General features: G+C 39.8%; 2 protein-coding genes and 2 long non-coding RNA genes across 6 annotated transcripts; 3 read left to right on the forward strand and 1 right to left on the reverse strand.

Moving 5' to 3' along the window:
• Nucleotides 1-24,083: 24,083 nt before the first annotated feature.
• col8a2 (collagen, type VIII, alpha 2) lies at nt 24,084-78,336 on the forward strand. Its single transcript, XM_055058817.1, has 3 exons — nt 24,084-24,899; nt 69,821-70,009; nt 71,821-78,336. The coding sequence occupies exons 2-3, from the start codon at nt 69,847-69,849 to the stop codon at nt 73,713-73,715; spliced, it is 2,058 nt and encodes a 685-aa protein (XP_054914792.1). The 5' UTR covers nt 24,084-24,899; nt 69,821-69,846; the 3' UTR covers nt 73,716-78,336.
• Nucleotides 33,074-35,697, reverse strand: LOC129378520 (uncharacterized). 2 transcript variants are annotated; one of them, XR_008608054.1, is made up of 4 exons: nt 35,533-35,697; nt 34,489-34,572; nt 33,825-33,915; nt 33,074-33,661 (listed from the first exon to the last, which is right to left on the reverse strand). It is a non-coding gene; the product is annotated as an uncharacterized LOC129378520 (long non-coding RNA). The 2 variants fall into 2 exon arrangements; XR_008608053.1 differs by lacking the exon at nt 35,533-35,697 and having other exon boundaries at nt 34,489-34,763.
• A 1,521-nt stretch (nt 78,337-79,857) lies between the features above and the next one.
• On the forward strand, nt 79,858-102,084 carry ptp4a2b (protein tyrosine phosphatase 4A2b). 2 transcript variants are annotated; one of them, XM_055058820.1, is made up of 7 exons: nt 79,858-79,996; nt 97,445-97,739; nt 98,083-98,191; nt 98,278-98,370; nt 98,455-98,585; nt 100,514-100,588; nt 101,877-102,084. In XM_055058820.1, the coding sequence occupies exons 2-7, from the start codon at nt 97,735-97,737 to the stop codon at nt 101,983-101,985; spliced, it is 522 nt and encodes a 173-aa protein (XP_054914795.1). In that variant the 5' UTR covers nt 79,858-79,996; nt 97,445-97,734; the 3' UTR covers nt 101,986-102,084. The 2 variants fall into 2 exon arrangements, with proteins under 2 accessions (XP_054914795.1, XP_054914793.1); XM_055058818.1 differs by lacking the exons at nt 79,858-79,996; nt 97,445-97,739 and having other exon boundaries at nt 97,779-98,191.
• An 8,441-nt stretch (nt 102,085-110,525) lies between these two features.
• On the forward strand, nt 110,526-112,747 carry LOC129378521 (uncharacterized). The gene is made up of 3 exons (XR_008608055.1): nt 110,526-111,169; nt 111,296-111,531; nt 112,477-112,747. It is a non-coding gene; the product is annotated as an uncharacterized LOC129378521 (long non-coding RNA).
• The last annotated feature ends 31,432 nt before the right edge of the window (nt 112,748-144,179 follow it).

Here is a 144,179-nt window from a genome sequence, read left to right on the forward strand (position 1 = left end):
AACTCCTGCGTGTGAAAAAGACGCCAGAAAGCTCCTTTTCCAGAGGGACGACTAATTGCCACTCAAGTACACCGGCGTGACCCACCTTAACAGCAACCGCAATTAACACATTGGTGCTTCTTAGGGCAAAAATAATCAGTTTTTCAACACAAAAACGTCTTTTATTCATGCAGCCCATGATGTAAATGCTACAGGGAAGGTTACGGCTGGATTTTCTTGAGAATGAACAAACCTCCAACCCTTCAGGGCTAGCAGGCAAGAGAAAAGCCATAGCAACGGAGAGATTTACGGAAATGGCATTTTCACAAACAGTGAGGTGTTAGTGGAGTGGCTGAGCCATAAAGTAAGTGTTTTCTTTCTTCTTCTTTTTTTAAATAATGTCAAGCTTGATAGCTCAACAAGTTTTCAATGTTTGACAGATTGTTTTTTTTACCCTCTCCACAATTAAAAGCTGTGTGAGGATGCTGGTATTGAGATGGCTCAGAGTTTATGCAACTCCGCTGCTCACCTGCGGGATCCAAACTATGCGCCCTTCGCTCAATCACAAGCAGATGTCATAGGAACTCTCACAAGTCACTAAATGCACTTAAAATTAGGAGTGACCCCTCTTCAGGACAGCCAAATATCAAGTGATGCTTGAGCACAGCTTTAGTGAAGACTGAGGCACGGCTTCTCAAAGGCATTAGAGGTCTTCATTGCCGTTCAAACCACTTGCTAAGTCTCGCATTTTCTCGTTGTTCTTGAATAAATGGGCGCTGCTTCAAAAAGTGCTTCATGCAATTCTTTAAAGTTGGATACAGAGAGGCTGCATGGCCTGCAGTTGGAGCCGTTTGACAGGGGAGTTCTAGGAAAAACCCCTTCTGCAAGCAAATCCAAATGACTATTTGATTGTTACAATTACATGTGCATGACTCTTGTTAAGGCTCCCGATGGTTTATAGTTTACGGCTGAGTACACAGGTTCAAATATATATATATTTTTTCCCTCCAACATTTAGGCCCTCGTCTGAGGCCTTGCCACAGACGGTTCGGTGAACCGGCGGGGACCCCACACTGTTGCTCTGGACCCTGACCCCTTCTCGCTGTCCTCCACTGCTGCCGCCTCTGTATTCTGTCATGCTCCTGCCAAACGGCTCAGCTCGGCTCTGCAGGAGTTACAAAAGCTGATGTTTGAACAAAAAACACCAGCACGCCTTTTGCGCTTCTTGAAAGGCGCGACGTTTCTTGCACCGGAGGCGGCAGCAGCTCACAGGCTCAACGTCTCGCCGGGGATTGCCCGACTCGTTCTAAAAACGGGACGACGGCGAGGCCTGGAATGTTTGGGTGGCAGCCGCCACGAACGCCAGCGATGGAAGCTGAGAGAGAGCTACGAAAACTAACCGTGGATTTATACCTGAGATGAAAAGCTCTGAGTGCTCCCAGCGCTCTCATGAGCTCTGCGAGTTCCCAGGAAGTTGCACACTCCATCTTCACTAATGAGAGAACCTTCCAGGCTAGACATTGTGGGCTCTGGCTTCAGCCTCCAGCCCATGCTGTTCTCACCGCAAAGAAACAAGCCAAGTTATTCACTGATTCCTTTCTGACATCCCTGGCCAAAACGTCTCCAATCCCACCCTCCTTCTGCCACCACTTTCAGCTTTCTCTCTGCTGTTCAGCCTCATCTTTGTTTTTTTTTTTGTTGTTTGTTTTTGCTTTGGTTTAAGCTCAGTTTCTTAAAAAAAAAAAGAAAGAAAAGAAAAGAAAAAAAAAGTATAATAACAATAATTTTCTCCCCTGAAGCCGAGCCTGTTGTCAACAACAACAACAACAACAACAACAAAAACGCTCAATGTGAAAAATCCTTCTTCAGGCAAACGCAGTTCACACACATTCAGGTCCATTCGGAAGCGCCGCTGGGTTTGGCATGTTCGGCGAGCGTCGGTGTTTACACAGCATGAGATGTGAGGCGGACAGCGGAGAGAAAACAGCGTCTGCAAAACGAGCAGCCAGTCCTGAGGAAGAAAGTACATCTGTGCAAACAGCATCTATTTAGAGGAGTTATTAATTACCCCGGGTCATCTATGTGTGAGGTGGAAGATGGAAAAAAAAAACAAAAAAGAAAAAACAGAAGAAGAAAAGAAGAAGGGCGAGCAAAAGGAGGTTAATGCCTTCCAAACGCCGCTTTCAGCTTCTAAAGTTTTTATTCAAATATGTCACATGGGAAACGTTTAAGTATGGCGGTTTAGCACAATTGTCAACTTTTTATCTCTTGATTTTGAAAGGAAGGAGTCGGAGGCTCCTCTTTTCATCGATTTCTTTCTTTCTTTCTTTTTTTTTTTCCACTTTCAAGAATCTCAGCAATGCCTCCCAAGAATCCTGCCCTTGTTGACTTTGGTTTGGGATAAAAGGTGCAGGCCGCTCTGTGAATGCTGATCCGAAAGGTGATTAGTCTGGCCTCTGCGTGAGCCTCTGCATAGCTCGGCGCGTTGACCCAGACAGATTACCCGGCGTTGCTGCGGACCGTCTGTCACTCAAGAGACCCAGGTGAGGAGAAAAACGAGAGGCTGGAAATTGAGAGAAGAACGCTGGTCGCACGGTGAAGACGGAAGAGGCGACTGAAGTGACAGAGGAAGAAGATGGAGATGTTAATTGGTTGGGTTTTTTTCTTTTCTTCTGGTTGCTGTTAAAGTTTATCTGGTCAGTTAAGTCACTGTACATGTGACACATATCAGAACTGCCACTGACGCAGTTGATTCAGTAAGAATTGCAACTTCAGGTTGTAAGGCAAGGATTATGAAGGATTAGCAATGTAACATGATTGAAAGATCCAAAAAGTTGAAAATCCTCCCACTTTAAGATTGCTGTTTTTTTTTTTTTTGTTTGTTTCCTTATAGTACTTTAACCTCCCTAGTTCTGACCTGTGTGGCACAAAGCCAGAGCGCCACTTGCTAAAGGGTTCCAGATTTCCCAATTTTCTGAATAAATTTTGGCTTAAGTGATCAGCCCTCTCAGTGTCAAACTGATTGGAATAAAGTTGATGCATCTCTGTGCGCTGGAAACCCCCAAAGCCTGAGTTTGAGAAACTGATCCTCGGTCACCAGAGGGGAGCAGTTAAATTTCAATTTACATTGAACCATTAAAATCAAGAAACCTCGCAACATCAGTCTTTCCTAACAGGATTCTTAATGAAAGTACTGTAATTTCTTCCCTTTTTGTGAATGAACATGAACTCATAAACTTTATGCAATAGCATCACTGTTTATTACTCCATGGGCTGAGGCCAGTGAATCTGTAAATCTTACAGAAAGCTAATTTTCTTTCCAGTTAGATCTTTCAATGCCAAACTTAGGGAGGAGGAACTTGGAGAGAACAAATTAGCCATAAAGAAACCCCTACAAATCTCTTTCATAAACATCAATTCAACAACCTACTACAGTCATAGTGTGTGTAAGTGAGTCAGAGTGGGTTTTGTACGTCTCCAGATACTCTTTTATGCAAATAAATTACAACTGTCTATTGCTACTCAAGCTGAAACTACACTTATTTATATGTAAGTAATATGACTAACGGTCCTTAACCCATATAATTATTACATTCCATCCATGCATTTTCTGTACCTCCTCCATCAGGGTCGTGAGAGGGCTGACGCCTATTCCAGCAGCCAACACAAGAGAGATGGAGTAAGTCCTGGACCAGTTTCCAGAACATCACAGGGCCAATACAGTTATCTATCTATCTATCTATCTATCTATCTATCTATCTATCTATCTATCTATCTATCTATCTATCTATCTATCTATCTATCTATCTATCTATCTATCTATCTATCTATCTATCTATCTATCTATCTATCTATCTATCTATCTATCTATCTATCTATCTATCTATCTATCTATCTATCTATCTATCTATCTATCTATCTATCTATCTATCTATCTATCTATCTATCTATCTATCTATCTATCTATCTATCTATCTATCTATCTATCTATCTATCTATCTATCTATCTATCTATCTATCTATCTATCTACCTACCTACCTGTGAAGTGAAAACCATTTCAGGTGACAAACTCTTGAAGCTCATCAAGAGAATGCAGAGTGTGTGCAAAGAAGTAATAACAGCAAAAGGTTACGACTTTGAAGAAACTACAACATAAGGCGTATTTTCAGTTGTTTTACACTTTTTTGTTTAGTACATATTTCCACATGTGTTAATTCATAGTTTGATGCCTTCAGTGTGAATCTATAATGTCAATAGTCATGAAAATAAAGGACACTCATTGAATGAAAAGGTTTGTCCAAACTTTTGGTCTGTACTGTATACACCGTGTTCCAAATTATTATGCAAGTGATATTTTCTCAGATTTTCTTAAATGGTCAATGCAAATGATGGTCAGTATAATTTTCAAGTCATGAACTATTACATTATAGATCAACTTTTACTGATCTATAATGAGAACAGTATTTTTTTTTATATAAAAAAACTCAAAATGCAGTGTTCCAAATTATTATGCACAACAGATTTGCTACACATTTTATGGATTATAAAGAACTGCTTTCTTTGAATGTGCAGCACTATGTGGTCACATGTACTAAAATCAAAAGCTATTTCAATCAAAAACATCTTAACAGACTGAGTTACATGTTGACATAGAACCTCTTCTTTGACAAAACCTGCACAAGTCTTGCATCCATTGAACTTGTGAGTTTGTGAATCGTTTCTGCTTGAATTTCTTTGCAGGATGTCAGAAAACCTTCCCAGAGCTGCAGTTTTGATATGAACTGCATTTCACCCCCAGATCTCCTTCTTGAGGAAACTCCAAAGGTTCTCAATAGGGTTGAGGTCAGAAGAGGATGGTGACCACACCATGAGTTTCTCCCTTTTTATGCCCATAGCAGCCAATGACACAGTGGTATTCCTACCAGCATGAGATGGCACATTGTCATGCTTGAAGATGATTTTGCTACTGAAGGTATGGCTCTTCTTTTTGGACCATGAATGAAAGTGATCAGTCAGAAAGTCCATATACTTTGCTGAGGTCACTTTCACTCCTTCAGGGACTCTGAAGAGGCCGACCAGCTCTCTACACATGATTTCGTCCCAAAAAAATGACTCTACCACCGCTTTCCTGCCATCACAAGAAATATTCATACGCATTTTGTGAAGCGAAAGTTTGACCTTTTATCTGGATTTTATGTGAAACAGCAAAATCCTACAAGTGGCATGTTGATTTTCATCATACCACATAATTTTGTTGCAAGACTCTTCGGAGTGCGTCTCCACCCTCTTGCGATTTCTAGAGACTGAAACTATAATTCATTCAACTAAGATTGCATCTGTAAACATACATTTTCCATCCGTACCACTGATTCTCATTTTGGATTTTGGCCTGACGAGGTAATTTTGACACACTGACATGTTTCAGAATAAACTATTGTATTACAGTTCTGCCTGTTTGCTTATGGGTGTTTTGTAAACCTCAACCCCCAGTCTTAGGTTATTTCCAGGACTGCCTTGCATTTAGCCACATGTGTCTTCCCATCAGCCCTTCCCCTAACTCCTATTTAGGTATGGGGAAGATTTAGTGTGTGATGTTCAGGGTGTTGCGCTGTTAGTTTTTTTACCCAAATTGTGTTTTGCATATTGGCTACTTTAATTCTGGTTTCATCTGTTCAAAGCATAATCTTCCACATGTTTTATTGGTCTTTTCTCAAACAAAGCCATCTTATTACGCCTTTCCCATGAAGGTCAGATTCAGGTTGTTGTTTGTTTCCTAACAAACCTCTGAGGCCTTCACACAGAACAACTGGAGAGATTAAATTAAACGCTATTAGCTAATTAGGAGGTTGGTTCGACTGGATTCTATTCAGGGGAATCAAAGTTAATGGAGCTGAATGTAAATGGACGCCACATTTTAAGAGTGTTGTTCGCCAAAACTTTCTTAATGCAACATCGTGATTGTACGCTACTTCGTATGTCACATGACGTCCTTGTAAAACATGTTGCAATTGCTCTGTATATGCATAACTAACCCAGGAGGAAACTGGCTTGACGTCCAACTACTAGCGACTGGCATCCATGTAAAGGTGAGAGAGCGTGTGCAGGAACCACACTTCTACAAAGTGTTAGTTTTGTTGATCATGTGTGATCAATTTAGTTGATCATTTATGCTGAGCAACTACTTCCGAGGGTGCGTTAATGCTTTCTAGTTTTAAAATCAAGATAGTTATTGACACGAGCAGAATTTGGTCGATTTATTAGAACATTTCTGGCATTTTTGCTGTGGTGTGTGTGTGTTTTTTTTTTTTCATGGCTCTCATTGTTCATGGCAAAGCTTAAAAGCTGTACGTTACGTTTGACTCAGCCTTAGTTGAAGGCTGTTTCCCTTCCCCTGAGTAGCCGTCAGTCATTGCCTACTCGTTCAGTAATCTTTCCCTCTCTGCGCCGCAATTACCCTCTTCCCAAAAATGCCATCAGGTGGGACTATTTCTGCACAACACCACATTGTGATGCGCAAGTGCGGGCCAACAATAATATTGGGTTTAATCTAGATATTATTACATGCAAAACGAGCAGCAGAAATTCAAGGGCGCCATTGTTCCTCGCGCTAAGTCTTTCGAGCGTCCAATAATGGGGTGTTTCCTTTGAGAAGCCCAAACCAACAGATCGTCTGAGTTCTAACATAGAAAAAAGACATAAAATCAGACAGACATGGAAAAGAACTGGACTACAAATAATGTGATAGTCGAAGAACGTTAACAGGTTGACCGCTGCTATTTTCTTTTACCGTGGTTAGACAAGCAAAACTTAAACAGCGGATCAACGACTTTAATAAAAGCAATCTTTTTATAGCCCTGATTGCGAAGAAGGGATGGGTGTTTATCTGAAAAGTCCACAATTTCTCTCTTCATTCATGTTTTAAGGTAAAAAAGGGTGTTCTTGAAAAACACATTCAGAACTCCACAACTTATTCCTCTGCTGCCCCTGAAAATACCTGCTGCTTTTAGCACAGAAGAAAGTAATAAGAAGAGGTTGAGAGTCTCACGTTTTTTATTACAAAAAACATAATGAAGCACTGCATTAATTACACAAAAGAGATAAGCTCGCTATACCTACATGTTTTCTGCGTGCGGAGCTAATTTCTGATTTGTGAAGCATCAGAACATTTGCCAGGTCTCAATGACAGTCCTGGAAGATATTGAGATACAGGAGAAATGAAAAAAGAAGCCAAAACTTTCATAATGTCGGAGCGATACTGAATCGGTTTCTGCCCGAGCGCCGTAGCTTAGTTTCACTCAGTAAGTCTGAAGCAGCTTTGGTTTGGTCGTGTCTTCCTTTCCTGAAGATCTCTGCAGACATGCTGGTCTTAGGTGGCAAATCTATTAGGCTGACAGAAACTACTGCAGGGTTTTGAAAGACTGAATGTTCACCAAGCAAAGATTTAACCGCGTGCGCTTTTCCAATCCATTGCTAATATCTCATCACACATGAAGGAGAGGAAGACAACAGAGGAAGAGGAAACTCAGAGAGGGTGAGAGTGCCATGAGATGCGATTAGCCTGGACCTCATGTTTATGATTTCTGTAATACAGGCGCTTGGTTCCAGACATTCCCTCCATGGAAGGAATGTCTTCCTAACCAGTTCCATGTGAATGGTTTAGGAGGGAACCACAGCCTATGGTCGGGTTGAAGGCTCAGTCTTCCAAACACACATCGAGGGGGGAATGTGTAGAGAATGGAGAACTAGACGCTCGAGAAGTGGGTATAGAAAACATAGCAGAGGGACGAACCGTACAGCAGAAAAGAAAGTACGAGAACTCAGTTCTGCCTTACAAAGATTTGTACTTTTTAATTTTTAATAAGGCACCTTGAAATGTCTCCACATTTCGTCGCATTATTACCATGAATTTTAGTGTGTTATTAGGATTTCATGTGAAAGACCAACACAAAGCAGCACATAGCAGTAAGTGAGAGGAGAAATTTCACACAACTTTCTGATATTTTTTTTTTTAGAAATCTCAAAAGAGTGGTATGTATGTAGAGAGCCTGTATTTACTTGGATACCTCTAAATAAAATGCACCAATATCACCTATCTCTGTTCAATTGAATTTCTGTTGAAATCTAGTTGTTCTCTGAAGGCATTTGTTTGTTTGAGAGCAGTATTGTGTGGCACTGCAGTACATCAAAAGTGACATTCACTCCCCACATCCACTGTGACTAATTTTGAGAAGCCCTTTGGGGGGAAAGGCAGACTCTATATATGCTTTTTTGGAGGAATACCAGCAAATAGAGGGCATACCTGTTATCAGTACCGAGTAATCAATACTTGGTTCTATTACTGCACCTTGAGGTGGTTCAGCAAAACAACAAGGTGACGTTTGTTCATGTGACCCGATGTGTTCCTGACATAGTAGTCATGTATTTATGTCAAATTATGTCACTTTTTTTGAGCAAATTTGAAACAAGATGCATAAATTTAAGAAATTTGTACTTTTACGTCTACTATCTGCTTGACCACAAAAACACAAACAGCAGAAATATTTTTATTGAATTAGAATCTAGGAAGAAATTCAACTAGTTAAAAGCACAGAGGATTCTCCTTCCACCACACAGAAATGTTATGTTGGTCTACCACATGAAAATAAAATACACTGAGTTTTATGGCTGTGACGTATAAAGTAATAATAATAATAATAATAATAATAATAATATAATAATAATAATAATAATAATAATAATAATAAGTTCAGATACCTTTGCAAGGCTCTGAATATGCAAGGGGTCTGATTCAATTTATATTGTATTTATATTTAACTATTTCTGATTTTGCTGACGTCACAAATTGCACTTCATTTCATATGCATTTTAATATTCTTTATAACTAAACTGGCATTAACATTGATATTCACAGATTTTAAGGGAAGACGTACAGTTAATTTTAAATTTCATCCAAAACATACGCTGACATCTTTTCCAGGACATTGTGACTTAATCTTTATTAGGCTATTAGACAAAAAGAAAGACATACTAGCCACCACCAAGGACATAAATCAAATCTATGTAAAAATTGCCTGTGGCTTTTAGATGACATCATCAGATGTATTTTTCATTATATAGATCTATTAAAACCAAATGGGCTGTGCCTGATTTGCTATATAAATCAAACGTAAAGGTTGTTAAGTACATATGGGATTTGTTTTCATTTGATTTTCTTTCCTTCCATGACCTTCTATCGTTCACAAATCTGTTGCACTCAGACATTATTTAACATCATAAAGACTCAGAATGCTGTTTGTATTTAAATATGAAGCTAAAATAAATAGCTCTGATCGTAATTGTGACAATCTGGGGTAATTTTGGAAGAATTGCACCATCAAGGAAATCATTATTGCACTTTTATAAAACGGTCGTTTTCCGCAATTCCCATTCAGCCATGAGAAGTTGGCCCGAACCAATATCTCGTCCTCTGCTGCAAGTTGTTTTGCATTCCGCAGTTCAGTAGTCGAACGGTGTTGGATGCAAAGTTTGTTTGGGGATTTTTGTGGGTTTTCCGTCGATTTTAACCTGTGAACTTCAAACGTGCTACTGCCAGAAACCAATGTAGTCTTCAGCGTTTTGCAGAAGCAAGAGCCCTTGCAAGCAATTCAATGACTAGAGGATTAGCTGCAGAAATGCTGATATTGGAGGCTTTTCCTTTTGCTACTGTTTCCTTCATTTTGATATTTGTTCTCTGTGCCTTTGCTGAGCACCCGCAACCGGCCGGAGTGACAACTTTGTCCTGTACCAGCAATCAGCCCAAACAATTATGTTTATTCGTCTCTCGCAGGAAAGAAGAGAAACGGTTGCCATTTGCAGCCAGTCAAAGCAGGAAATGTGTGAGAAAAAGTAGATGTCCCAAACATATCCAGCCCACCACCATCTCTGCCTCAGCTTTGTAAACAGAACAGATGTTCTGTGGCCCATATGGCAGCTGAAACCGTGTCAGTGACGTGGTTGGACCTGTCGAGCAAATCGATGTATGTTGTTGGATTACTCTAATATTACTCTGTCAGTCTTTTTGTTTCAACTAATACAATTCCCTATTATTGGTTACTAAAGCAAACAATATTGCAAATGAGGGCATTGGTGGTGTAATGATGTGTCTGACTCACAAAACAAAACGATACACAATATTAGTTTTGCAAGATGAGATGAGATTAGTTTGCTGCTGTACGCAGTGAGTAACCTAGTCTAAGCTTGACTAGTCCATTTATTGCTGGTTGTGTTTGCTGGGTATAACACACTGATTCACAACTGATGCAACTGCAAATCAGATGATGATAACATTACTTAATCTTGTCTTGAATTGATGAAGACTTAGCATGCAGAATGTTTGAAACCGAAATGATTATTTCGGTTAATCATTACCTGTCCACTTGGGTGCAAACCATCACAGCGTCGAAACTTCCTTTGCAGACCATCAATTGACCCCACAGTGTAATAAGTGAAAAATGAAGACATCACAGCAGCAAACTCCATCCTGACAACATTTGCAGAAAGGAACAATGTTTGAAGGAAGATCATGTTTCATGTTGAACTGGTGTGTCTAAAAATATCACAGTGATTTTGTGTCCTCAATGACTTGCGTCATATTGCATACGAGGTATTGTTCTGCACTCAAAATCTGATTATTGACAGCAAAATAGATCATGAGACCATCCTGTCTCGAAATAAAACCCAAACAAGTGTGTCGTGCTTTGCTAAGATACTCATTTGTACCTTGGATGTGCACTTGTAACCTTTGTGGGTGTTCCCAACTTCAGAGTCTTTGCTTTGGTATTTGTGCAGCACAAATGTCCTTGTTGTTCTGCAATGTCTATCCATGCCAACCAGAGTTGGAGGGGCCAGCTGTCTGTTTCATTTTTACATCTGCACATCTGGTGGCTCTTGAAGAGAAACTGGATAAAAAGCAGGCGAACACAGAGAGGGCGGAGAAGAGAAAAAGGCAGAAAAACACACAAGCTCTACCGCTTCAAAGCCAAGTTGGCCCTTTCCCCCCGTGGTGCTTGGAGGGTGTTGGTGTTAGCCATGTCCCCCTTGATACAAACCGCGGTTTGTTGGCGCAAGCTTGAGACATGCGTTGACAGCCTGAGTATTTATACTCCTCTTTGACAGCTTGTTTTGTTTAATATACATTCACATTCTTCCATCCCTGCTCCTCCCTAGCTTGTTGGTTTCTCAGGAATAAGTTAGCGTAATGAATTTTGCATGAAAAAACAGTTTCTCCTCACAGGACTCACTTTGGATCAAACAACGACTCAGTCAGCAGCACTTACAGTAAAGGCCGTCTTCTCTCTTTTAAGGAAGGTCAGCTTGTTCATTATTTATTCTCTTAGTTTGACCATGTTTGAATACAAATTTACTTCATAGGGTAATATTTCTACATGCTATTTCTGCACGTTTCTTGACTTTGGATCTCAGTCCTTTTGACAGTTTGTTAACGTAGGAAATAGAAAAGTTCACCATGCATTTGATAAATATTTCAACATTGTTTCATTAAATGAAAGCAGAGGCTATGAGGAAAACAGTAAGGAATAGAGACAAGAAGAGCACAAACCAGGATAGAATAAAGTGGGATACGGAATATAAATTGCAAATACAATTTTCATTTTTCCATGCTTATCCAGACCTGGAAAATGCTTTAATCAAATTCCATACTTTCCCAGCATTCCAGACTACGTAGGAACCTTCTACATGCCTTTCCAAAAACAAGCTTAGAGTTATTCAAACTATTCCTAAGAAATATTGGCCCAAACTCCCTTTCAGAACTTCAAATTTATGAAGCAATGTTCACAGGTTGTGCGAGACCTGACCTGGCCACTTACTGACTTGGGTTCAGTTCCTCTGTTTCCTTGTGTATTGAAGACGATGAATGATGGTATCGGTGGAAACAGCTGCTTAGGGAGGAGGTTCCTGTGAGCCCTCAGGTCAGGACACATTCGCACAGCGACACAGGACATCAGGTGAGAGGGGCCACTGCAAAAAAAAGAAAAAAACTTTTAGAAAGGGATAAAACTAAAATGTCAGTTTTGTCTTAATTTACTTTAGCCTCATTAGGGAATTTAAGAAAACCTCTTGCAAGTCCAAATCTTGCAGAGCAACCACTCAGTGTAAAAAAAAAGACAAAAAAAAAAGACAAGAGAGAGATTGTAGTTACTTGGGAGGTCATAACAACCTTCATTCTTTTGACATAAAAACACAGCTGCATCTTGAATGTGTGTGTGTGACTAATATAGTAGTGCGATGATGTGTATGGCCTAATCCAGAGTATGATCAGTGGAACAACTTTGTGAATTTGTTGTTATTTTATGTAATAGTTACAAAATTATGAAGGATTTCTTTAATTGTGTAGTCAGCAAACAAATTAAAGAGTTAGATATGTGTGAGCTCATGCAAAATGGATTCAGTGTTTTGGTGAACATTTCAAAAATTCTTTTTTACAAGTATGTTTTGCCATTAATAAAAAACAAAAACAAAAAACAATTCATGACATTAGTTGCCTTTGTGGTCACCTCCGCCAAGAGGCCTGCATGATCCAAGTTTATGTAATGTGTACATTTTCAAAAGCTGATTCCAAAATCACATCTGTCAAAAAAAACTAACAAACAAAAAAGACTGTGACTCAGGCTGCATGGAGTTGAAGGAAAAAACAAAAACAATAATGCTCATTTCTAAGAAATAAAGTTTGTGGAGATCTGATGTTAACCTCAATTTAGGCCATGCATCATCTGTGAGGTGACACAAAATCTTGACTAGAAATCTCAAGATAGTGGGCAAGATGGCACATAATTATCAACCTATATGTTTTTGCATTAACGTGTTCATCTGAGCAAAGAATGGTTCATCACTCCGAAAACACTTCATAACAGTTTTTAATGTTCATAAGTATTTATTTGACCTATTAAAGTAATGATTAGAACAAAAATAAGCATCCAAATACCTAAAAAAAAAAACAACCAGCCTGAGGCACGAAATGCCTCAAAGTCAATTCCTTGCAGAAGAGCCGACTTTGAGGAGCGGACCCATGAGTCTGACAAACACTAGAAGAAAGGGAAAGGCCAACGCTAATTACTGAATGAGCACAGGCAGTGTAACTCTGGTGAAAGTGTGTTTGATTCTGTCAAGATAAAGCCTGCTACAGTTACAGCGCATTAATCAAGCCATAATGAAGCACGCTTTTGACCTGTTTTGGACGTCATCGTGATTAACAATCGCGTCTGGGAGAAGAAAAAAAAAAAGAAAAAAAAAAACCCCTCGGAAAATGTCTGTTTCTTTTCCGACTGTTGCAGCTGAATTACTAATATTACACAGCCTGCACCTGCATCAGGACAGTTCCTTCAGTAAATCCACACTGTGATCAATGGTGACAGACCCCGGCGTCATTAGCACACGTTCTGGAACTGTCCAGGCACCATGAATTACAGGAGAAGAATATCTCAGGCTGTTTTCTTTTTACCACGGAGAGTCAAGCTCCTGCCTATAGGAGGCCTCGTCAGCATGAAGATGCTGTTATCGCCGGGACAACAGAGAACAGCGAGAATATAAGTCAGTATTTGTCTTTCCTTTGACCGTAGATGTTAGTTAATCTGACTACCGTGCGCAGTTTAGTACATTTTGTTCCACAAATACTGCGAGAAAGCTAAAATCTATACACACACATACACACAGTTGAAACCAGAACACTGAATGAAAGCATAACTTTTTTTCCTCACTATCCAAAGTCGAATCACAAAAGTCTCGTCTTGTTTTAAATTAGTGATCATTTCTTAAATAATTTATATTTACTGAATGCCAGAAAATGCAGGGAGATTTTTTTTGTGTATTTTTTTTCTAATTCAGACGTTTACATATTTGCTCATCATCAGGGATAATTGACTTTTGAGGAAAATAAAGAAAAACATGTATGTGTCTTTTGTTCGGTGTACGCAAACGTCTGGTTTCAGCTGTTTATACATATGAGATCACGCACAATATTTGTGATACAAAATGTACAGAACTGCCTACAGTTGAAGGATTTACATTTCTAGTCAAAGAAAAAGGTAAATATTTTTAATATAGGAACTGGGCCTCAACAGGTTTTCTTCAGACAACCTGTTGAAACCCTGCACAGAGATATCATTTATTTATTCTCATTCTTGTTGCATAGAAAGAAGCAGATTCTGTTTATCTTTACTTATTTTATTGCAGTCAAAGTCTAGTTGAAGACAACATATTAAAAACATATGCAGGTGGTTCAATTTGTGTAATTTATGAAATCACTGTGTATAAATTTAATCAAAATTAACTCGAGACATACATTTTTATTTCCAGTGGACAAAAAAATCTTGATTCTAAAATCAGACATATGTATATTAATCTGCTTACTGGGATAATATCGGAGTCAAACGTTGAACATATTAATTTCGATCTAATAAATCTGCTTATGACTATAAGAGACAAAACAATTTAAACAATGAAAACAAAGAACTGACAATGAGTTAAACTTTTTGACATAAAAACAGACGCTTAGAGCTTTAACACTTGGATTCTACTTATTATTCGGGTCCAAATGAAACTCAGAACCCTAAAGAACACGTTCTCCAGCTTTCAAGAAATTTTGATGAGAAATGTTCTCTTTAAATTGAGATACAGTGATATATATATATATATATATATATATATTATATATATATATATATATTTATTTATTTTTAATTCATACAGAATTACTTTTTACTCCTGCCACTTAAGTACTGAATAAACCCTTATGTGCTGAGTATAAAGGTCTCACTTATGTTTCTGTTGAGCTGTTTTGATATATGGCGGCGGCTGACTAAACTTAATTTGCCCCTTAAAAAGTGGATTTCCAGTCCAGTGTGATGTCTTGGTGAACTCCCTGAAAGATCCACAATCATCTTCTTTGTGTTGTTTACTTTAAAGATGAGGTGATTGCTTCCACATTGAGTCATCAGCTGAGTCACATGAGCTCTGCTGTAGATGACAGACTGACCTTTCTGCCTGCAATGCAACCGCAGCGGTTCCACGCGCTGCGGTCCATCTGTCTGGAATAGCCCAGGTGTCAGTGAAGAAGTCTACCTGCCCATTTTGAACCACCTTAAACATACAAGAAAAAAAAAAAACGTCCAGGTACGGTGTTGTTTCACATAAGCATTTCCGAAGCCAAAACAGACATATGGAAAGCCAAGACTGCTCTTGAAAAACAAGAGTTGGTTTTCCATGCCTACAGCCAGAGAACCGCGTCATTATGCCATATTTGAAAGCTGAATGTTTCATCCATCCTCTCCAGTATTCTTGATTTCTGAGATCAATTTGTTAATTTGCCTATTTTTTAAATTATTTTAGCCATAGTTTTGATGTAAATATAGTTGGGAATCTTGGGGGTTTGAGCTACTGTTTCAGAGCTTTTAAACTTTTCCTTTATTTGATTCCATAAAAGTGTTTACCATCAGTTCTCAAATGACAATTTAATTTTTCTAAGGAAACTATTTCCAAACCACAATGACATGGAAACCAAATTGACTATCCACCTTGTTCAATTTCGGCAGACATGTTGCAGGCATCATCAGAGGATGCGTATTCATGACGACATGAAACGGGTCAAACAACCTTCCGAAGCAGAACATTATGACCTTCCAGAACAAGTCAGTGAATAAGTCATTAAAATCGACTTCTGGAACGGGTTCTGAGCTCACTTGTATGGCTTTGAAACTCTAGTGAACCACATTGACAGCATTTATCCACAAATGGAGATGACTTTGAACAACGGCAGCCGAATGACGGATTTCTCCCTGAACTTGACATAAAGCTCTGCGGGCCTCGTTGGCTCGGTGACGATCAGCAGTCTTGATCCAAAGAAGAAGAAGACTGCAGGGCAAACATGGCGTCTCGGTGAACATTTTATGGCAAGATGGTATAAAATAAGCCTCTCGACTTTTGTGTGATTTGTACGAGAGTTTGTAAGAATTTCCTTTATTGCCTTTGCCAAGTGCAGTCAATGCGATGACTACTCTTGGCGAACAACTCAGTGTTATTTTGGCTTCCCATAAAGTTCCAGTGTGCAGGTGCTACAGCTTATAGTTATTATTGTCATGTGATATTTGTGAAGCATTGCTTTGGTGAAACAGATGATTTATCATTTGTAGGTAACAAGGGAAATAACACTAGTAAAATTCTTCCAGTTTCTCCTAATTTAAGTTGCCACTTTGAAGAGGAGTTCTCTATTTTGCCTGCACGTATTCTTGTATGGGCTTAATTGTGCATTTGTGAACCCACTATATTTAATAACATACTGAAAACACTTCTCTAGCAGTGTCTCGCTGACATCCACTTTCATTTTACAATGGGAATCGTGACATTACCGCCGTCTCTCCGAAGAGCTCCACAGAAGATCTTGGTTGCAGGTTACTGCCTTTATTTTGATTTTCGAATCAACACATCGATCACATGTATGCTCTGGTATGCCACGTGCCTTCAAGTGTCATAAAAAAAGTCCTGGTGAGCCACCAGGTTCAAGCAATTCTTTCGTCCAAGTACGTCTCTTTGATTGTCAAGAGAGTCAATCAGAAGGAAAGCTGTGATTGCCAAAGTGTGATGTTAAGATAAAAACTCCGGATTTCTGAAAAACGTCGGGGGAAATTTGAACTCTGCACAGCTTTATACCACGTTGCCAGTCCCTCATATCTGACTGGGGTGGAGTTTTTTGGATGTTCCGAAGAGATATCTGAACTCCAGCAGTTAACTTTATTTATTCTAATCTGATTGCTTGGGTTGAGGGATTGTGTTGCCGCTGGACTGAGGGAAATTGCTCCCATGGCTCCAATTTTTTGAAACGGAAAATGTTTTTGTTTTTTCTCCCCAAAAACACTATAACAACACGGATTTCGGCGCTTCTCTGTCTTTCTCTTTGTTTGATAAAGACTGATGTTCTCGTTGCCCTGTCAGAAACGGGTAACTGAGAGGAGTTTTCAATGGAAAAGGGAGCGAGGAAATTGTTGAATGGCTTACAGAGTGACGCGCTTATCGGTCAGGCAAAGATTTCTGGGTGTGTTGTTTTTACGTGAAAGCATGTCAGTCTCGGTGGAAGGCTGCCAGGTTGAAAGTTAATTTACTGGACAGGGAAATTACATTTGAAAAATGTCTATCTTGGAGAATGACCTTCAGATAAGCAAAAATATTCAAATGCGGAATAATAACAGTCGGTTTCATGGATTTATAAGAACCTCAGGAACAATTTCAGAAGATCCTTGTTTCCTGTGACTGCCATTTCTGCATCTGCACATATCCCATGTTCTTGGCTTTGCTATTGTAAAGTGGGAAATAAATAGTGCCTAAGAAAGTAGACATAACCCAGGAGTGGCGTCTCTCTTATCTCACGCTAACAGTGAAACCAAGTTAGTGGTTGAAAATGCCAAGAGGAAGCAGGAGCCAGCCCTCCAGGATGAAGACTTGCGCCAGCCGGGCATTCGTTCACCGCCACCGACAGCCAGTTTCTTCATCTGCGTTCTGGTCCTCATGTTGGTCACTCCGTCTTGCAGCGGATGTACCAGCCACAGTGTCCAGACGTCCTGGTCTGGTTGCAGAGGGCTGCTCCGATAAACTCCAGCAGTTTCCAGAACTAAAACACCTTGAAGCTTTGCCAGGGATTTGGTGAAGTCTGGTAACAGTCTTTCTTTAGACGGAGACAGAGTCCTGCACAATCCACATCACATGTCAACTCACCAGGTAATTGTGAGGTGGAGTGAAGCCTGGTTTATCCATATGTTACATTCCAGTGACAAGGCAGTTCAAATTCTTTATGAAACGAGCAATAAACATTACAATGTGTCAAATGCCAACATGAAAATCATCAAGCAACATCTAATATGTTGATTAATGTTCAACATACTATCAATCAAAAGCAACTCTGAATATGTGAGTTTTAAGCTATGAATTGAAGGAGGTGCAGAGAAGCTGAATGTTGCTTCTCCATGTTTGGCGGAGAAGCAGTTGGGTGAAACCATCAATCGAGTGTAAGTATAAAAATCAATCATGTACTGCTTTACCTCCATTTGGTTCTAAGAAGACAAAAAAGGAGGAGTTTAAGGAAGGAACCTCCACCACTTTAAATAACAACTTTTTGATCTCTGCCGTCACCGGAGATCTGAGGTGCAGCCGTCCCACATCATGTTGCTGCCACCACCATTTTAAACCCATGAGCCAGTTGGTTCAGGATGACATGCAGTAACAGTATCCAATTCAGTGTAGGAGTTTTAAATGGTGGCCAAAAGATTCAGTTTTGATCTCGTCCAACTAGAACAACTTCCTCCACGTGTTTGCCGACTCCCTAATGAAGCACAACGCGCATCGGATCTTTGTGTGACTTCTTTTTAACTCATTCTTCTGAACTCCACTTCATGACATTATTGCAACTAATTCTCCTTCACAGAAATTTTGAAATGTGTGTATCTTTATCTTTTTTCTTTTCTTCAAAATACCTTTTGCTCGTCTCTCATAAAACCCCAATAAAATACCACAAAGTTTGGGTATTAGGACTAATAATACTTTTGGGAAGCAGCGTACGTGCACGTATACATCTTTCTATTTGAGAGATGTCAGCACTGTTACACTCTGGAAACAATTACCAGTAAATATTCCTCACATTCTTTCATCTCCCCACCAGCTCAGCTGATTAGTGTATCCACTGGTACGCAAGGCTAACCTCAAACATGCACACACACATTCGCATTTTCCCCTGTCTCTCATTTATTACAATACAGTAAGTCCTCCCTCCCCTTTCTTTGCTTGTACTTCCCTCTCATACACAAACACCTGACATTTGACTCCTGCTTGCTTATTATTAACACTTCAGCTCTTTAAGCAAAGACCACCCAGGATGACAATAACCTGCTGTAAAGAAAGAGGGAGTCGTTTTGTTGTTGTTGTTAATATAGGACTCTTTTCTTAATGTGCAGCATGTAAATAAATTCAAATACGCACATTCAGGACAGCGCAACTCCCCTTTCAATTCTTCTCCTCTGTTTTCCTCTGTCTGGCCTTTCTCAGCTCCACAGACAGAAGAATTACCCCAGCTGTCCTCTAATCTCATCTGAGAGCATTTTCCCAGGGTGGAAACACTGTCATCCTTTTTCTCTGCACCGTTCCCGTCTTATTTCTCTTTTATCAGTGTCAAATGATTACCCGAGAGGAAACCAAAGAGTATGCATCAAGTGCGCCAGGAGGCGCCTCGCCAGAAACTCTCTTTCTTCTTTTACCTGCTCTGTCCATTTTCCCAACGTCCTCGGTGCTCGTCGTGTCATGTCCCCTCGCGTCAACCCCAGCCACACTCCACATCCTTTTGTCGGTCAGTGGCAGAGCACCAAATCCACCACAGAAGAATGTCTTTATTGAAATGTGCATCAGTCCAATTGGATGACCAGTGTTTGATGAAATCATGTTTGAAGTACTTCATTGTATTTTATGTCTTCATTTCTCCTCCTATTGTCTTTTGGAGTGCTGCCGGCCCTCGTCAGGCTAAGCCTGCGGTGTAAACCTGTATCTACGGTGGTTCCTGTTTAGGGTTAGGATGCAGGAAGGTGGAGAATGTGGAGGATTGAGAGCTGCCGTTCTCTGCCTGTCATTGCTTGAACCTTTAACTCCGACCTTTCCCACCAGAAATTTTGATGCTCGTGTGGTCAAAAATAGCTCGAATGAAGAAAAGCGCGTTAAATGTCATGCCTTGCTGAGGTATCAGGACGTCTTGCACTGAAACCCCCCTCACCCCTCCCACATCAAAATCACAAACCGAATTCTATGCACAACATTGGATTTTTTTTTTTTTACTTAAAAGTATAGCACGTATTTGTTTTAGACCCCAATTACTATATCATTGACTAATAAAAACAACAGCAGCTTGTCATACCTTCACATTTTCGAACATAAAGCATTGTTAAAATCAAAACAGCAGAATCTTTTGTTGTGTTCTTCTGAAACAAATCTCCACACAAGTCTGTAGACGAACTAAATGAAAGAAAACAAACAATCACAATCGAACATTATTGCGTTTGTTTAGCAAATGATTATCAAACACTTTTTTAAAATTATTGTTTTGGTGAAGAAGTTTAAAACTGTGCTGGGTTGCAAAACAAAGTCCCAAGCTTTGAGCATTTCACAGATCACTGTTCAGTCTACTGTCTAAAATGGAAAGAGTTTGGCAAAACGACCCAAACTGGAAGGACAGGCAAGAATGAGACAAATAGCAAATAGGACCATATAAACTCTGGAGAAGCTGCGGTGATACGGCTTGTCGGTGTACACGCGAAAGGCTGTGGTGGATGAAGGTTTAATTTAAACTTTCTTAAGCAGGGACAACAAAACTAGTCGATGTTGATGAGAAGATGCTAAGTGGGAAGGATTTTTGGAAGAACAAATCTTAGAGGCTGAGACTTAAGACGGGGAGAGCCACAGTTCAGATTTAAACCTTTGGAAAAGAAATGGAAAAATCTACGTACACAATCTACGTGAAGGTTTGCCTCTCCAGACGCGCAAAGCCACTGGAGACTTTAAAAGACTTGGAACTGTTGTTTATCTGCAGGTGTTGACTTCGGAGGACTAAGTAAGTCTATGAAAACCATGAAACACACCGACTTACCAATGATCATTTACCTGGTGCTGGTCTATCATGTAAAATTTCAAGAAAATGGATTTGAGTTGACAAAATAGAAAAATATTTCAAGGGGGATACATATATTAGCAAGGCGTACTTAAGGTCTCTGTTGGTGAGGGAAATGACAGAAGAAGACCATAAAATATTGCTAGCAGTAACCATTTAATGTAACGCCATTAAGGTTGTAATTGCCTTAATGTAATAACTCACTGGGTGTACTGGAACGACGAGGTCAAGTGAAAGCCAACAACCCAATTCTGATCAAGCTGACAACCGACCCCACCCGCCCTGCACACTCCAACCATTCAAGTAACCCTCATAAGGAACACACACACTCCATGCAACCCCCCAAACAAACCCGCTCCACCCTGAACACACAACCTCTGAGCAGAACAGACCCCCGTACGTTGAAACACAGTGGGCCAATGTTCGTCGACAGCGGGTGCGGTGAAGGGTGGAGTGTATCTGTGACGCCAACCTGCCTTTCACGACTTATTTTTGGCCTGTGTTTGTCGAACATCAATGGCAAAGCGGCTCTCCTGGAAGGGTTTTCTAGACAGTAAACTTGCCTGTGTTTGTGTGTTTTTTTTTTCTCTTACAAATGGAATGGAGAGAAGGAGAAAAGGGCAGTGAAGAAGAGAGGAGGAAAAAAAAAATCCAAAAACTTATGACAACCAGGTGTTTTTTCCCTTTTCTCAGGAATGTTTCACCTTGTAAAAAGCATGCGAGTGAGAGGCCGTTTTTTTTTTTTTTAACCAAGTCTTAGAGAATGGTTTGGGGATTTTTCAAAGGGGTGTGCTCTTACCAAAGGGTATGAGTGAGCATTAATCTGCGTGTTTCTGCGAGAGCATTAGAGCCGAGGTCTTTTTGGGGGAGCCGGAGGGTGAATTCTTCATCGCAACCGTAGCGTAGCCATGACTTGGAGCGTTCCTTCATGTTTTCCGTGTTGACTCCACCAACCAATTTTTTGCCTCACTGAGCCTGTGTATGTGATAGGGTGTGATCACGCAGAAGCACCCACCTGGCAGCTGAATGAATGGCAGGCCAGACTGCCTCACAGGGGTCCTATTGATGACATCACCGCCAGGCTTCTGGTCACTCCACCCTTTGTGTGTTCACAGAGCCGTTCACTTGGACCACGGACCCTTTCACAGACGTGACGCCTTTGCTGCTTGTTTTTTAAAGGTGATTCAATTTCGTTGGCTCCGTCGCTGAACAAAATAGGTTTTCATAAGAGATTCTGTAGATTTTTGCCAGCACAATGAACAATGGAATGCCTGTGACCTTCGGACGTCTGTAAGCGAATGAAAGCCCACTTCGACGCCGCAGAATGGGCCACATGAAATGCTGCAAATGCAAATAAATGCTGTCGTAATGACGCCGCTCAAGCGGCCGATCCCATTAAAGGTAATAGACGTGATCCAAACATGCCCCCCGCCGCCCCACCCTCCACCGCCTGTAAGAGAAATCGCTTGAAAGTTCTCATGTGAGGAAAAGTTGAGTTCAGCACAACTTTGGCTCTAACGATCGGCAGATTATACAGTCTGGGGACGTTTATTGCTCTTCCTGAGCAAAACATGAGTGAGAGGAGAGCAGTGAGACTGCCAGCTTTTGATAACTGCCTGGTACGTGTGTGCGGATCGAGGGATATGAATCGGTGGGTGTTGCTCAGATGACAGAGCCATTTTTAAATCAGTACCGACTGGAACATCTGGATGATTATTAAAACCATGAAGATTTTGGACAAAAATGGGACATTCTGAGTCCCTCAAATGGTTTTGATGGCACTTTATGATCTCCCTTTGAAGTCTTCGCATCTGATCTATAACTCAGGGTATAGATTAGCGTTTCCTCCGTCGCACCCAATCAGAACGTACATAAGACAAAGAAGGCAGATGAAACATTGTTTTTGGCCTGTGTGCAAAATAATACATGTGGTGGACAAACTAAGATGGTGCAGAACCCTGAGCACATCACAGTAAAACATGGCGGTGGCGATGTCATGCTCAGGATTATTTATTTTTTATATGTTTTATAGCAGACACTGGAAGTTGCTCAGAGTTATTGGAAAGACAAATCTAATCTTCACTAAAACCTTTTAGAGGCTACAAAGATTTTGAGTCTGGGGTGAAAGCTCAACTCACAAAAAGACAAATTCCAAATTAAAAATGTTGCACTTGTTATTTTGATGTTTTATGCGACTATTGTATTAAAAAAAATAAAGGAAACAGGTTGGCAGTTTAGCAAAGAGCAAAGTGTTTTTAGCAGGAGCAAGACATAAGTTTACCGAAAAATGTAGCTGTACATATCCCCACTGAGATATGTAGCGCTACCTGTGGCTGAGGTGAGCTGGTAAATAATAAAGCTTTTCCCACTTAGTGACAGAATAGAAGTTAGAGTCTCTCCTTATTTTTGGCTGCATGTTCACTCAACCAGGCTGAAAAGATTACTGGACTTAAACAGCGGCAACTTTCACATTTGTACACGCGGGCCTTAACAAAGAAGGCACATCAAGTCTATCTGGACCCGACTCATCCTCTTCACTGTGCTCTCCAGTTGCTGCCATCTGGACGTAGATTTAAAGTCCCAATGGCAAGGAAGAATGGCTACAAGCGGTCATATTAATTGAGAATAGATAAGTTTATGTGTTCTCTAAGTCTGCTAGTAGTATTCCACTGATTTTAAATTTCACACAGTAACACAGTGCATTATGACTCAGCGTAGTAAATTTTAAATGGTTTTTAATATTTAACTGAATGACATGAGTAGAGTAGTATGACTTGATTTCATTTTACAGATCTTGTTTGCTCATTGTGCATGCAGTTTTGTGGCGACTGTGATGTGTGTTGTGTTGTGTGTTTTTTGTGCCATTGCCAAAGATAAATTTCCATTTTATGTCAGTTTAATGGACAATAAAGGAGTCTAAAGTCTAAAGTCGCCTTTGGTCCTGACTTAACCTCATGTTGAAGCAAAAATAATTGTGTTTGAATTATTCTAATAAAAATGACCATGAGATTAAAATCCTGATTTATCACAAGTTACAATAGCTTTACAATAAAAACTGCTCTCCCGGAGTTAAAGCGCATACATGACTTTGGTCATACTAGTGTAATGTAAAATCAATACACAAACTGTAACACGGTTTGTGTTACAGTTTGGCAGATTAATGCCTGACCTGATTTGAAAGTCATGGCATAAGAAGTGGAGTGATTTCTTAGACATGAGTTGAGCAGAATGTGGTCAAAAGACTCAACTAAATTTTCTTTTTCATGTCTTTTTTTTATCCCCTTCCCAACATCCTATCCCACCCCTCTTTTTGCGGCTCCTGACCCACCCAGTCCTGCACACTCCCCTCCTTCCCTTTCTGCTTTTACCCACAGACACTTGCTTTTTTGTATGAAAGGGGGTCAACCCGGCGAACAATCCAGTCTGTCTTTTCCCGAAATAAGCCAGTGGGAGAGGGATCGGTGGAGAGTAAGCCAGAAAGATTGGAGCAGAGAGGTGCGCAGCCTCTGGTTATAAGTCTCTGGAGTGGGACCCGACAGCCTTCAGCTCCAAACACACAGCCTTGCTGCTCGCCCGCCTGGCCTGACTGACTGACACACTGAGATTCCCTCCACTCCCTCTCCCTCTTCTGTCCTGCTCCTTCCCTCCTACTTTCCACCGTGGAGAGTGAGAGTGCACAGATTGGGAAGGTGCTCCTCAGACCTGCGCCTGGATCGCTCGAAGACAGCACAGAGAGGACTTTTCCCTCGTCCTTCATTTTCATCCTCTCCCTGGGTTTTGCCGTCTCTTCCAAGCACGTGGTTGGATTTTGTTTTTAGAATTTTTTTCTCTCCAGACTCAGAAAAAGAACCAAAAAGAAAACAAAAGTTTGAAAATAGAGTTTGCTTCAACTGCAGCAGCAGAGAATATCCAATTTTTGAGTTTTATTTATTTTATTTTGTGGTTGTTTTTCATCCTTTTTTGCCTATTCGACTCTCTGCACTTGCAGCAGCACTGGACCAGTTCAGAGTGCCAGCTCTTTCCCCCACAGGACGCCTCTCCTTATTTTTGGCTGCATGTTCACTGACTATCTGATACTGCCACATCTCATGGGAGACACGCGTGGCTGAACCAAGGAGGGCGGCCGGCAGAAGAGAGAGACCCACCTGAGGAGCACACCAACAGCTGCCCCGACCCACCTGCCCTACAAACCCCCTCCAACCTCCCTCCCTCCACCCCCCGACAGAGGGTGAGGTAAGCGCTACCTGTGCTCACATTTCCTCTGGCTCCGCTTGCATCCTCACGTCCTGTCATCATTCCATTTTATCACATGTGGCTGAGGTGAGCTGGGCCAAGAGAAACAGAAGGAGAGAGAAGGAAAGGGGGAAAAATTTATAAAAAAAACAGATTCAGCATCTCAGTCATAAGACCTGAGTAAATCTCCTCACCCCTAAGCTAGTGCACAAAACTCGAAGATTAAAAAGAGTTGGAGTTTGATCACCAAACCTCTCCTTGACAAACTTTGTTTATATATATATATATATATATATATATATATATATATATATATATATATATATATATATATATATATATATATATATATATATATATATGGCTTACTTAGATAGTCTTCCTTCATCCCACATGTTTTGTGGGGGTCAGTAATAATAATGATGTTAAGCAGGCGTGGCATGTCTAAGAACAGTGAGGCAGCAGGTTATGTTTAAGAACAGACGCAATTCAAATGCTCTTCAGTAGAATGAATCTCACACACATATATGTAAGTGATATATATATGTATATTTCTCTATATTTCCATGATCCCAGAATTAACAACTGCTCTCATTTGCTTCCCTCCTTTCTCTACTCCTCTCATTTCTCCTCCACTGTTGCTTAATTCCATCCATTGTGACGCCTCTGGCATGCGATGCTGCATTCTTTCGGTAACAACATCCCTTCACCAAAAACTCAGAGAGGACAGATAGTTGTGACTCCAAGTCTTTGGGTGTCCCATATGGAACACAAAAAGTCTCTGAGGGGAAGAAAGGGGAAACAAAAAAAAAACAAACAAAAAAAATGAAAAGAGGAGCAAAACACAACGTTGCCAAGAACTCCTGTTACGATGACGGTTACTGCGCCAACTTGTAGTTCACTGCATCGGGAAGCATTCTCAGGAAAAGCCTGTTGATCCCGACTTTTAACATCCACAAACAGTTGGCGCCATTTCTCTGTTTTCTGTCATGAGTGGAAGGAAATTGACTGCAGGTATAGAAGTGAGTCAGACAAGTGCAAGAGTTTCTTCATATCTACTGTGGCACAGAATACACACCAAACTCAAAGAATGTCATGGTTCACAGGATATGACAGGACTGATGTGCCAAACTCTCTTTGCCTCAACTGAACTAATTCCACTTTAATGAATACTACTTTGTGCAATGTGTTGTAATGGGACCTGTGACGCTTGTACATTTGATCAAAAATCAAATGTACAAGTGTGGACCTAAGAGGAGAAGCGAGCAGCACAGAAAAAGTTTTTTTTTTCTTTTCTTTCAAAAGACAAGCACGTGGGCGACGCCAGCCTTGTCTGCTGTTGATAAAGCTGCTCTTTGCTCCTGGCTTTCAGTGATTCACAGTCCCCACCGGGTGGAAGATGGCCAGCCGTGGTTCTGACCGGAGGCTCAGAGCAGCTCAAGTGTGTGCTCGTGGAAGCGATTTCTCTCTAAAACCACATATGCCAGGATCCAACCTGCCGCCGATTCAGGCCTCTTGTACAAAGTAGCAAAGCGCGACCAAGCGTACACAAACAACAGTCATGCTGGATATTGTCGAGGGCACACATGGTGTACTTTAGCTATTCTGTAGTAAAGACAACTGCATGAGTTTAACTCTCACTTTAAAAACTTTTTTTTTTTTTTTTTTTTTTTTTTTTACAGAGTAACACACCCCCGCTCTGATTTTCTCCCTCTCTGTCTGGTTGTCTGAATGTCTGTAGAAGGGATGTCTTTGGTTTCAGCTGTCTCTGGACTGATGACCTTTCAAGCTCATCCTTTCTAGCTTGTAAAACACCCTGCAGTTTGTGACCACAAGGGGGCGGTGTAGCTTCCAGCTTCCCACCAAACGCTCACTCAAAACACATGGCGTTGTGTACAAAAGGAGGATTGATGTTGAGCCGGTGAATATATTTAAGGTCGCGTCCTTCCGAACTCACATCCTGTGAGCGTAGCAGCCACACTGCTGTCCTGAGTCTGTTTGAAGGATGCAAATTTGCTGTGCAGGGTTTATTTCCTTTCTTGCTCCCTTTACGGTTTTTCTTTTTTTGTGCTCTGCTGAGATTCGTAATGCCTTTCCTTGTGCGTTTCTGCTCAAGACTTGGCCATTACATGTGCCTCCACTACTTTCAGCGTTAACAGGAAATGAAGGAGAATGCCAGTCATTCTGTAGCAGAAGCAAACACCCTCCCAGCCCTTTACTGTGCTGGAATCCAAAACACCTCCTGAACGCGAGAACACACACAAAGCGGCATACGCACACACTTCCCTTATCGGAGTCTTTTGTTCCGTTATGCCTCTCGGGGCAGGGAAAGTGAAAACGGGCGACTGCTATCGTTTAAAATCAGGCTTTGAGAGTGTTTTTTATTAAGTTCACCGCTCCCTCCTCCCCTCCTTAGCTAGAATCTGTAATTTCAACCCCAAATGTTCAATGAGTCTTCAGCGCACATTAGAAGGAATGCTAACCAGTTCTGGTGAAACACTGAGTGAAGAACTGCAGCGAAGGGTGGTGGGAACCGAATACAGGTTCTGGTCTTAATCAAGGCTTGGACCAAATCGTTCAAGACTAATAGGCTGGATTTGTTTTTCAAACTATAAAGGGGAGCGAGAAAGAAAAGACAGACTCAGTAAAATCTATAAACACTTCTTTTTGTTTTTTGTTCAGTGCAGTTGCTTAAAGCTTTGCACTTTTGCTTCATTTGCTCTGTTTATTCAGTTTAAGCTTGTTTTTACTCAGCCGGTAGCCTTCTTGGCCTGCACAGCTAGATGACATATGTGAAAATTGGTCTGCATTGAGCCGATATGGCGAATCGACACAAATATCTCCCCCTTCAAAACGGACGGGGCGGCTACTTGCTGGAGAGACTGTTTTGACTCTGTGTGAGCCAAGGGACAAGCACATTGACAAAAGGGAGAAATGAAAAGTAGAGTCTAATCATCTTTCAAGTGGAAGCTTCACTTATTGTTTTTGTGATTTATTTGCCTGCTATTCCATGTCTTTGTTTATCAATATCCCTCTCATGGTTTCAGCCTCTCATAACTGTCTGGAGCAGAGGAAGTTTTTCCACTGGGTTGGCAGCAGCAGGAGGATGGAGAGAGAGAGACAGAGAGCGAACAGTAGGGAGGCTTGGCAGACACCCCTTGTTATTTTTCCTCCGCCTCCCATTGACTCTGTCAGCGCTTGGTTCGGTCTCAGACGGGGCCGCGAGAGCAGAATGGGTTGAGAACAGCATCTATCAGTCAGGACTTATCACAGGAACTCTGGTAGAACAAAAACTGTGGTCAAGGTAGAAGTTGTCAACACCACATCGCCACGATTTCCTCACCCCCTAATCTTTTTTGGCCTTGTTACGATTGTCGAAGCAAATTTGTTTCCTAAGGCAAGATGCTGATTGGCATCACTGAAATGCAGACAAGGAACAAAATGCATTAAAAGCAAGGCAGTTTAAATTCCTTCAATGTTTTTTTTTCTTATTATTATTTCTTCTTGGAACAGCATCTTGCGTTTCCAAAGGGATCCCAGCACAAACAAAAAGAACTGCTCTGCTGTTCAGACACAACCGCTGTTCTCAGTTAATGGACTGTGATACCTTCATTTTTACTGCTCAGTCCTCGTTTTCTTTGGTTTTCACTCGTGCTGATTGGATGCTGTTGCCGTTGACATTTCTGACATCTGACACTTCTGCCATGCAGGAGTCGAGCCCGTAAAATGAGGGGAATCGACAACGCAAGCCAAAAATGACAAAGTAGAAACTGGTCATATATACATATAGACAAATATTTTACCAAGACATGTCCTTATTTTTTCATGTGAATAATAGAAATAAATAATTTTACCCTAACTATTTCCCTTTGCATGTTATAAGTCATACTTTTAAATTCTCTGAGAAAAGCCTTAATGTTAGACATTAGTCACTTTAATCCATTTGTTTGGGTTCACAACCCTACCTTATATAATTTGTGAACCTCAAAACTCTTAACCCTTTCCATATTTAATGAGCCTAATACTGGATTAGTCCATATTTGATCGAAGGCTAGATTAGCAAAGCACTCTGCCTGGTTGTGTGTTGTTACCCAGGCCGTTTCAGAGCTCACTGAAAGTGTGCTGTGCTGGTCGGTAATGGCAGTAAAAGCACAGGTGTCTTATAAGCATTCGGTGCATGTGGGGAGGCTTAGCATACAGCTCCTGTTTTTCACTTTGCTACCTCATTGCCCCTCTGTTGACTGTCTGGCAAGGGTTTTGTTTGGGGCTTTCAAAAGCAGGACACAGGGCCAACTCTTTACGGGATCAACTACTCAGTATGAAACTCCCATTATCCCTCTTTTCATCATGTTACAGACAACCCTCCAAAGTCAAGTATTTATTTTTCTTATTTCACTTTTGATCCATTGTGGATATATATCTCCCTGATGGGTCAAGAGTGAATAAGAGGTTGGTAACAAAGTCATCTGAGACTGTTAGAAAAGCTTGAGCCTCTGTTATTATTCAGTCTGAGCTTGAATGAGACGTGTGCGTAGGTGTTTGCAAAAAAAAAAAAAAAAGATATAAAATAAAATAAAATGAGACGAGAAAAAGAGCAGGGTTATTGTGGTGTTAAGATCCCCTTGGATCGGGGTCGTAAAAAGTTTTTTTATTTCACAGAGTCAGACTCTCTGGAGTAGGAAATGGATGCTTTGCAAGTGACACGTGCATCATGTGATCGCACGTGGAGGAATTCCCCCCACTCTCCGGTAGAAGGCAACAGCTTCAGAAAAATATGTGATCAATCAACAAGGCTTGTGTCCAAAAATGTACTTGTGCCTTTTATTTCATTCAACAGTTTTCCCGTGCCAGACCCACTTAAATGTGGTAGCTTCTTAATCTATAAATAATACTCAAGGTGACTGCCTGCGTTGTTCTCCGCCGGAGCAGAAAATTCCAAACACCTGACTTCATCGGGGTTTTCTTTTTATAGGACGGGGACATTTTTATTTCCTCTCCATCATCCACAGCTGACTGGCAGCTTGAGATGCACAGAATAAGAGGGGAATCTTATTTATATACCATAATACTGAGAAAGAACAATAAATGTAAAAAAAAAAAAAGAAGAGAGCAGAATTGGGATAACCAAGAGCCTGTTAACATTGTTGCAAACCTGGGAACTAAAATATGGCTTACATGTATAAATACCAGACGTGAAGATAGTTTAATATCTGAAAGACTAGCACAGATGGAAGTACTTGCTAGTCAACTGCGCCAGTCTGACTGGTTAACCCTGAATACGGGTTGATTTCTTAACCTAATTAATTAACAAGTCAATTGTGAATTCTGTGGCACTTCTGAGAACCTTGATAACAAACCATCCGGATGACAAACCATCTGGATGACAAACCATCCGGCTTTCCAGATTTCAGCATTCAAAACGTGCACGAAGCCGTTTCCCTGTAAAAAAAACCAAAGGTCGTGGGTTGTTGCTTCAAGAAAAACATTGATGTGTGAAGGCAGATCTAAACACAGAGTTAATGATCTTGTGGTATGTTGCATGGGAAAGCAAAACAAAGAGTAAGCAAACTGGTGGAAAAGTGGCCCTTCAGAGACATGTGGAGCACCGAAAGTTGGCATGTTTGGCACACATTTTTCTGATGTCTGAAATTCCGTGAACGATTGTCATTTCACACGGTGTTTTCAAAATAATACACGTCGCTCGAAGTGTCTTTTCTTATTTAGATATACGTCTTTTGTTTGTGAGACCTTCAGCCCCCAGGTTTGAGATAGTTTTTCACACACACTGTTGGAGTTTGAGGAAATTGAATTCAAACACACCATATTTGTGACCTCCATTAGATTTAAAGACCGAGAAGTGGTGGGTATCTGAAGTGGTGAATAGTTTGGTGAACAGTATGAGCACTGGGGTCACTTTTACAGCCTATTGAATGCTTGATTGTTCCAGGTACTGGTTGGACTCCACCAAGGTTACCCCTTCTTCACCAAGCCTCTTTGTTGTGTTTATAATCAGGAGCACATATCATCATGATAGAAAACAAGGGAGGTTGGGTCAGAACCGCAGCACCCACAATTGGCTTTGTGCAGATGACGTGGTTCTGTTGGCATCTTTAAGTCATGAATCTGAACAGCACTGGCAGAGTTCCTAGTGGTTTTCCAGACCCCTCCTACTAATGGAAACCCTGGGACAGCTCATACAAACTCGTTGTTCATGCCCAGGAATGCCTTGGAATCCCACAGGTGGAGTTAAAGAGAGCTCCTGGAAAGGAAGGCATCCGGAGTCCCTTCCTAGACATGTCACTGCCATCCTACCTAAACTCTGAAGTAGAAGAAAATAGACAATCTGTAGGGAAAGACTCCCAGCCGATGCAGTTTTGTTTATTTTTCCATCGTTACCACGTACTAACCACCTCATTAAAAAATAACAAACTCCCCAAAGGGTATTTAATTTGATCAATTGAGTGTGACAAAGACTTGGGTACAGTGAATTGATCAATCGAAAAGCAACCAAAACATTGTTTTTCAGAATTCTGTTTATCTCATTACAGCCGAATGCCTTTTCTCCCAGACTTTATTTGTGGATGTTGTGGCTCAGAAACTAAATCTGTTCTCTGCAGACCATGAGCCGATTGACCAACTTGTATTTCATACCGCAGTGCTCAAAGGCATTAATGAAAGTACAGCACAGCCATTCCTTCGGGGCTTTTGTCCTAATCATTTCCTGTAATCACCAGCGTAGTGAGGCGATAAAATGGAAAAGCAACTTATTTCAGCTCATTTGAGGGAATTCTTTTTGAGCGTTGCTTCAGGGACTGTGCTGTTGACTAAACCTCGGTCTGTAAGTCTGTGTGCGTGTGTGCCTCTCCATAGTTACAAATGAAGTCCCCTTGTTTCGGTTGATCCCTGCTGTAGAGGTAATGTGTCGCAGGGTTAGACGGCAAACATGATGCAGTTTGGCTGCTTGAAAAAGCAGCTGAAAATGAATTAGTTTCTCAGACAGTCCCATGAGGGGTTTACCGTTCTGCTTCAAGACAACAACGTGCCAAGCAGAGTTCCGAAGGAATTTTCTTTGAATGTCGTTAAGAGAAAGACCAGAAATTGTGGCATTAAATTAAATTTCTCGGTGAATGCAAAGTCATGTTACAGAAGTACGGTAGTCAAGTGACAGGCAAGATACGAATTGCTGTGAAAAGGCATGAAATTGTTGTGAACCTTCCATAAAGGTTCACAACAGTTGCTAAAATTACTGCAGGAGTGTATCGACAACTCATGTAGCAGGTCCCAAACCAGCATCCCTAAAACATTTCAAGCTCCGCACACCTCACGTGTCTGATCATGTTTCAGCATTAGGCTTTAAGGCGAAAACAGCGACTGTCTTACACTGAAAAAAATAAGTCATTGGATGAACATAAAAAAATTATGGAAAGGATTTCCACCTGATTACTTTGCTTTATTTCAGCACCATGTACTTGTGTTACTCCTATTTAAAGCAAATGTGTTAGGTCAACCTAATTTATTAAGATTATTCCAATGTAAAGCAAATGTGTTGGCTCCACTTGTTACAATGGTGATTCAATGGGTGATTCTAAATCAAACATGTTGGCTCAACGTAATATATTGTGGTTATTCTTATATAAATAAAATGAGTTGGCAAAACATAATTCATTAAGGTTGTTCTAATTTAAACCAAATATGTTGGCTTAACCAGAATTATGGTAAGGCAATGGATGATTGTAAATCAAATGAGTTGGCTCAACTCCATTCATTAAGGTTATTCAAATTCAAATGAAATGTGTTGGCTCAACATATGTTTTAAAGGTTCCTTTAACTCAGTTACTATAGCATGACCCAGTGTAATGCAATACAGCCCGCCCAACTAATCTGCAATGTTTAGGACCAAATCATTGATGTAACTTCATTAAGATGAATGTAAATCTAGTTGAAACCACCTTATTTTACAGTGGTACCTTCACACTACCTGATTCAGTAGGTCCAACTCACTAAAAGCAAGTTAGCTCAACAAATATGCTTCATGCTAAAAGACAGCTAGTTAATCGTGTGGAAATTATTTCCATTATTTCATGACGTTAGTTCAAAGACATATTTTCAAGCGTTAATCAAGCATTTTAAGATAGCACTAGGTGAAAGTGTAGGAAGAACACTCAACAATTAGAAAAGGTACAACACAATTGTATTTTCAGAATTGTTATACATCGTTTTTTTACACAGCACAAAACACAGCTGAGTTGGACATTGAAATAAAAAAACAACTACAAAAAGGTTACAGTTTCATTTCCCAGCCAATTCTTTACAACATAAAACATGTCAGTATAGTTGCTCAACTTAGAGAACTGTAACAATATAAATCTTTTCTACTGCAGACTTTAAACACTCATTTTCCATATGAAACTTTACTCAACTTAGCAGCGAGTTTCATATTGAGAACTTGTGCTTTCTTTGATAAGTTCTTTCCATCCAATTTCATTATTATTTTCTGTATTACTTCAAAGGTATGCTTGAGTTACTGAGCAAGTTGAGTGCTGAACGCACTAAACTTGAGGGTAGCTCAAGTTTAGAGCATAGATTAGTCCCAGCAGCATCACTATTGCAGAAGATACACTGCCCAAGCTGTTCATAACTTCCACCTCCTCCAGGACAATCCCAACATCCAGATGTGCATCGGCAGCCTCTGCACCCTCTGCTCAAATGACGATTCCGAGGACAGCCTCGGCTTTGGCCATTTCTGCGCATTCATCAACGTCCTAAGGGAGTTAGGGAAGGGTATTGGGGGAGAGACAATTCACATGTAATTAAATAAATAAATTAAGACTGACATTGATTGAGTCACTCATGGACCTTAGTTGGTGAAAGTATTTTAACAACTCTTAGGAGTTCTATTGTAAACACAAAGAGAATTTAACATACCATGTACTCCCTCACCAGCTTCTCTGGATCTTCATTTAGGTACACACAGACCTTTGAGGATGCACTCTCGTCTGACCTCAGCAGTGTCTTCCTAAATATGCAGATCAAAAAACAATGAGAACAATCTCAAAACTCCAGCAGTATAGGTTCACACACTTGAAAACATAGCTGCATTCAAAGGAAGTCACAACAAAAGTGATCAGTGGCTTGCAGTCTATTTGAAAGATATTTAAAATTGTTAGTATTCCTTCATTATGCCATGACTAAAATGGAGTTTAACATCTCATTTAAACATCTAACTGAAGCTGTTAGAGGTTTAAATAAAGACATGAATATATCACCAAAGAAATATGTGAAAAGTACAGAATGGTCAACACAGTCTATATCCTTCTACTTAAATGAATATGCAAAGCATTCCATGTCTTACAAGTACATGGACAGTCTATGTGTGGGCATGGATAACGTCGCATATGCCGGTGTTTAAGTGTAAAATGTTTTAACAGGTCATATCTACGAGACAGAGAGACTACACTCCTTACATTTCCACATCCCCACGCAAATAAAGACAAATAAAACAGACTGGCCAAATAAATGTTTAGCTGAACTCTAGCTCTATAAGCTCTCTAACACTACATTCAGTCACTTTAGATCTGGCAAAACTTACTATTAGCCACTGAAATCTATAACTTGATAGCCGATGAGCCCCTTGACCAGTACTTACGCAGGTGGATTACAGACAGGTGATGTTCTGAAAGAGATCAGATATATTTTCAGCCATTAAAATATGCAATTCATACTGAACTGAGTTGTATCTTTTAGTACAAGTCCCTTGAATGCCTCATGAATATAACCACTGGACACTTGTATGCAAGCACATATGTGTAGAACAATGGTGAATTGAACATTGTAGAAAGCAATAGTAACAAAGGTCAAAATGAGCACAATCAACACAAAAAACATCAACATTTCAAAATTAAACCAATGAACTTTATATTGTTTCTGAGCTACAATTATTTGGGGACAACAAAGAAGAGTCCAAAAAACCCCAACATCTTTACAGCAGAGGAATATGTATTTTAAAGAAAAAAAATAGAAAGCTCAAGTCTGTAATAATGGATAATCCATTGAGAGTTTTAGCCTGACAAAATATACTAGAAATCCATAACTAACAGGTATTTTAGGAACATTTAACAAAGCTCAGAAAGCAATGCTTTCTGCAGGTTTCACCGACTGAAATGTAGGACTTTTTATTACCATAATTAATTAAGAATCTCGATGATGATAGAAAGGTACCAAAGTGTGTGTGTGTATCTACATTTACCTCCATAGTAACATTACTGAAATAGAATTAAAATAGTTAGAAATAGACTGATGTTAGATCCGTGTGTTAAAAATCCACTAAACCTCCAGGGAGCTCAGGAGGAGCAAAACTGTGACATTTCCGGGGTCCATTTGTGTCTCTGGCAGCAGCTTTGTGACCCTTACACTACATATGGCTCTGCAGAGTTTTTTCGCACAGAATGTACCTAACATGGTGCGGCGATAAATGTAAACAAAAAGCTATCTGCCTTAACCTAACCGGCTTAATCTACAGAACATGAAATAATGTGACACAAGTATGGAACAAGTAGAAAATGGTGCAAATGGTAGAGAAATTTTAAGTTACATATTTTTATATGGATTTAGATGAAAATAGTTTGACTCTTACCTTTTTCAAATTAAGTAGATGCACGCCAGGAATCTCCCCTCTGCCCTTGAAAAAACCCAACAAGGTGCGAGCCAGTTATCTCGCGTGATTTTCCGTAATCTCTTGATGTCGCTGGATCCTCTTCAGCGGGAGATGAGTCTGACACAATAGCGCTTTGGAACTGACGTCACTGTTTTTTTTTATTAGATTAACTTTGACAAATATTGATATTGAATAAAATAAAAAAAAAAAAAAACATATATATATATATATATATATATATGTTTTTTTAAAAAAAACATATATATATATATATATATATATATATATATCTTTTTTTTTATTTTATTCAATATCAATATTTGTCAAAGTTAATCTAATAAAAAATATATATATATATATATATATATATCTTGGCACAGCCAAGATACTGCGCAGGACCCTCAAGCTCCCAGGCCTCTGGTAGAGGCCTGGGAGCTTGAGGAATTAGATGTATTCAAGTTGAGATAACGTCATTCAATCACGTTAGTTCAGTTGAGAGAAAAAACCGATTGTCTCGCGTGTTCTCGCGTGATATCCCGTGATCTCACTCGTTGTCGTCAGCACAATATCAGTCTAACTATAATGAATCATGTTAGTTCAACATGATTCAATTTTATAAATGTGAAGTCGTGGAATATCTTGTTTATCCAACATGATTTTATCACGTTTTCGCTTCAAACCCAACATTATTGTGTGAAAGGTACATGATATTTTTTTGTTAATGTAATACGCCCCGACGTTCTTTTTTTTTTTTGGCGGAAGATCTAGCTGACGTAATTGAATCACGTTATCTCACCTTGAATACATTTTATTCCATTTGCGAGAAAAAACCGATTGTCTCGCGTATTCTCGCGTGATATCCCGTGATTTCCCGTAATCTTGCGTGAACTTGCGTGATATCCCGTGATCTCACTCGTGGTCTTCAGCATAGGATCGGTCTGACTATAATGAATCATGTTCGCTCAACATGATTCAATTTTATAAACGTTGAAGTTGTGGAATATCTTGTTTATGCAACATGATTGTATCATGGTTTTGGCTCAAACATGCAATTATTTAATTAACAGTACATGATATTCTTTGTTAATGTGATAACCCCTGAGGTTCCTTTTTTACAGTGTAGGGGAACACACAGGCATCACATTTGCTTAAAACATCTTGATAGTATTGTATTACAGCCAACTGTTGTAGTATGATGACCTGGAGCTGCTTAGTTGCTTTTGGACATCTGTGACTTGCCGTAAGTGACAGAGTCATTAATTTTGCGATTTGTCATAAAAAATTAGAACATTTTTTATTTTGTATTTTTTTAAAGTGAATGTGAATTTCCACCCATCAAATCATGACCTGAGACTTAAACGTTATTCAGCAGAACAACATTCTGCCTCTGAATGGCTAGGAGATGAAAGACGGTTTTGGTCTGAAGGTAAAATTTGATTTCGATACTGTGGCATGACCTTAAACAGGCCATCCATGATATTTTGAACACAATCCAAGCTAAATTCTAGAGTGGGCCAAAATTGTTCCACAGAAATGAAAAATGCAGAATTGCCAGTAACTGCAAATGCTTGATGGCAGAAAAAGTACTAGGTTTAGGGGGAAATTGCTTTTTCACATACGGCCAGGGCGGTTTGGCTGCTTTTGTACACAAATAGATGAAATCGTCAGATGAAACCTGGAATTTCTCTTTACTCAGGTCATGCTTGTTAAGTAACCTGAAACAAATAATCGTGACAGACGAGCAAAAACAACAACAACAACAAAAAATCTGTAAGAGAGGCAATACTTTTTCCACAATGTGTGAATGTGTGTATGAAGGGGCGACTGAATGTTTTGTAAAGTGCGATATAAGTACAGGCCATTTACCATATTTTAGTTCTTCAAATCAACTATATTTAGCAATTGGTTAATTTATTGGTGCAAAGATGTAACATTTGAATTCACTTGGAAGGGATTGGTTGTAATAAAACAAAAGCTAATCTGAAAATGCATTAGCATTTTCATTCGGCAAAGATCCCATGCAATTAGTCCAAATACGTACATGAGCCCAATGAAATACGCGATTTCAGAGGGTGAACACAAAAACTTCACCTTAAGCTGATAATAACCATGCATGTCTGTGATTGTTTGAAAACTGAGAGAGAGCTGCAGAAATACAGCCACCTCTGGAGGATGTTCTCCGGCCAACCAACATAATCCTTAATTACAGAGGGCTTTGAATCAATTACCACTCACTTTTATGTGGTTTGCAGATGGCAATGCTCCTTCTTGCTCACCACACGCTTTTCTTGCTCCTTTGTCTGCAAAAACAGCAAAAAAAAAAAAAAAACTAAGTGCAGCGTTGCCTCATTGATAATTTGAACCAGAAAAATGGTCATTTCCTAACAATAGGGCTGGACTTTTTCACCAAGACAAACCCAAAACCAGTCCCAGATTCGCAAATTTTTAGCTGGACCGCGCCCAACGCGGGGCAGAACCGCACATACCCTGGTCTTCCTAACATGTGGTGAAAGTGTGATAGAGGTATGGAAATCATGAGCACCGGGGGATAGAATGGAGGTCTGACGATGGATAGAAAGTGGAACTTGATGAAATTAGGATTTGGAACGTGGACGAAGTGATAGCAGAAAGCAGACGAGGATGAGTGAAAGAGCAGGAATGATGTGAATCAGATGGAAGCGTAAATGAGAGGGGGGGAAAAAATCACCTCCACTTGATTCGAAACCATGTGGCGTCTTTGTAGTTGAAGCCAAAGTCAACAGAAAATTTCCGGGGGGGGGGTCATGTGTTTGTTTAGACGTTGAGTCATGAATCACCCTTTGCCACAGACGCGTTGTTCATCACCCGGGTGACATATTAGTCGAGCCAAGCGGAAGGGTCAGTAATGCCCCTGAAATCCTGCAAGAGGATAAACGTTCAATGTCAACTTAAAAGTTGAAACCTTTCTTTAAGTGTCAGGTGCTAACTCATTTTGTCGTACAGTGAAGGATCCATCCAATCTGCTGTTGTCAACGTTATTTCCAGAAGATTAGGCTTCATCTACGTTATTTTCTGACTAGAAGGTAAGCAGAATGGATGATAAGGAGCAAAACGAGGATGAGGATGCACCGATGTCTGCCAGATTGCTGTATTGAGAGGATGTGTTTTGAATACTATGTCCCTGTCTTGTGACCGCCTCCTGATTTAAACCTCATGCTTGAAGCACAGACGTCAAAGAGAAAGCAGGAGTAGAACGTTCTGAGGCCCCTCAGCAGCATTGAGAAATCTACACATTTTCTCGTTCGTCAGTACTTCTACCCCCAACTGGCACTTTGAAGGTATTTAGTTTTTCAAGCCTTCTGTTTTTTACAACCTGTGCCTGCTGGAGGTTCACTCTCACCCCTTTTATCGACATCAAATCCAGCTGCTGTTTTTGTAAAAGAAGCAGAAAAGAAGAAGAAAAAAAAACATAAAGCAATAAAGGCTGATAAATGTATGTAGCGAATAAACTGGCAACGTGAATAAGCTTGAGTTGTTTACAAAGGCTTTTAAAGTGTTGGTTTTGAAATCCGATAACTTGAATTTGACTTAATTTTTATGGCGGCCCAGAATTTACAAGTCATGCATTGGCTGTGGGGTTTGCCTTCTGCATTTCTGCTACTGATGTAGTTTCTTTTTACTTCAGGATTGGAAGAGTCTGGAAGTCTGTCACCGAGGTTGCAATCTGTAACCTTGCCACAAGATGTCACTAATGTGCACAACTCAATAGCCTATTTAACGAAACACTTCAGGAGCAGAGTTGAAGAGAGACACCTTCTGGCAGTGTTGCATAAAGTACTGAGATCTCAGAGACAAGTAAAAGTATAGGTCCCGCTCCAAAATATGACTTTGGTAAAAGTCCAAGTCACTGACTGAAATGTTACTTGAGTTAAAGTCTTAAAGTATTTGAAATGTCTTGTACTTACATTTTTTATATTTTGGTAAACTTGTCAAATCCACTTAAAATAATGTACACAACCAAGTGCAGGCAAAATTAAACCTGCTAATAGATATACCAGCAGGGAAAATTTAGTTAAGAAAATTAGGCGCTTTACCTACACCACAAGGTTAACTTAACCTGCTTTACAACTGAACCAACTTCTTAGTATACCCTCCGGGACAGAAAATACAAAGTTTTTGTAAGCCTTAAGTTTTCCCTTTAAGTAAGGTCAGTGCTGATAATGAGAAAATTAAATAGTGGCCAAAATGCGGCCAACATGAAGAAAAAAAACCGTTACGATTACTCTACTTCACACACTATAGGTGCACACAACTGGTCATTATGTAAAACAAACAACAACAAAAATTGGGAGGGAAATGCAGCTTATTTGACATCTGAAGAGGGAGAGGTTTTTTGTAAACTTTGTGTTTAATGGGAGAAGCGAAACAAGCGTATCCTATTGGTGGTGATGAACAAGCCCAGGCAAGTCGGCTACCGACTTTGTTTCAGTCAATCAGTAGGTTGGGTCAAAACACTTGCGTTTCTCTCTCTCAATTTTTTGTAGCGAGTAGCTAAACAACACATTGAAAATGTATCGGAGTAAAAGTATGCAATTAAGTTTGGAAATATAGTGAAGTAAAAGTGAAAGTTATCAAAACTTTTCATACTCGAGGAAAGTATGAAGTACTCCAAAATATACTTAAGTGAAGTAGTGAAGTGTTTTTACTTTGTTACTATACAACACTGCCTTCTGGATGTGTCAGTGTAATTTCTGGATGAAATCACATTGAGACATCCATTTTGGAGAAGACATGAGATTAGAAGCGGACTCCAGATCGGATTATAGCCCATAGTTAGTTGATTTACTAGATCACCCCTTTAAGCTTGGGTAAAATCCCAGTGGGGCTCGCACACAAATGTTAGTTTGGGGAGACACCAAAAGCAGCCCCTACTGTGATTTTTGCTTCTGTATTGGAACTATTCAAGGTTTTCATTTGGTAAATATTAAAGCAACAAAACACTATCCATCAAATCCTTGAAACCCTTTTGCAACTGGCTTGCAGATAAGAAGAACATAAAAGTTGCAAACCTTACTTTAGTGCACAGATGTTTTCTGTTTGCAGCACATAAAAACCAGCATCTGTAAATTAAAGAAATTTGTTAAATATTAGAAGCACTTGGAAAACCCCAGATCTGTATGCTTGTTACTTTTCTGACACAGGATCAGTCACGACATTCCTTCTAAAGGGATGCCGAGTGGAAAAATCCAGGTGTAACAAAATAAAAATCCATCGACTAGTTTTTTCTGAGGCGGTACCAGATCCAAACTCTCTTGCCAAATGTGGAAAGAGTTCATATTCCCCCCTCCAAGTGAATACAGTATTCTTTAACGATTTCCTAATGAGGTTTTCCAAAGGCAGGGATGTATATAAGTGTATCTTACTAAAAAAAAAAAAAAAACATCTCTCTGGCATCTTTCTCTGTATCCCCTCTTGTTCCCGCACTTAATACTCTTGATCGCAAATGTTTATTTGTCTTTTTCTCCCATAATCATATGGGTGGTTTTAGATCACAACTCGGGTATTCTTTTACTCTAACACCAGATCCGTACTTAAAGGAAATCTCTTTGTTGATGTTTATGCATAAATTCAGAAGAGCCAACACAGAAAAATGGGAAGGTTTAACAAAGCCAAACAGAAGTAGTGATTTGAAGATTGTGGTGGTTGAAAGGGGAGTACTATCTAAATTGAGATTGTAACCAAACCACATGCTAAGAGGACATCAAAAAAACATAACATATATAATGCTAGTGCATTTTTGTTACTAAAGAGACAGTGCCTTTTTGTCCCTTTTGGGTGACTCCACTTACTAGCAGTTTGAGTCGCATCTCTTCTGATTGTCTGTTTCTGATTAACAACTAAATATCCTTTAATACTGGATCAACCAACTGCTCAGCTGCTTTCTTTGGAAATGTATACATATTTTATTGAATTAACTCTACAGTTAAGGAAACCGGAGTTTTTGCAGAGGCCTCTGTCCTCGACGCGGTCATTACAGGTTCGAGTCCCAGACACTTCTTGGTTTTATTCTATTTTTCATGGTGAACACAGAAGAAAAGTTCATTATATGCACTAAATAAGTATTTCATAAGATTAAAAAGATAAGTAGAGCTGTGCTGAGTCCTTTGTGCTAAATGTATATGTGGTGAAGAAGCAGATGAGCTTGAGGCTTTGAGCTACATGCGGGTCTTGTGGAGCTATGACCCGCATGTAGTATTCTGCATAAGTATATATAAGTATACTTATGCAGTATACTTATACATAAGTATTCTGTTCCATGTCACACCATGGAACAGAATACTTACATATTATAATAGCAATAAGATAAGCCACCTGCATTGAAGGGTGGGAGGTGACTTTTCTTCTATAGAAGAGGCTTCCTGACTCAAACTGCCAGGAAGTGAAGTTGCCCAGAAGGGACAAACACAAACTCGGTTTGCGCCTAAACAAAAAGTCACAAACAACGCATATTCTTCCATTCCTGGATTTCCATTTTTTTAATCTAGCTGAACACACAGTCAGATTTTTCTCATTTTTTATCTCCTGCAGACCAGCTTTCAGTAGATGGTATTCTTGAAAACTGCCCACACAAACAGTTACGGTCTTTTGGAATTTCAGGAACTTCTCAAAATGTATATTTGTATAATATCTTTACAACCATATATACAGTTTCCCCTAATTTTCCCTTTGCATCAAGGTCTGTTGGTCATATCCATTTATAAGAGGCAGAGCACACCATGGAGAGGTCACAGGTCAATCACAGGGCAACAAAAAACACCACAATAGAAAACCAGGAATAGAAAACACACACTCACTCCTAAGAGCAATGTAGAGAGACCAACTAACAGAAAACACTTTTATCGGATGAAGTGGAAGCACTTAGAGAGAACCCATTCATGGTTGGGGAGAACATGTCATCTCCATGCAGAAGCAAGCACCTTCTTTCTGAAAGGCAACAGTGTCAACTATTGTGCCAAAATGCAGCCCAAATAAATTGTAAACACAGTATAGTATATTTTTTGTTTTAATGAAGCATTTGACCCAGTATCCAGGGTGGGAATATTACAAAACATATTTTTTGTGATTTCTGTGAGAAAGAACTTAATGAAGTCATTGTGGGTTTTCTCTAACCCAGATAACAAAAATGCACATAGCAGAATTAGCTGAGCAGGGCTTTCGCTGGAGTCAAGATAAAATTTCAAAACCGTAGAACAATTGTTATGAAGGATGGTGGTGCCAACATTATGCTGAGGGTAACGCTAACAGCACTCCCACATTGCATCAGGCATTTGAAACAACAAAGATGGAAAGGTGGACGACATCAGGCTGTGCTGGTTTAGTTTCTCATTGGTCCAGAACCTGAATTTCCTGAGTATTTAGGAAGAAGGCAACCAGAGTTTTTGTCTTATTTATGGGAGACATTCTTTCAAGCCTTTTGGCTTGTGTCTGGAACTGTGTGTTCCATAAAGAACAAGGATCCTAAATAAGCCCGGGGGCTTGTTTGTCCAAGGATGCTAAACGTTTCTGCAAAGCGGGCTGCCTTTTCATAAGCTATAATAAGGAGACACAAGTTTGGCATATTTGTCTTAAAGCAGGATAAAGTCAACATTCCAACCACCACTGACAGGATGATTTTTTTTTTCATTTGCTTATTGATGTTGCCTTTAGCAGAATAAACACTTCATCAGCTGTCATAGTGATCTTGCGAAGTTTGCATTTGACCCACAGTTAGTCATGTTACTAACCTCATAGGCAGATTTACTGTTTACGTTGCTTGTAAAACGTAAACAGAGCTCCACCAGGCAGAAGCTTGAAGCTAGATCCTTTTTTTTTATTTCTCCTCACTACAGCTTTCCATGTTGATCACTGGTGCATGTCGGACCATTGGGAGAACAACGCATGGGAATGTACTCGGCAGAGTCCACATCGATTAATCTGCTAATCTACTCCATGTGACCCTCCTCCTGCTTGCCTTCACCCCCACGTATTACACAGCTCAAAATACGATTATTGTAATGCTGCCGAGGTCCTGAAATTGGCCAAATACTTCCCAGGCCAGTGAGACACAACAGCACACTCCAAGTCTCTGCTTGTCTGCTTATTTAGTTCAGCTTGGCACATCCGAATGTTGCGTTTTGCTAAGTCCGTCTAACATTTTTGGTACGTCATGGCTCGGTTGTCTTTTTGGCAGCACGGTGATCCTTGTCCATCATCTGCGAAATACATAAAAGTGCATTTTCCCAGTGCTGAGACTCAAACTTTACCCCTTCAAACATTCTGAAGGGAAAGAGCAAAGGCCCGACTCCTGCCTCGTCTGCAACCTCAGACGCACCTCATCCTTTGTGATCCCCGCATCTTTTCTGCGTTTCTCCAGTGGTGCATCGCTTACTCCTCAAAGCTGATCTGGAATGTGTCTGCAACCATTTATTCTCTGCCCTAAGAGTGTAGTCCACTCAGTAAAACAAAGTAATTCTGGTAGTACAGAAAGGCAACACAGACAGGGAATATAATTGATTGGGTTGTTTGTTAACTAATGGCATCAAAAGATATTGAAATGGAAACTGCCTGGGCTGCTGTGATAAGTGCATTAGTGCTAAAACACTTGTTCTCTTGACTTATGATCATTTGGGAAATCAAATTCTGCATCCAGATGGTAAAGTTTTTTGTCTCCGTTATCAGTCTAGACTCCATTTATTTACACATCTGTGCTTGCCCGATAAGCAAATTGTTGCCATTACCTTACGGGTGCGAGGGGCCAGTTGTGTTTTTTTTCTCTGCAGAGTAGATAAATAAGCAGTGAGCAGGAGAAAGAAAGAAAGTAAGAAAGGAGTAAAGAAAGAAAGAAAGAAAGAACTAGAATTCACCAGCAAAAATGAGTGCAACCACTGTGGGAGATGTGGTGAACATCAAGAAGTGGGGGCGGGTGGTTGGATGGGTGGGTTGGGGCTGAGGAGGGAGAAATTTGGCATCACTGATGGAAACGAGGTCTGGAATCGGCTTTCGCTCACACATAAACACGCACGCACGCACAAAGAACGGAGCAGACAGAGGCACCCGCCACTTAAGCGACATTGCAATAGACATTTTCAGGAATTCCTATAAAAACCACAGACGTTATTAGACCTTGTTGAGGAGAAAAAATTATGACAAGGACAGGTTAGGAGTGCAGGAGCAAGAGGAAGAAAATGCAAGAAAAATAAGTCAGACGGTGTTTGCTTTTCAAATCTGCTTTTTCTTTAAAAAAACACAAGAAAAAAATTGTCTTTTCACTTTTCTGCATTTCAATGTGAGCAGAAACTGAGATCTTCTGTCTGGGGAAGTAATTGGTGGGTGACAAGAAAGTGTGAATGCCAGTCGGTAATCAATTTAGACCCTGAAGAGATGCTGCCAAATGTTTTAAAGTATGTCTTTGATTGAAAGTTATATGCAGTTGTTATTTTTGTCTGATTTTCTTGCCATTTTCTTGTCATTTGTATTCAGTACAAGCCCAAATTAATTGGTCCTAAAGGCTGAAGCTCGATGAGAGGTTCAGATTAAAAGAGGACGTTTGCTGTTTAAAGTCTCACAAATGTGACTATACGAAGACATTTATACGAAACTTTAAACATTCTGTGCTGTGACACCATTGAAAATAAAACGTGGTGTTGCAGCTCGCCAATCATTATTTCCTCTTCCTCTAAACTTATGAAATAGTATTAGTCGTCCAATCAAGTCTTCCTTGATCGCCTCATTTGCTATACTATTGCCAAGCACACATATGATGAAACATCATAGCGTATATTGCAGTGGGAGGGCCTTCACAGGAGCTCAACTCTGTGGGTACCGTGAAGGCCGTAATTGAAAGGAAATCAAATTCCTTTCGATTCAAATATCCCGAAACCACGTGACCGACGGTTCAACTTCAGTCCGACACTGAACCTTTACTGGGCCCTTAAACCTTTAGCGGAATCTGTAAATCTGTGGTATCTTCTGATGCTGGACCTTTTTTGGTACCTTGTTGCCAGAAGACGTTGGAGAGTGTTTGAACCGTTGCATTTGCTTTCTGCTTTACATCATAAAACCTGATTCGTCACACCAACCGACCGTTTAGGCAAACTATCAAAACCCAGCACTGACCTCCGACAACCATCTCCCGTCAAAATCTTTCAGGCCAGACCATCGTGCAACAGGAACAGAAGGGGGGAGTTTATCTGTCTGTCTTGTGACCTTAAAACATCCACTCGAAGCCAACAACCACAAATGCATCAATGCATTCCGTTGACTGTTATTCTGGCATTATGTCTGTTTGCACTGCTCTCAACTGAGGAGCTATGAAAAACCGTCTAAACACAACTATTTCATACCATACAATCCTGAGCCAACATTAGCAGCGCTGAATAAGTGCAAATATGGTGTAGGCCAAAGCAGATGTTGGAGACTCATCTCTTTAGCTTTTCTGACTGTCTTGATTTGTTTTGTCCTTTACTTTTTAAAATGTGTTATCTTTGTAATATTTCTTAAAAAATGGGGGCAGGGATTCACGAAATAACAAAAAAAGTCACTTTCTTAAATTACTGCAAATATCATCAGTCAGTTTGTTGATAAATGTTTTTTTATCCCTTCTGCTTAAATAAAAACCTTTTGATTGTAAAGCAAGCAAAAGTAAAACAGATTTTCACTTTTAGCCTCTGCTAAAAACATATACCGGCAAGAAAAAATAGGTGATCAGTAAATTAGTCAGAAGTTCAGAAACCATCTATAAATCTATAAAACTCTGACAAATACATTGATGTTTGTGGTTGTAATGTGACAAAATTGAAGATAATGTTCAACAGACACAAATAGGCATAAAGGCACCAAGTGATTTTGTGTAATTTCGGTGAACTGACTCTTTCTGTAACCATGACTGCCCAGTTAAATATAATTGAAGACAACTTTTTCTTTTTCCTATTTTTTTAAACAGTGTTACATATTTTTGTCTACAGAGTAGTATCAATACATACTGGCATTAGGGGGTGTGTCCACCTTCAGAGTTGTTTCAAACACTTTCAAAGATTATTAAAGAATCATTTATTTTTTAAATTGGTTTACAGCTTGTTTCTTTTGTGGCCCTTCATCACAAATATATGTCCTCCAGGTACCTCCAGCACAAGAACCTTGTTCTTAAACTGACGACTGAAACACAAACGTGTGTGTGACTTATAATACACACACACAAACAAAGGGATTCGAGGTTTTTCGGCCGTACAGCTAGAAAACCTAAATAAACACACGGCCTTCCAAAGCATACACAGTCGCATTAGAGCGTCACGTCAGACAAGTCCTGGAGTTATGCTTCCTCAGCAGTGGATGAGTGATTAGAAAAGAAAAGCGAGGTTTGTGGGTAAATACTGCACATACACTGAGGCGCTTCAGGTTCAACAGCGGGGCTCGCGAGAGATTGTTCGTCTTGCTCCTGACGGATCAAGAAACCTCAGTTCGATAGCCATCATTCTCACATGCTCTCTAACGACCTCACAATTACAATTCCTTCTTTGAGCAGAGATTTCAGGTCCGTTCAGTGATCCGCATGATCACTTCCCTCCCCTCTGTCAAATAGCCCCTTTTATTCCTTTGCTGAAAAACAATGGCAGAAGTCCTCCATCTGGTTGCAGTTTGAATCCTGTGCCAGTTTGAGTGGGAGTGATACAGAAACCTCGGCGGGGCTTGGGAAAACATCAGCTCGCAGTCGAGAACACTGGTTGCATATTTCGAGCTACTGTAGCAACAAACATACTCACTGAAACTCACTCGCAGACACACGGACTCGTATGGAAAAATGCAAGGCCGTAGCTGCTTTTAAGGTATTATTGTGTGAAATATGGGGACTAGTGTGCTTTTGGGAGGCCTAGAATGAAAAGACATTGTGTGATATGAGAGACAGAGGAAAAGTACCTCATGTTCTGGAACAATGGGAAGAAGAGTGATGGAATGCCCTGTAGTTTTTTTGAATGGATTTTGTCTCACTCCACCTGTGGAACGAACAGCAATAACAGCAAGCCAGTAAAGTCAGATGTACTATGAAAATATTTGCTGGAATGAAAGAGTGGGAGAAAGGTTCTGTTTGGAGGTTCATGCCTTTGGAATGGCGTGCTGCTTGGCCAGGTCCTTGGACTACCATTAAACGGAAGATTTTGGGAACAAGAAGAAAACCTTTGAGGAAAGGTTTTCTTCAGAACAACTCATTGTTTCTGTTTGATGAGGCATAGCCAGATTGAATAGAGTATGCAAATGCAGCCGTTGCTCACAATCATTAAAACCTTACAGTGCACCCAACTGATTTAACATGTTTTTTTTTCACTCTTCAACAAAATACCTCAGCAATCTGAGGAAATTGACCATATTTTGAAACTAAATGAGGAGCACCAAGCTGGTTGTGGATTTAGAAACATGTCTTCAGTGTGCACGAAGACTTTTTAGAGCCAGATGAAGTGCTTCAAAAATGCATGGCTTTCTTGCTAAGATACTTTTTTCTTCTTCTTTTTGTTCTCACCCGACAACAATGCTATGCCAAAGGTTTTATGAGGGCAGCGAGGATGAGGAGCCAGAATGTGGTATGGAAATGGTCCGGGTAGCATTAGGGGATTGGTTGAGGCTTTCCACTGATGCAGACACTCCCCCTCTGCTTCTCACTCTGTATTTCTTTGAAGTCGGGGATGATTTTCCTTTGGCCTTTTGCAACTGTGGAGCAACATGAAACGGTTAGGCCCACGACTGAATCTGTTACAGTGCGTGTGTACATGTCTCTTATTGCATCCTTTTCTTATTATCTGCAAAAGAGACAACGTTGTATAACTGCTGCTTGCAGTTCTAGTTCTACTTGCCACTGATGTCTCTGGCCTTCCTTTCTGAGCCGCATCAAAAGATTTGGTGCAGAAATTGCAAAGCTCAGTTAGTTTTTGTGGTTTGTACAGGATTTTATAATCAGTTGGGAGGGTTATTGTAGATGTTCCCTCAGATATCCCTGGTTCTTCTCAGATTCATATGAATCACTTCTGCCCCTGGACAGTTTGCCAATCTATCAGTGTGTGCGCATGTGGGTGTGTGTGTGTGTGAGTGCGTGTGTGTGTGAGTGCGTAAAGTGCTCTGAGTGATCAGTATGACTGGAAAAGTGCTAAATAAGTTCAGCTCGTTTACCACATACTTTGAGTTTTTTCTTCAATAAAAAGGTTTACTGCATAAATGAGTTCATGCTCCTGAAAAAGTAACTAAATATTGAATTCTTTTTGCAAGCAGATCCCAAACAAACTTTACTTTGTGTCTGACAAGAAAGCTTGACAGAGTAGATGAGCGATAAGCGCTCAAAACAGCAACAACCAACAGCGGCTGACACCCGTCGTGACACTTTGAACCTTCCAGGCACTTTGTAATTGGGTACATTTCCGAGGTCACAATCGGTCACGGTGAGTGCACAGCTGGAAGTCAGTATGCAGTGATTGGTCTGGTGGCTTTTGACTGACGGATGCTTCGCTTTAGCCACCTTTAAAAAAAAAGGTTCAACTGTGCTCGGTCAGATTCCTTCCAACGGGAAGAATTCAAAATTCTCCCAGAGATCTGGGTGAATGAGTCATGCACAGAAAAGCAGCAGAGTTTTCGGTCTCACAGATACATCTCCCCGCCGAAATGTCAGTTCGTGCGCAAGTCAGCTGACTGGAAACAAAGCCTGGTCTTTATTTCCCTGTAAACCCTGGTTACCAGAGCTACCAGTGGGCAGACTCTTTTAACATTGTAGATCAAGCCTCTTCTAACGCTTTGGCTGTGTGCTGGGCAACCCTATATCACAGAAATCCTTCCCTCACTTTGACTTTCATCCTTGTTCAACTTTCATATCACAGACGGAATTGCCAATGTGGGAGGAATGAAAGAAGTAAGGGAAAGAAGTGGAAATGTGGAGGTTGGGGGTTGAAATGGGGAAATAATTGGGAAAGTACAGCTTCCAAAAGCTGCATCTTTTTTTATTAGGCTGGGGGACGGCATTTGGGTTTGGAAATCAAACGCTTGACGAGTTTGGGTTTTTTTTTAGGCCCGAGCAATAAAAGCGCTGCGAAGGCCTATTGTAAACACAGTGTTGATTTTATTTTATTTTTTGGCTCAAATCATATTCAAAGAGTCCCTAAATGTGGCAGATTTTACTATTACTATAATTTACCGATTTTAAGTTTGACGCAAAAATTGGAACACAAACTGCTCAACAGCGCCACCTGCCAACTTTCAAAAAACCCTACCTAGTTTATCATAGAGACATGAAATTTGGTACAATTGCACAGCTCCCCAAGATGCACAGAAAATTCAATTAATGTCATCGTGCAAGTCAAACAGGAAGTCGGGCATTTTGGATCGAAGCCGCCATCATGTCCATTTTATTGACGTATCTGATCAAACTCATCCTACAGCGTTTGACATACAGACTTCAAAATCACTCAGCACACTCTTGAGGCATAGTAGGTCAAAAGCTATCCTCCAATTTTTTGTACATCAAAGCATGTGGGCGTGGCTAAGTGTCAAACTTTGACCATTCACCATGAAACATCACGGTGCAATAATTTCCACATACAAGGTCAGAACTGCATTAGTCTTTCCATGTCTCATTATAGACCAGCCCTGATCATAGTCACATGGTCAACTGCTGACATCACCGAAGCCCTGCCCCCTTCCAACAGGAAGTCGCCTGTTTTTTCTGCCGGATGTTTCACTTTTACTCTTTGATTCATATGAGTTTAATCTTGTGCCAACTGATATAAAATGAAATGACGATTAACTCTGTCAATGCTGGATTCTGGCTGAACCACATGGCGTGACCGCATGGCGAATTGCAATCCCTCTCTATATGCATACGGTTGTCTCTACATAACATATGAATCATCTGATTTGCAACAAAGTTTTTATGATTAACTTTGTTCAACTTGTAAAGAGCCCAACAGTATTCAGTTTTAATTTGACTCCACTGATTCATTAATTTTTATTAAAAACAATATAGCATTTTTTATTCATCAGCAGTCATTGTTTAGCAACAATTTCAGTAATTCGCCAGTAGGGGTCAGTATCACTCCACCAGTGACATAAAGATCGATTGAGAAATTGAGTTCTCAGAGAAATAACACTTCATCAGACAGACCGGTCGCACTGGGCGAGGAGTGGGCGAGAGCGTCTGCGATGGCGAGCGGGCGGCTGTGCTGGAACCCCTCTGCGTTGGCCTAAAGGCCGGAGCGGCGCTGAGCTGCGAGGGCCATTCGAGGTTGCTTGCAGCTTTAACTTTTATTATTTTCTCAGACCACAGGGAATGAAAGACCTGAGGTTTCCTGCAGCAGCCTGCGCTCCGTTACCCAAAGATGCCGGGCATCTCTCCTTTGCCAACTCTTTCCCTCTTTCTGCAATATCATCATTAAACAGCCTTGGATGCCTGTTCAAATGTTTTTTAGGCTTGGTGAAAGCTATTTACATCGTTCAGCAAGTGTGCAGGTGATATTTTCTCCTCCAGAAGATTCAAGAAGCAGCGTGCTCGGCCTGCTGCTGATGTAGTCACTGCTGGGTTTTATAGCCAGCAGTTGTACTTGCTTACCATTAAGTGCTCAAGAGGAACTATTACATTTTAAAGCTCATTATCAAGTTGGAATTGTTTTTGTCTCAAACTGAATTACTTCAACAGATGAGTCTAGTTTCCTATCTGATTTGATTTTTTTTTTCTATGCCAATACCAGACCTTCTTTCTCTGAGGCGTGTGATTCTGCGTGAGCAAACTTCCAAATGTACAACAAATCTTTTTCTTGTTTTATGTTATTAGCAACCGCAATTTATGTTGTTTAGTATCAAAACACCTCAGTCTCCGGAAGGTAAAGTTTGTCTCTTAAGGTCCCATCCATCTGCTCCTATTTTGTGAGTCTAATCGTAGTCAGCTGAACACAAAGGTCATTGCTTTAAACTCAATATCATAAATCTATTTGGATGCATTTTGAAATATAAATGATCAGGAAGCTTTATCAACATACCGAGGCTGGCGAAGTTGCTAATGACAGTAAAGTCAGCATAGACTTCAAGAGTTCCTGTTGGCACTGAGCTAGGAGGTTATTTCACAGTTCTTAATCTTTCTGGACTTGTAAACCAATTGTTAAAACGTAAGCTCCTGCACACCCAAACATTATTATGGAACATAAATTCTTTAAAAGTCAGTTTGAGACTTATAAAAACCTTTTAGCATTTTTAATATCTGTTGGAATTAGACTGGCATAAAAACTGAATTTCATTTTGTCACGCATTTATTATGATGAAGAGTTAAGCTTTTTCTGGGTTTATATAGATAAAAAATGTACCTTTGTTTTTTTTTTTTTTTACAAATACTGTTAAGATTTTGTCTCATTCTTATGAAGCACTTTTTGGATCTCATGAGGTTGACGTATCGTCACAGTCACACGTTTCACAGGGAAGTTGTGCAATAGGTCTTCTTTTTTGAACTGTCACTGATGATTTTAGCAGTGCAGTGCTTTTTATTTTTCTTCCACAGGAATGAGGAATTAATTTAAAAACAATCACAAAAAAATAAAAAAAACTTTGGGGGGTATCTTAGTTTTTCGGAAAGAACTCTTAAAGTTTGGAAAGAACAGCACGCCGCGTAATCCAGATGTCTCAGAGATGATGCCCTATATTTAGACAACATGTGCACCTTGCACTGCCTGCGAAGACGGCAGCACCAGTCTTTCTTGTCTGTTTTCATTTGGTCGCCCTGGATGGGCTTTGTCTCAGCAGCCCGTCATCCACCCCCAGAGAAGCTTAGGTATCTAAGGATGTGTCTCGTCCCCCTGTATGTTGTGTAAGTTTTATTGCTCTGTAACTCTCATATTCCTCCCACCAAGCCTTCCCGTCATCCTCCGCATGCCAAGCAGCGAGACAAAGACGCTACTTCATTCCCCCTTTGGTATGGTGATTATCTAAGCAAGGGCCTGTGAATCTAAACTAACTGCAGACTCTGAAGAATGTCCCCTCCGTTTAGCTGCCAGGCCTGCGATAAACACATCTGATCTTGTGATTCACCTCTTAATGAACCATGAGATGCGTGCGGACTGATGGCGTCTCTTATCATAGCCTCTCGAATCGGGCTCCATTATGTTAGACAGACAGATGTCAGCTCAATTAAGCCGCGCTGCCTTCAGATCCCCCACCGCAGAAACCTGCGGCTGGCTTCTTCTTTTAACGGCTGACTTTATTCATTAAAATGATTTGGTTATTAATGAATCTGTCCTCGCACAGACTGGATGTGCTGTTTTGTTTATCGCTGGCATGAGACTGGAAGTTGATCTCACTCAACACGCCACAATAATCTAAATGATTACTACAAATCAGGGTTTTTTTCTTTCTTGTAACCATAAACTCTTCTCACAATTGTATCATTCTGCAGAGCAAACCTATGCATCTTCCAGTGTCAATTTATCTTATGGTTTTCAAATATCACTTTTCTTCTTTTATTACGTTTTAATAGTTTGTCTCAAACATTCAGAGAGTGCAGATGACCCCACAGGTCATGTTTGAATGATATAACGTTGGGAATTTTCTCCTCTCCGTGAACTTTCCCGTGCTGACAAGCCTTTCATCATCGCATCTCATCTCGCTGCAACCGAGGCATTCCATTGCGGTGTGTCTCTGATCACCACCTGATGACTGGATTGTGGAGATAAGAGACGAACAATGGGGAGATCTGGTTCTAATATATATATCAAGGCTGAATGTAATCATCAGGACATAAAAACTGAACAGTAGAGTCATCTGAGATTGGTTGATTAAGAGAGACAGATCCTTCTTTTTCACCGACAGCGTCAGATGAAAGCTGAGTTAACCCCTCTGTCTCAAAGGCATCCTGATCTTGTCCTCCGTCAAACCTGAGTTGATTTACTCATCTTCTCCATCTTAACTACCTCGCTTTTTCTTCACCTCCTTAAAACTCCTGGTGAGGCTCAGCAGGTTAACTGATTGTTAACCAGCAGTAAAAAAAAAAAAAGAAAAAAAAAAGAAACGAAATAAAACCTGTGATTTTCATTGGGATCATCCACGCTTGTCTAACATGAGAGAAACTCGTCTTTATTAATTCAGTGTTGTTTTATTAGGTGCAGCCTGTCTGCTGCGTTGGCCTAGAAACCTGATATTCATCAAACTGACAAATTACTGCATTCTTGATGTTAAACCAACTTACAGATTGAGACAAAAGTAAATCATTTTGCAAACAGCTTGCACAATATATTCTTTCAAGAGGATTTATAAAACAGCGAAACTGACTAGACTTTGTGGTGGTCTGTCTTAACCTTCCTGTGGATTTAGGCTCAGTTTCCACCTGATTGTGTCTTGGTCTTGTAATTAAACATTGCAATATTGTTCAGCATGTCAAAACATGGCGGACGTCGGGAAGACAAAACAGGAAATTACCAAGAGCAAAGTCTCTACATCACATGAACACATATTATATTCAGAATTTAGAGAACATCCATCCATCCATCCATCCATCCATCCATCCATCCATCCATCCATCCATCCATCCATCCATCCATCCATCCATCCATCCATCCATCCATCCATTTATTTTACACCCTAGACAGGTTGGCAGTCTTATTTATAGAACAATCCAAAAAAAATCTCCCCTTAAAAAGTCCACAAAAATGTAGCGCTTGCAGACACACGTACAGTGAGTTAAGGCCACAACTCAGCATAAAATCACAAGTTGATTCAGACATTGTGTCTTACATACTCATATGATGTAGAACTGGGCTATATCCCAGTTCTACTTCACTTGTCGTGAGTGCCTGACACTTCCCAGAGCTCCCAGAGCTGCGTGCTCTGACCTGTTGTGCTCTTTGGTGGCTTTTACAGCCTTCATCGGACCAGACTTGTGCTCACTGCAAACAGCGCCCAAGGGACACATCAACTGGTTTTCTCACAGCTCTTACATGGCCCAGTGTGTATATTTCAGCAGCCAAATAGCCTTTTTTTATGTGTGTCTCATGTTAAAAAAAGGAGAATGGTTGTGACTGGGAAGATGTAAAACTTTCACTTATCGCATGCTCGTGCCACCGATACTGTTTTTTTTTTTCAGGACATTGCAGACATTAAAATTGACGAGGCCAAACACCAGGAAATTCCTGTTTTTGAAGATAAAGCCTCTTTGATTCATTTTATTTATTTATTTATTTTTACATTCACATCACATTTACAACACAATACCGACATAACTTCTGCAAAACTATGCAATCATGCTCTCACAGACACTGGCCTATGTTTATACAGCCCAGCAGTAGATCCTGGGAGGCGTGAGGCCAGAACTGGCGGGGTCTCCTTACACAGCGAGCCGTCTCAGCCAGCAGCTAATAAAGGCTCGCATTGATCCCGATGGGTGGGGTGGACCTGGGCACAGACCACAGTTGGAGGAAGCAATGTGCTGCACGCTGGTGGTCTGAGCGAAAGGCATGCATGCGTGTCAGGGTATGAGGTGCTTTGTGTGTTCTTTTCGGCTGGCAGCGGCTGGAAATTTAAGTGAGTGATCAATCAAACTAGGCCCAGTGAATTGTTAATGGGCCTTAAGTTGGATCCAAATTATCTAATGAACATCCAGCTGAAATTAAAGGGGATGGAGGAACAAGGGGTTTTCTTGAACCAACAGATCTTCCCCGAATGCTCCAGAGCACACAGTCACAAATCAAGAACCCCTGTCCTGACTCCAGATGAACTTCTGTGCTTTGACCTTAACGTTTAGATGGATGTGCTGCCAAAGCTTATTTGCACAAAGACTTCAATGCACTTATGCAAAGCAATATTTGCAAAGTGCACAGCAGAACTCAAGGGTTGGCCTTAAGAGATCACTTACAACGGCCCAGTGCTCTGACTCATCTTCTTAATTTATGAACGCCTTCCACGGCAGCTGGATTCTTTTAATATTTACAAAGTCATAATCCCAAGAGAATCTACTTTGCGTGCTTTTGTGTAGCAAAGTATTCTGCGTGTCTGGTTAGTTTTATTGTCAAACAGTGCACATTTGGTACAAGACACAAAAGGAGAAAAGGCAACACATTCGTCTTGTTTCACCAGCAGCAGGTCATACTTGTTTGCGTTTCATCTTTTGCTACAGAATCACAATCAGTCGTGCTCAAGGTGGCTGATATTATTAGTGCTTTTGAAATGAACACACCTATTATCTCGATATTTAACTATGTACAGTTCGCAGTCAGTGGAAAGCAGCTGGTGAAAACAAGGGCGTAAATCCCATTTCTTTATTAGGGGGAAGGGGAACCATAAATAGGCATAGCTCCAATTATTTTTGGCGGCGGGGTTCGGCAAAGTTGCAGTATGTAACATAGAATGTGGTTTAAAAAGTTTTTGAACCACATTCAAGCTCCAGGACCAAAAATGACCAGTAATGCACATCAAATGTGTGTTTTTCTAAGTAAGCAACCTGCTGAGAAGCAAAACTAAAATTCAAATGTTGCTTGGATGCGAGTTTTGTTCATTCCGACCAATACAAGTTATGGGCTATTTAAATTATGACTCGTTAAGTTGCTTTATTTTAAAGGCTTTTTTAGTTTTGTCGTGTCTTGGATGACTGAGAACAAGCAGGTAGTTAAAAATGAATATCAGGGGGTATTACAACTTAAATGTAACACCTAAAGCACCATGGTTTATATAGAAAAATATTCAGATTGTATTTTGTGGTTTCTGCATTGAAGACAGTGAGAAATAAAGGCATAGCTCTCGTTTTTTTTCTGTCTGTTCTCGGCTCCCAAACACAGAGCTGTCGGCCACTTGCTCATCCTCTCCCTCCCGTTTCAAACTCTTCTAATGAACTAAAAGTTGAGGAGTTAAATATGAATGAGGCGTTTGCTGCCCTTGTAGGCTTAAGTCTATGAAAACAATGCAGCAGTTTTTCTCATGAAGCAGCTTATCGACATTCAGCCAAAGTAAGAAAACAACGAACTGCCGTCTGATCTTTATTGTCAATGTGTTTCTTCTTATTGAGCAGTGAACTATCTTTATGTTTCTGTGCAAATCGTCATTCTTTCTGTAAACGTATTTAGCTGATGTGTCAGGTTTTGGAAAGGATTCACAATCATAGATTGATCGAGAGATTGGATTGTAATATATATAATATATGAGGAACTTGCACTGCAACATGGTGACATGGTGAGGATCCAGCTGTCCACAACCCAACCATGCAGAAGTACAGATCAGAACAATTTTAAAACTCTGATGCCTTTGAAGTGAAATAGAAAAGGGATGGTTTTGCTCAGTCCTTCTTCGCAGCACTGCACTTTTGTAAAACTCTCATTTTATGTCCATATCATGTTTATGAGCCTTTGAAAATAAGTGGCAGTTTAATGTACCATTTCTGTTAAATTAAGTCGGCTGTTCCCTTCACTGGCATTTTTTAAAGCTTCTCGCTTAAATGACAACCCAGAGGTAATACTATATCATTTTTGTTATATTAAATATTTTGCTGCCGCACATCCTAGACTTCTCAAAATTGCCAATTAGAGATGTAATATAACAGAATGACTCAGGGTAGTGTCAGTGCCAGAGGAGCCCATGTTGAAGCGTTCAGGCTGCAGCACAGTAGCCTTTAGCACAGAGGCATTTCGACTCTTTCGGCTGGGATTTAACCGAGATTTCCTGCTCCTTATTAAATTTTAATCTCTCTTCTATGTCTCCTTTTCTCAATTTTGAACAGAAAAATAGGCCTTCCTCTGTGTTGTGCTGCCAACCAGCAGCGTCTATATGTGTTCAATATGTGCATCTGCGTGGAAAGCTGTTTCAGCAGCAAGTCCAGGGAGCATGGAAAATGATTGACGGAGGATGCGCATTAAGTGGGTCGACAAGGAGATAAAGATCTAAAGCGCTTATTCTCCTCTTTCCATCTCTGTTTTTTTTTTTTTTTCTTTTTGTTTCATGTCTTGCAATGATTTCATGTCTCCGTTATAATTTTCCTGACTCCATCTAATGCTCAGGTCTTCCTTTAAACGTCATTAAATGCTTTAGGCTTAAGCATCAGGCACCAAGCTCAGTGTTTTCATGGAGAATGAACAGAATGAACTTGGACAGATGCAGACTACTAGTGATTTTAACTTTGTTTTTCCAACTTGGATATTTGTCCCAGCTCAAGTGCAGCTTAAAAATTGTTTCCCAGTCCTACCAAAAAAAAAAAAAAAAAAAAAGAGAGAGAGAGTGGAAGAATTGACAGTGTGTTATTGTTAGCCCTCTACAACATGTCTCACCTTCAGCACACACATTCTTAATTACACCCACATGTTCCACTCCCACATGGACTTTGACCATTTCAAAGTTATTGAATAACTAAGACAAAATGCAAAACTGTTGTTGCAATTTTCCATTCGGTGAAAACTGTGGACAGTTTGCGCGGCAGCTTGTTTCAAACTCATGTGTTCATCACAACTAGAGTCCATGAGTAAAAGTCCATGATTCACAAATGAATTCATTACTTTTGGGTAAATAAAGATTAAAACGATGTGCTCTATGAAAGGTTGTATGAGTCCCTGTCACATGTTGACTTGTTATATTTTCTGGTCTGTTCTGTGGAAAACCGATTTCATGGACAACATGATGTCTGTACTGCCTGCCAATTGATAACAAGAACAGTTCTGTGTAAAACATTCATAGCCTGAGCAATGGATCCAGGTAAATATTATATTGCCATGACAGCAACATGTGCGCATATTGCTTCTTTTTACATCAAATGCTGAAACAAAGCAATCAGAATTGTGTTTCTGACTTACTGCATTTCTGTGCTAGGAATGTTATTGCACCAGCATTTTCCAGATTCAACTACATCATTTTAAGGAATAATTTTTGATATTTTCCTTCTCTTTCCTGACTCAATACAAAATACTGACTGGAACACTTTTAAAATTGTGTTAAGTACGGCGTTGCCCACTTTCTTAGTTTTTATTGAGTAAGATCATTCAGTGCTGATTCATTTAACATTAACTTTTGACGGATGGGCATAGTGTGGATTGCAGAGGCATGTATAGTAGGGGTTGCCATGCTTATCTAACGTACGTTGCCGTTTTGGAATTGATGTCAGGGAGGTTCAAGTGAACCACACTGAAACGATTTAACAAATCTTAAAATCTTTCGTGTCCAGTTGGAGGAGAGTTATTTAGTCTCTTGTTAGTTCATACTCTTACAAAATCTCTGTTCTGGAGTGATTTGGAAAACACAACCTTGCCTTTCACGTCAAAGTCATACATTGAAGAATTTAAATGAACTGATGTACACATACTTTCCCTTTCTGCTTTTCTAAGTTCTTCCCTCTCCACCTTTTTGTGCTGGTACATCTAAATTAACTGCAGGAACAGAATCACCAAGTGTTGCCCTTTTTGGCAGCACACAATAGGAGCATTCACACCAGCAATGGGCTGTGTGCGGAGAGCAGGACGCTTGAAGAAGAGTGAGGAGGAAATTGGAGAGGGGACTCGGGGGTGGAAAGGCCCTGAATTTGCCAGAGGAGACCTGTATGGCACGACGAGAAGGCAATCATACTGATTTACAGGAGATCGGATTCCTGGATGCCCTTGAAGTTTTCCCGCTGGCGAGGTGAGGTCATCTCCTCAGTGCCCTCTAACACACAACTCCCTTCATAACAAAGTCGCCCAGACATAAATCTGCATCAGTGCATCAACTTCTTATTTTTCACTTGACGAGGAAAAAAAAAACCCAAAGAAAACTTAATGTCAGTTTTTGTGCTTGTGGAAGTTTGCCTGTGGCGTCCCGTCTTGAGTCAGTGAAAGGCAGAATATTTATTGCCTTGGAAAGGTGGAAGCACAGAGGCCTTTATAAGATTATTTTTCTACTATTTTCTCTCGATTACCTAATCAGGGGCTTGTATAGAGTTGAGGTGCACTGCAGGGGCAGGAGGAAATCTGCAGATGTCTGTGTTTACCTGGACTTTCACTTTTTTTTCCTCTCAGTTACAATCCTCCGTCTTTATGCGCATATTGCAAACCCACCACTTCCTGGATCAGGAGGTTTCCACGCTGTGCAAACTCAAATCGACAGAAAAGATGAACTAAAGATGACAGAGCATGAACTGGCAATACGACAGATATCAGTCAGGCGAAAACAATGAACTGGACGTGTAACTGTGTAACACGTAACATGTGTGGACGACCTCAGAGATGTGGTATTGTGTCAGCAATTTGCCTTATTTTGACTGCTTCACCTTTCATCCTGTGCTCAAACACTTTCATCTGCAAAGTGCATCAGTCCTTATTTAATTATTAGCACGTCTGGTTCTGCACTCAGATTTACTCCCAGTGGTATTAACAGCGTGTTCTAATGAAGTCATCGAGCAAATGACAACCTTGAACTTGACCTTCCCACATCTTTTCTCTTTCTGAAAACTTTCATCGTTTTATACACTTTACTCCTCTCATTTTCTTACAGTTTCACTACTCGATCAATTGACATGAGCTCATACGTCTTTGGACGTCTCTTGACCTTTGTCTATTTCTCACCTGCGAAATGACAGAGCAACATGAGGATGCTCCACATGTGCTATGTCTTTGAAGTCACGTGGTTCTACTCATGTTTCCCTTTTTACTGGGGGTTAGGTGTTTATGGTCCGAATCAACGTGAGTTGCAGAAGCAGGTATATGTAATCAAATACCATTAGCAGGCTGCTATTCCAGAACTGCTGTCACACTTTAGAGTTTAGGCAACATGGATTTAAATGTGAGAAAATTCAGAAAAAATCCTGTGAAACATCCAATCTTTACTTACATATGTGTAACTTAAATAAAATGTAGCATATAAAATTTAAGACTTAAATAAACCTTGGTTATTTTGTTTTAAATGGCTAATGTTGTCAAAATTGCTTTCGGTATTTAGGAATGTCAAAAAGTATTGTTTTGGTTCAACAGAAGAAAGCCTAACACATTGCACTTTTACTTTACACCTGAGAGTAAAGGTTTTTTTATTAACGTCTGATTAGCTGAAGTTAAAACCTACATGCAATTTGTGCTTAATTTGGCACCACCTGACATTCCCAGACAAATCTGAGTTGCTCTGAAATCATCCTATTTCCCTTTGGATGTCAGAACACCGACCTTCATCCAATCAGACTAAACACGGCATGTGACTTAAAAACTAGTGCGTGAAAGAAAAAATAATAATAATCTGATGATGAATTTTGACAGACACATTCTGCCAGAGCAAATAAACATGAGCTCTGAGAGTATTTGATATCCAAGGCTAGTTTTGGCATATCTTGAAGCAGACATTGGATATTGTTCTGGTTGGCTGGTTGTCTTGGTGGCATCCCAGCATACACACACACACACACACACACACACACACCCACACACACACACACACACACACACACACACACACACACACACACACACACACAGACGCACGCATACACGCATGCACACGCACACAAACTGAGAACAGACTTATGTCTTCTTGTTAGATTTAGGCAATAAAGCTTCTTGGATGGGATTAAAACCTAATATTTCAAAAATAATTGAAAAAGGTAAGGAAAAAAGAACAAAAAAACAAAGCAGTTTCATATGCTTTGAATGTTATTGCAAGTCATTAAAGTCATCTTGGAATGAATGAACCACCCATGGAACTGTTTTTGGAACGGAGGACAGTCTCAGAAAAGCAAAAAGGAGCTTTTTAATGTTCCCTATGACATATCCTACTTCAGTTTGCTTTACAATATCCCTTACTTTTACTCCAGTTTATTTAGCTAATGATTTAAGGGAAACAAAACCGCTTTAGTCAGGAGATTTTTTTTTTCTTTTCTTTGCTGGCAGAGGCAAAAAATGGCAATTTTTCCTGAACAGCAACCAAACAAAACCTGAAATTTACCACTGCCACCTAAAATAACAGATGTTAATTTCTCATTATGCATGCAGATTTTTGGCCACCTTCGCACGCAATCATGGTCGTATTATGGTCAGTCTGTTTCTCTGGTGATTATTTTATAATGTGGAGAAATATGCAGTGGATTCAAAGACACAGGGACTTGTGACCGCAACTCAAATAATATGCCATGATCTGACACCTCCAAGCGCTCATCAGGCTGAGGGAAGAATTACCTCATTGAAATGAGGCAGACTCCAAATAAAACCTCAAAATACTCAGTTTTCAGGTTCTAGGCCTTTCTCCTTTCTGTTGATCATATTATTGCTTTTTTCAAATACACAAGTCTGTCAGTTAAAAGCAGAGCTGACTGCCACAAGATTAATTCACCTTTAATTTGTACCTATGATGACATTTTGTGCTGCACCTAATGGATTAATATAAGGGATATTTAATCTCATATTCTGTCACATCCCATCTGAGTTGTCCATCAGAAACATACGTTTTTGAAATGGGAGAGAACATGACATCTGAAAAACAAAAATCATACACAGTTCATTTAACGTATTGCAGACATTTGGTTGCTATGGCTACTTATTTACATAAATAATCAGGATCCTTCATTTCAAGGCACTTAAAAAAAAAAAAAAACAATATTCAGGGAAGGAGTCATCGTGAAACTCTGATCTACCAATCGGAGACGGATCTCAGGAAAGAAGTAGCAATGTATGCAGCAGCGTTTCGAATTAATTACCTCTATGAATCTCCCAAAAATGTCAACGTACCATTATTATAGACAAAATATGATCTCCTGATATTGAGCAGTTTTAATATTAAAGCTTTCGAACATGTAATCAGTCTATTAAATAGAAAAGACAGGTTCACATTTCAGTTTGTGTTGATCAGCATTTAAAGGTGGCTGATTATAAAGTGTTTTACATCAGAATTTCTGTGGTTGCAAAGTAAGACCATTTATATTTCTTCAAGTGCCAACAGGTGTTCACGCAGCACTTTCCTTGTGCGTAGAATTTGTGAAGATCATGACATTATTCACATTTTGAAGATCTCTTGAAATCATTGGCGAAGGATGCAGTGTGTTGGCAGAAGGCCTTCTCGGATGTGTGTTTATGTACAATGCAGTTTATTTACAGGTAGAACAAAGAGACATTTGGTAGCTCCTGCTACCATTGAAAGAAAATGGAACAAGTGTGTACAGAGACAGGCAAAAGAAAAAAAAAAGTTGTACTGGAGGTTGATTTCCATAAAAAACCTAAACGAAACCTGTCTCATAATTAGCACCCATTTTGAAGAAATGAAAATGGCATATGTGACAGATGATCAATGAGGAAAATTGGTTCTCAATTACAAATTACAATTCATTCCGAAGATTGTTCGACGGGAATGAGATTCTGTCCAAAAGCAGTAAACTCTGAGATGACAGTCATTATTTCTACAAAATGCAATTATCCATCATTCAAAACTAGGTTTGGTGATGACAAAGTTATTTTTTGTTTTAAGGAATGAAAAATGCATCCCACCGCAGACCATAATGTTGCAAAAGTGTAGTTCAGACACGTCAGCTTGATGAAGATCATGCTGCCAGCAAGCAGTCTGGGGGTTTTAAACCAGTTGCAATTTTATGGTTGGAATTCAAAATGGAAACGATCTAGAACAAGATGCTTTTCAGTGCGTCACAAATATTTAACTTTTTCCACATTTTGTCAAGTCACAACCACCAAAATGCATGCATTTTACTAAGACCTGATAGTAGAGGCCAACACAAGTCCAACATCTTGGTGGAAGCAAAGCAAAAACAAGCTTTGCTTTTCAAATCCTTTTCAAATGAAACTCTAAAAAACAAATTGCATTTGTATTGAGAGAGAACCATCTTTCACTGTTGGACAGTTGAACGTGTCTCGGCTTAAATTTCGACAAGCTTTGTACATACAGTCTGAATTTTTTCCTGTTCTTCCGTAACCCTAGTCAGACTGGACAGTGTCTCCGCCTAGGAATTTTATATCTTCACAGAAGAACTGCATTTATCAACTCTGTTTACTAATTACGTGACCGCCCAAGGGATTTACCAAATTATTTAACACAAATGTGCACCTTTGGTATGATGTAGACCATTTGTTTCATTCATGTTGTGGAAATGCTGCGCAGATATTGAATGAAAACGCATGAAAAACAGCTAAGACTATGTATTTTTATTAACTTTTGGCCAATGTGTTAAGAGCCATTTTGCAGGGTCTAATTAATTATTTAATTAATTAATTAATCCAAAGCTGCAGGTTGCAGAGTGCTGCTTCATGCCAATGAAATACTTCGAAGTTGTAATTCACAGACATGAAAATGTTTATGTGGTGTTAATACATTTTTGCATCTTTTGTGTGAGATGGTCACATCATACACCGCAGATTGAATGTTTTTCTTTTTTTCAATGGTGAAAGCCATATCTCATCGCATTTAAAATGCCACAAAAGCCAGAAGATATGCGTCCCATTACTAGTCGTGTTATTCTTCAAATTTCCACCCTTGAGCTTAAAAAAGCAATTCATTTAAAGTTCAAAGATCTCTTTAAGACATGTTTTTAAAAGACAGAATGTTCGGGTGCTACAAGATAAAAAAAAAAAAAAACCAAACAAAACAACAACAACAACAACAACAACAAAAAAAAAACCAGTTTGTGTCATGTCTGGGATTTTCTTTTCTACAAGATAAAACAGCTGAGTAAACATCCTCCAGAAGTGGTGATTTCATGTTTTCTTGCCAGCAGTCGTGCAGACGTTTGAGCCCCTTTTTAAGTTTAAAGGTTTTTCTTGGCATCGAGCACGTGTGCTTGCCTTCTTAGTGAAAATATTTAGAACCTGTAAATGCTGTTATGTCTAGACTGAGCCAGTGCGCTTTATGCGTGTGAAAACGGCTCCCTCCACCTCTCTCGGTTTGCTTGAGATATTTGCAAAGAGAGGGAAAGTTTGGTGAAAGAAGGTGGCTGTGGTTGAGACGCCGCCTGCCAGCCGTGTGGGTTCATGGTTGAGTTAGATTTCATTATGGTCACCGCTGTGGCTTAGGTTTATCAGAATTGGATGAATCAGCTGAAAGTTTTGTCAGAGTTAAACTTTGGTTCTCTCTGGGGTCTGTGATTGGAACCAAAACTATTCAAGCAGCGCTCGACCCCATTGTTGGCTGCCGTTTAAATCTCTGGGGTCTGTGATTGGATAAAAAAAAAAAAGCAAGCGCTGAATTGTGATTCTGCCGTTTTGTAAAGGCTGACCTCACGCAGCACACAACGTTGAGGTGCCGATCGTGCATGCTCGTATTTTCACAGTAAAACAAACGCCTCCCCTTCCTGACCGTGGCACCAAATCCTCACGCTTGGCTTTATCTGGAATCTAAATGTGGCACGTGGTTTGGGAAACATCTGGCTGTGTGGACCGCCACATGTACGGCATAGGGGGTAAACGTAGGCCCTGCTCATTGGGTCGAACCTCTCTGCCGCTGTTCATTTCATTAGTGGGTAGACGGCGCAGCGAGTGCTTGGCTTCAGTCGTCGGGATTGACTGTGTCTCTCTGGCATGTCAGCTCAGTCCTCTTGAGGCGCTGCTAAATTACGGTTTGGAAGCTGCCGCTCATGCTTCGGTAGTCGTTGCAGTCCTCCTGAGCTTTTTAAGACATTCCACCGGAGCCGTAAAACTCACGTTCATGAAAGGTGATAACTGCAAGCATCACATCGATGTCAGGTGGTTTCTAGATATAGGTCTGTGAGGTTTACTGAACAAGTAGAAGTTTATCTTCAACCTTTTATGGTCTACTTCAATATTTTGGACTACACTGCGGCGTTTTTTTTTTCTCACACATTGAAGTAACAATCTCCTGAACTTATTCATGCTTTCCCATGTTACTGTGACAAGCCCCGATGTGTTTTATTTGGGTTTTATGTGACAAATCAACAGAGGTGTTTGATTAAAAAACATCAAGTGACAATTTCTATTTAGTCCCCTTCATTCTGATACAGAACAAAATCCAGTGCAACCTATTAACAGACTGCTGATCTCTGTAACCAATATACAAAACACTTTAAACAGCAAAAAAACAACATTGGACGTCACCATGAACACAACTTCTCAAATAGAAAATGTTTTAATACCGTGCGGTAGGGATGCTTGCCTTCAGCAGGCTGTTACTCGTCATGGATGGTGGGAGGAAGGATTTTTAAAAATACATTTTGGGCTGGGGTGAAGGTTTGCCATCAATTGCCAGTTGTGCTTTTGGCTACAGGCCATATAGGCAGTCGCCCAGAGCAGCATTGGAAAGGGCCTCCTGCAATTTTGATTGTTTAGAGATTGGCTGGAGGTGGGTCTCGCCCAATGCACTGTTTATGCAAGAACCACCACTGGGCAGAGATATAAATCAATGGCTCTTATTGAGGCATTTTCATGAGTTAAAGTCATATTTCTAACCCAGGGAAACAAGAAGTTTACTACGGCTCAGATGAACAAAATGAATGAGAACGACAAATTAAAAACAGAAAACACTGATATTAATGTTGTAACATTAGTGGTTTGGTACAGAAAAAAAAACACAAAGATTTTTTAACTGTTTTTTTTCCCAGAACATTTCAATACATTGAAATGTCTCTTTGTCTATAAGGTTTGAGGACGCTGTATCTCTCTAGATTTCAACTCTTTTGCTTGCAAAACAGCGGGCATTCAGACCTGCCTCTTAAATTACTGTGCATTTGCGCTGAAACCACAGACCCCCACACCAGACAAGCTTCCTTGCCAGCCAGCCAGAAAGTCGGCCAGCCACCAAACACTGTCTCACTAATACTGCCTGCCTTCTCCTGTTTATTTTTCTTAACATCTCTGTCTTTGCATTCCTCGTGTTTCTTTCGAGTGAAGATCTGTAGTCTCCAAAATGCATAAATAAACACGAGTTACAGACATTTATGATGAATCTCAAATAAACAGCTAAAGGAATTCTTTGGTAAATGGCTGTAAATGAAGAATTTGGGCTATCTAGCTTTAGTTCCCAAAAGAAATCGCAGACTTCAGGCTAATCTCAGCACATGTGGTGCCAATGAACACACCTCTTTTTCTAAGTGCTTGTGATTTAAAGCATGCTATCAACTCCTAAATTACTTCCAATCCTGTTGCCAATTAACCATCCTGTATAATGAGATGTAATTGTCAAATTAGAAGATGTCAACTTATGTTCATATGAATGCTGCGCCTCGGCGCAGACTGTCATTGCGCAAACATTTCTCTCTTGTGCTGAGAGGATAACAAGCAAGTGATGACCACAAACGCTGTGGAAGTAACTGTCTCAAAATTACTTGGGGAGAGAAAGATCCTTCCCCCCCTATAAATTACCCAATTTCATAGAAAGAGAAACATAACGCTGCTACTGCACACACATGTTACTGACATGAATGTATACTGTAGAGGAATGCGGTGACAAATATAGAGTGGTGTGAAAAGTGGATTTGCATGAGTGGAACTTTGTCACAGTTTGTCACATTGCAGCTGTAAACCTCAGTGGGTTTTGATTGGTGCTTTATGAAGAAGAACAACAAAGGTAGATCGCCATCTTTAAAAACATGTTTTATTCATTAGCTTTGCAAAGAAATATCTCAAAGGATGCTCTTGTAAAATTTTGCAACACATACCGATTTGGACTTAGCCCTGGGCTTTGACTGGGCCATTGTAAGACGAGAGTACACTTTGATCTAAATCATTTTATTGTAGCTCTGATAGAGCGTTGAGTGTGTTATTATCCCAGTGGAAGACAGACTTCCATCCCAGCAGCAGGTTTAGAAATTGTCAGATCATGATGCTGCCACCACCGTGTTTCAAAGTGGGGATGATACGTTGAGTGAGATGTTCATTGTTAGATTTGCATATTTACTGGAGCATTTAATTTTGGTTCTAATATAATCTAAGCACCTTCCGTCACGTGTTTGGTGAGTCAAATTATATGTGCCAAACTTTAATTTTTGACTGTCACAACTTCCTGTGACCTGTCCAGGGTGAATGCTGCCTCTCGCCTGGAACGTTAGCTGGAGATAGGTACCACCAACTTCGGACCCCACTAGGGACAAGGGTCTTACAAAGTGGATGGATGGATGGATGGATGGATGGATGGATGGATGGATGGATGGATGGATGGATGGATGGATGGATGGATGGATGGATGGATGGATGGATGGATGGATGGATGGATGAATGAATGGACGGACGGACGGACGACTTCCTGTTAGCATTATTTTTCTTCGTGTGATTTCCAGCAGTACATAATGATTTAATGATAATTTCATGCAAGGCGATTATTAGTGGTTTATTGCATTTGTTGCGTACCTTCACTAAAACACGTTAGAACGCTCTGTGTTTCTGCTTAATCTTGTCTTTTCCACTTAAATATTCATCACCTGTCTTTTGCAAACTTGCCATACAGTGCTGTAAAAGTACAGCACAGCTGCGTGCTAATTGCCTCAATAAACCTCTATGTAAAAATGTTTGCTACGCAATAAAAATTAACCACATTTACAGAATTTCCTTGCCTAATAAAGTGGTGATATTGTTGGCATTTATAAGATGTTAGTCTGAGCCTCAAAATACATTTTGCATTCCAAATCACTAAAAACCTAACTCTTTAGTCCAAATAGGGCTTGAAAGTTTGGGGGGAAGAGTTGGATTGGGAATGCATCTTGGTTTTGTAGGTTGAATCCAGTTGCACACACTTAACATTGCATGTTTTTTAAGACCAAAAACATGCCAAGAGTCCTCAGGTGGTTTTCCTGTTAACATAGAGCCATGCCTGTAAAAATATTTGGCCAAAGGCAATGTGGTTGTCTTTACCTGAGGTTAATTTGAGTTGACAGAAATGCATACTGTGGATGCCTAAGATCATTAAGATCTAAAGTTGTCCCTGTTGCCGGTTCAGTTAGAAAAATAAAAATAAAAGCATGCTGCTGTTAACATAAGCTACATACTAAATGGAAAGAAGTCTGTATAAATATATTTGAGTTTGAAACTTAGGGAATCAGAAACACGGCAGTCATGATATAAAGCTCCACAGCCACCACTCATTTCACGGCATCTCTTTTCCAACGACCCAGATTATATTGCGATCTTTTGAAGTGGTTTTTAGTATTAGTTTACCAAACTTTCGAATTTTCTGACTTCTTATTGACCCGGTTATCCAGTTTTTTGCGTTGTGTTTCCAGGCATGTTATTACCGGTATCCAGTGGCACGTTTACAAGGAGCTGGTTTTCGGTGAAACCAAAACATTTTTGTTGAGATCCAGCCACTCGTTTACACGTCTCCAGTGATTGCACTCTCTGACACTCGCACTTTTTGAAGCCCACTCTGAGTGGGAGTTTTTGAAAAATAAAAATAAAAGCCCCACAGAGGTGTGAAGAACTCTGCAGATGTGAAAGAACACACAGCTGCAGAGTTTGTTCTACGTATGCAAGAACAAACTCAAGTAAAACAATGGCGGACTGCATTGTGTTGTACATGATATTTAACCTGTTCAGTCTAACATAACATTTGATACGGAATGTATATGTGTTGCATGAGCACCTGGTTCCTTGGAGGTGGGTTACCGATCTCTATATGAAGTAGAAGTTAGTGAAGTGGAAGCTAAGGAACCAAAAGCACATGCTTGGTTTGACTACCTGCTGAAATCACAGCGCCATTTTGTAGCTGAAGCACCAACAACAGTGTAAATGTCTCTATTGATGCTGCCTAAACATGGAACTTTTCACCAATCAACATCCAAAAAGATTCCAGAGAGAAGTTTTGCGTAAACATAGCGTAAATGAAAGGCCAATCAGAATTTTGCTCTTGATCAGAAAGAATATCACGCATAACTAAATTATAGTGACTATTAGTAGTTGTTTTTTTGTCATCTTAAAAGTCTGCTCACCCTTCTAAGACGTCATAAACACTTTATCTACCAGGCCCTTCTAACCATCAAACAGTAATTTACTGGATATTTCTTCTATGTAAAACTGTATATTGTTAGAACTTGGCATGTTGCCAGGTGGATCCTCTGTTACCTAAGCATATTGTAATTCACATTAGCTCCTAAGAGCAAACCATTCATTCATGAATGTTTGCAGAAGCAGTCTGATTTTTCACTTTGGGGAGTACAGACATGTTTTGACACACAAATTCAATGAGTTGAATAAGTGAGCAAATACTTTTGGCAGTATGGTGTGCTTTAGAAATTTGCAACACTTGAAAATATACTTTAAAAAAAATTATGATTATTTATCAATGCAAGAGAGTTGAAAAAGGCTCATCGAAGCTCATAAATGAAAATCTTTGTACCGGAACGATTTTTCAACTTGTCTTCCTCTCTCACCTACAGATCTTTGTGTGTATGAGAAGCTTGGGATGCCGGTGACCATGCTGTTGGCTCCTGTCTGCGTGCTGCTGATGCTTGGGGGCCGTGCTTTTGCTGGAGGTTACCCCCCCATCCCTCACGTGAAGTACATGCAGCCCATGATGAAAGGACCTGTTGGCCCTCCATTTCGAGAGGGCAAGGGACATTACGTTGGTAAGTAATCCCTCTTTCCACTATCATTTGTTTTCACGTTCTGCAAACCACACGGAGGAATAGACCGCACAGCCTTTCTGCAGCCTAATAGGTCTATTCTCTTTCTGTAAATAGACCTAATATTTGAAACCTATGTTCAACGTACACAAATATCCCTCCTCTGGAATCTGGCATTGCTCAGTAGGGGCCTATTAAAGGTCCGATTGCCAAATGTTAGTTGAAGTGAGTGAACGGGGCTTGTTGTTCCTCACACCATCTGGATGCCGTTACTTCAATGTTTTTAATCACATATTTTCCAGGAAAGAAAATAAATTACTTAAAAAAACACTCAGGGGAAGGAGAATAGAGATGGGGGGGATGGGTGGTAACCATCACTGTACAACAAATGCGTACTATCACCCCCCTTGATGATCAAATTGGACTTAAAGTGTGCCTGATCAGTTCTGGATCATGTGAGAGGTGGCGGGTGTAATCAGAGGCCGGTACTCAGAGCAAATTTCAAAGCAAATGTAATTACTAAAAGAGTGTTTAAAAAAAAAAAAAACGATGAGTGAGATGGGGAGATTATTTGATGGTGATGATTAGCACCTAAACTTCAAAGCTTTGTCAGGAGCTTTAACAAGACCACAGGGATTCTTTTTTTTTTTTTTTTTCTGTGAATAGTGAGCTCAGACCTGAGAACTAAACACTGCTCTTTGATGAATGGTTGAAATAGGATGTATGATTTTACTGCCACTCAGTGGTCAAGAGTCCTCACTACATCCCTACACTGTCACCTGGCTCACAAACATGCAGACTTTCAAAGAAGAAATAAACGCGCAGAAAGAGATAAAGAGATTTCTTAACTTAAAGTGTCTTTAAAAAAATAATGCTAATTAATTCTAAGGAAAGCAAATAAACAAAAGAATAATCTTCTGTATCATGTAATATAATAAAAGCTGAGGCTTAGAAATTAGGTCAGATCTTAAAGTGCCATATTATGTAAATTAATTTAAAAAGTGCTTTTTAATAATAGATTATTTAGTCAAATAAACATTGAAAATTAGAATTTCTTTTTTAATTCATCAAGAAAGAAATAGAATGACTGAACAAAACTTTATCACCATAAACACTGAGGGCATATAGAAAACAATTTTTGAATGGCCCAAGCTTTTGTTTAACATCATTTGCTAAATTACTGTTTTTTGGTATACTTTCTAGTTACTTATAAAATGTGTTTGATGTCATGTTTCGTATTTCATAAGTACAAATGGCTGCAAGACTTATGCAGTACCAGCAGAGGGCAGTAAAAGCTCCAAGTTACATGTTGAATATCAGAGCTAAAGTTCTAGTGATTGTTGTACTGAAATGCACTTCAACAGTCTAATGTCAAATTCTCAATCGAAAAGGTCCCTTCTGATATTATATCTGAAATACTTTTGTATTTTTAATGTTCCTATTAAGACTTCAGCTTCTTTATATGAATTGTGCTCATTTTTCCCAAATATTATTCCAGAATTTGTTTGCAATCAATTAATTCATATTATATTAATGAATCTATTTCTTGCCAGTTGTTGTATATGTATGAAAAAGAAAACAATATAACGATTGTTGCAAATACTTAATTTAATATGAACATAGCAACATGGTGTCAGCAGATGTGTGATTTCTAAAACAGTTATTGTAACAACAATATTAGCATGATAAACGTACTGTAAAAGAGAGCTGCAAGCAAGATTACTCTGTGGAATAACTTAAGTGGCTTTAATTCTTTGCGAAATAAAAAGAGGGAAAGCAATAATTACTCTAACTACTTGATTTTTGCTTTCTAGATATGCCACCTATGATGAAAGGGGAACCAGGTCCTCAAGGGAAACCTGGACCAAGAGGCCCTGCTGGGCCACCAGGATTACCAGGAAAGCCTGGGATGGGAAAACCAGGTCTCAATGGACAACCAGGGCCTCAGGGACCTCCAGGGTTTACAGGAATTGGTAAGCCTGGACTCCCAGGTCTCCCAGGAAAGATTGGGCCAAATGGAATGCCAGGAGTTAATGGCGAGGTTGGACCTCGTGGTGAGCCAGGACCCCGTGGACTTCCTGGGCCCCCTGGTGTCCCAGGCCCTGCTGGTTTGTCACTGAATGGGAAACCTGGACTCCCAGGTATCAGAGGTCCTCCTGGAGCTCGGGGTGAGCCAGGATTAAAAGGTATTTCTGGCCCACCAGGTGAACGTGGACATAAGGGTGAGAATGGTAATGGGAAACCAGGAATTCCAGGTATCAGGGGGCCACCAGGTCTAAAAGGCAGTACAGGACCCCCTGGTTTTCCAGGTATTGGCAAACCAGGACAGAAAGGTTTACCAGGACCACCTGGACTTAAAGGTGATGAAGGACTGCCAGGCAAACTAGGAGAACCAGGACAGCCTGGGCCACCAGGTCTACAAGGTCTTCCTGGGCCAGCTGGGTTGGGAAAGCCTGGTCTAGATGGACTTCCAGGAACACCGGGTCCTGTGGGTCCTAAAGGTGAACAAGGGACTCGAGGAACTCCTGGAACTCCTGGTGCACCTGGCTATGGAAAACCTGGTGTAAATGGGCCAAAAGGAGAAAAGGGTCATGGTGGATTTCCAGGTCTCCCTGGGGACAAGGGAGAACAAGGAATCGTTGGTCCAATTGGGGTGCCAGGTCTTGATGGACAACCAGGACCACAAGGCGTTCAAGGTCCAATGGGACTTCCAGGAAAACATGGAATGCCAGGGCAGAAAGGAGAGCTAGGACCCAAGGGACCCCCAGGATTGCCTGGACTCAAAGGTGACCAAGGCCTCAGTGGTATCCCTGGGCGACCTGGTTTCCCAGGGGAAAAGGGCATCCCTGGACCTAATGGTCCTATTGGTAAACCAGGCCCTAAAGGTGAGTCAGGGCAAATTGGCCAACCTGGGAATCCAGGGTTGACAGGTTCTCCAGGGCCTAAAGGTGAAGTAGGCTTTATAGGGACTCCAGGCCCCAGAGGCCAGTCAGGAATTCCTGGTCTCCAAGGACCTATGGGTCCTATGGGCCCACAGGGTGCCCCTGGACCACGGGGAGAAGCTGGACTTCCAGGGCCTCCAGGGTTAGGCAAACTGGGTGACAAGGGAGCAATGGGTCCACAAGGTCCACCAGGAAAACCAGGGCCTTCTGGGCTTAATGGTATGCCTGGTCCACCTGGTCCTCCTGGCCCTCCTGGCCTTCCTGGAAATGGCCAAACTGTTGCTGCAGGGGTCACTGATGCAGGACTAGGTGGCGAAGAAGTACCTGGGGACAGGAAGGGTCCTGCATACACTCAAGTTCTCTCTGCCTCACTAGCACCAGCGTTCACTGCTATTCTCACCACACCATTCCCACCTTCTGCCCTGCCAATCAAATTTGATAGGACCCTGTATAATGGACAAAATGCTTACAGCACTTCTACTGGCATCTTCACTGCTCCTTTATCTGGCGTCTACTACTTTGCATACCACATGCACGTGAAGGGAACTAGCCTGTGGGTGGCTTTGTACAAGAACAATGTGCCAGCCACTTATACCTACGATGAATACAAGAAAGGCTACATGGACCAAGCATCTGGCAGTGCAGTCCTAGAGCTTAAAGAAGGTGATGAGGTATGGGTTCAAATGCCCTCTGATCAAGCAAATGGCCTTTACTCCACTGAGTACATCCACTCCTCCTTTTCAGGATTCCTGCTCTGTCCCACATAACCTTTTCTTCTTCTTCAAAAAAGTTCCTATATTTGTGACTCAGTTCAGCCCTATACCCCAGACACCTGCAGCCATAATAGAAATATAAAAAACCCATAACATGTTAAAAAAAATTACTACAATCACATTATTTTTCTCACCTCCAACAGTCCCAGTTTGAAAAAAAATTAAAAATTGTGAATTCAATATGAAATGTTAAAAGGCAGGGGAAGGATTGTCATACTGTGTTCTTTTAATGTCCTTCAAATGTATGTTTCGGGTTATATTTTGTGATGGTTTTAGCCTATATTAATTTTAATTATTATATTGTCATATTTTGTTGTTATTTGAACCTTGTCATCAGTATCGCTTTTGTCTGTTGGATTTAGACTTGTAAGTGCCTTACACGTAGCGAGTGCGTAACGGACCTTCCCGTGTGACTGCACATACTGCCAGACAATATGGTCGTCAGAACGTGGGACGGGAGGGAGACACGTTTCCAGACATGCAGTCGCTTCTGCGTGTGTAATTTAAATAATTATTTGAAAAAAAACAACAAAAAAAAAAAAAAAAGAAAAGCCTGCACAAAGAGTAACACTTCAACACAAGATCACAGTTTTTTCTGTGAAAAGAAATCAAGGCATTTGGTCCTCCAACACTTTTAGTTTGCCCAAATTCTAAATTTCTCAAGAGAAAAGTATACTTTATTATTTGTTGGTATATGAACGTATTGGGTGCTATTTTGTTTCTTTGTTTTTTTTTTTTGTTTTTTTTTTTTTAAGTTTGAGACCATTTAGGATGTGAATAGAGTCTGTATTTACATGCAGTAAGAAATGTATCACAAAAGCATCTGCAAATGGACAGTAAAGACTGTCTACTGTTAGATTAGCTTCGATTGATTTCTCTTTTTCATTTGCACTGTCTTATTGCACCAGAGATTTCGTTTTCTCCCAATACTCAATCGTTCATACATCGTTCATAGAACTAACAATTCTACATCACTTAGCTGTTCAAAACACAATGCCAGAAACGTCCCTTTCTTCTTATTAGAGAAAAAATATGTGAATATGGTAAAAGCTTGAGTGTATTCCTGAACTGGAAATGCTGATAAAATTCAAACTAAATGCCTGTGACTATGCCACCCGTGAATTTTGGCACTTCTAGCAAACATATGTACAGAGGCTTAACACTGTAAACTGGGGTTTTCAGAAAAAAAAAGTTCTTTAGATTGACCGTGCTTCCTTAAAAGCTAAAATAAGAAAAATGTTGTGATTTTTTTTTTTTACCTCTTCAACAATAAATGAATCATATAGAGGCACAGCTGCCCAATTAAAAGAAATGGTATCCAAGAACACTGCCGATTCTTTTGAAAAGATAAAAAACCCAATTGGCTATTGTCAACATTCCCGTACTTAGCCTAGTGTTATAAAATATTCAATGTCATATTTGGGCGTTATTGGATAGATGCAGTTCTATTTACTATGCAATTAATAAGGAGGCAAGAGGCAAATTAATAAGGAGGCAAGAGGCAAAGATCGTATGTTTTCCATTGTTCCAAGACTGATTCCAAGATTTTAATTTGTCATAAATAATTTTCCCCAGGTTGAAAAAAAAAAAAAAAAAAAAAAAAAACATCCACACACATACACCCAAATTTTTCCTTCCTAAATTTTCACAACTCTTTTCCAAGGGCTGCAAATGGCCCCCGGGCCACACTTTTGACACCGCTGTTTCGGAGCCTTGCTATCCGTGGAGATTCCGTTTCCGTTTCCTTTCCTTTATAAAGATTAAGATGCATGTGTCACGATTTAATGGCTTCTTTTGTTGTCTTTAAAATTTTTATGACTGCCCCCTTTGTCCCATCAAATTTGCGCCACATGTAAACGGGACGTTGTGAAGTTCTCAAAAAATAAGCTTCTACAGAGTCTGATCGACTAAAAATTGTAAACTATGACAATATTGTCCCTGTATGGTTTGGCATTGGTGATATTAAAAACAATTATTTATGTACAGGGTTTTCTTAACCCTCTGAACAAAATCCAGTCAAGTTGAAGGCTGGATTTCTTCCAAATTCTTTCATCCGTAAGAGGACTATTTATTATCATGTATGTTCAGCAGCCGTCCCATCAACTTGTGATGGGTGCCGTACGTCCAAAAGTCTGAACAAATAAGGATTTTCTAAGCGAATAAGAAAAGGGACCAACAGAAGTTCACCAGTTGTGAAATACAGGTTGTGTAACATTTAACAAACCCCCAGTTTATTTCTAGAAGAGGCAGCAGGTCAGAGGTAAGAGCTCTGTTTTTGCTCACTACTGCTGGATGAAACATTGAAGATCTTCCTGTCAATAAATGCCTGGGTGTATGTGTGTGGTTGTTTTTTTTTTTTTTTTTTGGCTGTGTTACATTGTCCCCTTCAAAAGTCCGGACATGAATATTTCAATGAGCATAATAATAAACTTGAACAAGCTTATGAAGCCTTTGGAAAAGCTATGATTTTGTTAATGTTCCTCAAGAACGCTTGAGAATCGGAACATCAGAATGCTTTCAGCTCCCTCTGGGTTTTGGCAGGAATTCCACAGGAGGTTTTACATCACGAGTCTCTGCTGAGAGGAGAAAGAGAAATAGCTACTGAAATAGATGATTCATGTGACATGGAAAACAGCCAAAGCTGAAGCGAGACAGCAATGATAATATCGAGGAATATTCAAGATTAACACTGAATTTGCTGTTTTTCTACGTTTTGACTCATGCAAGAGGAATCGCGGCTTGCTGCAGCTCTGGGTTGAACCAAGTCAAACGAGAAAAGTCAACAGTTTTTGAGATGTGCCGATTTCAGCGGCTGTTAGCAAGCTAACACACACAGTGCACGGCCGGGGCAAAATTTGCTATATTTACAGTGCCTTGCAAAAGTATTCACGCCTTGAACTTTTACACTTTTGTTACCATAACCAAAACCTGCAGTGCATTTTATAGTAAAGGTTTATGTTCACCGCTTTGCAGAACCATCTATCACAGCGATTGTTTCATTCACTCTCGGGGATCCTCTACCAGCTTTTTGCACATCAAGAAATTAAAGCTCGGTGTCTGTGAACATCGACTTTCAAGTCTTGCCACGGCTTCTACATTAAAAATGGGTCTTAAAGAAAGCCTCTCCTCCCTACTCGGCTTGTTGCAGTCTGTACTAATACTTCTTATGGCTTTCTTTTTCAAGTACACTTTTTGTGGACTGCAAGGCCAGTACATGTCCTTGTCAAAAGGATTTTTGCACCTGATCTGTGGGTCTCTGCAGCTCCTCCAGAGTTACCACGCACTTCCTGGCTGTTTCTTTGACTAATCCTCTCTATGTCTGCGACCTGTCGCTTTGGGTGGGCCGCTGTCATCTTTGCAGCTGTCCCGTACTCTGTGGTGATCTTACACATTGGATTCCGCCTTCAACATATTGGATTTTGTGGTTCCAGCATAATACGTGAAAAGGTTCAAGTGATACTTTTGCAGAACACTGAGTTAAAGAGAAAAGCCTACGTCTGTTCTTTTATTTCTCTGAAATCCAACAGAATCTGCTTGCATTGCCCAAACACTTGTTACACTGAAAGAAAACAGCTTTAGACCTTAGGTAATGGAGATGTTCTTTGTGCCAAACATTGAGATCTGCAATTAAAAGGAATGTATGCTGTTAGACAGATTTTCTCCCCCCATAAATAATCCAGAATGCTGTCACTAAACAGTAACCCTTTAAGTTGCTCGAGAATAGCACTGTGAGGATGGTGCCCAATCTGTATTTTATACCAACATAATGCACTTACCCTTTCCTTTACATAGCATGAGCACACCAACAACTGCTTGTGTATCATTCAGTTCAGTTCTGTAACACATTCTAAGACTTGTTTTGTGCTGTATGTTTTTTTCTTTGTGTGTGTTTTGTTCTTTCGAACTCATCTTTGAACAAAAGAAGCGCTGATGAGAGTCATGTACGTGCTTATTGCTCTCTTTCCTTAAGTTTTTACAGACAATGTCACTTGCTTGCTGGGTTTGCATTGTGTGCAAATCATTCAACAAGTGTCAGTGAGATCCTAAAACGCAAATTATATATTTGAACTGTTTCCTTTTTGTCTATATTGAACAACAAAAAAAGAAGAAACAGAAGAAGAAGAAGAAAAACAAAGACAATCGAAAAAGAAAAAAAGAATCCCAACAGTTTGCTTCGGTTCTTTAAGGGATATTTGTTTGTTTTTATTTTCAGTAGACACAAACGGCCGTTCCCATTTGCACATAAAATTAATGGAGATGTATTTATACATTATTGATAATTTAATAGAGATGCCAAAAACTGACCACCGAAGCCTAGAACATACAAATGGTATTTAATAGCATTGACTAGTTAATAGCCTTTGTAACATGTAGTTAGCATTCTAGAGTTATTTGTGAAGGATTATTTGTGAACGTTTATTTTCTTACATGTCACGTACAATGTAGTAGTGTATGTTTTTTTTTTTTTTTTGTTATACATGACTATTGCTTGCACTCTGCAATAGAATATGGGTATAAAATGCACTCCTTTTGATTGAAAATGTTTGTCTGCTTATACAAAATCTACAGTACTTGATTGTATTGATAACACATCAATAAAAATACAGAAAAAATCCCTCTTGTCTCATGCCTTGAAATACAGCTCTTTGTGTGTAATGATTTCATATAACATAGGAGCATTTTATTACTTAATTTGAATTACTGAAATAAGTTAACTTTTTTGTGATGTTATAATACACTGAGATTGACCTGTATGAGTGAATAACACTTGTTAAGGAGCAGATTTAAAGAGTAGTATTTTTTTTTTTGTATGTGATGATTGCAGCACAAGTTGGTTTGCGGGAAGCTGTTGCAAGTAAGTAAATGGTCGCTAGAGGGAGCCACAGAGCTCTTAGCAAAGACGCAGCCAGACTCACCTGAGGGATTACTGAAGGTCCCAGGCGGATGTGGCGATAAACCTTTGAGCCAGTTAAGATCCAAAAATGTAGATTAGATCCAAAAATAAGCACCTTACCAAGAGTACCTTGCTGTTAGATTATAAAAGCATCAAATAAACACAAGGTCTGACACAGCATTGTAGATATGGGAAGATTAAAAATATTTGAATATGATTTAAGAACGTATTTTTTCAGTAATCTCAAATTTCACAGATGGACGACGGAGGATTAAATAATCTTAAATAAGCACGCTTGTATTTGTTTGGAATTTGCTTCTACGGACACGTGACAAGTATATCTATATATAAAACAAATAACCCACGAGCACAGGGATGAATTGTTGTTCTAACTTTCTGGAACTGTCGTCACCATGGTGAGCTGTCATTACTCACCCGGATTCCTCTTACGTCTTACTGACGCAACTCTCCGTGTTGCGTTTGGATGATTCCGGCAAACTAATGTAACAATCGGCTTTCATCTTTGTTTTGTTTCAGTGAGTGGAGGGTGGGAGATGAAAAGCATTTTTCAAAAGTTGTATTCGGTTAGTTACCTATTTTGTTACAGGTTCAAATTCAAAACCGTCATATCAATTTTGAAGATGCTTATGAAATATTAAAGTTAATTCATCATAAAGAACAGATTTGGAGAAAAGAAAAGCTGAATTTTCAATAAACGCCAGTGTTGAACAGATTGCTATATTTTATACTAGATAATGGTAATAGATATTTTTTTCTCTTGTCGCTCATAAATGCTATGATAAATATTTGTACTGGGTCTTAATTTGGATGTGTAAAAATACAGTGTGTCCTTAATAAGTGATCATTTGACATTTTATGTTTTACAACATAACAAAATTAAGAATATATATTTTTTTTCATTTGACGTTTTTATAATAAATGTAACTTTTACTGATTTTTAATAGTTGCCTTTTTTCTGTTATCATTAATGTAATAGGTATTAATTCGTCTAAAGGAAGCTATACATTCTACTTTTTTTGTGTTTACAAAGGATGCATCTGAAATAGCTGTCAAAACAACATCCAATAAAAAGCATTTAATGGCTTCCCATACTTCACGCAATTCGTATGTGCCCAGCAGGAATGTGCACCTAGCTCTGAAATTGCCTTGTTGTACCTTCTAGTTCGTGTCATTCGTCATACAATTTCCGACGGTCCGCAAAGGTGTCGGGAGGCTCCTCCCCTCCATCATAGCCCGACTTCCAACGAGAATTGAGGGTGCTACATTGAAGAGGAACAAAAAGGCGACCTGACAGCGGTGTTTTCTCTCCCTCCACTTTCTCCGGGGTAGTTACGGGATTTCAATGTTCAGCCTGATCCTTGTAAGTATTCACTGAACAAATTACGAACATTGGGTTTCCATTTTTTTGTATGGCTAATTAGAAGTGGGATGTTACATGATAAGAAGGTTTCCACGGTACATGGCAGCCGCAGTAAGTTGCATGAGGGCTCGCCTGATAAGGCGAACCACTATGTTAGCCTAGCTTCATAGCTTAGACAGCCACGACTCTCGCCGCTTTTTACACAGTAAGATGTGTTACGAGGCAAGGAAATGTTACAAGTTTGTGTATTACCTCAGTGTGATGGAGTCTACATCTGGGAAAAGTCTTAAGTTAAGACTTTCTCAGATTGAACGTTGCTAGTGGTGACGGCAAAATGCGGAGTTCAGCTAACCTGCTAGCTAATGTAGCGGTATTAGCGTGCTATTGTCACCACTGCCATTTCACAGACAAAAACGGAACATTTCGAACGGGTTTTATTGAAATGTCGGCAAGAAAGTTCACCGTGAACGTTTCGAAGATGCTTTTTTTTATTTTGTCAAAGCTAAATATTACACGTTGTGTCACATTGGCGGTTAATGATACCTTTAATTGTACATTGAGCTTGCGAAACAGCTCAAGCTTAGCAAATCGTGTTGTACGACCTAGTTCGTCTTTAACCATCTGTTAACGTTTTTTGCAGTTGCTTCAAGTGTAGCATTGACCGCAGATGTACTATTACGACATTCTCGTTTATAGCAAGTGGTGGTCATCTTGCGTCCTGGGATTTAGTTCTTTTACAGAGTAACGTCAGTAGTCTTGGTAGAACAGCCTTGGCTCCCAGATGGCCAAGAACAGGCAATAGTTTTAAGGCGACTGAGTTAGCCGGTTCCACCCTGAGTGGCAAATGTTGACTCAATTGTGTGGTTGACCTATTTGTTCGATGCTGTGATCCAGGCCACCATTTAAACTTGCTCTGTTAGTTGAGACTTTTCAAATAATACAGAAAATCCAAAGTTCTGGGCATTTTCATGTCATCAATTTACACTCAAAATATCTGTGTAGAGATTTAGTTTTATTATATGCACTATTCAGTAAAACGTAATAAAAGAATCATCTATGCATTTACTTAAACATGCCTATTGCTTGCACTCTGCTATAGTTTAGGGATTAATAACACTTCAGGACATACTTGAGTTGTTTTGTGATTTTATTCCAAAAGTTCTGACTGTACTGTGCTGTATCCCAACATGAACTTCATGGACAATGCAGTAAATTCTAAATGTATGTGCGCTATAAATGTGGATTTCAGAAGCTGAAATTCCACAATAGCAAATAAGCAGGTCTGACAGAGATAGCAGAGTCCTCTAACGGGGAAATCCAACGACTGTTACAAAACAGACTCGCTGATAGAAACATACCCGTTCCCCTCACAAATCAGCCGAACTGACACCTTGTCGAACAGTTTACACACACAGCCCTAGTATTTCCACCAGTAATTTACTTTGATGCATAAATTGCTGCTACAATCGAGGTTGGACGGGTCTGTAATTTATCCTATCTGGTGTTTCATGAAACAGAAAGCACCCCTGCATTTTAGCTTTTGTGGGCTGAAGTGAAATGAGGAAATGCAGTTGGGGGAGGAAGTTGACTTGAGCAGCTGTGACACTAAAGGCCACTGCAAATTCCCATGCCTCACTGGTTTTTGATTTAAGGCTGCTCAGTGATTCCGGTTTCGGTGCTGGTAGTACATTTCAATGAGAGGGTGATACGATATTGACGCCCTAAACATTCCTGCCAACGTGGGTGGATAAGTGAATGAGTAACAGGTAAGCTAATTATACATTCCTGCTTATGAGTGAGCCACAGCAAGGTGACCCACTTAGCTTGTAGTGGCAATAGAGGGTGAGGTCTAGAAATCTGGGATATAAAGAGCTTTTTTTTTGACACAAAGATTATCCTGATGGTGTCTAATTGTAGCAACTAATTCAAGGGTTTGTTTCACAAAAGACCAGAATACCTGACAATTTGAGTGATGCCACATCAACTCTTTATACATGACTCATGCTTCAACACATACGCAGGTCATTCCTGCTGGCGAGCTGGCTTTCATCTTGAATCTAATTGGCGCATGATGCACTGGCCAGTCTAGACAGTGTCTTCCTTGAATTCACTCCCCAAGATCACACCTAGCAGTCATATGGTCTCACACTGCAAGTTATATGCTTACAAATGGATGTGGTGAATGAGACTTTGAGCTAGAGGGAATCCCATGTGATTTGGCTTGTGATGAGAAACAAAGTGATGGGACTTTGTGGATGTACCTCGACACAAATGTCAAGGTCTGGTTTATTTGAGAATGGATGTCAAACATTTCTCAGCATTTTGTTTCTGTCATCTCCCACTTTAACTCAGTTGGAGACTCATATTTTACTTGAAATTCTGATGGAATAGTTGTTTAAAACTCAAAATGAAAATCAGTGTTTTATTTTTCTTGGATTTAAATAGATTAATAGAGGCTGACTAAGTGAGTACTCCTCCTGTCAATGTCAAATCTAACTTAGTTCCTCAGCATTGAGTATTAACCAACTTTAGACTGAAGGGAGTGAAGCGCACTGCAATGCTTATTTGGTTAATTTATCTTTAGGACACAGAGTGCAAGATTTAGCTCCTAAAGGTCTGTACATTTCCTGACTTTTTAGAGTGATTTGAAGTGTTTCAGAGTGTAATCTCTGTGATATAATTATGTTATCACTTTACAATAATGGGCTGAATCCTGACCACAGTACAGTCTGCTCTGCTACAGACGTGAACAAATGGAAAAGCTGTTTTAACACAATTTGATTCAATTAAATTCCAATTTTTCTTAGTTTGTAGTGACTTTACTAAAGTTATAAAGTCTAACCACTGAGGCTAAATCATTGGTATATTTATAGTTGCTGATCAGAGTTCCGGGTTGCTTAACTTAAGCCTCTAGAGTTATTTCTGAGGCTTCCGGGTAACTTCTTAATGTGCAGTGGTCTTATCTTATTGCCCAACTCCAGGGGAGTCTTGCTTTCAAATAAAAGTAAACAAAACAAACGAACAAAAAACAACGACATGCTTTTAACTTAAGAGCAACTGCTCAAGTCATACGAAGAAAAAACTGTCGTGTTTCATGCGTACTACGTTACAGGAATAAAAGGGTAGTGTTTATAAGTGTAGAAATGCACTGTGGCAGGAGGGGAAGTTCTCAGCCTTGGTTACCGTAACTGAAAGGCGAACCCCATGTACTGTAACGCGATGCCAACTTGTCAAAGCGGGTTACTGGGGGAGAACACCACCTGTGTTGTTGCCTGCTGGCGTTAAGCCCATCTAGCCACGGGGATCCTGCGAGTGTTGAAGGTAGGGAGGAGAAGGCCTGCTCAATATTGACTGGCTTAACTTAGTTGTCTGAAATTGTTCTTTTCATTTTTTTTCTTAAAAAAAAAAACCCTTTACACGATACAATTTTGGCTTCGTTAAGGGTTATTCTTGTGCGTTGAAGTTGTGATCACTTCTCACCAGGCAAGCAGCAGGGAATTAATCTCTTTTTTTTGACCATTTGGATGGTCTCAACTTTTATATAGCAGCGCATCACTCGGTGTATGTCTTTTCAGTTTTCCTGCGTAACGTATCTGTTAATGAGTCATGCTGTGTTAGGCACGGTATTCGTTTACAGTTGTTGCCGTAGCATTCGGATAAAGCAAAGACACAGACTCGTTGGGACTGTCTGTCAGACTAACACCTCATGTAAATGCTGCTGGTGTGGTGTTGCCTGCTGAAACTACAGCAACAGGTAAGACTTGACCCTTGCTTTGGGTTAACTCGTGTTTGTGGCTTTTATCTTTTAACACTTTTCTATCTCAATTATTCTGGTCAGCTTTTTATATGAAGCTGATGCATTGATTCAAAATCAGTTTTCGTCCAAAGTGCTGGCAGACATGTAAACGTCAATCTTGCTGTATTTCTCTTATTACCTAGGCATTAATTTGCCTCATGCTGCAGCTGTTTTTTGTTCTCCCTCTTAAGAAGCTTATCAAACACTTAAACTGACCGACAGCTTCTCCCCGAATGACTCTAAACTTGCATGGTCTTCACGAACATAATCTCAGAACAGAAGGGATTTGTACCCAGTAGCTGTGATTGTATAATTAAGTGTATTTTCCCTATTAAAAAAAGTTGCCATTCCAACAGACGGCCCTTGCTGTCCATTTTCAAACATTTAGGTTTAATGCTGAATGTCCAGTCTCTTGCTAGTCTCAAATATATGAATGTTTAAAGATGTTGCCTTTGTTCAGATCTCTTCACAAAGAACATCAGAATTCCCTGTAGAAGCACTTGTTGCTACCACAGAGATAATTGTTGATACAGCAACAGGCGAGTCCTGATGCAGCTCTCCGTACGCAGCTTTTGCTTCCAAATGTCAGCAGAATTGATGTTGCAGTGGGACCAAACCTCTTGGTAAATATTTGTGCAGGCGTTCTCTTGTTTCTGTCAGTGTTGGCATTCTTTTATAAAGTAGACCTTTATTTTAGTGGCTCACCTTCACATCCTGCTGTAGTACATCTCTCTGGTTTCATCACATGCATATCAATAATATTTAGACTAATCCACAGTCCAGACAATTAAACAATAACCATCTTTTTAACTGTTAAACGATAAACTAACAAGTTAATGGTTTGTTCAGACAACTTCATGCAGCAGTTTGGACTTTGAGCATTGGCTATGGATGCTCCAACTAACCTGCTCATTGCAGTTTGTGTGGAAGTCATTATGTAACATTTGCTCATTCCAAATGTCTAGAGGAAAAATACCCAGTTTAACACTTTAGCAACAGGAGAGGGCATGTATGCCAACAAAATGCCAAGAACGAATTATCAACCGTTTTCTGGTTTACATGAAACTTTTTAAAATGCATTTTGCAGTAAAACTACTAAGGGTATCACAAGTTAGTGGCATTTTATTTGTTTTACCCTAATACTTTCATTCCATCTTAAAATATCAATGATTTTAAGTTTGTAAACATTTCTTCTGGGACTAAAGGCAGCACATAAACCTGATCCACCACTAAAACCAGAAGCACATGATGGAATTGGAACATTTTTTATTTTTTTTAGCTTGATCATAATCATGGGTCAGTGTGGTTGACCATATATGTATCTGAAGAAAAAAAAACTTTATACTTGGTTTCAAAACTATAAACACACTTGTGGCCTGAAGGATTCATGAACAAACTGTTGATGCACTTTTTTTAGTTTGGTAAATCGGAGAAATGCTGTATTGCATAAATTGAGACAATTAAAATGGTTCTTTACTTTAGTGCTGATGGTAAGCAATGAGTTGGGTTAGTGCACCACATATACAGCCTTATCTTATGGTACTTGCAAATTGCCTTTTTCCTATCTGGTTCCCCAAATGATGTCACACAAAGTTGCAAAAGTAAATGGAGACTTTTTGGTTGTTTTCCGCCAGCTGACGAGCAGACGGAAAACAGCGTCTTTATTAGTCAGCTGGGGCAACTCGAGAACTATTTTCTTTCTTGCATCAACAGAAGAGTTTCCAACATGGATTCAAAATGGTGACAGACATATGCAGCAAAAGCAACAAATGTGCTTCTTTTCATAAGTTGAAAAAATTTATCATTCGTAAAAGTGTCTGTTTTTGAGCCTTGGCTAGATTGCCAAAGCACATTTTTGGCTGGAACAGCAGTGCTACTACCCCTTAGACTTGTTAAATTTTCCTAGTGTATTTAGAAATAATTTAGAGTTTTATTTTTTTGTCCCATGGGTCATTTGATTCTTTTGGTAGATTTGGTTTAATTTAATGGAAAAACTAAGACAAAAAGGACAGCTTTGATTGTTTGGCGCTTGTTCTGATACTTTACATTTCTGTTCCCTTCTGTAAGCCATTTTCTCTGCCCTTGCCCACCCTCTAAGCACTATCATAAGGCTTTGATCATTGCATTGTTTATCTATGCTCACTCAGAGGCTGTAAAGCGATATGATAAGTGGCCCTAACCATGCAAAGTACATGTATGCTGGGTGTTTTTTTCATAGGAGTAATGAGGGGATTTCCATATCTCCCCTACCCCTAATAATTCCCCCACCTCTTGTTTCTAGCTTATAGGGACACACAGAGCCAGAACAACAAGCACTCCAACTGAATATTAGCTTCTGTCCTCTGGGAATACAGCAAGGCAACCTGTTGTGCTGAACAGGGGATAGTCAGCATGCCCAGTTTATCATAACATAAACACAGCAAATAGTTTAAATCCCAATCATTTAGATTGTCATTTGGAAGATATTGTATAAATCCTTAGATTTTAAGTGCCAATTATAAAAAAAAGGAGAAAAAAAATAGATTTAAGTGAATATGTGACACTAAGATGATTTTTCTTTATGGAAATTTGAGGTTTGCAACCACCAAATTTATATTAAGCTACCAGTAAATAGGAGATCTAACATAGAACAGCTCAAAACAAATTACTGCTAAATATTGTGCATTTGAAAATAGACATGCTGATGTCTGTCTGTAGAAACTGCAAGCAAAACAGGAATAGACCATTTTCAAACGCCAAATTGTAGCACTTTAAATTTAATTAAAATGTACTGCTTTTGCAAACCATTGGTTGAACGTGCAATCTTTCCATATCGGGCTGGCCACATTTTGATTACATCTACTGAAATGGCACGTATCCTCTCTTCTGTCATTGGGTAGAAAGCTCAGTTTGCTCACAAAACTGCACTTTTTACTGTTTGACATTTCGCTTTTAGTTCCCCAAAAAGTTGCAAATGCAGACTTTGTCTCTGGACCTTCCACATTCCGCTGTGTTGAACCTGGTGCAACTATATCGCCAACGCAATGTCAGTTTGTGCATGTCATATTGCAAAGAACTGGAGTGCAATAATTATTGGCTAATATATTACAAGTATTATGAACTTGCATTGTGAATGCTTATGTAATAATTGGACAGGTGGACAGAGTCTCATTCAGCAGCAGATACTCACATGGGTCAAAAATATTACTTGCAATGTTATGGGTCACAGTGTAACAAAATGAGAGAAGAACCCTATCGCCACCGACATCATGAACTTACTTATTATTGCTTTTAGATTTTCCTTAGGTCATGCGGACCTGGTTATCTTGAGACCAGACACTAAATAGAACCAGAATATCACAGGATAAGTGAAACTCTTGCCTTTTCTGTAAAAAAATAAATAAAATAAAAAAATTAGCTTGTCTTTGCCTGCCTGCCTCAGTTCCTTGGGAAACTCCATTATTTACCAGAGGTGATACCTCCTTATATTGAAGCTGAACTTATTTGGCCTGAGGGTAATTTTAGGGCTATTAGTTTAGACATCTTGACCCATGGGAGTCCCAAGCAAACCTTGCTTGAGCTCTGAAAGTATTGCCACACTAGCTCACCCATGTTATGCTGAATCCTTAATATGAACTCTTTTTCTTACAATAGTCCTCTATTTCTGTATTGTAGTACAGTAATCAACTAAATTTACAATACCAAGTTGGCTTGAGGTGAATTAAGAGACTTTCTTTATGATCTGCTCTTGAAGGGAATTTAATTTCTTGTTCCACTGATGAATAAATATTCTAAACATTTCTGCTGTCACAGAAAGCAATACTTGTTACTAGTTTTGTATCTTTTTGTAAGATTGTTGTGTGCAGTTTGAACCATTCTGCATATTGATCTAATTTTAGACGTTTCTTAAACAATACCTACCCACAAAGTGACTGCAAAAGAAGCTTATTTTTGGTACAGTCAATTGTGAAAGTTTATTCCTCACATTTCTTGTTGGCCTCTATTGTCATATTGCAATGTGAGTCATGTTTTTGAGCTATATACTTTCACAACCACATTCATGCTCTTTGCTTTGATATTTCCTGTCCAGCTGGTTGCACTGAGTATTACTACATTTAGTGGTGTTGTGACTTAGCTTGTCTTTGCCTGTTGTGACTTTTTAACATGCATACTTCTACAGATCTGGCAGACTCCAGATATGAATTATTAGCAAATAGATTGGATGAATTATTAGCAAATGGATTCCTTTTCTTTTTTTGTGTATTAAAGATTTTTTTTCCACGCTTGGTCTTCTTTGGATAAATGCTACATGGTTAATGGAAGATTGGGAGACATTTCTGTGACTTCGAAAAAGCAGTGTTGAAACAATTCAACCACACTTTAGATTGCGACATTCAAATTGAATAACAAGCTCATTAAGTAGTGAAATTTATCATCAATAAGACATGACATACTGCGACAAAAGTTGGTATTCATAAAAGTTTGGAAAGAGGGTGAAGAGTGTTTGACAAGACCCTGGCACTGCCTGAAAACCATCTTTTAGGAAACAGTTCAAGCACTCTGATCTAAAGGTTAGGGGTGTGCTAAGTTTTTATATACAACAACAAAAAGGACCATTGAAGTGGAACATTGCACAATTTCTTTCTCTCTCTTTAATTATCTTTTAAGGCGAACAAAGATTCTGTTCTTGGAAACCTTCTGAAGGGACATGTTCTAGTGCTTCCCACATCCGTTCCTGGAAAAGTGGCAGAATTCCGTCAACAAAACACGTAGTCACGCAGCATCCACTGCCTTGACGTATCACTTTCTGCCGAGCCTGCTGTTTGCAAATCCCCAAGAGAGGGCAGGTCGTGAGAGGCACAGCAACAGTCTGGGATCGCCGGAGCTAAATTTTGTATATACGCCTCAATCTTTCAATGCTGGCCTGTCTGGGCATGCCTGGGGATTCGAGTGTTGTGCTTGTTACACTAGATAAACTGGTGAAACTAAAAAAGGAGAGGTTTAACTAGAGCTGCTTATAGTACTTTTGTCTTTTCCTTTTGGTTTTTGTGTTTGACTTTTGTATTCTTTCCAGCATGATGAATAGCAGGGTGTTTGTCATGTGCTGAATTCCTACACAACTGGTTTACAACCACATGCACTATTCAACTCCATATTCTTGGGGTATTTCCTTTTTTTTTCATTTTTGATAAACCATACATTTTTTAAATTATGTCACACATGTAGTATTTCCAGTTGTCTTTAAACCTGGACATTTTCAACAAGAGTAACACTGGTAGTCCTGGGAATCAGTTTAAATTCTGTTTATTCAAATGGTTAGTAAGACTTTCCTAAGATTTGTCAAAAAAGTATTATTGTTTCGACTTTTTGTGGAGGTGTTGTACTATAACTGCAATCCTCCTCCTGAACACCAGCTGTCGCTGCTGAGAAAATCTGGCGGAATAGCAGGAATATTCCTGAAAGGAGCTAAAGTGTTTAGTTGCAAAATATTTAGTCTCAAGGCTGGTGTGATCCTCACCATTGAAAAGACCTAATATCCACAAAACTTTAGGCATTTCTTTGTATTTTTGATTTGTTTAAAAAAAAAAAAACTTTTTTTCAGTGAGTTTAAAGAAGAGCTGCTAGACATTACTTATTGAGCTGTTTAAAACAAGCAGCAGTCATAGACCAGATGGAAAGAAATTTTGAGCTGCGTCATTGTTCTGCATTTTACTATGTCGGAACAAAGTCAGTTACTGTAATGGACGATATGCTAATAACATATGCTCCATCCATAGACAATATTTCATAAGTAGTACATGAAGTAAATTAGATGCCATTTAGACATGGTTGACCTTAGATGTGAAGTCTTTGCTTCTTGAAGACTCCTGAAAAACCAAAACTATCTTTATTATGAGTTCTTACCAAATGCGAAACCATAGTCAGCTCTTGCATATTTCATATTAAAAAGAAGGTGGTTATTTGCATAACAGAAGAGGAAAAAACTCTCTAAGCTCCAGCAGAGATTTTCCTCTGGGTCTGCAGCTTGACCCCTCTTGAGAAAATTCATACCATAAGTGTGAACGTTGAGCTAAAAAAAAAGTTAGTATGTGTTTTTCAAGAATACTTTATTACTCTATCGGTAAACAACTGTCATGTAGTGTGCATGTGTGTGTCACCGCAGAACGTCCCCAGAACTCATTTGCTGCCAATATGAAATTGTAGAAACAAAAGAGGGGGGAGAACTTGAATCTTGGGTATTTTATGATCAATAAACTTGTCTGTTTCATCATTTACAAGTAAGGTACACACAATTTCTCTCATTAGTAACTGCTATCTTGGCTGATTATTGCTAGTTAGGGATTTTAATACTTTTATCTAGATCAGTGTTGCCTAAAGACTATCATTGACTATCAAAATCAAGAACATCCTGCATTTTTTTGTGTTCTTTGTCTTCTAAGGAACATTGTGTATTTACCTTCATCATTATATTTTGGATATTCTTGAATACAAGTTTAGGAACAGCAGTCAGACGTGTTCCTTGCTGTGTATCAACTGTTAACAGTGATATTTATTTGAATAATTTTCACTATAAATCAGGCATTATAGTATATAGGATTCAAACTGCATAATCTAAAGTTATGGTTTAAAACATGCGCAACATTTATTTTTATGCATTTATTTTCGGACATTCCTGAAAATTCCCATTTTCACAAAGTGGCATTCTGACCAGATTTTCCATATATTACTACAGTGACGTTTAATGGAGTCTTAATTTGTCTACATGATTGGATTGATATTCTTGGATCGTTTGACATTTCTAATAACTGGATTTCAGTCATGTCAGTTTGCTTTCTAAAGCTAAGAGCGATCATTTGTTGTGAATGGTGGAAAAACAAAACTTTTTAAAATTCCCACTGCAAACACCTTGTTAATGCTTCTGATTGGGGGGAAGCTTCTAAGGAGAGGAGAGGAGCAATGCAGCAGCTATTTCTGTCATTTTGAAATGTTAGAAATGGCAAACTTGCCAATCCATTTTTCTAAGGGTCTCAGAAATGCCCATCAAAATGTTAAATCAAAACACTTCAGAAAGGACACTTCAAAAAGAATGGCTTTTCACCTTTCTGAAAAGCCATTCTCCTTCGAGGATCCAGGTGAGTTCAAGTGAAATGAAACCTGTGTTGGACCAGCAGTAAACACTAATCTAATGGTTCTGGCTAATGGAAAAGCAAACTGGTTTTGAGAGGTCTTCAAATTGAGGTCTTTGAACTTTGCTTACACTTTTTTTTTTCTTCAAAACTTGAATTAGTCGTAGCTGCTGTGAAAGTTTGGGTTGAATCAGCCCCAGTTGGAGGCAAGAGGTGCCGAACCATCCTGTCCAATCGACTTTTCTTTTGTCTTTTGTTCCCCATTTTGTCTGGTTTAATGTTGCAAACTTATTATTGTGTCCCTGCTCTCTTGGGTGTCAAAGATTGATCAGCCCCGTTCTTGTAACTGTACTTTCTTGAACTCCTTGTCATTTCCAGAGATATCAGTTATTTTATTTAGTACTTGGAGAGGTCAAAGGGATGTTTATGTCTGACACTTTGTTCCTCTTTTACTCCTACAAATGGTGTCTGCGGAGTGTTAAAACTGTCAGCCACCACCCATCTCTGTTTTCTCCATTTTTTTCTTTATTTTTTTTTTTTTGTTTTTTTCACAATAGATATTGGTACTTACTTTTTTTTTTTTTATGAAAGTTCAGAATAAAAATTAATCGGGTGCAGAAGGCATCCTGCTGCTTTCAAATTTACGGGAACCACCAAATGTCACGTCTGTGATGCATGTCGCTCAGCTCCCCTCCTGCCAATGGACAAGGATCTGAAACAGAAAATTAGGCCTCCGGCTGCTTCAAGGCGGCATAATCTGGCCGTGCCCGGTCTGGCTCCAGACAAAACATCAGCGAGGAGACACACAGCCTCAAACCACCAGACGGAGATGCATATAACATCTCTCACAAGAAGGGGGCGGGGGGAAGAAATGCCCTCAGACACTCCTGTTTACTAAAACTCTGTTTTGCCATCATGGTCCTGCTAATTTCTGTGAATGTCTGACCATATACTTAACCTCGTGTGTGTTTGTGCGATCTAATTTTAGTAAAACACCCTTTCGTCCATGTAGCAGATGTATTCCTTGAGCCGGCTTCTGTGTGTTTACACTACTTCTGTATAAGTTGTGCTTGTTGCAAGAATCATGGCGATTGACTACCTGAGTGCTATCAGGTGTCAACAGAAGGTCTCGTTGTCCTTGTTAGTTACGGAGTCATGTTGCATCGAAGTGCTAAACAAAGTGAAAGGTTTTGAATTGAATCAGCTGCTATCAATTCGATCTCCCAGCCTTCTAATCTGTTGAAACATTAACGCTGTAACAATGTCCCTCATAAAGGATAACATGTACTTTTAACCCGGTAAGATGCTACTTTTTATTCAGATTTCTCTACAATTGAGGCCACCTAAAGCAATGAGTCAGCACCTGTTGGATACCCATGCCCTGATTCCCATTATCCTGCTTCTTTTATCGCATGTTTTGGTTTGCATGTCCCTCTCTGTTCTCAGATACCGCTGTTCTTATCAGGTGGTACCACAACTCCCTGCTCAATACCATTTTTATTCTGCCTCCTTCTGTTCTTTCTCCTTTGTCACTTAAAAAGATGTGTGCAATTAGTTAGCTTTTATGTTGTTTTTGTTTTTAAACTCCATACTATACATCATTGGATTTTGCCTTTCCTTTCTTTTTCAGTTTTAGCTGTGCCTCATCCACAGCACGTGATGGGGGAATGGGGCACAAAGTAGCCCACTGTGTGGGCCTCTGCATGTACATAGTGACCTTTTACCCAATTTAGAATATATATTTGTACACAGCCAGGCATGCACAAAATAGCAACTGTTATGCATTTCTTTTTTATATAGCTGTGTGTGTACATGGCAGGGACTTCCAATGCAAAGGCTTTTGGACTGAACACTCTTTTTTTTTTAACACAGGCACTGTAACAAGGAGATGATTTCTGATAGAGATGTGGATCTTTCAGTGTTGAGTGATTAAATTCAGAAACAAATTGGTCTAGCAAAAAAGCTAAGAGATTCTGTTTAAATTATGACTGAGAAGAGGAAAATGTAGTATAAACAAACAGAACATTAATTTAAAACGGTCTATAAGGTTCAAATTTACTTTAAAAAGGAAAAAATAAATAGATGTGCATAAAATTCTGTAGCATAAATTTGCAGCATCAGGTTAGCGTAGCTGTCTGAATTTTCTTCAATAAAAATGTGTCAGAATTATTTAAAATGCACAAAGTGTGCAAAGATGGCCTTCTACGGTATCCGAGTGGAAGAATAATGCGACTTGCTGAATACTCGCAAAAACGTTCAACTTGAACACCTTTGAATTGTTTTTTCATTTTGAATCAATTCAGATTTCCCACGACTATTTTTTTTTATTTTTCTGAATTTATGTTTAATGTTTGCAACCCCTAAAATTTGAAGACTTTTTTTTTCCTCTGGCATTTATTGGGAGTCAATTACATAACAAATATTACAAAGAACTTTCGAAGGTTTTGATTTAAAAACAAAAAAACAAAAAAAAAACTGGTTTAAGCCGATAAACATAAAATACCAATATCACTCATTTGCTATAAACTCAACCAAAGATGGCTGACTTGTCACTCAGCAGCTCTGACTGCCAATTTATGCATCACATCTTGTTTCCTGTGTGGTTAAACATGCTCTGTCGTCTACAAACCAATTGCAAGTGCGTCTCGTTTTTACTACTTGGAAGCGGTTCATGATCGCAGAACCAGTTTGCAAATGTCAACTGTAATTTGCATGCCTTCCGGACGATGTAGTCATGACAGCCCTACAAGCAGCTGCTTTGGTTTGATGCCAAGTTTTACCTGCTTCCTTTTTGAAATCACCCCCAACCCAATTTGTTTATCTACTTTGAGGGCCCATTAAAGTCAAATTCCTTTTTTACTTTTATTTTCTTATCCTGTTCTGCATTTATTCATTCTTTTCTAGAACAAGTCAGGTGAAAATCCAGAAATCTGGAATGTAAAAACTGAAAAATTCAGTGGGTGGTATTGTTTCAGGATTAAATGCAATTTAAAGAAACTTTGTTGACTGCAGATGAAGGCATGGTGGTTAACTCAGAGTGTATATCTTGAGCCTTTGCTCATATTTATCAGTGAAATAAACATGTAAATGTTGGAGCAACCAATGTCTATAAATAGTGTTGGTTACTTTTTTTTTTTTTAAGAAGTTGTTGCATAAACAATTTTTGGAATCGTTGCAAATTTTCAGTTAACGGCATGAATTTTGTTTGCTTATCAGCATGTTAAGTGGATGGCAAGCAAAAAGGGAAGTGCAGAAGCTCAGCCCTGCTCAGACTTCATTAGGCGTAATGTAAATCCTGCCCCCAAATAAAGCCCTAATTTCTTTTTTTTTTTATTTATACTCATGGTGACATTCAAATGGCAATTCAAAGTTGTTTTTTGTCTCTAAACCCTGCTGTTGAAGTCTTCAAACCAAACAATATAACTTTTGCATCTGGTCAACCATCCCTTGCCTTTTTTTTTTTACTTTTTGACATAACCTGTCATTGTGGAAGCCCTGTCTGGTCCTTGTGTTAATGTTTTGCCAAGTTTCTGTTTATTCATCTCCTCGTATCTTTGTGTCTCACTGTTTAAAATGACCAGCAGCCACCTTCTTTTGACACTCCTCTCCATTTCTGAAGAATCAAAAGTTCATTTAGTCCTTCAAGTCCTCCTTCTTCAGCTGTCTGCATGCAACCCTCCTGTTCTGTTTCTGGCAGCTCGAGGGTGGTAATTAAAGGCGTCGCAGAGGATCTCGGCCGTCACAGAATGAAAGGAGTGGGGGAAAGAAAAAAGTCGAGTCTGTTTTTGAGAGTGCCCTTATAGCACTCTCAAAGGGCTGTTGCCAAGTACAGAAGAGGGAGAGAAGACCAGAATAGTAGAATTTAGAGTGGGTAGATGTGTCCCTTTGACTCTGGTTGGTAGCTGACTGTGTATAAGATGCAGCAGTCTAGATTGGTGGGAGTTGAGGAAAGATGAGAACGTTATTGTGGTTTCTAAGAATGGCATCATATTCCTGGATCCCTTGAGCTGTTTCTTCTTTATAAAACCTACAACAAGGGAAGCAGATTCAGTTGAGACGCATTGAAATTTGTTTTTGCTCTCGTAAGCGAGAGAAACAATAATTCAGAACCAAAGTCTCGTCATTTTTGAAGAATTAAAAAGGGAGCGTGGGACTGAAGTTCTGGCTCTTGTTGAATCTTTGCCCTCTCTTTAATCCTCACCTTGTGACTATGACCTATGCAGTGATAAAGTCTGAGCCTTCTACCACCCACTCTTGTGTGTACCTAGTCATGATAGCAAGCTCCCCGCAACCCCTCCTTTTGCGCAGGCCCTCACACACACCTCCGTGTGATGTCGCTCTGAGACGGTTCCAGCCAGTTTGCGGCAGCTGGCTTTAGACTGGCGAGGACTTGGCAACGGTTTGACTGGCAACTCCCGAGCTAGTTGCAGACCAGACATTACCTGTTCTGGGACGGAGCCTTCTGAAGCCTGTGTGCGCGCCAGCCCTGCTGTGCATATTATTAGTTTCCATTTGGGTGACAGGTGGTGAATTTACAAAGTGTTGTAATCCAAAGGTGTTGTAATTTCACAGCTAAATAAAGCAATGTTACAGACTCAAAAATGTGCTGCAGGTTGCTTAGGTCAAGACCAGAAAACTCGATTACTCTTCTGCATATAACAGGTTGTCTGCACATGCAGAAATGTCTTATTTTTTTTAATATAAAATTAAGGCCTTAAAATGTCTTAAGTTCATTAGGATAAAAATGTAAATCAGCCTGCTAGTTTATCCATGCCCCTATCTAACTAGCTTTTGTACATCATGTGTAGGTACACATGTATGGTCAGTTCCCTTGACGATGTTTGTTTACACCAGTGATGCTGACAACCCAAATTTTTAAGCATGACACTCTGGTCTTCAAGACTAGATATACCTGAAGTACCTTTTTACATTTGTAAGCTTTTTGGCTTTAAATTTAACTCAGTCATATAAGAAAAAAAGTCTTAAATTTGACTTTCTGAAACCCTGTGTACCTTTTGCTCTTGTTTTTTGTTGTTTAAACATCATGTAATTAGATCAGTCTTGGTTACTGGAAGAGGAAATGATTTGTTGCATGTTTAGACATCCCAGATATGCTGGGTGTGTGGTGTCCTTCAAACAATGAGACGCCACCTACACTGCATTTAGCTAGGTGTGTCCTTTTTATTGAGGGTTTTAGTCACTCAAGTTTACATTTAAGATGATTAGAAATGGATGGATGTGCTCATTATTGCATTTTAGTGCGGACAGTGACAGTGGAGACTTTTGGCCACATTGCCATTGCGTTGTCCTTGAGTGTTACCATTTATTGTGGAGTTAATGGAATAATAAGATATATTAGGACTTGAATATATTGCTTATGATGAGGGATGCACACATTGTTCATTGTTGACCTCTAAATTTCAATACTTATCAAACTGTTATATTTAATCAAGCTTTAGAGCTACAAAAAAAAAACAGTTCACAAATAATTGTAAACATTTTAGTTACTTTTAAAATTGAATCCATTATTATTGAATTTGATTAGGATAGGGTGATTGTGTGATTTAAAAGCTATTCAACTTCTGCTTGCACAGTCCAATCAAGACTTTGAATTACTTTTTATAGCCTTTTGTTACATTTTCTATGGAGAGATTAAAAAAAATTGAGTCTCTGAAGTACAAGTATTGGGCCCAGTCATGCTCAACCAAAACTTTAGACAATATTTGTTCATCTGAATACAGCTTATAAAATATGTTGTTTAAAGGTCGTGGATTTGTTCTAATTTAAGGCACTTTGCGGTACTTTAAGCATCTTCTGCTGGCCGAGGGAAAGGAATCAATTAGTTTGGTTTTTGGATGTATACTGAGTTGGGCATTATAAGATCTAAAAGCAAGCTTTGTGCATCAGAAAGGGGGGAAATGGAAGCCAGTGGTTGGGGATTTATTTTCTATTAAAAAAAATATTAGGCAAAGGTCATGGTCTGAGGTATGAAAGGTAAGAAACAGTGAGTTGTTTTTGTTCTGAGTCAGTTTGTGTTTAGTAAACTGGAGCAGATAATTATTAGACTTTTATTGACGGAGATAAGGTTCTGACTCAGTTGGAGGACATAAATGACTGTTTACCTCTCAGATTTTGAACACAGCAAATATTGATTAAAAAGTTGACACTCTCCACGTCTTCTGACGGACAGTGCTGCTGCTGATGCACAGCACAAACTTGCGACAGAATTTAAGCCCAATGATCCATTTCTGGCTTTATTGTGCAAACGTTTCGACACAATCTGTGTCTTCATCAGTGTCACAAGTGAAGTATCAATGGTGGGTCACAGTCTAATAAGCAAGCAGTAATTACATTCTGACAATGGCATTTCTGCATTTCTGGTACTAAGTAGGATTTCAACTCGATGATCATGTGGACATGCTCTGCAGAAAAACTTTTAATATTTTGTAGTGTGAGAAACGTGCACGTCCTTTTTAATTTAAATTGATCTGTTTTAAAAGTGTGATTATGTTTAATTTAAGAATCCTCTTTCCAATCTCTCTGCAGGCTTTCTGTGTCGACTTCAGCCGTACCTATATGGCGTGTGTGACCGGGGAATTCTGCCAGGCACAGCACCTCACCTCAGTGGAGAAGTGAATCGGCCGCCCCTCGAGGGACTACGCTACCCAGAAACCTCCTTGACTGCCAGCACTTTAGGAACTGCTGAAGTTTTTTCCAAAAGGCCTCCCTTCCTCTCTGGGATATCGCGTAGTCCTTGGCCCGACTGCCCTGCCAATACGAAAAATATTTGCTTTCCACTTTCTCCTTGAACAGCCAATCACAACCAGCTCTCCTGAATGGGGTAAACTCATTGGATGACTTTTGGATAGTTTCATCCTTTTTTTTTTTTTTTTTTCTTTTTTTTTTCTCCTCCTCCTCCCCTACTACTATTTTTGTTTCAATTTTCTTTCAATTTACATTTTTCTCATCCCAGAAAACTGTGGACTAGTTTTGTTTATTTTTTTTCTCTCTGTGTGCATCATCCCTCAGTGAAGACCTATTGTTCTCCTGACCATTCTTATTCACGTCTTGTCCTTTTTTTAATTTATTCTACCCTTCCCCGATCACACAAACCTCATAGCAATCTGTACATCTGAGCCAAAAGTCGCTTTTTATTTTATGAGTATTGTAATTGTTTTTTCAAGCCGTCTCGCCAACATGAACCGCCCTGCTGCAGTCGAGATTAAACATGAGTCTATGAGGTTCCTTATCACCCACAATCCCACCAATGCTACGCTCAACAAGTTTACCGAGGTGAGAGGCTTTATTGCTCATCGACTGCATTCATTTTTGTTATGAATGTCTCCGACTTAAAGCTCGTTTTTTTGTCGTCTCGTCAGGAGCTTAAAAAGTTCGAGGTAGACACGTTGGTGAGAGTTTGTGATGCCACCTACGATAAGGCTCCAGTGGAGAAGGAGGGCATACAAGTCTTGGTGAGCGTCGTTTTTCCGGGTTTGTCTCTGCCTTCTGCAGTCATTCGTGTTGATTGGTTTTCAATTTGCTCTTTTCGCCTCCAGGACTGGCCCTTCGATGATGGTGCCCCTCCTCCCACGCAGATTGTGGACGACTGGCTGAAGCTGCTTAACACCAAGTTTCGAGAGCAACCCGGCTGCTGCGTCGCTGTGCATTGTGTGGCAGGGCTGGGCAGGTACGAATGTCTGTCGTTTTTCAGCCAAATCTCCAATTAAATCCTATGTGAATTTGCTCTTTGCTACACATTTTTCTCATCCCAGAAAGCTGGGATGAGTTTTCTGGGACAAATTCAGTTAGCTCTTTTCAAGGTTTGGAATTTTCTTGATTCCTGGATAAAGTCCTTGAAAGAGGTCATTACAAAACGGTGCAGTTTGAAAGTCAAAGTGCAATGTGAAGTCTTTTTTAAAATGTTTTGATATTTTAAGACTTCATAGTTGTTGCTCAGGTTATAATCCTCCAATCTTTCAATATTACACAATTGTCAAGTGATATTTTCTTGTCAACTTTACACATTTTTTGAACTTAAAAACACGACGGGGCCGCTGGATGAATGACCGCTGAGCGCCCAACCACCGGGTCTGAAAGTTTTCTGGGTGAAACATAATAAATTCCCCTTTAGTACAGTAACTTATTGATCTCCATAATACTATAACTAAAGGTTGTCTTTTATTTTGCATGTTAAACAGCATTATTCAAATTGAATTTTTATGTTCTAAGTGTGGCGCTGAAAATGTTTGAAACCTTACATTAAAAGAGCTTGAATGTTTTTGGAGAAGTGTATCTGTGAACAACAGCTTTTACATCTTGCTTTAGATTTCTATTTAAAGTTAGAATTGGACTTTGACTTGGCCATTCTGATACGCAAGTATATTTTAATGTAATCTTGTTGGATGTAGCCCCGCCTCCACGTTTAGGGTTTGTTGTCCAGTCGTGGGACTTTTATTGGTCAGACAAGGCTCTGTTTAATCCCCCTGTAACACAGTGACTGCTCGATGAGGTCACAGAGTTCACACTCCACTACAGAAAGCTCAGAATTGTTAAGCGTCTGAGAAGTCAACTCTTTATTTTTGTTCTAATCTTCCTGTCGTCTCGCCATCCTCTCACCCTCCGTTCTTCCCTTCGCCACCTGTTCCTTCTTCCCTAGACATGACACAGCTTGAGCCGATTGTCTTTTGTCCCAGTGCTGAGTTTCATCTTGCAACTTGAACTGTTGTGTTCTCCTCCTATTCCCTGAGGGTTCTGTAAATAAAGTCAACAGATTAGATAATCCGTTATTAGTTACAACACTTTCTGTCTGTGACTGCAAAATTAGGCAATTCGATTTTCGCTCGCCATAAAGCGAGGTTGCACGGGTAATGTGAAGTTATGCCCCGTTGCAATCGCACCTCAGTGTGACGGGGAATTGCAGTTTAGTCGTGTTGAATAGCACAAGTGTGAAAACAATGCAGGCACAAGCACATGATGTGGGCGAACTGGTGCGAAAGTGTCTTCTCAGACCACAAGTGCTCAGCACACCCAGCAGTTCTCCCTCTAGCTTCTAGGCCTACTTTTTTCTTCTTTTTGCATTGCTGTGACATTCCAGAGGTTTCGTTTTCCAAGTCTTGGTTAGAGTGGTATTTTCTGAAACCACCACCACCAGTCTTTTTCGTAGAAGTTTACTTGCAGAACTCATCTGAGGGAGTTTGGCACAGAGAACATGTCGAGAGATATTTTTGTTTGAACTTCATTTTGCTTTTCAATTTTCTAATTCGCTGCTCCTCAGAATTTGAGCTAGAAAAGTAGCCGAAGGAAATGCTCTGCTAGAGCTGAAATCTGACCTCGTCCAAGGAACTGCTATATTTATTTACTTTTTTTCATCCCATCTTCTCTCTGGTGAGCGAGGAGTTGGCTGTTTTACTGTAACTTATCACAAAGTACTAGTACAGCGGCTCAGTAGGGCGCCTGTGAACTTGTACACCCCTGTAGATTTCCCAGGCCTGTTTCCCAGGTTTACCTTCCTCCCCCTGTTTTATTACCAAGGAGCCCTGTGAACCTTGGCATTTCATCTCTTGTTCTCCCTGTTCTCGCTTAAACCAGACTAATATGGATTCCTTTACCTTTCAGAGCTCCAGTCTTGGTGGCCTTAGCCCTCATTGAGGGAGGAATGAAGTATGAAGATGCCGTGCAGTTCATAAGGCAGTGAGTACTAGTCTTAGCGCTTTACAAACTCATAACATAATTATTTCTTTATGGACTGAGATTTGGTTAAAAGGGTATAAGCAGTGGATGAGTATATTTGCATCTTTATTGATATAAATCCAGCTTATCTGGTTGTGGAGGCTGCAGCTAATGGGTTGTGTAAGTTTTTTGGAAATAAAGAAGACTTCTGTAGTCTTAAAATGACTGAATCCTTACGAACTTCATAGCAGTTTACACCAACACTCTTTATTTTATGACATCAGGAGGCTATTTTTGCAAAGAGGCCACTGATTATGTTCACAGCAAATGAAGGTAGGTGGTGTGCCACTAGCAATCTTCCTACATGAAATGTGTTCTTGGACACCAACTATATCATTTTCCAATTAAAATGTCCATGTTTAAAAAGTATTAAAAACTTAGCATTTAATGGAGAAAGGCATTAGCCCAAAGTTGCCCACTCTTCACTGCAAACCTGCAAAAGTATTCTTCTACTAAAGAGTAAGCCATCTTGTTTCGGTATCCTACCTGCTCTTTCACTGTCTCTGCAACACAGATTTCAAACTTTTATTAATGCCCATTTTTAATGACACTTATGCTCTAACTGTAGCAAAGGGTCAAATCATCCCCAAAAATCTGTTAAATATTATTTGTAGCTTTTTAAGCTAACATTGTATTGCTTTTTACACTTTGTTTCATTGGATGATTATTGGGAGTGCGCAGCCTTCTACATCAATTTTCTGTGTAAAAATAATGGTTATCTGTAAATTACTATCCGACACAAACATGATAATTGGTTAAAGTTATACAACAGCATTGGCATAAACTACTTTGACATGTTTGACTTTTGACAATTTAAACGTGCTGCACAATATGCTTGTTTAAGTTTAGCTGTAAGCTTTAGCTGCCAGGTTTCACCAGTTGAAATTCATACCTTTAAAGATAGTAAGTTATCTGCTGCAGATAAGTCAAAACTGGCTTTTTTTTTTTTTACTTTTTTTTTATTAACCTCATTCCAGAAATTCTCCACTGTCTCTTTAAAGAACCCTGCATGGTTGGAAAATGAACCTTTTTCATGTGGCTGATCTGGTAGAGATGAGCTAATGAGTTGTAGACACATTGTTGGTCTTGCTCCTCTGTCCTCGTTGTCAGTGAGAAATGGTCAATAAGCAAAGAAGTGGATTACTCTAAAAGGTTAATAATTCCTCTGAGTTTGAGTGTGTGCTTTCCCAGTTTAGAACTAAAACTTCTTTCCTGTTTTTCTTTTTTTTGTTTGTTTCTTTTCCTGTAGGAAGAGACGTGGAGCCTTCAACTCCAAACAGCTTCTTTACCTCGAGAAATACAGACCCAAAATGCGTCTGCGGTTCAAAGATAACGGCCACAACTGCTGCGTGCAGTAGGCCGTCCGTCTGTGCGTCTGCTTTCAATGCACATCTAGTTCGGAATCTTCCAACAAAGAGGAGATAATAACAAAAAAAAAAGAGTGCTATCAGTAATTGTTGTGATGATTTGTAAACACTGAGTCATGGTTAGTTGATCTGAGAGAAATCGAATGATCAAACAAAATCTGGGGAAGTCCACCAGCCGAACCAATGAATGGAAGGTCAAAGCACACAGATGGGCCCGCCTCCCGGTTCTACAGCTCAACCAAACCACGGGCCAGAATTTTATTTTATTTTATGCTTTTTTTATTTTTCTTTTTGTCCACTCGAGTCCATCCTGTACTTGTCTTTTTACTTTTTGTTTCTTCTTCTTCTCACTTTTAGTTGTAATCATGGGATATTTTACCTTCCATTATGTGAATTTTTTTTTTTTTTACACATACATGGTGATGAAATGTTTTGATTCTGTTATTTCCTTTCATTGCTATTTGGCCTCTTTTCTTTTTTTGTTAAAGAAAAAAAAAAGCATTTTTAAACTTTGAACACATTTCGATTGTGTTTTTTTGTTTTTGCACAAAACTCAAAAGGTTCACCCTGAAAATGCAGTAATGTTTTGTTTGTTTTTGTTTTGGTATTTTTTATTGAATTTTTTTCGCTCCTCACTTGCTTCGAGTCACTTTCAGTTTAGGGCCTCACTGAGTCTGAATATGTCATATTTATTCGCAATAGAACTGTGGCAGTGTTGAGTTTGGCAGGGGCAAGGACACTTTGTTATCCAATTTTTCTTATTTTATCTTATTTTTTTAAGTAACTATGTAAGAGCCATGACTTTTTTTTTTTTTTTTTCCTTCTTCTTATAAGTCTTGTTGGAGTGCAATAATCAGTCCACCTCAGATAAGCCCATCAGACCCTGCTGAGCATTCCTCACACATTTTACATGTACGCAGACCTTTCAGACAGGAAATAAGAGCTGCTCCAGCTGGTACTCCTCCAGCTGTCATTCATTTTACCAAATGGGGAGGTGAGGGCTGAGGGGAGGAGGGGGAGAGGGGGATACAAGATTTTCCAAACAAATATGCAGATTTCAGCTCACTCACTGAGCCCAGGATCTGGTTTGACAGATGGGGTGGAGGAGAATGGAAAATGGTCAGTTTTTTAATTTCTTTGTCTGTTTTTTTTTTTTTTTTTTTTTTTCTTCCATCATTGTACCCATTTTGAAGACATCCCCCCCGATTCGTATTGGTTCTTTAAAGATAAATAAATTGAAATAAAAAGCATTCTGGTGGTTCTCATTCTTTTTATTGCAGTTCATATCTGAGGGATGTTATTTATTTACAGGCTTGTTTTTGTGAGGACAAAATCAATTTCCTTTGGTGGCAACATTGTGAGTTTTTTGTTGTTTTTCTGAATTGCTCTGCTCTTTATGGCAAAGTATTTCTTAGATGGGACCTGCTCATCATGCATGTCAGTCAGGAGCTGTCCTACATGTTCTTTCCCCTGTGGAGGGTGACTCACCACCACGTGGAAGGCACAGGACACCGTGGTACTGAGAAATGACTCACTAGATCTCAAATGGATCACGACTCCGTGCAACGCAGGAGACAAATCAAAGCGCGCCCTCTGCTGTTGAAGTCGTGTAATTGCACTCAGGAAACTCCCCCTCCCTCCAAACTTGTGTTCTTGCACTGACTGCCCTTACAACTCCAACGACGTTGGCTTTAATTATGCACAGTTTAGTGAACTGCTTGGTATGAGGATGATCAGCGAAGTGGGAACGTGCTGACTGCCAGGGCACTGACAGCACCTCAGTCACAGCCTGTGCTCTCAGCAATGTTGCAGAGCGACAAATGCCTCGCCAAAGCCTGCTTTAAATACAGCTGAATGCCATCCACGATGAAACCTGTGCCAAGTGAGACAAAATTTGCATTCAGCTCGTTACTTATCGCTCCCGTTGTTGTGTGGCGCCTTTGTTGAGTAGCAGATTAAGTTACAGCCTAACAGGAATAGAACTGGTGGTAGAAGGGTTCAGGAAGGAGTTTGTCTTGTCCTCGGTGACCTTCTACAAGGCAAAAAACAAACGCACTCGAGTTGTACAGAGGGCATATTTCTAAATACTGAATACAGTCACTATCAGAGGCAAATCAGGAGAAAGACCCTCTTCACAGGTTGATTGAAAAGTTTATATATTTTTTTTCCAACGGACTTTGCGTCTTCAGTCTGTTGGTGTCACAAAAAGCTAAAAAGATCTTTGAATTGTAGTAGCTGTGAGTCAGCATGATCTCATACTGAGTCATGCTTGCAAAGATAAAGATCAAAGCCACAAACCTGTTGCAGCAACATCAGGGTGGCTTTGTGTTTCTCAACAGGTCAACATTTCTTTTCTCTTTGCAGTGTCCGATGCGCCACGTGAATCAGGGTCACCTTTTGGGTTCACTTTGCTCTTTGACTGCTGCAAACAATCTTTCTTCAGAGATTTAACGGCTCGGTGTAAAATTAACAGGCTCTTCTAATTCGAACCAATCTCCACAGCTGCTGCCGAAAGTATTCATGCCTCTTTGTCACATTTCCACCACAGACTTCAGTGTGTTTTACCTTCTCAGGTACGTCTCTTATACCCTTACATTTAGAAAGACTGAAAATTCAACAGAATTATACAATGAAGCTCGTGTGCAATGAAGATTGCTTCTATCAATTTTCAAGTCACAAGTCCAGGGGTATGAAAACATTTGCAAGGCTCTGGGCACCTTCAGTGTTTCCAGGTCAGACACCAACTTATTTTTCAGGCCCAGTCAATGAAAATGTTAAAAGTAAGTGAGATATATAAATAAAAGAGAGAAACTCCAGGGACGTTTATTTGAGTGAAGGATGATTATTAGTGCATGATTATTCTCATCCTCTCTGTGACATTTGCTTTGAACGGTATCTCAATTTTTAAGATTCAATTAACCGCAGAGTGAGGTGAGGAGACTTGGGAAGACATTTCATTCTCATCTTAAAGAATTTGAAAAGAGAGATGTCAAAAGCATTTATTTCTTTTTTAAAAACTTTTCTTTTAATCACATCTTGAAATCAAGTCTTTTGCCAGATGAACTTGGATGCTCATTTTTCCTCATGCCTGCTTCATAGACGTTTGAGAAATTGTACAGTTCGTTCTCAGCTTTATTTATAAAGTACATTTCAAAGAGCTCACTGAAATGCTGCACAGTGGAATAAATTGTTGCTCTTGGTCGTATTCTCTCTTACGCAACAACTCTGGAGGTGGCAGCTCTGGACTACAGGCCAGATCACATTATTATAAAGCCGTCTAATATGCAATAAATGTAGTTTGGCGCTGTGAAGCTGAGATACAGCACGACTCGGTGCCCCCCAAACCTGGATGTATCGTTTATGATTGCCAGTGTTTTCTGAGGCGCCATTGCTCAAAGCTATATGGAGTGCGATAGTTCAGTGAATTTATCACAACAATAGCACACTTTGAGCTCTTTGTGCAAACGCAAAGAGCACCCAGCAGAATCCTGGTCGAACAAAAAGAGACCAGGCTTTACAGTGGCATGAAATTTGTGAGCTTTGCTTGATTTATTTAAATTCCAGTTGGAAGAGATGATTAGTTCTTCAACTGTTGAGACATTAACACACTCTGACACAGTCTTGTAAATCATAAAGGTCCGTGCGTTCATGCCAGCACATCGGGAACGCCGCAACCTCAATTCCACACCAAAAACACAAGGAAAAAGTGTAGAGATTAAAGGACCGAGGATTGTGAATCGAGCTTGCCATGTCGAGGCATTAATCTTCTTGATCGGGAGTTGACAAGACGGATGTTCTCGCTGGATGTGTTTTGGTGTCATTGTTTTGGTGAAACATTGGCTTCAAGGGCATTTCATCTACCGCATAAGGCATCATGAGCTCCATGGGTATTTTGATGCTGTCAAGCTGATCTATGATCCTGGCTTGTACCTAGAAACTGAAGCCATATTAAGAGAAAAGGAGTGACACTTTGCCAAAGCTTTCTGCTGGTAGTTCAAATAGCTGACAATTTGAACACCTTGGAGCTGATCACTGGCTAAGTCTTTACTTTTTTATTGATTTTTTTTTTTTATGAATTCAAAAGCCAGTTTGTTAGCTTTCTTCCACAGCTTTCTAGCTTTGTTTCCAAACATTTCAGCAGACCGGGACCTTCACGTGTTTTCCTTCATCCAGCCGGCTTTCTAATCAAAGCGGACAGTTCTCCTGAACGATGATTTGTTTGACACCGAATGAATCACCTCGCTGATTAAACTCCACACTGCTATCATTTCGAGCACAATCCGTCTTCAATTAATCGTTCGGTTACACAAAATCAACAGCAACCGAATGCCTGTTAGGCCTGTTGCTTTCTACTCCTCCACAATACGAAACATAAGGAAAACATGGCTTAATATGGCCAGTGATATCAGTTTGATTTTATTTTCGGCAGCATGCTATCAGAATAAAATATCTATAAAATCGACGAGAAATATTTGTGCGTGGGTGGATCAAGAGAACAAGGGCAGTTGTTTCTCTATTTGCTTTACATAAGCTACAGGAGTTAAAGGCCAAAGGGGTTTTGACTGCCCTACAAGAAGAGCTTGATCTCTGGCAACTCTCCCACTTTCTGCAGAGCCGATCTAGGCCAGCACCAGCAAGCAGCCGACTCTCTGAGATTCCATTGTGAATTGTGGCCCTTTAAAAATGCATGCTCGCTCTCGGCTCTGTATCTTTAATGAGGTGTGTCTGAAATATTTGATAGGCCTCGCACTCATTTGAAAAACAAATACGTTTATTTCCATTAATATTTGATACGGAAATGAATATATGTAAAACACATACATTAATTAGTCTGTTTTGATCAATTGTCTCTGTCAAAACGTGGAGCCTGTGTTTCCGCTCAGTTACTCCCCACAGGCGATGCTGCGGCAAATCTTTCCCTGTTGCTCCGGAACAAAAGAACCATTTAATTTTCAAAGATTTAGCTGGGCTTTTTTTTTATGTAAGTTTGTGAACACTCAAAGAAATTATGTGCTCACTCAGCAGTGGAGCTGATTTATAAAATGGGAGTCACATTACAATGTTTGCATTTTCAAAACTGTGATAAATAAGGAAAAAGGAAGCCTAGCGTTGAAGTTTGAGCTACAGTATGGCACTGATTTTACTTTGAAGGCTCTGAAGGATGACTGCTTTGACCATGCAGGTCTTAGTTGATGTTGAGAACATTGAGGTACAACTTTATTTCTAAAATGAGATGGAGCTTATTTTTAAGCTTATTTTCTTCACGTTAGTGGATCCCACACATTTTCTACTGGAACTAACATTTTAATTCTCCTGGATTCGTTTTTTATTTTATTTTTTTTCAGTTTTGATTCCCAGTTTCGATTTCCAGCCACATTTAAGTCGGATTGAAGAGGCCGCTGAATCCCAACGAAGAAGAATTAGCTGCAGTGTGTTCGCAGAGGCGATAGAGGGTTTGCCTTCACTTTATTTAAAGAGCAGCTCAGTGAAATATATGCAGACATGCTTAAACACCTCTAGATTCATAGTGTACAATTAATATACTCAATTTTCTGGTATTTACCACCTATAAAAAGCTGTGGTAATTCTAGCTGAATTAAAACAGGAACATTTGTGTGAGATTCAATGTCTAGCAGTGAAAGAAAAAAAATAAATGTAATGTGCATTTTTATGAAGTCAAATTATTTGCTACAAAGCATCATAAAATTACATTTCCAACAAATGCATTCTCTCCCTTCGCCACCAGATGGTGATGAAGATCCAGCTTGGCAGTGTTGCAGTACCGGTGCTGAACAGCAGGGCGCAGTGCTAAGACACCGCGTTCTCAGGCGCAGTGTCGATGTGTGTGATGCGTTTCGTCGCTGGCAGCCTCCTCGGACGGCTCCAGTCTGGTGAGTCACTCTGCCACTGTATTCAGGATGTTTGGATTCAGCAGCTGAGGCCACGCAGTAATTAATAACCACATGTTGGTGTTGGTAAAACAAGCAGAAAGAGAGAGTGAAAGGAGCGCGTTTGACTTCTTCTGTGACTCAACCTACCTGACTCAGAGAGCAGAGACCGATGGGAGGAAAATATCTGTCTGACTGCAGAGGCAGCAGGGGCTGACAGCAAATTATTATGTTTGCCTTTTTTTTTTTTTTTTTTAATTTTCTTTAATGCTCCTTCAAAGAGATGACGTTGCCTTCAACGCATCTTGTTTTCAACCAGAAACAGTTGACACGATCCTCAGATGGCTTGCCAGAATAATGGGGGAATAAAAGGTGAGGCTTTGCTGATGTCACTAGACAGACAGACAGAGAAAAAGAGAGAGAGAGAGAGAGAGAGAGAGAGAGAGAGAGAGAGAGAGAGAGAGGAAGAGAAAAGGAGGGAAACCTTTTATGCGGTGAGCTTGTTTGGAAGGGAACAGCTTCAGATTGGTGGATCTCATTGTGCCTTGCTCGTTTTCTGCCCTTGGCTTGATCGCAGGGCGCCCGGCCAGCTTTGATGAGGACGAGTAGATGTTGAATGACAGGCGAAGATGGTGCCAGTCAATCAGCCCCGTCCCCCAATTCTACTTTTACTCTCCAAGGAGAGGAAGACATGTGTCATCCTCCCGTGTGGAATCACACCACTCCTCCCCTCCTTACTATACGTTTGCATTTTCCTTCTGTCTCCATTATTCATCCCTGCTGGTTGAGCTCTACAATATTCTATTTTTGAACTCCTTCTCACTGCCTTTATGCACCTGTTTGCTTATCGGCCTTGCTTTCATCTTCACCGTCAGCCACCACTCCCCACTTCTCCCTATCCCCCTTTCTTGGGGTTGCAGTGGAGGAGGGGGAGGTCGGGCGTGGATTTACAGCCCGGCAGTGCATCACTGTTTTAATCTGGACTCCCCTATTCCCTCGATTCCCTTTCTCTGGAAGCTGGCAAAAGAGAAAAAAAATAAAATGAAGAAGCACATGCAGTTTTTTGCAAAGGTAGTCGTAGGCCTTGAAATGCAATTTTACAGCCACAATCTTTCATGTGTGATTAACCAACACAAAGTAATTATGGGTTAAGTTATGACACAAAATCGTCTCTCACAGCACTGCTGAATCCATTAGTTGAATGTGCACAGCTACCAAAACATGGCCGTACATCTGAACTGAGCATTAATCACAGAGGCACCCAAAGAGAGTATTGCAGCTCTGGAGAGTCTGGAGAGAACAACTCCTCACAGGGGTTGATCTCTCCAGACCCTCCAGATTAGATGGATGCTGTAAAACTCTGGTCCTTTTTTTTTTTTTTTTTTTTTTAGTGGTAACCAGCAAGACATCACAGACATTGCAAAAATATAAAGAACACATTTTACATGCAAGACTTGATCTTTCTTTGCACCATGCAAAGTGGTGGCAGCATCAGGGGGTGTGGTGTGTGTGTGTGTATAAAATCTAATTTTTAAAGGGGTATTTTTCAGACACATACTTCCATTTTAAAGCACAGTAAAGTAGCTATGTTGCCTGTCAGTTGATATAAAAATACTATATATTTAAAACATGACAACATAAATTTGACTAACACTTTGAAATTGGGTCTGGGTCCCTTTAAGAAGCTTTTACCTTTTCAATAGTTCGCCTTCAGCATGTCATGACGGCAGTGCTTCTCATACTGCTGTTGACAACCATTCTTCTGTGTGTTTGACTAAGAAGTACCGTCGTGTAGTTCTCATGATCAGCTGAGCAGACATGCAGTTCCACCGGGTGTTTGCCAATTGCTACTGCCGCTCGGCAGGGGGTTGCGTTTCAGCATCCCTGAATGGCTGCCAGAGATTCAAGGATTCCTCAAACTTCTATGAAAGAATCAAAGCAAAACCCGAGCTACGCTTTTGATGGAGGAATAACATTTAAGATGATGTAAAGCTCAGTTTTACAGAATACACTCTCTTTGATCTAAATAAAAAAATAGATAAATAAATAAAAATAAACCGTCTATAATGATAATGACGTAGCAACAGAGAAGATGAGAAAATTGAGAAATGGTGACGAGTCTGTGTCCGCATTTCACACCTCATCAGTGAGCAGTCGAGGTGGACCGCTTATAGACTTGACAAGCAGAAAGGCTGGTTCTGTGAAAATATTCGTCATCATTCATCAAAAAACTCTAGTCACTGAGGAGAACCAGGAGGCAGAGCTCCACCAGGCCAGCAACATGCTGCAGAGGAAATAATGCATTACTACAAAGGTGCATTTTCAGACTTTTGTAAGTTGATATTCGTGTCTCTTGTCTTCTCCAGTTCATCAATGAGCTGTTAATACGGTTTGTCTTGTTGGAAAATGCTACATGAAGAACACGGAAAGGATCAGTCAAACTGCCGACCTGGCCAAAAATCTACATACGTCACACTCTTGGTGCCTGTAGGGAATGTTGTGTGTGTTAGAAATGTAAAAATGAACAAGTTGACTGTTTATGTGCAAATATACCTCCAAACACTTGAAACTGTAAAAAAGGAAAAAAAAAGGAAAATGGAATAAAAATATAATCTTCCTTCCATGTTTGTTTGTTTTTTTTTATATTCCTTGCTATTATGGGTTCCCAAAACGTGATAAAGTTGAAGGGGCTTGAATATTGTGGTGAAGCCCCGCAGGCAGCCAGCGGATGTACTTTATTTGCTTGTTTTTTTTTGGCGGTGCCATTTAGCCAGCTGACCCTCATTTCTTTGCCCACTATGATGAGAATGCCACAGCAAACAGAGCAGACAAGTTTGGCCGGAAGCATTTTTCCCTATTTTTTAACACACTTGTCAGCAGCTATATCAGAAGGCCCAAAACTGCCAGGGAAAGGCCAATGCATCCCAACACTGCAAGTGTTACGTGGCTGCTTCAACAAGCACTGCGTCTAATTGGCTGCGTTTGAGTTTTCCATTCATTAGCAAGTTGGTGCCAAACCATTCCATCACACAGGTATGAACATTTCCTTGATTTTGATCTTTGTTGTTTTTTTCTCCCTGACCTTTTTTTTTTTTCCTTTCCCTTACATAAATTTTACTTCAACCCACTCCGGGAGTCATCTGAGCATATCCCCCACTTTAGCACGGATCCGATTTGCCATGGAAACCAACGTGTGAAGAAAAGTGTTGCGTCTCCACGCACACAAGTACACAACTTGTGCTCCCTAATTAACAACAATTCTTCAGTCCTCGCCCACCTTTGAAGACGTAAGATGTAGGCAAATTAGTTCTGACCTCTTGAATTATGCATGCACTCACAATCATACAACCATCAGTTACTATATTAATCTGTTAAATAACTTTAAAATGACCTAATGTGTTAAAAAAACAAAGGAAGGTCATCCATCCATGCTGGCGCCTATCTCCAGTTAACGTTCCGGGCGCGAGGCGGGGTCACCCTGGACAGGTCGCCAGTCCATGCATGCACAGGGAGAACATGCAAACTCCTCGTAGAAACTCCATGCCATGAACCGAACCCAGGACCTTCTTGCTGCAAGGCGACAGTGCTACCAAACTGCACCACTGTGCAGCCCAAAAGAAGATCAGGAGCTTCATAATTGTATTATTAGGTAATAATTCACATTTTGTCATAAATGTTACAATGAGCATCTAACAAAGTGAAATTTTTGCTACACATGTGCATTTAGTTCCCTTAGTTTTAGCCAAAATCTTTGAATACTCAACACTGCAATGCTGGATGAGTTGTACATCAAAAAACCTGAACCTTTAATTGCAGCAAAAGTTGTCTTCTCCAGGTTCATGGGAGGGTGGAAGCCTATGCCAGCACTCATTAGCTGGGAAGTGGGATCTGGTCAGGTTCCTTGTCCATCACAACACAGAGGCCAACATTCTGTGTCTCTCTTCTAGGCAAAGCTGTTGGCTGAGCTTTTGCTGCAACTAACTGAATGTGCTCTCTTTCACTTTACAGCCTTTAAGAGCCACTCAGAACTGATCTGCTAAGATGTTTCTCTCCTAGACGAAGCCACTGAAGGAGCTACAACTGCCATTAACTTATTTTTCCTCTAACATAGAAAATAGTCCTGGATGAGGGCTTCTGTTTTTCTTTTTTTTTTGTGTGTGTGTGTAGGCCTATATATGCTCTGTATTCTCAAACCTCCAGGTGGTTGTGGCAGGCGACTCTTCACACTGAGCCGCATTCTTCAGGAGATTTCTTCCTGTGAAAAAAAGAGTTTCCCTCTCCACTGTCGCTATATGGGTTTATAAACTGGACTTCACTGCATTGTTTGTTTTATCCACTGAGTTGTGCAATGGGTGGTGGTCATGTGATTATTTGTTTTTCCTACTTTCCTTTTCCTCAGGATGTGACCGGCAGGTAAAGCCTCCAACTTGTGCTCATCAGCTGCAATCAAGGGAACGGTATTCTGAAGAGTGATTTCTCTGCTAGATCGTTAACCTACATTCTTTGAAAACCGGTCAACTAGTTGCTCTGTTCATTAAGATTTTGCTTATAGCTTCTGGTGCTTAACTCTTCTGCCTTTTCTGTTCTTTTGCAGCCAGTGCTCTATTGAAGACCCACTCCTCGACCTCCAGACATGTTTCTTATGCCACATCTAGCTTTTCGTGTGGATCGTCCTCTGAATCCTCGTTTGCCGGGATTGAACTCTCTGCATTGCAGTCTTTTCAGCATATTCACTTTGGAATAAACCTGGCAAACTAGAGTTTCCAATATAATCATCAGGGCATTGTTGGAAATAGGGTTAACTGTATACCTGATTGAAGTGACGTTCTCGTTTTTGTAAAGTGTCTTGAGATGATGTGTTGTAAACCGACACTCTAAAAAAGTTTATTAAAATGCTAAATCATATTGTCTGCAGAATATGGTAGACTTTGTCACAAAATGTCTTCATCTGCATTAAGGTACAAAAAATAGCAGTGTGTATCTGAAAAACCCCCCATAATTTTGGTGTTTCTAAAACATACTTTCATAGGACTCCAAGTTGAAACATTTGTGTATTTATATAAAACCTTTCTCGCTTGATTGATACGTAAGGAATGCAATTGAAGTTGCTCGAAGCTCTATAAAAAAAAAAAAATTCTTCAATTGAAATTCAAATTTAAAAATACATTATCCCAAAGGGAAATCAAATGTCGTAGCTCATTATTTTGATGGGTGTCTGAGCTCTATGCTCTGTTTTGCATTGCCACTCGAAAGAAAAGCATCAATAAAACAAACATGTAGCTAATATCCTCCTCTGTGAGTATCCATGATAGACCACCTTTTGGAGACAGACTGTTAAAACTCCAACAGTGTTATCCCCCCTGGTGTAATCTGCCTTGGCAGACAGTTGATCTCTGCAGAATACAATCACTGCCAAGGAATCAGGCTTGAATGGCAACACTCCTCTGTTGTCCCCCACTGACAATAACCGGGCCGGGTCCATCTCTGCGGTCTGGCTGCTTATCAGAACAAAGGCATCAGCTATTCTCCCGTAGCATAAACCGACCTACAACACTGAATCCCGACATCTCTGGGATGCTTGTTTGTTTACGTACATTAGACCCAGTAATGCTAACACGCAATAATGGTAAAGTCATTGCCCCGGAAAGGGTTTCTGTTTCGGAGCTGCCCCTCTCCAGCATTACTCTGGATATGATGCTTTGCTCATTGACTATTGCCATTGATATTACAGGGAGGGGATGAGAGGGGGGCTGGAGAGGTGATCTGACTATTATCCCTAAGCTACTCCTCTATTGTAGGCAGATCAAAGGAGTACTTAAGCCGGGCTGCTGGATGTGTGCATACCATGTCACTGTAGAAAGGATGCTCAAATGTGAAATGAAATACTATCCATTAATAGATGAAAGGTTGCAGGCCCAAATCGTCAGACTGAAGTTTAAAAGGGCTAATCAGGCCCCAAGCAATTTCGAGCCATGTTATTACAGCAGAGGTCCGGCAACATGTACAAACCTTTTTTCTATTTTTATAGAAGGGGGGTTGACATTTTGAGTGAAGAGTAAAGGGCTGCCATATAATTATTTTCTTTCTTGTGTGCATGGCGTTAAGGAGATGCGGGCATTATTGTCTGTGCTTAATCCAGTGTTGAGAATTAAAAGCAAAAATAATTCCTCAAGTTCAAAGAAGTGCAAATGTGTAATCTCATAGTTTAAAAATAGGTCAACGCTAATACCCAAATTAGAAAAAAAAATTACTTGCAGTTGTGTCTTATTTATTTATTTTTTCCTCTTAATAAAATCCGCCTGCTGAAAACAACCAAACGTCACAGTGAGGGGGTCATTTGTCTCTTTGATATTAAAACAATTCAGTTTAGTTTGTCTGATGGTGGTCATTTCTTAGGTGATCATTTTATTAAAGGCAATTATCTGTAAAACCTTAAATTTGATGCCCCGGGAAGCACAGCCCTTTCTACTTTCTTCTTCAAGAGGAACTTCACACATTAATTGCTAAAGAGTTTTAAGAGTCTTGGTGTCATTTTTTTTTTTTTTACAAACGGTTCTACTCTGCAGCGAGAATTGGACAGATAGATCAGGTCTGCTAAGCTGTAATGATGGTGGTGTTTCAGTCCTATCAAAATGGTGGGAAAAAAGAACAGAGTGCAAAAACCAAAACTGAAAATCTCCTAATTTGCTTGTCCATATATGTTGCGACACTTTCCATGTCCAAAAAATATGAGATTCCAGACAGAAGCTGTTTAAATGGAGTTTAAGCGAGCTTCCTCCAGTTGGGTGGCTGGGTTTATCCTTAACAAAACACTCTTAAGTTGCTCCTTCCTTTCAGGTTGTTCGTGGTGCATCCCACTAAAACTAGGCCTGGAAGCAGACACTGTGTACTGAAGGGCCTAGATCAATAACATTTCTGATTAAGAAAAGGTGGTGGATGGACAAATCTTCTCTGCAAAATTGAGGCAAACTTAAACAGATCTGATGTTATTTTGAACTCTGCTAAGAATCGCTACATTTCATAGGTTTCATCAGGTCTCATTAGGGCTTTAAGTTGCACCTATTCTTTAACATTCTGTACAATTCTCTGAATAATCTTTGCTTAATTTAGAGATTGAAATTATAAGAAACTGCTAATATTTTTAAGCCAAGAATTTGGGACTTTTAATGCCAATACTTCCCATCCAAATTAAGCTTTTTAACAAATGATCCAAGACCTTGGCGTATAATCTTAAAAAAAAGAAAAAAAGTTTTATAGAGTTTCCTCAATAACTCCTAATTCAACGTTTAATTTATCGTGAATTAATTGGAGCGCATTTCAAAAGCGTAGCAGGCTCTGAACTCGCAGAATAAGATGATTGACTTTTAAGAGGCCTATTTGAAATTTATTGACATCCATCTAAATAAAGTGTTTTTATATGGGGCTTTGGGGTCATAAACACTGCAGGGTTGTAATACCCAGAGACAAATTCTGAGGAGTAAAATGTTGGTTTAGTTCAGCCTCACTAAGAAGGCTTTCTGCAAAAGTCTTGTCAGAGTGAAAGGTGGGCAAGAAAAGTCACATTTCTGAGGGACTATATTGTTACAAAATGTATTACTAAAATATGAAACACTAGATGTGCCCACTTCATCATGGGCTGACACCAGAGGTTTGCGACAAGGTTACTTTTTTTGCCTTCAGAGTGAAACAGGCCCTTCAGAAAAGTGTGCACAGGTACAAACATTTCTGTAAGTTACTACAGAGTTTTTGACAACAACACCTTAAAAAAATGAGGGCATATGTATTATTATAGAATGCAGATGTAATAAATTAAAAAGAAGACATCCTTCTTGAATAGGATGTGTACACAATGTTCAAATTATTGTGCAACTTCAAGAATCATAAAAACAAGATATATATGTTTTATGTTACATCCAGAATATAATTTTGTATCCTGCTTTCTAATAAAACACACTTAATGACAGTCATTGAGCAGAAAGAAGCTCCATTAATGTAACTTAAATGGAGGCGCGATTGATGCACAGATCATATCAATTCATCTGTATGTTCTTTTAGGCAACTTAAATCTCCACAAATATGTCTTCTGTGTTTACAAAATGTTTGAAAACCTTTTAAACGTCAATAATTAATCAGTGCAACTCATGAAAAACATTTATTTCAATTAAAATAAATGTTTTAATTGCAAACTAAACTCCTGTCTACGCTTCCAGAAAATGAGTCATTTTGCAGCCATGTGCTGGTGCACGGCTGAGCACGTCAAACTAGCAAGGCTGGTTGATACTGGCACAGTTTTCAGTCCATAATTTTTTATGTTTCAGTTTACAAGCTGACATTTGCCATCGTGATAAGTTACAGGCAGGCTAATCTTGTGTCAGAAGGCTTGTAAATACTGTCACAGAGTACCGGTTTGTTAAGTCTCCAAGCTGCTGCAATCAGACGACATTTCTCCTGACTTCCAACTACTTCCTGTCAAGATCTCAATTTAAATGTGCTCTTTAAGAAGTTAGAACATAGCAATGTCGCTATCACCTCTTTGTCTTTGGTGTTGTCATCACAAACCAAACATCACTCTTTGACATCTTTTGTCTATCTTGTCTGCCACGTGCTTGTGTTTGTTGTTTCTTGAATTTATTAATTCATTTATTTTTTATGCATTTCTGGATTTCACTGCGAATGACTATTTCAAACCACAACTCTGCAAACACACACACGCATACAAAAAAGAGATATTTAGATATATTTTCCTCAACACTCTAAAAGGGCATCCAGTTAGATATATTTAAGCCAGGGATCTGCAACCTTTACAAACATAAAGAGCCATTTTGCTCTCAGGACAAAGATAAAACTCATTCAGAGCTACAAATATTAAATAAAATAAGAGAGACAACCTTGTAGTAAAATATCTCAGAAAATATATTGTCATTTTTAAAAAGCTGGTGATCTATTTCTATTTTTAAGATTTAAAATAAAGATTGACCAACGATGGATATTTTATTTAAAAGCCTTATGGATTCCAACACAATGACAAGGAAAACATCTTTAAAGGCATATTGCTGGCACCTTTAGTGTCTTTGGAGCAATTTATTTAAAATATCGGAGGAAAAAATTCAAACATCGTTAGAAACCAGAGTTTCTTATTGGAAATGTATTTAAAAAACATAAACTGGCTCATTTTAGTTATTGAGAGCCATTGTGGAAGGTCCAGAGAGTCACTCGCAGTTCCAGAGGTACAAGTTGGATACCCCTGACTTAAACTAACATTTATCAAGTTGTTCTGACTTTTTGTTTTGTTTTGGTCAGTTCCTTTTTTTTTTTCCGCTTAAACTTTTTTTGTGTGTGTAGGAGGAAGGTACGAGTCAGTGGCATTTGTTGATTGCCGATAGTCAAAGCACTGCATGCAGCAAGGCTTGCATACTTAATGCCGGAAGCCTGAAACTTCCGATTGCAATCAGGAGGACTGTGCGAAGACGGCGAAGGCAGGGAGCAAACAATAATACATCCAAACCTGAACAAGTGCGGTTGACATCGGGAACCAGACACAGAGAGAGGGAAGGAGGATGTGTGGGGTGAAGAGGAGGCGTGAATGATAACAGAGTCTAAACAGTGAATCTCCCACCACAAACATTCACAGTGATCTCTAAATGCATGTATAACTCAACTCTGTTTCTGAGCTGCAGCTTATATAGAGGCTTTGTATAAGCCTGTTTAGTATTCCGTCCACTTACTGCACGACATAGCTGCAGACGCCCAGGATGTCAAGATGTATAACAGGTTTCCTGGTTGGGGCAGTAATAGGAGTAGCTGTGGGGGAAATCAGCAGCTGACAAGAGGTTGAGGAAGGGATGAACCTATCTTCATGCAAATCCACTAGTCCATCATAGTTTGTGTGCTTCACTGAATGTTTTTGCGGTGCACTGCCTTGTGAGTGTTATATATAAACGTGTCCTCGCAGTTAGCGCTTCCTGCTATGAATTCCTCTTGCTGTTTAATGAGACTTTTAGATAATCTGTCAAATGTCTCAGAGCCTGGGTCGAAGCATTTAGCTAAGATCTACAGGGTTAAGTGGGGAGGAGCCACGAGACGAGGATTTCACTGAGATCCTTTTGTTTGTTGCTTTAAGAGTTAAACTGTTTTGTACAGAACAAAGGTTTGCATCAAGACATTTCTGTGCTACATGACAATGTGGGATCAAATACATTAAATCAAAACTCTATTCTAGTGTATTATATCTAAACGAAATACAATGAAAATTGTGGTGGTAGCAAGATGATGAAAAAGCCAATGTAGTTGAGAACGTAATATTTTAGCAGTCTTATGTTACTCTACCCATAAAGTGGCAGAAAAACTTGGAAAATGTTACTTTTAATAACATATTGAAGAGTCATGTGCTTTTCCCAAACCTTTTAGTGCTCATGCTTACGCTGATTTCCACATCAAAACAACATCATAAGACTCCCTTATCCTGCTTTCAGCAGTGAGAGAAGGAAGACAGGAGAAGGTCTTGGGAAAGGTCTCTTCAGGGCTCGCCCCCTTGGAGCTAATCAGACTCTCTCCCAGGATGCTTCAGTCTTACTACAGACAAATACTTACAATGGACGTAAACTCCTTGAAATAAACAATGTTGTTACTCTTTGACAAGCAGGCCTGGGTGCACAGGACTCAGTCAAGACAGGAAGAGTATATCAATTTCTTTGTATACTCCTGATGAGAGGGTTAGATGATGAATGTGCTCTATTACTACTAAATATATGCTACATTTATTTCTAACTTTCATATGACTAAGAGCAAAGTGGTTACATTTTGTTCAAAAAGTTGCCCGATCTGATTAAAACGCTCTGTTGTAGAAAACTATTGGTGGCCATCCCATTTGTATTATCTTAATTTCATCAACTGTGTTGAGCCAGAAGTCCAGTCTAGCACAGCTGCATAAGACAAATAGCACAGATGCTTCCTTTGCTTCTTTCAGCACCATACAAGCTTGTGAAAGCATTACAGTCAATAAATATCTAAGGCCATCTTCCCTTTCCATCCATTTCTCGGTGAGACTCTAAATCCGGTCTGAGATGCGTTCCCTGCTATCTGATCCCAGCCTACACATTGTCTCCACACATACACACACAGAGCTCAGTTGCAACACAGCCAAGCGGTTTGCATGGTTTCTTCTATATTTCATTGCGTGTCATGTATCAGTGTGAGATACACTCCCTGATTTCATTTATGTGGAGCAATGGAGGCTCTCTTATCTGCGACACAGTGAAATAGCTCCGGATCACAGTCGTAAATATGCCAGTCTCAAAGTGACAGAGTGTGCCCGAGCTGGCGGAAAGTTACAGTGGAAGCTACACTCGTGCTGAAAAGTTTGGAGCCTCTGTAGTGTGCTCGAGTGACTCGGTTGCCGCGCGGAGGGAGCCCAACACCAGATATCAGATGAAAGTTTGATGTTTGTCGATGTATGATGTTGGAGACCCTACCAATAGAATAAAACATTTCGTTTAAAAGATTAAAACATCTGTAACTTGACTCTGGGTCTGACGTAACCCTTAAACTTTCGAACTTTGACAAAATTGCCATTCTTAGCAAAAGACGTAAGACCATTTGTGTTTGATTATTTATATGTTGTAGCAATGCTTCTTGGTAAGAAGTTTTTAACCGGTGAACGCTATGTTTCATCTTCAAATGGTACTTTATTTGCAAGGGAAATGTGTTGAGCAACAGAGTTGGTTGTTGTGGGTTTTGACCATAAAAACTTGCCAAATCCTCCATTTCAAAGCCAAACAGCTTTTGATTTGCAAACCAAACTCTTAGATTTGTAAACCCTTCTGCAAACGGCATGAAATGTCTGTAAGAGCTTGAACTGAATTCAGCTGGACTTCAGTTGCCTTTAATTCAATCCTCTAGGAAAGGCACGCCCCACGACTGATCTGCACGGGTGTTATCAGAGAGCTGATGAATCATAGCTTAGCCTCATTTCAGCAACGGGAAAACAGACACTAATCTGGCCCATTATCTACTTTTTTCAGTTGAAAGCAGGCAGTGTTCGAGATTCAGCTTTACTTTGAGGATCTGACATTACTGGTTGTCCAACTTTGCCGAGCCAAACTCGTTTTGCCGCGAAACACGACAGAGTTTGTGTTTGAAACTTCGCGTCTTGTTTACAATCCTGAGAGCACGATTTAGAAAAACTGAGTGAAAACTGTTTTTCATTGGACTCTGTTTTATTTCCTCAGCTGGCACCGACTTATCTCCGTGGAACACTGTGGGCTTTTTGTGGGCTTTATTCTAAAGTCTTGATGAGATTTGTGTGCTGCGGACCCACAGGTTGAGCTGTAATCTTAGCAAACTATTGGAAAGAAATGGGGGAAAAAAGCACAGACATGTAACTTTGCAGGCACTCCAAAAGCATCTCTAATTATTGCACAACTTCGTGCGCTCCATCAAATCAGTGAAAATGTATAATGTGGAGACATTAGTATGCGGGTCCAGATATAAACCAGCACTGCCTGAACGTGCAGTAAATCAGTTCACTGAAAATTTACTTTAAACTTGAACACCTGCAACTTCCACAATTTATCACACCACAGCCACAAACTAATGTATATTTTAAGGATGTGTGTGTGATAGACCAACACAACACAGCATATAAATATAAAGTTAAAGGAAAGTGAGAGATGCTTTCCCTTTTTATTTAGAACTGCGACTCTGAAAACTTCCACACAAATGTATTTAGCCGTGTTCATTCTGGTACCCCCAAATAAATTCAATCAACTGCATTCAGGAGTCACCTAAATAAAAAATGTGCATTTTCAATTTAAACTCACGTGTTCATTGAGAGATTTTGTTGTAGGGCAAAAGTGAACATCGGTGACCGAGGAACACAGCAGAGCAGTCAGGGATCAAGTGTGGAGCTCATTGCAGAATATTCCCGTCTTTGGACACTTGACATGCGTTTTTGAACCCTTCGTCCAAAAATGAAAGCCATGTGGCATAACTGACCCAGACAGGGACCAAATCACCAGCCCAACAAGATTCACATGTCATGTGAGAATTTGTTTTTTCTTTAGAGGAAACAATGAAGTTGATCAGAAAAGACAGAACCTAAATATTCTGAAATAGTTGAGACAGCTAACCTTCCAGCTGGGCCACCCCTCTAATTGTACACTGTAAAAGAAACCCTCTCTACTTACGATAATATACCGGCAGCTGTGGTTGCCAGAATTTTACCGAATTTAACTATATGAAGTATGGTAAATCCATATTTATATGGTAAAATAATGTGGTTGATTGTCTTTCATCATATTTATGCTGTAAAATAGCTGCCAAAAATATTGTCAGTGTTTTAGAAGAGTCTTGTGAAAATCCAGACCTAAATCCAACGGAGAATTTTGCAACACATGATACAAAAGGTTCAGAGAAGCTTCCCGTCTAAAACGACTGAGGCTGAGACGTCTTACGAAGAAGAAGATGGAGAACATTTATCTGTAAAAGAAAAATACATATATGTTGTATATCTCATGAAATCTCAATAAAAATACATTTTCAGTTGTAGTTATGAGATTGCATGTGAAAAAAGTCAAGGGGGGTGTAAATACTTTTGCACTGCATTGTATAATTTGGCAGAAACTTCCAGTGAGTGTGACAGCGACTGTCCGCTGAACACCTAAAGTCGTATTTTAAATTTCTCGAAGCCTCTTATGTAGCTGGCATCTCACAGCCAGTTGCATTCACTAGTTAGCATAAGCAGTGCTGTAATTCTCAAAGGTTTAATAAAACAGAATATTTTTGGATGCTAAAAAAACAGATATGGAGTTTTTAACATTTAAATTATTCCATAATTTGTCTCCAATGCGTGACTAATAGCTTTCTTGCTCTTTTCGTCTTCCGCCTATCTCATCCTCTCGTTCCTCCCTCACTTGGCTGTAAGTTTCTAAAAGGCTGCTATAAATAAGTTTTTTTTTTCTTCCGCAGTTTGTTATGAAATGTGGGAAAAGAGAAGAAATATAAATAAATAAAATAGGGAAAAAGAAAGTGAGGGATAAAAAGCTTCCACTTTGCCAAAGGAAGTTTTAATTGGGACCCAAGGGAGAAGAGCTTTGCCCGATTTTGGAAATTCTCTCTGCTCTTTATGGAAGCAATAAGCAGCAATCTGATGCCCAATAGGGAAATGAGATGCAGTTACATTGACAAAAATTTGAAAAGGAAGGATTCTGTGGACTTTTAGAAACCGCCCGCTTTTTGTTTGTAATTATGAAACAGCTGGGTTTTCTCTCTTTCCCAAAGCAATCCAGCGCTTCTCCGCCGAGGTTTGCGTCTGCCACACTAGACTCCATCATGCTGTCTGAAGTGTCTCACAGGACTCGAATGCAACAAACTGTAGAAAGAAATCTCATACATGTAAATAGAAATTGAAAGACGCTGGGTATGAATAAACCATGACAATTTCACAGCAGCCCAGGACAAAACTGTTCCATCCCTCCAGACTAAAAAAAAGAATAAAAACACCTCTTCCGCCCCCACAATTCGTACATTTTCATTCCGATTACATGGCACCCTTCACCTTCTCCTCAAGTTCATTCCCACCGACGACGGCCCGTATTGAGTTTCTGTCCAGACTCAGTCAGCAACGCACGGCCTAAACTCTAAAGAAATGCCTGTCAAAAGTCGGGCCGAACAGGAGGAGCCACGCATAACAACAATGGAGTCGAGAGTGACCCTTTGACAGACTGACATCTCCGAGAGTAATTGCCTGTCATGTGCGGCACTGTTTCGCAGTTCACATAAAAGTCCCCTCTGTTGTTCATTTAAAGTTAAGGCGGGGTGGCCAAGGTCGCTGCACTCGTCCGGTAAAGAGAGAGGGATAATTGAACAACGCACATTATCAGCTGACTGCCGCGGGATAAAGTGACAGTACAGTGGAGAATGACGGGACGTTAGAAGGCCGCTCTTGATGGGACTGTAAGTGCAGCCTGTGGGACGTGCGACTGTCGTGTGCGGACAGCTGGATGCCATCCAGCTCCTCTTTTCAGTACAGGCCCCGCAGCGAGAGTCAAGAACAGAACAAGTGACCAATGAGGGGAAAGTCATGTCTTCTTTTTGCCAAGACTTTCTTATTTGTATATTGTTTTTATGAATGCCATCAGAGGGTTCTGTCAATTCAAGCTAAACCAGTGTTGGTTTTAAACTCCATGAATTTGACAGTCATGTCTGCAAATGTAAAGACATCCAGCAAATTTGACCAACAAGTGAGTAATGAGACTACATGCTGTCTCAAACTGACCTGCCAAACTCCAAAAAAGTTATCAGATTTAAAAGGTAAGTAATGATAACACAGGGCACATTCACAACATATTATTATGGACAATAAATAATTCCACCACTGTGTCACTTTCTCTAGACGGATCCTTACATTTGAGCGGAAGTCATTGCAACGTCTGGCGTGCTCGGTGAAATGCAATATCACAATATTTAAACATAGCTGTAAGAATCAAAATGCTGCATAAAATGACATGGAAAAACAATATCAGGCAGACTTTTTTTTTTAAGTTAATATGTGTTCTGGATGTTGGTAAATGTACAGCTACTGCAGTTTTTTGGTTACCATAAGATCCACCAACATTTTCAGCTACAGAGTGTTTTTGTGTTGTTATGCAGGCTGGTGAATTAGTGCAAACGCTACTTCACTTCCATTTAGCGGATAACAAAAGCAATCCTTTGGTGTATCAGAGCCTCGATGTGTTAGTTGTATTAGAAGGCTTTGGTCCTCAGGAGATTCTTGAAAGTAGAGAGGGGAGACTTGTACTGCAAATGTTTTTGGTCGCTCATTCCATTTATAAATTTACTACATTAGTATAATAAGATTTCCAGAAAATGGCTTCGCTACCATGGTTGCGGCTTCAAAAGAAAATAAGACGGAAAAATGCACAGAAGTGAAATATTAATTCTGTTTTCATAGGCTCGTCACACTCGCTCCTCCTGTCTAATATATTTTTCTCCTTGAATCCCTGTTGCTGTGACTGTAAGGATAAACCAGGCTGCTGATTTGAAAATGCAGCCCAAAGGACCTGTGAGATAGAATAATCTCATTTCCTTTTTAAAAGAGCAATCGAGTGTTTTCTGTTCAAAAAGAGAGATAATAAAGCCGCTCATTTATACAATTCGAGCAGCTCTGATCATGGCCGCCGCCCTAAACGCCTCTGAATGGGAGCCTTCCTAATCAACGGCATTCAAGTGGACCCTCGGTAATGCGAAGGCTTCCCCGCAGTATTCCGGAGGCTGATACAGGCTGACAGTCTTGTTCGATCCCTCTGCAGTGTCTTTGTGTGGGGCCAAAGGATTCAGTGTCTTGGCTGGCTGCGCATGTGAAGGTTAAGATGTAAGGCCTGCCTGGTGGGGCTTTCAGGAGTTCACCCCCACTTGCTGCCACAGCCCATTATGCACTCGCTCTTGTGTCCCTCAAGTTTTAAACTTAATTTGCCCTTTTCACTGGCTTCTGAATGCTTTTATGCCGAGGCTCAGATGCAGGGTGACAAGTTTTCGGGGCATTTAAATTTAGTCTTCGCGCTGTCAATGTGGGCCGTCAAAGTGCATGATGGTAAGGAGGAGGGACAGTGCGAGGAAAAGTAGATCGGACGGGGCGAAAGGAGAGCAACTGTTGCAGAGGTGACGTGATAAAAGATTCATAACGAGGCAGATCCCAGGTCAGCCAGAGCCTCTGCAGCCTCTCCATATTACTGGCAACGTCTCGCGGGGCTCAACATGCAGAAGGTGTGCGTGTGTTTCACAATAATATAAACAGAGAGGTATGAAAATTGCTTATTTAGATGTATTTACATTGCCATAGGAAAATACGCACCCCCTTTTCCTGCTTTTTGAAAGTCAGAAAAGGACTGTGTCGTGAGTAGTCCCACCATTCTTGATGATAGCTTAAAGAATTCGGAAAGAGATTCTTCAGTAAATGTGTTTCTTTCCCATCTCTTCTTTATGTTTTTGCTTTTTGAATCTCTTCTTACAGCTTGATTTTGATCCATAAGCATAAAATGCAAATCCGTATATCTTCGTCTCCGGCCCTGTGTAGCAACAAACACCATTAATAGTTATGATGACTGTCGAAGAATATGTTGAAAAAAATGTATCCACTTTTCCTGACAGAATAGTTTGAAGTTTTTTTGTTTTTCCTAATAAACAGTCTGTTTGATGTCATGCATCTCAGACAGACTTTGACTAGGCCACTCCAAAGCATCCATTTGTTTATTCTTTTAGGGACTCAGAAACAGAGTAGTTGGTTCGCTTCATATCGTTGTCCTTATATATAACCCAAGCGGTTTTTAGCCAAGGGTTATAAAATGATTATAAATTCTCCTCGAGGCCTTCATGTTGGGGAGCAAAATTCATTGTTCCGTCAATTAAGGACAAGTCCTCCAGACGAAGTAGCAAACAGTCCAATAAAATCCTACCAACTCCATTATGTTTTACTGTGGGTACGATGTTGAATTTCTGAAAGGCTGTCTTAGATTTTAGAACAGATGGTGTGAGCTCTCCCTTTTGTCTCATCAGTCCACATAGTATTCTCTCAGGAATCATCAATACATTTTTGGCAAACGTGAGACAGACCTTTGTTGTCTTTCTGGTCACCTTGGAACTCTCCAGTGGCTGCCATTTAACCCTGCCATTTAACCCTGCCATATTGTTCTTGTCGAATCACAATATTTGGTTTGAATAGCTTTTTCCCCCTTGGTTAACTTCTTTCAGTTTTTAAAACACGTGTTCTCTTTGTCTGATTTCAAGGATGACAACAAAAAGCAAAACTGAAGATATCTTTAAGGAAGCAAAACCTTTTTATTTAGTTTTGCTCATCATCAATACAAATTCCTGTGATCCAAACCGAAGCTATGATAGCAAGGAGCTACATTTACTTGGAACTCTCTAGCAGCTTCTAAGTTCATACTTGGCAATATTGTTTTAATACAGGGCAGTGCAGAGACGTTTGAAGGGTAAACGTATTGGTGAACCGAGCAGATATTTGAGACAAAATGGGTTTCCTCCGTAAGGTCTCTGGACTCTTCCTTAAAAATAGGGTGAGAAGCTTGATCATTTGGGAGGGACTCAGAGTAGAGTCGCTGCTCCTTCACGTTGAGAGGAGCTAGGTAAGGTGACTCGGACATCTGGTTAGGATACCTCCTTCACTACTCTCTGGTAAGGTGTTCTGGGCACGTCCCACCGGGAGGAGACCCCGGTGAAGACCGAGTACACGCTGGAGGGATTATGTGCTAATGGTCAAACTAAAACTGAGTAATTACTAGACTGAGGCTAGCCAGACTAGTTCATTTGATCAGTTATTATATTTCGCTAAATATTATTGCTGAGGGGCACAATCAGGCTTTTCTGACATACAGATAAAAAAAAAATTTAATTAAAACATATATTTTTTGAAAAAAAAAAAACAAACTAAAACTCACAAAGGACACTTGGGGCATCAAGGATAAAAAGGGCAGGGGCTCAAACCTCTTTGCCCCCCCTACCCCCCTCTGCATGTGCTTGTTTTAATATTATACAAACGCACCGCGCCCTCCAATTCTATACCACACTCCATATGTTGAATTGAAATGTTAGAAGCTGCACATGGGCTTATCCATATAACAGCAGGCGCCGACACCCTCCACCTTTAGCACGGTGTGCCTGACAGTGCCAATGAAAACGTTACCAGGTCTTTGAGATTAAGAGGGACAGGCAGAGTGTTCCATATCAAATCAGATGGAAGTCATTTACACCTCCGCCATGCATTCATCATCCCATGTCAGAAGCCCCCTCCTCCACCTGCTTCAGCTCCTCCACCAACCCCTTGTTCCCTCCTCTTCACTCACGCTGTCAAAGCATCACCTTTGGCATCTGCTGGGTTCCATATATACGAATTCCTCCTCACCCTCCAGAGAGAAGCAGAGAATTAGAGGAGGGAGAGAAATGAGCGGCCTTATGATGAGTTAGATGTGATTTATAATAAGGTGTTCCTGCGCAAAGTGCAAAAAAGAAGTTTCATTATTCAAACTCTTTTTTTTTTCTTCTCAGGAATTCTGTAATGATGATATATTACCACATTACATCCCAGTTCTGACTACTCTGACACCAGGAACCATATTAAATTTGGTTTTTTAGGCTGTTTTTGTGAAGAGGGGGGAAAATGTGCTCCACTGCCAATGAGTTTTTCAAAGTAATGTTTTATTTTTAGGGATACAAAGACTTGGAGGCTTGCTGGGGGAAATGTCACAAAATGTCCTTCTTTTCCAAATTGCAGGAATGCAACTGCATCACGAAAGGTTAAGCTTAAGCTTGGCATATATATTTATATGTGGCCCCATCCTTGCCTATTTTAAGGCTGATTGTGGTGGAAAGAAAATGGGAAAAAAATAACTTTGCTGCAACGCCGTTTGAAATGTGTTGCAGTAAAGTTGCCAGAGAGTGCACACACTCGCGTGGCACGTCTTTGGCTGTGATCAAATATCCATAATGCCACTGTTGTTCTGTCACTTTTGATTACACAGAGAGTCTCCGAACGCTCCCCGAGGCCGCGTGTTTTCACCACCACTCTGGCTGTTCTGGTGGCTGCTTCCTCTCATTGTCCTTCCCTTCATTACTTTGCAAATGGTAGGCATTTCTCAACGGATCTGACATCGCTTGTGTTCTTGTTCTAACGCGCCAAGAGAGGGGAGAGGAATGGGATGGGGGGGGGAGGGGATTGGAGAAAGATATAAAGTTAAGAATGAGGGGGAGCCTGCGCACACACATATTAACACACAAACACACGCAGCTTTTAATCTTCTGGGTTCCACCATCTGTATATAGTTATGGAGGAGGCTTTTAAAAGGATTGCTTCTGTAGACACCGGACGGCCAAACATCCCAGATAAAAGACAGAACACAAATTGTTAGAGCTTCACAAGGCAGTGTTATCAGAATGAAGCTTCGGGCAATTGACTGTCAGAAGTGTATTGACTGCGAGTAACGCTGAAGGAAGCCATGACATTTCACAAGTTCAGAACATAGAACTCATTATAGCTTGTGTTTGTGAGTGTGTGAATGCATTCGTACTGAGTGATTTTTTTTTTCCGATGATTTTCGATTATCGCGCAGGGGCCTAGAAAACTACAGAACAACTTTCTCCAAACAAAATATTAAGTTTTATTTTGGTTTTTAATTGAAACAGTCTTGTGGTGGAATGGCATTTCATACTTTTTGGTGTTTGCAGAGAAAACTATGCACAAAAAGGCAATAGGAATAGAGATGTTGATGTATTTTATTTTTTAAAAATTGTAGCTCAGATACAAGAGGAGTATTCTGAAAATCACCATTAGCATTTTCGATATTCATTGACAGAACAGCTTGTGTCCACTGTAAGACAAATTGACCCTTCCAATGGGGACATCTGATGCTCAGCTGTGTAGATGCTGAAGATGCACTCACCTTGGCATGCGGAAAGCTTGAAGTGGCTCCAAATGACAGCAACGCTGTCAAATTCTTCTTAACTAAAAATTCTTTGTTCTGGTTAACTTAACTAAGAATTACTTAACTACTTGGGGGAGTTCTAACTCTAATAATGTTACATAAATAAGCAAAACATATACTGTGTACAGAATGTTTATCTACAGATGATAGACTGATCTTTAAGTATACAAAAACAACACTAATGTTACAGCAAAATTAAGCCCATGATGGCTCTGACACTTTTTCTTTCCCAATGCACATAACAATAGAGGTTCATCATTAGAAACAACAGTCTTCACAGTTAGGATCAGACATCAAAATCCACAAAATTCACTATATTTCTTCTCTATTGAACCATATAACTGCGTTTTTTATTTTTATTTTTTTAATGTCAGTACACATGACAATGTGAGAGCTTAAACGTCCAAAGTCATTTTCACCTAAAGCTTATGTAACGACACCACTGTAGTAGTAGCAGTAGTATATTTTCTATATGTTGATGTAGAAAATATCTAGAAAATATATAGAAAGTATATATAGAAAGTGTTGTGCGTCTTATGTGGCTGTATGCATTTTGACAACTTTATGAACCGAGACTCAAAGATAATCAGGGCCTCAGAGCAAAACCTGGAGGGGAGGAAATTGTGGAGAACAAACTTGTTCAGCTTCAAATGAAGTAGAACGAGGTATTATATTATGAGACCACCATATGTTAAATTAACATCTCTAACTATAAAATAATACAGCAATGGGTATGGAAAAATAACTAAAGAATAAATTAATGAAGACTTTTCTATGTGTTTCTGTGACAAACAAGAAAATTGTATGTTTTTCAAAGAAAAACCCCATAACATAAAACTTAAATACATATTCACATACTTGAAAAATACCCAGTTTTTTATTTTTGTATTTTTTATGTTTTCTTGTCGAATGTGTTGTTTTAATGAAGAGAATAAAAGAAAAGGCATTTTTATTTTACTGTTCAACATAGATATTCAGCACTAAGCTCAGTGCGTGTAAAAAAAAAAAAAATCCTTGAGGGGAACGTAAAAACAATCTTTATGTTCACACAAACAAGATCAAATTAAGTACACCTGAGCAAGTTCATTTTCATTGCTGCACAGAAAAAAAAAGAAAACCAGTTTCACGGTAAAATTTCACAGTGAATTGAGTCATTAATGACATCAGTATTTCCTTGGTGACAAATCGCGCAATTCTCTCCATGTGTATGTGGTAATTACTCTTCGTAAGTCGGGCATTGATTAGACTCATATTTCCTTTTCTTTTTATGAGATGTCTCCAGAGGGGTGGAGGAAAATGAGATGGAAGATGAACGCTGCTGAATATTTTCCCTGCTTGTTTTTGAGAATGCAGATCCTCAGTAGAACCCGCAAAGATCAAGTCCTACAGCAAACTGCACAGACGTTCACTCACATAGATGTAAAAAAGTAAAATAAAATAAACAACTTAGCAGTTGCGCAAAAAAAAAGAAAAAAAGAAAGCAAAACAAATCCCTTTATAAAAATGTCTGATGCTACATTTGGTTCCTGCCAGGTTTTTTGAGTTTTGGCTTTTTCGTCAGGTTATGAGAAAACTTTTACCACTGGATCAAGTTAATCTGAGCGAATAATTAACTGATGATTTCATTTTAGAGAGGAAAAGAATTATTTAAATTTGCAGAAACCCTCGCTCCAATTAAAGAAACAAATGAATATTGTTTTTTCCTTTCTGATGTTTAATGTCAAGACTGAGGACACAGGAGTGCAGCTATAGTAGAAGGGAAGATTTGTAATTCCCAAATAATTTCTAAGAATAATATTCCTCAGTGTTCTGTATCTCTAAAAATAGCATTCAGAAGTACATTGGCATTAATCATGTCTGTAATAGTCAACATAAAACATGTTCACTTTTATGGTTTTGATTTAGTTTTTTCGTTGCTGTTTTCTTGGAACGACATTAAGAGATTTTGAGAAAAGCAAGATTTGTTTCAGGTGATGATCCCAGTGCAAAGTGACTTGGTTGTATTTTATCGTGTATTTCGTCATTCACCGTCTTCGATGTTACCCTGATGTTCAGTAATAATACGTGAATTCACATGTGTAACATTGTAGTCTGGGTATTTCTGAGAAGGTGATATAGTCAGTATGAATCATTTCCCACCTATAAAATGTTAGGGTTTTTTTTACCACCCACCTATTTAAAAATAATTTGTGGTTATTATGAGAATACAAATTAATTAAGGAACTTTTCTAAAGAGAAAGCCTCAAGTTAATTAAAAATAAAATTATTTAAAACTAATTAACTAAAACAAGCTCTCGCTCCAGGAAGACTTGTGACGGCTGGATTTTTTTAAACTTATTTACTTTTTTCAATTTTCATTATCAGTGACGGTAATCCTAAGTGTGCCATCATACAGCTTGTTGAGAAAGAGGAGCAGAATTGTGAACTTCTGAGCAGGCAGCTGGATGACTTACTTCAATTATTGATCTCTGGAATAGGGCGGGCTTGGCAACACCAGCTGCTGAGCAAACCTTTGTAAATAACAGTTTTTTCTTCAAATTTGCCTCCCCGGGGTGACATTATGGATTATTATCTGTTCAGAGTACACACACACGCACACACCCACCCACCCACTCACCCACACACACACACACACACACACACACACACCCACACACCCCCCACACACACACACACACAATGTACACCTGCAAGTGAGTTTTCTGTTTTTTGTTTTTACTCCCCGGCATTAAGGCTGGTAGCTAACATCCTTCAGCCCAGATGATGAAATCTATATCCAACTACTCTGGTGTTTATCTAAGTTAAAACTCAAGACATCAGTGTAATTATTGAACGTGTCCACCATCAACTGGCCAGTACACCAGTGGTTTCCAATAAAATAAACTGTTGCTGTTAAATCTGTCTTAAACATTTGAAGGAAGATACTGCTTCACTGATGTAATCCGATTAGACAAGCACTATTATATTTAAATGAACACGTATGGACTAAGAAATAATTGTCTTTTAATTACATTTTTTAAAATTTTATTTATGTTTTTATCAGATATTGTGTCTGAGACTCAGGGAAGATGTTTTTACAGTCAGATGTGTGTGTTGTCACCACCGTGTGACCCGAAAGTTCCCCCTCAGTTGTGCCGTGATTGAGAATCAAACATATGCGCTGACTGGCTCTCCCAGATTTTCAGAAAATTATTTTGAGTGTTAATGTTTAATTATTCAACTTGATGCTCCTTAAATCTTTTTTCTCTAGATTTGAGCTCTTTGTATTTTTATTTGATTATTCTTTCCACCTTACCATTTTTTCTATGTGCAATTTACTAGAGATATGCACACATCTTTTTCTTTAATTTAGATATACTGATCGCTCTGTGCTCCATGTGGCATAAGTTCTTATATTCAGATAAATCTTTAAAAAATGACTAATTTATGAATATAAAGATAGATAAATGCATCTTCTATTGTTCAGTGCATGTTATTTGTTATTTAGTATCTGTACCAAACTCCAATAATGTATTGGATTATCTTTTTTTCCCGTCAGTTAGCAATTAAAGCACTTGCTATATATGGAGCGTACTTTATTATACTGATAATAATTTGCTTTTTCTCCTGATTAATAATTCAGAGTTGAGCCAAGGCCCTAGAAAAAGGTGAATGTTTTAATTTGAAGAAAATTAATTCCGCAGAATTAAGGGGAGAAAAATGTCCAAGATAGATAATGATACTGTAGCAAAAAGAAACTTCACGTACTATCTGCAGGCGACAGGGTGTATTTCACTGCTAAAAGAGGGAGGAAATTTGCAGCGCTTTCGCACTTAAAGTCGCCATTATAATAATGCCGGGGTAATAACAAAATCTTTTTGTTGCCACCGAGATTGGCAGTGTCGCTCGTAGCAGTCCCTCTCCTCCTACTTACCAAACAGGAGCGGCTCCATTATGGCTAATTCAAAAATGTGCTGCATACAGAGTTCATCTGTTCCTGACCCGGAGACATGACTCTATTTTTAAAGCACGCGGACAAAGCACCGCAGAAAAAGCTCCGTTTTAGTGGGAACTAAAGACAACAGGCAAGAGCATAAATGACAACGTAGCTGCGGATACTGTGAGTGAGAGACGAGGATTGATTGTTACGTTTTTCTTTAATTCACCTATAAACCTATTAATAGAAACAGTCAAATTTTGCAAAAACGCCAAATCCCATGTGACCATAGCACCGTCCTCTACATGCTTGTTGTGTTCCCTTCAGCTGGCCATAAAACAGAACTTGTTTTTTGTTTCTTGTCATTCATATTATTTTGCCTCTGTTCAATAAAAGACAGCTTTATGGAGTGCGCAATTAAATCGTCGTCCCATCAACTGCTGCACGTCTAGATGTAAAAATTTGCCCGTGGGCAGCTTCTCTGGTTAATTAGTTCCCTATTTATACTGTGATTAAATTACACACAGCCGGAATGTGCTCGCAGTTTATGCGACCTCAAAGCGTTCGGCGACACTGGATTTAATTTGCGGGTGTCAGTAAAAGGGGCTCGACACATGCCTCACTTTTCGGGGGAGGAGTCGTGGAAAAACATGTCACCCCGCTTTTGGCTTCGCTTTGCGGTTAAGCACTGCTTTGACTTGTTGAGTGCACTTCATTGAGATTTTATGCGACTCAAGTGGTACTGGTGTGGAAGGGAGAGCAAATTCAAAAGGGGTATGAATACTTTTGCGAGCCACAGGAATTTTTGGGGAAAATTACCTTGCTGCTTTCCTCTAAATTGCCCATTCTTATTCAAAAATGGGGGGAAAAAAACAAAACAAAAAAAAACAAACATTTTTGTGACAAAGGAGTCGGCAGCTAAAAACTCTTGATTTGATTTTGTTTTCCTGGAGGTGACTCGAAATGAACAAGTGAGTCCTCATTACAAAGCTCCTGTTTACAAAATGCCAGGCAGTTGTGATTGAAGCGTTTGGCTGCGCACTTATGAAAACCCATGTTTTTCAATGAGAGACGAAATCAAATGTCTCCCATGATTATTCTGCCCGCAAAACAACTAGCGGCGATAAGGCCATGTGTGTAATCTGCAGAAAGAGGCTTGTCTCTCTTCTCCTTCCTCTTCTTCTACCTTTCCCGCTCGATCTGCCTTATTCCCCTTTCAAATCTTCTCTCTCCTTCTTCCTCCAAAAAATAAAAAATAAAAAAAATCGAGTTTATCCCAACACATCCCAGTAATTTTGGATGCCCGCGTCTCTCTCTTGCCCTTTTTGCCGTTGTTGCAGTGCAGCTCTCTGCTTTTCCTCCGTCTACCCTGTTTTTTTTTTCCATTCATCATTAATTCATGCGATGCAGCGCAGCAAAGCCTGAGTGATACACTTCAACCATAACAAATAAGCCCAAATATCTGCACTCAACAGAAACGATCTCCATTAAACCCAAACGGAGAAGAGGGAGATATAAAGGGGGGAGAAAAAAGTGGCTATCAGTTTTGTTTTTGTTTGTTTGTTTGTTTGTGCCTTTGCTTGTCAAGAGGCAACAGTTTCAGGTTTCATAAGAGCTGAGTCTGAAAATACCTCATTCTCTGAGTTGTGTGCCACTTTTTCAGCTCAGAGCGGAAGAAATCTCACTTCGAAATCTTTATCTGCTTGTATTTAATCATGCATGTATTTGTGTGATAGTAACCTGCGCCTTTTTTTGTTTTTTGCAATTAACCTCAGAGTTATTCAATTGAATTTTTAAAAGAACTTGTTCATTTTCCTCTGTGACGCACCGCTGCTTTTGAATCTTCACTACACATACATTGAGTTGAAAAACATCAGTTGGCGATGATACATTAGAAAGTGACATACCTCTTCTTGCTGCAGCAGAATACGGTGCATTCTATACACTAATAATTCTATACACTAATCATTGTATACACTTAATCTAATTGTACATGAAGGGTTTAGAACAGCAGGGATTCAAGAGCAACACACATGCTTTAAAGCTTTGGTAGTCCATGTTCCGCCTAATCCCTTTTCATTTTCTTGTATTAAGCCCCCAAAATGCACATTTGTCAATGCATTTTCATGAGTGGAAAGGCAGGTCAAACCACTGAGCCCAAGCTAATTGGTTGATTTAAATGTATGCCAAGAAAATAGCCTCTTATTATCCAATGCTATATGTCATTATTCCGAAAAGGACCTTGATAGGCCTGGTAGAGGATTTGTGTTTCTGGGGGGACTTTTTCTATTGTTAGAGAACATCAACATTTATAAATTTGAGAAAGGGTCACAATTTGGCCCTTCTTTTGAGGCTGCTGACACATTTCCATCAGACGTGGCAGTGCTGTAGTTCAGTCGTGTGCAGATGTTGATGATAAAAGTATTTGAGAATAAAGCCGAGCTTCTCTAATGGTTCGCTAAATGCTAGTCTTCACTCGGGTTGCTGTCAGTCGATGCAAAGCGTCAGACTGAAAACTGCAACAGAGCACCGAGGGAGTCAGTAATCTCACCAGACTCCAAAAAATCCGCTGATAGAAAATGGTTTAAAAAGACAGCCGGCATTAGAGGGCGTTGGCGCATATTGATCAAAGCACATAAAAGGCATTTCATCAGAGCTTCCGGAAATTGTGTCGAACTCCTCAAAGATGACATATGTATAATTTACCCAAGAAATTGCCTTTGTTGTGCGAGCCATTTCTGAACACGCACAGTGACATTATAGAGAGCGTAATCAGGTCATTAGAGTTGCAGAGGCTGAGAAACACTGCCGCCTTTTCGCGCTCCTGATTAGCAGCTGATGTAAATTCACAGCTCCCCTGAAAAGGCTTTAATTTGAGACTAATTTCTGATAACTGCCTCATCAGCTTATCGCGCACTCTGCTTGGGAGAAAGCTGCAATTTTGTGTCACAGATTTGGCCACAGCAGTGTTTAAAAGTTCGACTCTTGTCAGGGAGCAGCCAGAGGAACTCATTGTTCTCAGACGGCGGGCCGTCCTTGAAGACGCAGAGTCTTCCAGGACAGCGAGTAGATTTCGTCCCCTGAGGAGAAAGGCCTCCTCTGAGCACTTTCCACCGGATCATGTCCCTTCTCCGTGGACAGAGCGGCTCTGGCAGGCTGTTTGTCAAAATGCCGCATTATTGAGTGTGCCTGTTTTAATGTGTCCACCAAACAGTACGCTCTGTCAAACCTGCACCTGTCACAGATTAATCTGTCAGATTTATTGGTGTGCCTACACATTCGAGAGTTCCCTTTTATTCTTCTTCTTCGTTTTCTTTTTCTTTTTACCTCTTTTCTTATCATGGCCAAAAGTGATGTCTGTATCGTTACTAGCTGAGACGCTTCAAAGCCTCCCCTGAAACCACTCCGTCTTAAAACAGGAACAGGCCGGATGTTTTGAAAGAGGCGTTCAACAAAGATGGCATGAGCGATAGATCATATCTGACATGATGCGCTGAAGATGTTGCAGTGAGTTTGTTGAAAATTAGACAAATCATCAGAGCTGTGGAAAGCTCGTAAAACAGAGGCTCCCCTTTGCTGATTTTATCAATTTGAACTGAACTTGAAACTTTTTATTTGATATCAACCTTTATTTAATCTACACTTTTACAGGATAGAGATGTTTATAGTGATGTTTTCTTTCTCAGCTGATCAACATCCATATTCAGATGTTGGAGTAACAACTGAGCTCTGGGGCTAAAGTTGCCCTTCACTGTTTTGATAAAATTAGGAAAGCTGCCTGAGTGGAGCTGCACCTTCACTTTGTCGTATTTGAAAAAAAAAAAATAGAAACTTTCTTCACTTGCCTACAATGTAGTTTCTGGGGTTATTGTATTATTTAAAGCTCAGATGTCGTCCAAGTTTGACTTTTGCGAGCTGCAAATGTTTCAAAGACTTATTATTTTAGAGGGCAATTTCTTCTGGGACTTCACCTCTAATATGCTATGCAGCTGGAGCAGCTTTGGTCATCCTATCAAACTGGAATCAGTTAACATGCAGGTGAGCCCGAAAACAAAAACAAAACAGATTTTTTTGGTCTGTTTCGACAATAAGCAGTCTGGTTGCATTAACGCTAAATATTACAAAAAAAAAAACAAAATTTCTGCACAGATTTTAGAAAGAATTGCACAATACAGCTCCGCAATCATTTCCCACAATGCTGTGACAAACCTGTTCTTACGTTTGTTCACTTTCGCCAAAACAGGAAGACACAAATAGGATAAATGGCTGCAGAAATTAGACATTTATGGTAATTTTCCCTGCAAAAGGTGAAAGACGCGCTCCACTCTCCTGATCGCCCACTTCATGGTAAATTTGAGTTCCGACCTTCTGTCAACCTAAATCAAGTACCAACTGATGGAAAACCTATCACTCAGCCCATTATTTACATAAATCTAAAATTTGATTGCGTGTGACTGTTCTGTCAATTCAGTCTAATTGCTTTTGTCTGATATATTCCCTGGAGGTTTCTTGAGTTTTTGCGAATGTTGCAGAGTAATTAGTCTTTGTTTTATATATATCTTTCACCTGGGTGCAGGGGAAATGTCCCTATAGGGACAATAATAAAGTGACACTCAGACTGACTGATAGTGTTCATTGCATGTTAGACTTGCTCTGTACTCGGTGCATTGTTTTCATTTCAAAATGTAATATTCCTGCAAAGCATATTGTCCATGGATCTGTAGAAAACCTAGTATGGCAAGAGTTTAAGATGCTTTTCAAAAACATAATATTTCCAAACACCTGCGGATGTAGGTAAGCACTAACCAGTGCAGATTTGAATATCACTGTTGTTTTATTTTCATCAAAAGCCCTTTTGAAATACCGTTTCAGAAGCCAGGATGACACCTATGAAATCCTGTCTTTTTTTTTTTTCTTCTTGCTGTGTTTGAATAAGAGGAAATAGAAAATTTTCTGAAAAAAGACCTACCAAATCAAAACAACATTCAGCATAAGCAAACAGCACAATGTTTACAGCGCTGAAGTCATTCTTTCCAATATAAAGAAAACTGTCATTTTTGGAAAGACAGAACCACAGAACCACATTCCTGCAGTGATAATACACACCAACGATGTTGGAGACAGGTCAAGGTTATTTCCATGTGAAAGTCGTTCAATGTAGCTCTCAATTGGTCATGGAAAATCACTGGCTTCTATATCAGAGCCTTCCACACTGCCATTCTGCTGCACACCAGCTTGCTCTCATGTATGAGTCAGAGTTCACTTTCAAATTACAGATCAAATCTATGCAAGTCAAGTCTTCGGTTATTAAAAAAATAAATAAAAAATTATGAGTTTGGTGTGATTCTCGTCAGAGAATGAAGCCCTGAAGAGACACCATCTCTTCAAAGGTTGCAAACTTATTCATAAAGATGAAACATACAACAATCCGATCTTACTTCTGAGCCACTAGCTTCCAATAAATAAAAATGAAAAAGCTCTTTCTTAAGGTCCATATTTTATGCCTAACAGCATCTGTATGGGATCCTTTAGGTTTCAAAAGAAAAAAAAACTTTCTCCTAGATGAAAAGGGTTAATTATGGTAACGATTACGTGAAAGCGAACAACGCGGAAGATGATATTCATGGCTGAAATCTACGTACTTAGTCTTTCAGAAAGTCACGATAATGGAGGTCTGGTTTTTCTTTTTTGAGACATGCTCTGTCAGTGTTGAATGAGTTGACCTTCACTGAGAAGGTGAAGGCTTTCCGCTGCAAAGCCTCGCCAGTGGAAATGTTTTTGGATTCATCATGCAGTCGTACAGCCAAGAAAGAAAAGCATCTCCTACTAAAACCGCCCGAAGTCAAAAGACAGACCTCATTTGAATTATGTTTTAATTTACGTCGACTTTATCATTTGCTAAACACTGTAAAGAAAGGCGTTACGAAGCACTGCGCTGTGGATGACTTGCGACGTCTTGCTTTTCCTGCTTTTCATTTTGCCCATAAAAACGTGAATTTTTGTAAACAATTTGCCTAATCATTAGCTACCATCATCCTGTTTTTATCTCCGTCGCTCAAATTATTTTTCCGACTCCTCGCACGCACCATTTTCTCCCTCCATCCCTTCTTTTGACTTCAGCTTAAGCACATTGTATTCACGGGCCGCATTACAATTGCAAATAATCACGTTATTGTCAAAGAACTGTGATAAACAGAGCATGTGTGCATGTTTGTGACTTGCTGCAAAACAGTCTGTTATTATTTTAATGAAGGTCTGTGACTGTTGTCAACGCGTCTCTTTGTGAACTGTCATTCATTTGTCACAACTGTGCCACTGGGGCCAGTCAAGGAATAATTGAATGAGATAGAAATAATGAATTAATATAAATGCATTAAAATGTCTTTTTTTTCTATCTATGGAGAAATAGGAGTTTAACAGCTTGCTTGTCCATAAAGTAGAAACTGATTGAAGTGACACTGTGGTCTGTGGCTATTAATGCGAATAGTTAAACAGCTTTCACCAAATTATTTGTAACGGTTTCTGCAGCTGTGGGCAAAGCCAGGGATCTGTTTGATTCATCACTCATAGAACAACCACAATGCTAATGAGGAACAAGCCAGATGAATCTAATTTAGGATTCAAGTCCAGGGGAAAAGTTTGGTAAGTAACAAATGAGGGGAATGTAAAATATTGAGAACCCGGCTGCTAATTAGCTATTAACTATGCGCTAAGATGGATCGGTGAAAAGCCAACATGTCGGCATTGGTTTTTAGGTTGCATTGCATGAAGGGAACACCTTGTCGCCAGCTTGATTGAAATAAAATGTTGACATTTATTTTCAAATTTCAATTTTTTTTGGAGGGGATGAAAACAATTCAAAATGCAAGACAGTTGTCATGAAGTGGTGGTGAGGCAGACGCTGGAGACCCAGGTAAGTGAATGGTGATAATTTAATGATGAAATCAGTCCACAAAACACAGTCGAGAAAGTTGTCCGCGGCTAGGCAGCACGGCTGAGCAGAAGCCAGGGCTCACACCGGTAGCAACTAGTCTTTCAGGCGGAAACACACAAATGACGGCAGACAGAGAAAAGTACGACAACTACAAGGACCCGACAAGGAACAAAGGACACAGGAGGGACTAAATACACCGAGGGTAATCAAGGGAACAAGACACACCTGGGAACAATCAAGGGGAAGACAGGACAACGAGGAGACTCAGGACACAGAAAACTCAAATAAACATAACAGAAAAACATGGAACATGACAACAGTATTACAGGAGAGTAATAAAAATAGATTGATTATACAGATTTTTACTTTTTTTTTGCATGTTGAATATTACATGCAAAAGAGTGTCACTCAGTATGTGCCCGAAGCTCCTTTTGGATTAAAATATTCAATGTTTTTTGAGAAATTTAATTTTGGTTTTTTGTTTTCATTAACCGTTAGCCAACATTATTGAACTCATTTAGCCATTTAAAACTTTCATACTTTTTATTTTTTGACTTTGTGGTTTAGAAAGGAATCATTTTCCTGGGTACGTTTTGTACTGACCACGAGTCAAATCTGCTTCTGGAACTTTTTGTACTTTTTTTCCAAAACCTTTGATTTAACGTAAATTTCTGTAATATACTCATATTTTACTGTAGGGAAGTGTAGCATAAGTAGTGGAAGTGGGCTGGCAACACAACCAAGGAAGAACTGACAACTCCTGAATCTCCCTTCTCTGGGACAATAAAGGCTATTTCTATTCTGCGTAGAAATACTTGTCAAAAAAGGTAAAGCGGTGAATTTAACAGATTACCACAGACCACTTCGAATGTAATTCAAAAGAGAATGCTGGTCCGTCTGTTTCCAGATCCGCGGAAAAGCATTGTGAAAACGTTTTGAAAAGCTTCATTCAGACCACGTCAGAAATCAGTCAGGAGGTCTAAGAGCTTTATAGGCATCGAGGGCTCAGTATGTTGAACTCTTCCCACCTCTGGAAATTTACAGTAGGAGTTATAGAAATGGATTACAGAGCAATGAAGATTAAACACATTTTTATACCACAGGTCAGAGGTGAAGAAGCACCTGACAGCTAGGGTGGAAATACAAGCCAGATGCAAGGTGGCAACCCTACACTAGATAGCAAAGGCATATAGGATTTGCTGTTATTTATTTCATGTCTTTCTTATATCAGGCCAGTTTTCTTCCCTTTTCTATCCCCTCATCCTGCCTGTGGGGCTTCAGGAGCAGGGACAGAATATTTGCTTCTTAGAGGAGTACTACAGGAAATGAAGAATGACAAATAGAAACGGGAAGAAAATAGTAATATGAGAAGCACTTGTCACAGGAGGCAGCTGCAGTTTCCATCGGAAAAATTAATAATGTATTCCTGCAAGTTTTGCATGTTGCTCTGTGCAAAGGGGGCTTGGAAAGGCAGAAAGAGGGCAGAAAGAATGGAGATCTGCCTGACTCTGAATAATATACTGTGTGGGTACAGGTGTTCCATATATCTATGTAGAAGCTAATCAAAAAGACATTTTTTTTTGGTCTGAAGCAAATTCATATTCAAAAATATAGAATACATGGAAATAAAAATATGGAAAAAAACAAAAAAAACAAAAAGAAACACTGTCAATTTTGCCAAAGGGGCCCCAAAAGATTGCTTCACATTTATACACTTTTACTTATCCCTTGAACAAAATTGGAGTCAAGACGTACTTAAAACCAATGCTAACCACTGATTTGCGATGTTCATTAAATCTCTTGGAAAAAAAATTACGAGTTTCAGAAAACAAAGGGAAATAGATTGAGCGAGATTCGCGAGCGCCTCTCTTTTCTTGACGACATCCTGCAAATGACTCCGCCGGAGAATTGCCCGTCTCTCTTACATTTGCATCATAATGCAATCATCAGAGGCGAAAAGAACGCGTCAGGAATGTCAACCATCCTCGCGGAACCGTGGGAGCAAGTGAACGCGCACAGTGGCAATTGGGTTTACTGCGCCTTCATTAACTCAAAAATGTGTCTCGCAGCCATCAGTCGCAGACGGCGGTAAAAATTCAGCCAAATCAGTCACATAATAGATGCTTGAATAAATGGGATTGTGCACATTGAGCTAAACAGCGCGCGGGCTGAAGCCGCCTCGTTATTACCGAGAGGCCGGGGATTTCGCAGCCTCCTCCATGTCAGTTGGGATATTGCTTCTCCAAGCGTGGCGGGTCAGCTCGTTTGCTTTACTAATATCCTCAGGTCCTCTTTTCATTTTCTCAAGGCGTTCTCCTTGTTACTCTGTGCAGCCAGAGGCCTCCGTCTGTTTTAATGGGTGGCCTCTTCGCGGGGCCTCACATTCCTGTTGTATCGTCTCACAACGGGCAACCGAACATAGCACGGCCTCCTCATTAGCTGTGGCGGGCTCTCGCATAATTGTACCGTTTCACCCCCCGCCGTTTTACAAGCTCACAGTGAATCCCTGGGAGAACAGACGTGCTCTTAAAAAACCTCAGAAGACCAGCCGGCATTGATTCTTTTAGAAATTTCCAAATCCATCTCGTTGCTGTCTTCCCGCTTCGCCTCCCTGTGCCCGTCTGACAGCCTGTGTGTTAAATATTGAATCGTACCGGTTGTCTTTGGATACTGCCTCACATTTGTTTTTTGTTTTTTTGTTTTTTTGTTTTTTTCCAACCTGCAGTTAATTTTTCTAGGAGATATGATCTTCGTGAATTTAAAGAAAAGCCTCATGCCAGCGAGATGGAAAGGGCAAACAAGGCAGATGAGAAGGAGAAAGCAACTTATCACACTCTAAATAGACACATCCATTAATTATAGACACAGCTGCCTTGTTCCAACATTTTATAGTCTGCTGTGTGTCACAGGGGCTGACTCAATCCATAAGACGAGCGAGATCAAGGACGGGACAAAGCGTGACTCACACTTTGATATCACCATCAACAGAGTCGCCGAGCGCATTCATCAGATGAGAAAACCTTTTTGATGTTGTTGTACACAGGCACTCTGCATAATTGTCTGCGCTGAATAAGTACGACTGGAGCAAGGTTTTGATTGTCTCTGCAACGCGATAAGTTGGCATTATCTTTAAGTGGACTGTGTCGATGCGATCGAGAACGGCGCCAATTGCCACATTTGTCATTTTGAAGAGAATTATTGCCACATGCAGGAAAAAAAATAAATAAAGATTAGCACAAGATTTCAAAACGGGGTGCAGCAACAGCTGGTGGAACATTATGGCCTAGTTTTTGTGCAAATATCTTAATACATGTGAAATAAGAGAAACTTAACTTACAAGTAACTTTTCAGTCTGATATAGGAGCTTGCTTTACGTCAACAATATCTTAATATTGATAAAAGAAAGTTCCACTTATATGAAATAATCAACCAGTGAAACAAATGCACTGTCATCAATATTAATGGTCTGTTCACAGGTGGATTGTAGTGTTACTTTTCTCCCACATGTTCACTCATGTGTCCAGAAGAGAAGGTTTCTTATGTACTAACTAACTTGTGAAACAATTGGTTGCACAATATTTTATGATAGAGTGTCAGAGCTGAATACATAAAATTACATAATTTGATCTTCTGGTTAAGTGAGCTGCACTTGCATGCATGCTGTGTTGGTGGAAGAAAGGTTTGCAAAAGCAAAGATTGTAAATCTGTTCTTTTTTCTTTTGGCCACCGGCACAAATCAGAGAAATTGTTATTGCAAATCTGGCTGTGCAGTTACTGTCTAATTCCTGAATTTTATCTGGCAAGAGAGTTTTGGATTCATTAAAACCAGAAGGAAATATAAAAGACAAAAAATGTCAGTCCTTGTTTTTAATTGGTAATGTTTGTCTGAAATGTAGCAACACATTTCCTTTTTTAAGTTATATTCATGAGCCAACTATAGAACCTGAGGAATGACTAACGTCTTTATCGATCCTTCCATTCTCGGTGCCCTTTCCAACCCGTTTGTGTGACAGATGAAGCAAGTCTAACTAAGCTGCCATGTGCTGGAGCCGGTCAATGGCAACCCCTCCACCCCCCACCCAAAAAAAAAAAAAAATGGCTCACCAAAAATGAACAGTAACGTTCAAACCCTGAAAATACTGTTCCACCATTCCACCTTGTGACGTAAATTCAGAAAAAAGCTACGTCTGCTGTGACCTTCTGTTTCTCCGAACCTATACTGAAATATTTGCAGTGTTGTCTTTGCAGGAAGCTCAGACTGAATGGAGAACATCAGTGATGATCACGATTTTGTCAAATCAGCGCACGGGTTCTGAATCATACGGGTCCATTCAAACTCATGAACACACTTTGATCTATACCTGTTTCGTTTTCATCCTGCATGTGGGAGATTTTCTTCCACTGATGCCTTGTACTTAGTGAAACTTTTCTTCACATTACATCATAAAGTGCAAGGTTAGTTTCCCTCCGCCCCCCCAAAAAAACCTTAGTGTTTTGCAAGTAGGGCAAAAAAGTAGACTTTCTGTCTCACCTAGCCAGGGCACCTTCTTCTACAAGTGTGCTTTACAATATTCATGACTTGTGGCAAACTTTAAGAATAGCTTTTGTGGCATAAAGTGGAGTAACCATACAATTAATGTTGTTTGTTGCCAACAACGCCACGTGGGGTTTCCACCCAGGAACTAACACTCAAGGACCATGTCTGGTTTTGCAATCAGCAAGAGACAGGTTTCAAGTCAATAATAATTTATTATCACAAAAGACACTTATGCCTGAGCAAACAGGAAAGTCACAAAATAGGTCCAGCTAGGCTTACCAGTGGATACGACCAGGCCCTGGATGGTAGGTTCCAAAGCAAAAAAAAACACTTCAAAACAAACACCCGTGAATCACTCACTCTGTTGCGCAGATCTGCTCATTAGTTCAGATGTGGGTGCATGAATCGACATTTGTGT

The sequence above is a fragment of the Poeciliopsis prolifica genome, unplaced genomic scaffold, assembly GCF_027474105.1.
Source record: "Poeciliopsis prolifica strain line A6 unplaced genomic scaffold, Auburn_PproV2 SCAFFOLD052, whole genome shotgun sequence".
NCBI classification, from domain to species: domain Eukaryota; kingdom Metazoa; phylum Chordata; class Actinopteri; order Cyprinodontiformes; family Poeciliidae; genus Poeciliopsis; species Poeciliopsis prolifica.

Excerpts from the sequence above, each read along its gene's own strand:
- ptp4a2b (XM_055058818.1), top strand. The coding sequence starts at position 98,057 with ATGAGTATTGTAATTGTTTTTTCAAGCCGTCTCGCCAACATGAACCGC. Across the intron at positions 98,371-98,454 it reads AGGAGGGCATACAAGTCTTG|GACTGGCCCTTCGATGATGG; the intron begins GTGAGCGTCGTT and ends TTTCGCCTCCAG. Across the intron at positions 98,586-100,513 it reads TGTGTGGCAGGGCTGGGCAG|AGCTCCAGTCTTGGTGGCCT; the intron begins GTACGAATGTCT and ends TTTACCTTTCAG.
- col8a2 (XM_055058817.1), top strand. The coding sequence starts at position 69,847 with ATGCCGGTGACCATGCTGTTGGCTCCTGTCTGCGTGCTGCTGATGCTT. Across the intron at positions 70,010-71,820 it reads GGGCAAGGGACATTACGTTG|ATATGCCACCTATGATGAAA; the intron begins GTAAGTAATCCC and ends TTTGCTTTCTAG.